Here is a 118,753-nt window from a genome sequence, read left to right as displayed (position 1 = left end):
TCAGTAATTTCTTCCCTTTAATTGCTTAGTAACATTCCACTGTTTTTCCATTCACCCGCTGATGCCGATTTGAGGGGTTTTGTTGTTTGTTTGTTTGTTTGTTTGTTTGTTTCCCAAATTTTGGCCGTTATCAGTAAAGGTGCTCTGAACATCTGTACACAGGAAGGACCTGTGTAGACATGTTTTCAGTCCTCTTAGGCGACTATGAAGGCGTGGCATTGCTGGATCACATGTTAAGTAAATGTTTAATTTTTACAAGAAATTACCATAGTGTATTTCCCAAATGTCTACGCCTTTTTGTTTTCCCACCAGCAGTGTGGTAGAGTTCTTGTTGTTGCCCATTCCCTCCAATAATTGATACAGCCAGATTTTTTCTTTTTCTGTCTTTTTCGGGCCATACCCATGGCATATGGAGGTTCCCAGGCTAGGGGTCCAATCAGAACTGTAGTTGCTGGCCTACACCACAGCCAGAGCAATGGGGGATCCAAGCCGCACCTGTGAACTACACCCCAGCTCACAGCAACACCAGATCCTGAAGCCACTGAGCGAGGCCAAGGATCAAACCTGTGTCCTCATGGATGCCAGTCAGGTTCGCCTCCACTGGGCCATGACAGGAAGTCCCCTTTTTCTTTTGTAAATGGCTGCACCAGTAGCACATGGAAGTTCCCTGGCCAGGGGTCAAATTGGAGCCACATCTGTGGCCCACACCGCAGCTTCTGGCAGTGCCGGATCCTTAACCCCCTGAGCAAGGCCAGGGATCGAACCTGCATCCTCCCTAGAGACAACGTCATGTCCCCAACCCCCGAGTCACAACGGGAACTCTGCTATAGCCAGTTGTTAAAATTTAAACTTAAATTTTGGCCACTCTAGTAGCCATGACGTTGTATTCTGTGGGGAGGACTCGGACAGCTGGTAACATCCATTCCTTCTAAAACTTTCAATAGAGTCACTTATTTGTTTGTATCGGTATGGCCTCGTCGTATGGTTTTAGTCCATGCATTGTCATCTAGTGCTTTAAAAAGAAAGATACACAGGCGTTGGACTTCCCTTCGATTTCTCTCACGTGGCCGCCATGTCGGGCAAACGGTTGGTTCTGCGGACGGGCCTAGAACAAAGGCGAAGCTCTTCAGTTCCCAGAGAGAGATGCCGAACTTGCCCTCTCCCTGATGTGACGCAGATGCCTATGAGCCTTTGTCCTCACTCATCTGCACTTACAACGTTCCTTTGAAAGCCCAACTAAAATAAAAAGTAGTTGAAAGTTGTGGTATAAGACCTTCTAACAATCACTTTTTCGAAAGGAATTCCCCCGCAACCATCCCCCCCGCCCGCAAAACCCAACCACTCCATACCAGTTTCAAGTTCATTGAGCCCTTAGAAATTAATTCCCACACAGAGTCACACTCTGACCTTTATTACCTAAAATGTTCTAATTCACAGTACACTTGAAAATCCCATGTCCCGGGCCAAACTTCTGGTTCTCTCATCTTCCTCACAAATTCATTCCCGTCATTTCTTTGTTTCGACCTCATTAAATGTCCCCAGGCCTCTCTGTTCATCAAGGCAAGTCTCCCTGCCTTCATTCCCCCCCAGCCCGCTCACGGCCTGGTTTACTCTCTTGGCCATCTGTCTGTCAGTTCCCTTGACCACATCTCACACTTAATGAGGAAGCATCTGCTTCCTCTGCTCTGTTCTTGGGCTGCCGAATTCTACTGAAGAAAATTTAGACCTTGCTCCAAATGCTCCAAAATTCATGGATTATGCAATCAGCTGGCATTGAGTACTGACTGGGAAGGATTTGGAATGAGTCCCCTAAGGAAACCAATGTTCTAGAAAATAAAAATCGTCGGTACTTGATCTTCATCTGTTGGCATAGTTCAAGATCAGTTCTAGGCCCTCCTTTCTTATTATTCTTTATACTGTCTCTTGAGGCTCTTCTTCTTGCCGCTAGCTACCTTTTTTTGTTTTGTCTTTTGTCTTTTTAGGGTTACACCTGAGGCATGGGGAAGTTCCCAGGCTAGGGATCTAATCTGAGCTGTAGCCACCAGCCTGTGCCACAGACACAGCCACACCAGATCCTAACTTCCTGACCAAGGCCATGTCCTCATGGATACTAGTCGGTTTTTCCACGAAGCCACAACAGGAACTCCTCATTTAACTTCTTAAGGATAAAAATGCAAAGTGCCTAACATGGGCTACAAAGCCTCTCATGTCCGGTAGCAGCCTGCAGCCTACCTCTTCAGCATCATCACGCTCTACCCTTCTTTTGAATTTTTCTGTTTATGTTTTGATGTTACCTCCAAGTTATCTGTACTATGTGTGGTGGACCACGTCCACTTTGTTGACATGGAAGAAAGCAAACACAAAAAAGGGAAAGGCAACAAGCGATATGCTTAAGTCACTGTTTTATTGATCATGTACTTCATAAAACCAAACAAGCTTGACAAGTAAGAGTCCCAGGTATCACCTAGATTCAAATAACTGTGGGTGTCTAGGTGAGTAGATTGGAGTAGTAGATAACGATTTTTGAGAGAGCAGATATGTTATTTCAAATCGAGGTGAAGACAGCGTGTTGAAACATCCTTTTTATCATATCTGGAACATTTTGTCCAAAGGGGAGTTATTGTTGGGAAATAAAGGAGGTTTGCATGGGTTTGTAGAAAGAGAGAGACAGACAGACACGCTGTTTCAACCTTTACATTCTTAGTGATGCTATGAGATGGGAAGCACAGGATCAAGGAGCACCTGTTATTTTCAGCGATCGCTTGGCCAGAACAACCCTGTGACTATCACCCTAGAGGAGCCGAGGCTAATCACATCTAAGGGGAGGAGACTCTGCCACAGAAGAGGATGCTGTTGGTCTTATTGTGCCTGATGAAGAACAGGAAAGGGTGATCACAATGGAAATGGTTATTTAATGGTGCTGATGTCATGCCAGTAACAACACCTGTAGCTGCTGCGGCCTCCGTGCCCTCCTCAGTCACCTCCACAAAAGACTTGTGGACCACGCTGGATATCGCCAGCTGCGTCTCCGGTCATGCCCGAGAAGTCGGCATCTGCTCTGAAGGCGCTCACCATCCCCAGGGCTTCCAGCTTGGCCATGAGCTTATAGTCTCTTCCACTTTGAACGAGGGAGGTGCAAATCCACTTGGCTTTCCTTCATATTCTGCGAGCTCGTCCACTCTAGCAACTTCTCAGCAGTGAGTCCCTCTTCAAGCTGTAACAATGGAAAAAAGGAACAACCGGAAAAACTCTCAGCGGACGTGGAAGCAGCTTAACATTGGATCGAATCATGTGCGGAACCTTTACTTTAACAATAAATGTAAGTACAGGAGATTCAGTGATATTTTATATATAACATATATGCCCTTATCATGTATTTTACACAGTGCTATTGCATGTAATAAACTGAATCGTTGGTGTTTTATACATATATCAGCAGAACCATTAAATAAACTTATTTTGTAAAAACATGACTCTCTCTGTCTCTGTCTCTGTCTCTGACTCTCTCTCTCTCTCTCTCTCTCTATATATATATATATATATATATATATATATCTTTGTGTCTCAAGCTGCCAGATCATGACATATTTCCTTTGCAGACCTCAGTTCTTTTGAGTTCTGTTTCCACGAACAGCCGGTACCAGGTTGTACCACTCGGACGTTAAACAGTGGTAGGGGCATTGGAGGAACGAGGTCTTACCTTCTGCAGACCGTCTACTTCATCTGGCAGCAGCAACAGCATGCTTAGCTCTTGGCCTGTGTACGGTATTTCCAGGATCTTGACGTGCAAGTGCTCCAGTGAGGCAAATTTGAAAGCTCTGGTTTCTCTCATCATCTGCACAGATTTGCTTGTATCCTGAAATAGATCGATGTGGCACAAAAATGCCAAGGAAGAGTAAGTAACAACAACAACAACAACAACAACAACAACAATAGCATACTATCGTGATACCAAACACCTTCACCTTCTAACAGATGTTCTGGGAAATTTGTGAATCAGAGACAAGAGTCTCATCAAGACTCGCAGCCTAAAAAGCTAAAGTGGTTTGAAAAGAGAATAAAATACAGCCTCAACAAATGCGACTTTCCACGAGGGTTTCTACAGTAGTCAAATATTGTGTGTAGCTTTCAGCTTTCACAACTAGCTATGTTGACGTTACTGTACATAACTTATAGACAATACCTTGTTCAGCCAAAATTTTTCTTTCGAAGTATTTTCTTTCCTAAATTCCTGGAGTCACCGCCCTTTGAAATAGATCGCGTTGACCAGAACCAGAGTGGTGGAGCTGCTCAGAATGCCTTTGCGAAACAGATCCTTGATTTTTCCTGCCAAAGAAAGAAAATCAAAGGTCTGCCATGAAAGGCACAAGTGGTTTGTCTGGAAGATGCTCTGGACGTTACAGCTGAGCATGGAGTATTCACACAGGTCACTGCATTAGGGAACAAGGCCCAGGAGTTCACCAGGTGAAGCTTTCCTCGGGGCACCAGCCTGATGGAGTCGCCCTCAGGCTGACACGTCGTCTTCCGCCTGGGAGGGTCTGAGTCTCTGTCTGGGGGACATGAGCCACCTCACTCTGAACACGGACGAACTGGCTTCGGCTCGTCTTTCCACAACCCAATTTTCTTCCTTCCTCCTCCCCTCCCTCCCTCCCTCCCTGCCTCCCACTTTGTCTTCCTCCCTAGCCTCCTCAGTTAGCTTGTTCTCTCTCTCTGTTCCTCCACCCTCCGTTCATTCTCCTCTCCTTCCTTCCTCTCTTTCTTCCTAACTCCTCGCATTTGAACTCAACATGCGGAAGCAATTGCCGCAGTGTCATCTCACTCCATCTCCTGGCTCCCCATGCAGCGGCCAGCACCGGGTTCACACACCTCCGGACTTGAAAGGGGCTCTTCGGTGAGAGAGTCTCCTATACTGTACCTTTAGTTTGGCTTTCCACCCAGGAATTGATCATCTGTCGACTTTCTTCTGCAGCATTTACAAAATCAACAGACGCCACACTGGCTAGGTAGAATTTCTTGACGTTTTCCAGGTAGTCCTTCGATGTGGGAAGGATGAAAGGAGGAATTGAGGGCCATTGATCAGTAACTAGGTAAACACCCCCAAATTCAATTATGTTCAGCCATGACCAAGTAGATTACGTAAAACAATGGCTAACCTCACCCTTCGCTGGTGGGCTGTCAGGCTCTGGGACCCTCCATGGGTGGGGCTGTGGTCAGGGACCCTGATGCACCTCAGGTAAATGCTGCCCATGTGGGTCAGCCGGGCTCAACTGCCTCCCCGTCCCCCATGTGGCGGTCCGGGGACAGAGGACCCGGTACCCAGACCGGAGATGCGACGCGCCATGAAACTCACCTGAGAAAACGAAACCTCCTTGTCCCCATAGAGCCTGTTGGCAACGCTCAGCTCGTAGGCATTGGTGGGTTTGTTTAATTCCGTCAGGAGCCTTTGAAACTGACGGTGAACAGTTCCTGCCCTTCCAACCTTCAGACAGCAAACAAATGAGTTCATTGGATTCTCTGTCGGTGTAAGGACTAGACCTGAATCAATCTGTCAGATCCACGCCTAGCGTTTGGTATCCCCGTGGATGATGTCTGTTGTTATTCCTGGATGTGTGGTGTAGTTTACAGAAAATGTCTTTCCGCATCCTTATGTTCACTCTTCCCGGTAATTCTTTCTTCCTGCTCTGACACCTTTTCTCTCCTGAACTAGAGCTGCAGCACCATTCCACTCCTGGATGTCTCCTAATGTCTCAAACGATTGGAAGTGCGCTTCCCAGCTAAGCTCCAGCTCCTTGGGGGCGAGGATCACATTGGGTCCTTCCCAGTACATTTTCCTGTGTTATGACATGATGCCCTGTCATACGCTTGGTGGGATTACCTGCTAAGACACCTCGACTGGGCTCTGTGACTGTTCACTGTGGTGGTCACCCTCCCTGTGCAGGTTCACTGCTAAGGCTTTCCATCAGCATTTCGAAGCCTTTCATTCCATTTCCATGAAAATGTAAGAGCTCACAGGATTAAGAAACTGCTCCGTGGAGCCAAGTTTTCACCTCAGGACTGTCTGAAGCTAGACGCTGCCCCTCGCTAGCTAAGAGTTTTGGGTTATTTCGGCGATAACCCATACCTTTCGAACAAAATCATGGCCCAAATTATACTTGGGTGTCTTATTACTACTCGATGCAATGTATGATTTAATTAAAATCCTGCAATTTGGGCAGCACTTTTGTGATTATGATCATTATGGTTGTTCTATAGTAACAATACATGACCTTGATCGGGGCCTCTAGTACTCCAGGCACGGTTTCCCTGTTTTGCACGTACTTGCATGTTCTCTGAAGCAGACCTTTTATTGCCCCAAGTTCACTGGGATGAGGTCACGGTGGCTCAAAGGAATTGTATTTTGCCACATTCCCCATTCTTAACCAGCAGAGCAGGAATTTGAAGCTACCTCTTCCAGCTCTGGAGCTTATGCTGTCAAGCAGATGCTAATCTCCTCTCAGGAGAACAAATACACGAGATGAATAAATATGTAATGTGAAATGAGGAACAACACTATCCAATCTATTTTGCCTAAGAGTTCCTTAGAAATAGACTTTTCCCAGTTTATCTGAAATTCTCCGTTTAAACGCTGACCCTCTTGGACATGTGGCCTCCTTCTAGACCCAAGTGATCTGTGACTCACAAGGTCTGCTGTAGCTCCTTCTGCATTCTCCGCGAGTTCCTTGAGGTGGAGGGCCTGGAGGAGACAGGAAGAGGGACAAAGACATTTTAGGCCGAAGTTTTACCTACACGAAAGAAAGAATGAGAAAGCAAGGAAGAAAGGAAGGAAGGATTGAAGGAAGGAAGGAAGGACGGAGCCAGGCAGACAAGCAAGACCAAAGCCCAAACCAAACCAAAATACAAACAATCAAGAAATAAAGGCATAAGAATAAAATAAATCACAGTTTGAGCATTTGCTCCTTGAACAACAGAGCAAAGCTGGTTGATCACCAGCCATTTCAAAGAATCCTCACTTATGTTTCATCCATTACTGAGGAAACACGTAAAGATGTCACCCACGGACTTTAGCCAATGCCTGTTTCTACCTGGACGCTTCCATTTGATGAGCCTCACCACTGGTTGTCAGGCAACTGCAGGCGTTCGCCCCAGCTCCTCCAAGGAAGCTGGGCACGGGGAAGCAGATGGGGGTGGGGGGACCACTGGGGGAGAGTGTATGCCCCCCCCCCCCCGGGCTCTGAGCCACCCAGTCATGGGGATGCTTGCAGCCTTCTGGGGGACCCCTGGGCACAGCCAGATCTGTGATCCCTGCACACGAGCCAACAGAGAAAGCAATGCCAAGTGTTCAAAGGAAAGGAAGCTGCCACCCACCTTTCGAATTTCTGATGCAGTGTGTCCTCGGGACCCTAAGTAAGTCATGGCTAAGGCTGACATAATGCTAAGAGGGGAATAGAAGATGTTTCCGCCCTCTGATCGTCTGATCTGTTGGAACAGGTCGACTGCAAACTGGATGATCGATTCACTGAGAGAGCTCATGGTGGGTGGCTCGATGTGGTCTGGAACTCCTGGAAAAGCATCAGATTCCTTTTACAATGAAATTCACTGAAGGGAAGCTTAGCCTGTAATGAAATTGTCCTAAAATAAATGCCTTCCATGTGGGTTGTGGCCTTCTGGCAACTAATGTTTTTCTTCTGTTTACTTTTCCAGCCTTTAGAAATTGTGCGTGGAAATATCTCATTGCTAGAAGACTATTGAAATTGGCATTTAAAGTAAAGGTTTGTGAAAAACGAATCGAACATCTTTATCGTTTCTTCCTTCCCGGTTGTACCCATCCTGGGTAGAAAATGCTTTGTTGCAGACACCAGGACAAAGATTGATGTAACAATATCCAGCCACGTCTCATCAGGCACCTCTCCGCCTTTTTCTCGAAGGCTCTGTGGGTGCAGACCACGCTCCACCCCCATCGCCCATGCTCCCAAGGGAGCATTGGGAGGGTTTTTGGAAGTAAATAAAGTACCTAAAGGTTAGAGCAGATGAAACTATTATTTTACTACTGTCCTGGCAGGAGAAGTAACATACAGCCATGCATAATCATGTCGATGCATGGTAGAGAACACATTATGGGCGTGACTTTCAGAAATGGTGCCTGTAGTTGTCAGAGCTGCAGGAAGCCCTTACCTGTACTCCTGGAGGAAGCCGAGGCGGGCAGGGAGCCTGTAAGCCTGTGCGTAGTGAACAGTCAGATTCGGAATATATACCTCCCTCTTGCCACCTCCCATTCCTCAGAGCAGGTGGAATTTCAAGTGAATCAACTTTTGATTTCTTCACCAGGTTACCGTCACCTTCGTGAGCATGAGGTCTCCATGAGGAAAGACAACCTCGTATTTCCTTTTCTCTGGCAGAAGCAACCGCGACCTGCAATCACTGGCTCATTGGACAATGCAGGTAGGTGTCTTCCTAATAACAATGAGAATAAAGTTAGAGTCCAGCTTCCTCACATACCCTGAGTTCCCACGCTCGGGAGACTGAAAACAACCCTTGAACCAAATCTGCCTCTTTTACGTGCGGAATTGTCTTCCAGGCCACTTACAACACAGACTATTAGAAAGCTTCTATTTTCTACGTGATGTTCTGAAAGGTCTTGGTCAACACGTCTCTTGCCTCAGTCATTGTTCTGTCGGATCAGGAAGGTAGTTTGAAGTCTCAGCCTGAGTGATATTGGCGAAGTGTCTCAGCAACGAGTGGAGAACAGGTACGATTTGCCTTCCCCTAAAGGCTGGACCTTGGCAGTGTCCCCCGCCGCCACCTCCACACCCCTTGCCGCCACTCTCAGGTGTTCTGTGATTTCTAGTTAGTGGGAAGCCCATTTCCCTTGCAGTGTTAACATGTGCTCAGTGAGAGGAATTACTGATACAAACAGGGGCCATTTAGGTTGCAATAGTCATCTTCTTTTCTTTTCTTTCCTTTTTTTTTTTTTTTTTCTTTTCTGGGGCTGCACCCATGGCACATGGAGGTTCCCAGGCTAGGGGTCGAATGGTAACTGTAGCCCCCGGCCCATGCCAGAGCCACAGCAACTCAGGATCCAAGCCGTGTCTGCGACCTACACCACAGCTCATGGCAATGCATATCCTTAACCCACTGAGTGAGGCCAAGGATCAAACCCTCAACCTCATGGTTCCTAGTTGGATTTGTTAACCACTGTGTCACGACAGGAACTCCTCTCATTCATCCTTGTATTTAAAATTACAATACTGGCTCAGTGGGTTAAGGATCCTACGTTGCTCTGAGCTGTGGTATAGGTCGCAGATGTATCTCGAATCCCATATTACTGTGGCACTGGCGTAGGCCGGCAGCTACAGCTACCATTCGACCCCTAGCCTGGGCACCTCCATATGCTGCGGTTTTGGCCCTAGAAAAGACCGAAAAAAAAAAAAACAAAGAGAAAATTCATCGGAGCCCCAGAATCATGACATTTCTCAGTTTGCTTGCCAATTAGCAACCCAGCTTCAGATTCATGGTCTGGACAACCGTGTCAAATGCCTGTGAGAGAAGGCAGGAAAAGGAGTCTTTGAGTGTCGTGGTTAAGGATCTCATCACTGGAGCCTCATTCTTTTCATGTACTTGGGGTTCCAGTAGCAGAATAATACTAAAAGTTGTTGAATTTTACTGAGAAGAGATCTGTATTTACACATATTCCTCTTTAATACCCTCTTTAGGCTGGTGCCTTTGTTTTCCCCACTTGCTGGATGACAGAAAGGAGGCACAGGATGGCTGAACAAATGCCTGGGTTTCTATGGGTAGTGAATTGCACAGGTGAGATATCCAGGCAGGTAGCTGGTTCATAAAGGTAACTGTGTATTCACTGCCCACACTATGTGAGACAGACTCTGGGCTTTAAATGACATATCTTCTTGTGTCTAAATGAAAACCTGTTTCTTCCTCACTCTCAAAAGAATTAATGTCCTGATACAAAATCTGAGGGGGCGGGAATGTGTCTCTAAAACTCTTCTCTGTGGGCCCCCCAGTCAGTAGGAGGGAATGTGGGGTTTCAGACACCCTTTCAGGCTCCATCCAGAGACAACCAGGACCAGTGAGTGGGGAATGGAACTGTGTGGTTTTCTCTCAGTGTATGTCTCAGAGAAAGAATCAAATCCTACCCGACCCTCCATTTTCCCAAACTGCTCTATCCAGCTGGGATATATAGAAATGAATAACTTTGAGAGGGAAAAGAGGTGGCCAAAAAACCCCAAAATTTCCCCCCCCCCAGAGTACCCTGCACCCTGAGACGTGGCTTTCATAGGGAGAGGGCTGTATTTCCAGGGCATCTGGCCCATTATCTCCCCTGCCATCAGGAGCAGGATGTTTATACTCTGGATTGACTTTCCAGTTGAAACATAATTCACACCCAGTAGCCATCTGTGTCCACAGATTCAAGCCACCAGATGGAAATCATTTGGAAAAAATTCCACAAAGTTCCAAAAAATGATACTCAAATTTGCCACACCAGTATCTATTTGACATTGCAGTTACAACTATTTACAAAGCCATTACATTGTATTAGGTGTTATAAGAAATCTAGAAATAATTTAAAGTATAGAGGAGAATGTATGTAGGGTATCTGCCATTTGGTATAAGATACTTGAGCATTTCTGCATTTGGGAATCCTGGAGGTGTGCTTGAGTCAATCCCCTGTTATTCCAGGAGATGTCTGTGGTTTAAGATTCATCTTTTAACCATGTGTAAATCACTGGCTTCTAGTACATGGACAAGGTTGTGCAATCATCACCACGATCTATTTCAGAGCAGTTTCATTACTCCCCAAAGACTCTCCCAACATAGTCTTCCTTCTCTCCAGTCTCTGGAAACCACTAGTCTGCTTCTCTCCATGGATGTGTTTATTCTGGATATTTCATATAAAAGGGAGTGTGGCCTTTCATATCAGGCTCCTTTCACTCAGCATAAGATTCTAAAAGTTCCTCCATGTTGCAGTGTGTATTTGTGCTCCATTTCTTTATATGACTACATCATGTTCCATTGGGTAATACCCCTCTTTTTCAAAAATCCATTCATATGTGGATGTACACATGGGTTGCGTCCAGTCCTTGGCTGTTGTGAATAATGCTGACATGAACTCTAATGGAGAAATTTCATTGTGTCCATTATGCTTTAATTTCTTAGACATATACTTAAGAGTGAAATCTCTGGGTCTTATGGCACATCTCCATTTGGAAGTACTGCCAGATTGCCTCCCACAGTCTCTGTATCATTTTATATTTATATTCCCACCAGAATAAGACAGAAGTTGTCTGTGTGGAATTCTGGTTCTCTATACATCTCCAGCACTTGTTACTGTCTATGGTCTTTTTTAACACCTGCTAGGAGCAGAGTTTCTATCTGAGCCCACTGTGTATTCACAGGAAGATTCACCTATAACAAGGTTCCAGGAGCACAGGGGTGGAGAAACGAGGTGAAGAGAGTAGAGGATCTTTGTTCTAAAAGTGAAAGATGTTTCTGCCTGATCCCCTGACTCCAGGCCCTGCTGCTCTTAAGTCTCCTTTATCAATATGTGTCTAGTGATCCCTGAATGATGCTATAGATGAAAGTTCCCTAGTTGATACTGGATGGAGCTGAGGGAGGATGAAGGCTATTGGAATTCTGATGAAGGAGTAAGTCCAAAAATAGAAGAAAATATAAGAGAAAATACCCAGGATGAAAAAAAATCACAAACATGAGCAATAGGAGCTTCTAGTCAAGTAGCCTCACCAGGCACTGTCACAGAGAGAGAAGAGGTTCCTGGGTCAGGATGGGTTTCTTTGGGCTCAAAGATAAAGGGATCCGTCCCCCATAGGAGAGCAGCAAGCACTCAGCCTGGGCCCAGGGAAGGAAATAGGGGAGCAGAGTAGGACAAACGGACTTCAGGGGAACTTTCAACTAGGACTAAATTCTTCTGAGAATTAACCAGATTTTTCATGCAGTTTGTCTTAGAGGAAAAGGCACTAATTGATAAAGACCAGAAGTTTGGTTACATTTATGGAGATATTGGGCTGGTTCAAAAAGAAACCATATCATACTTTCTTCTCTTGTCTTTGAATTGTGGCATGTAATAGACAAGATTATGACACCCTGATGTCATACATTGTCATGGAAGACTCATCATTCTCAGGAGATTTTGCAAGTCAGTAATTTCCAACTTATATCTTTGGGAATTTTCTAAATCTACACCAACACATTGGCCCCAGGTATCCAGGAACCCAATAAAACTCAAGAGGAAATCACACCTTCAGGAACCATCCTGCAATTTCTAATACTTTTATAGGTTGATTAAGAAATAATGCCTCTGTTTTCCTAAACCTCACTTCCTTGTGAAGGGCATGAAGATGGGTCAGCATTATTAAATTGCACATCGTAGGGAGCATTTCATTTCTTCCTTCTTACCACATATGTGGTTATGCCTATCATAGGGGAACTGGTTAGTGGAGACCCTTTAAGCAACTAATAATAGGATATCTGCCAATATCTGTATTCCCTATAGATACAGATATTGTTATAGCTACATGTAGACATGGAATAACATCAGAAGGGATTTAAAAAGCTTTGCTTTAATTTTCTCAGAGAAGAACCAACTACAGTGAGATATAGAAAGCATTAGGGTATTGGTCTCATATGTAGGTTTATCAAAGATGACTGAGAAAATTTCATATAACTCCCCCCCATTCCCACACTTCCAATTCTACCCAAGATAGTCATCCTACTTCACGCTTCCAGTGAAACCCACTGCTGTTCCTTGTTGGTTTCGTATAACTCCCTGTTTCATCTTGCCACTCCTATTCTGCTGCCCAGAAAAACCAAGGCAGGCACTCCCTTTTCCCAGCACTGTCTTTCTTCTTCCTCGCTTTATCTGAAATATAGATTTTCCCCATGACTTCATGTCGCTTGTTGTTTTCTAAGAGGCAGCTTCTTACTACCTCATCTTCATGCCATGGAACCTGGAAACATGCTCTTTTCTCTCTCTTTTTTTCATTCCTACTGCCTTTTCTAGCCATTGTTATTTAGCTGTCCCAACACTCTAAGTTTCTGGCCCTCCAGGTATTTCATCATATGCCTGCCTTCCATCTTATATGTTATTCCTTAATATTTATTAATAATCCATTACCTCTCCACCCTTTACTGTTTTCCACTTTGTCCTAACTGCTTTCAGGGCTGGGGGACATTTTACTGGCAACAGCTGAATCCATTCTTGTTTCATTTTACATCATACTATATGATTTCACTTATATCTGGAATCTAATATACAGCAGAAATGAACATATCTACAGAAAAGAAACAAATTCATGGACTTGGAGAACAGACTTGTGGTTGCCAAGGGAGGCAGCAGGATGGACTGGGAGTTTGGCATTAGTAGATGTAAACTATTGCATTTGGCGTGGATAAGCAATGAGGTCCTGCTGAATAGCACATGGAACTATTTCTGGTCACTTGTGATGGAACATGATGGAGGATAATGTGAGAAAAGATAATGTGTGTGTGTGTGTGTGTGTGTGTGTATGACTGGGTCACTTTTCTGTACAGTAGAAATTGACCGAACATTGTAAATCAACCATAATAGAAAAAGTAAAAATCTTAAAAAAAGAGACCTATGAAATATTTAGAGAAATGGGGTAATGGGAAATAACAATCTTTCATATCTTAATTTTATAAATACTGTCATTGGGAAGAAGGATGACAAATTTATATAAAAAAAGACTTTAACATGTAAAAAGTCTTTGGAGAAGGTGGAATGAAAATACAATTTATATGTAAGAAGGAATGATATTCAAAAGTTAAGCAACTTATGTGTTTTGAAAATGTTTGATAGTGAGTATCATAGGGCTAGATTTCACCAGATGCATTTAAAAGTGTGGTATAACAGTTTCATTTTAAAATAGCAACATTCATAGTAGGACATAAATTATATCTTTTGTAACTATTTCCATTATGGACAAAATTTTAAATGTCAACTAAAAACTGAGAGGGCTGAAATATAAGTTCTGAGCTGTTCTTGAGCAAAGAGTTTGGACATCACTCTTGTAGCGTTCAGATCTAGGGCCTTGGAGTTGCTGTATGTTACCAAGTGCTGCCTCCTTCTGGCCACACTTTTAGTGACACCATGTGGTAGTGACTGCAGCAAGGAGTCCAAGACTTCCTGGGGACACAACAGACTCCTGGTGTTTCCTCTTTAAAGTAAGTGTAAGGGGGAGTTCCCATCGTGGCACAGTGGAAATGAATCCGATTAGGAACCATGAGGAGGTTTTGGGTTCGATTCCTGGCCTTGCTCAGTGGGTTAAGGGTCAGGCGTTGCTGAAGCTGTGGTGTAGGCCAGCAGCTGCATCTCTGACCCTTAGCCTGGGAACCTCCATATGCTGCGGGTGTGGCCCAAAAAGCAAAAAAACAAAACAAAACAAAACCCAATAAAGTAATTATGATCCCCTCTCGCCTCCCCTTCTCCCCCCATCCCAACTTTGTAAACCTCCTAGGGGTCTTAAAGTTATTAAGAGAGGGAGGATATAGGGAAAAAGAATAATGTTTTAATAGGATGGTGGATGGATTATTATCTCATCTGATCATGAAAAGGAATGTGGTCTTTTTCTGTATTGACTAAAAAATCATCATTTCTCCCAACAAAGAAAAGCACTGGACTAAATGGCATTCCCTGATGAATTCCGAAAACTTAACACAAATCCTTGTCAAACTCTTCCAACAAACTGAAGACAAGAGAGTACTTCCTAACTTGTTCTATAGAGGCAGCCTTGCCTTGATATCAAAGCTACAGAGAGAAAACCACATACCAATAGCTCCTAAAATAGTAGTACAAAAGTCCTGATAAAATAATAGCAAACTGGGAGTTCTCTTGCGGCCCAGAGGGTTACAGAACTGGAGTTGTCACTGCAGCATATGCTGATGTATTTCAGCAAGAAAGGCAGTAGAATATCCCCCAGAATTTCTTACGGGATTTATTTGCTTGGGCACAGGCAGCCAGTTAAAAGAAAGGAAGATCCAGATGTCAACAAAGTAAAGAGTTCTAATGGTCAAGATGGAAACTGATTACTAACCAGTTCTAGTCCTAGTCAGATCCTAACCAAATAAGCCACATTTAAGCTTCTCTTTTTTGTCTTCTGTAAGATGAGCAGTTTGGCCTCAGTGAACTTAGGGGTGTCTTTCAGCTCTCATTTGTATAAGCTGAAATCCATTCATTTTACAGTTACAGTCAAACGAGGGAGATGAGCCAAGTTTCCTCCACAAACTTCTCCCAACACTGAGCCAACTGGGTTTGGGGAAGACAGGAGACAGAGACCAGTACTAGAGCATCTGCTTGCACTACAAACACAACTTCCTTATAATTAGTTACTGGTTCATTCGGTACCTCACAACAAATTAATCAAGTATGTTCTGTTTGGTTACTTGGTGCTATTTTTATCTGAGGTTCTCTAAAAGATGAAAAGTAAAATGAGAGGCAGATTCTGCCCTCATGTTGCTCAACCACTCATTTGGCAATATCTGCCGATAAATACGCATTCAGTGATGTGAGTAAGTAACTTGAGAAGCCCAGACATAGAACGTGGTTAGACTCAAGTGCGAGACAGTGACATGGATTCTCTGTGAAGCTGCCTAGGGAACCTGGGACCATTATTTAAACACAGTACATCTCAAAGCCTGAGTACCCTTTGCACTATTTGATTCCCATAAAGGAGCTCCAGGGATTCTGTAGTCTTTGTTCTTTAATGAGTTGAACAAACATGAGGTACAATTGCTGTCACCTTGTCACTATTCATTGTGCTGTGTAATTGGAGGAAACAATCCTAGTTTGCCTCTTCCCTATGGAGCACCAGAGCCGACTTCTCCATCTGTACTGGGACAGTGACAGAATCTCAGGTTTCAACACTTCATAGACTCTCTTGCCTGGTTAAGAGCATTAATAATAGCTGGTACTATAACCTCAGAGAAGCAAGTAATGAGATAACCACTGGCTCCAACATCTTGGAACTAAAAAGTACCTTAAAAGCAAAATCAGCAGTAAACAAAATAAATGACAAGTTATACTTATGGGGTGAAAAATATACAAGCTAAACACTTAGTGAGAAGAATAGCAGCACAAGTAGGTCTGCTGAGCTCTGGCCACTGCGGGGGGCCAGTTTCAGGCCTCAGAGATGGGATGAGATCAGGACAGGGAAGGGACTCTAAAAAATCCTTTGCTCCAACTGCCTGATTTGCAACCCCAGAAAACAAGGCCCAGAGGATTTTCTCAAGATTGCTCAGGACACTGGGACTCATCGCTGACCTCAACCAGGGGGACATGACAGACATGGGCTCTTCCTTCCCAAGCTTTCCTAGAGCTCATATTCCAACTTTCCTTTTTTCCTCTGGTTCTCCTATCCTCCTCCTCTCTCTGTTTAAATCCCTTCACACTGACTTCTGGCTCCTTCTGTTGGACTTCAAGTCCCCTTCAAGGAGATAGAACTCAAAGCCTCTGGCCAAGACAAGAATGACCAGACTCTTAGCATCACCCCACCTGTCTCACTATAATGCCCCTTCCCCCACCTTGAGCCACCTGGCCTACTCCTTCCTACCCCTACTAAGAAAAGTATGTGTCCCTCTCCTCACCATGCCCCTATAGGGCCTTTATGCCCCCAACCAACCAGCAAGTGTATCATAAGACCCCTCTTGCCCCAACTAATTAGCAGGTCAGCAGGTGTAGCCAGAGACCTCTCCTCTCCCTGGGCTATAAAAACAGACATGACTACACACTTGCTTGTTGTTGGCTTTCCCTGATTATCAAGAAGCCAGCCCGCTGTGTTAACAGTGTCTCTTGCCTCAATAAACTTGTCTTTTCTTCACCTTGCTTTGAATCTAGAAAATTATTCTTTCCAACCCATGTACATAGACCATGATACTTTCCATTCTTTTTTTTTTTTTTTTTTTTCCACATCTGCAGGCAAGGGATCAAACCTGCACCACAGCAGTGACAATGCTGGATCCTTAACCACTAGGCCACCAGTGAACTCCCTTTCACCTTTCTTTTATTGTCTGGTATGTTTTGAAGACTTTTAGTATTCTCATACTAATTAAATCAAGTTTTCTGTTTTGAATCCTTTTTTAATTATTATTTTACAGGTGGATATGTTAAATATTTTGTACTTCTCTTTCTAAAAAAGGGGACATTAATCAAACTGCTTAGTGTCCCTGCATGTCCTCTGTGATTTGACTACCAACCTCCACTCCTCATACCCCCTGGAAAGTACCTCTTTCCTTTCCTGCTCCAGATACTCCTCTTGGATCTTGCCCTGGAGAAGTTGCTTTTCTTTTTAACCCTCCAAATAAGTCTCTGTTGTATACACAGACCTCAGACACTTATAGCACACACTGTCCACTCTTTCCTGGTCTCAGCATTACTCAGTACATAGGTTGAAAATCTAAAACATGTGCAGTAGGGGTTCCCATTGTGACTCAGTGGGTTAGGGTCCTGACATAGTGTCTGTGAGGATGAGAGTTTGATCACTGGCCTTGCTCAATGGGTTAGGGATCCGGTGTTGCCGTGAGCTGCAGGTGTGGCTCAGATCCTGAGTTGCTATGGCTGTGGTGTAGGCTGGCACCTGTAGCTCTGATTTGACTGCCTGGCCCAGGAACTTCCATATGTGGCAGGTGGGGGACTAAAAACAAACAAACAAACAAACAAACAAACAAAAAACAGAACATGAACAGAATGTGTACAGTAAGCCCCAACTCTCCAGCTGTGTATTTTCTGGGTAAGCCTTTCTTTGAGAAGCTGAACTTTGCCTCCTGAACCCCCTAACACGAACACTGGACTGCAGTTTCTAAGGAACATGGAGATGAGGAGGGAGGTGCCAGGCTAGGATGGAGGGGATTTTTTGAGAGGTTGAGAAACCCAGGAGGCAAATCAGCCTTGGTAAGCAAACCACCAAGTGTGTTCTAAAATCCAGGGCCTGGGCTACCAGAGAAGGGTTTTGTGGGGTTCTACAGAGTAGCAAATACATGAGGTTTTATCACTGTGGATGTTCCATTTCATTTCAGACCCAACCTCCCGCAGCTCTAGCTATGATACATCCAGAAAGGCAGCTGAATGAAAGATTATGTTTCCAGACAGAAGCTGTAGGTCTGCAGATGGCAAGAGAGTTATTTCCCAGGATAAAGGATAATTAGCAGCAGGGATTAGGCTGGTGGGGGAGAAAGCCCTCATCTTTATAGGTGATGAGGAGGCTGCATTGAATATTTGCATTACAGATGCAAATTCAGAATGTCTTATAATGAGGAGTTCCCGTCGTGGCTCAGTGGTTAACAAATCTGACTAGGATCCATGAGGATCCTAGTTCAATCCTTGGCCTCCCTCAGTGGGTTAAGGATCCACTGTTGCTGTGAGCTGTGGTGTAGGTTGCAGTCGTGGCTCGGATCCAGCATTGTTGTCGCTTTGGCATTGAGCAGCTGTAGCTCTGATTCAACCCCTAGCCTGGGAATCTCCATATGCCAAGCGTTTGGCACTAAAAAGACAAAAGACAAAAGACAAAAAAAAAAAAAAAAAGAGGAATGTCTTATAATGAATAAGTAATAAGGGCTTTTCTAAAACTTTTCTAAAAAAATGAATAAATAATTTATCTATCTATCTATCTATCTGTCTACTTAGTTAACACGAACATCAGGAACCACCTGGAACATGGGCAGAAGGACAGTAACAAAACCTAGATGTCTCAATATGATCAGCATAGTTCAGTTCAGCCCATTCCATCAATTCCCATATGATCATTATAGGAGAGATTTTTTTTTTTGGTATTCCCTGCTGTGTACAGCACGATAGAACAGTGCTGGCATCTGTGGGCACCATAAATATTTGTTAAATATCCAAATAAGGTTTTTAACAAATTCCTAGTGAGGAAGAATTAGAAATGAAGGCTGGGGGAGTTCCCATAGCAGCTCATCAGAAACAATCTGACTAGTAATAATGAAGTTGAGGGTTCGATCCCTGGCCTTGCTCAGTGGGTTGAGAATCCAGCATAGCTGTGAGCTGTGGTGTAGGTCACAGATGCGGCTTGGATCCTGCATAGCTGTGGCTATGGACGTGGTGTAGGCTGGCAGCTGTATCCAATTTGACCCCTTGCCTGAGAACTTCCATATGCTGAAGGTTAGGCTCTAAAAAAGAAGAAGAAATGAAGGCTGGGAGTTCTTGCTGAGGTGCAGTGGGTTAGAAATCCAACTGCAGCAGCTTGGGTTGCCTAAGAGACACAGTTTGATCCCTGGTCCAGTGCTATGGGTTAAAATATCCAGTATCTAATGTTGCCTCAGGTATGGATTCAATCCTTGGTCCAGGACCTTCCACATGCCTTGGATGTGGCCATAGGGGGGAAAAAAAAAAAAGAAATGAAGGCTGGGAATCACCATCCATCACTCCTCATACAGTTGTATGTAATCATGTTTGCCAACTAAACATGTTCATGCCACAGAATGAGATCATTTATTCCTCGGCTCTATTCATAAAGTTCTAAGTTAAAGTTCTAAGAGTCATCTCCCCTAAGGACTGCCGCCAAGGCTCTGGCAGAACAGACAGAGCATGAAGGCCGTGTGCCTTAACAGGGTCTTGTGTTTTATGAATCGATTCTCCTTTCCACCAGTATAGAGCCAAACATTATGGGGAAGAGAAGCAACGGAAAATATCTGCTTCTCTGCCATAGCTTTCCATTTATTTGATCTTTCTACTTCTCTACTGCTGAGCAGAAAATGATGCCAAGACCAAGTGCCTTAACATGACCCTTTTCTTAGCTCCCGGTTGTGTGAGTCAGGAAGGCATGAAGAGCTCAGTGGAGATGGCTCGCTCCACTCTGTGTGGTATCTGCTGCGGCTGAAAAGTCTGACTCTTTCCCCCACATCCAGTACCTCTGCTGGGATCTCTGAGATGGGCTGGGATTGGCTGAGACTTAACTGGGGTAGAGAGCTGGACCTCGCGTTGTGCTGTTGGCTGCATTTTCCAGCTCTTCTCTGTTGTTTCAGAGCCTCTTTCTAGCCACTTGATCCCTTCATGTGGTCCCCACACTCTCTCCAGCAAGATAGTGGGGCTTTTTATATGGCAGCTAAAGGCTCCTCAGAGCCCAGACGTCAAGGCTACCAGATCTTCGTAAGGCTTATGCCCAGAACAGGCACAGCATTGTTAGTTTTTTGTTGTTGTTGTTGTTGTTGTTGTTGTTTTTAGTAAATAGACTTATTTTATGGAGTAGTTTTGGTTTTATAGAAAAAATAAACAGAAAGAACAGAGGGTTCCCATATACCTTTGTCACCCTCTTTCTGTACGGTCTCCCCTATTGTTACCACCTTGCATTCGTGTGGCATGTTTGTGACATTCAATGATCATATTAATATATTAACTAAACACCATAATTCACCTTAGGATTCATTCCAATTGCTCGTTGCTAGTATATGGGAAAGAAAGAATTAACTTCAGAGTTCCCATTGTGGCATAGTGGGTTAAGAACCCCATATAGTCTCCATGAAGATGCGGGTTCAATCTCTGGCCTCGTTCAGGGGGTTAAGGATCCAGCATTGCCGTGAACTATGGTGTAGGTCACAGACAAGGCTCGTATCCTGAATTGCTGTGGCTGTAGAGTAAGCCCATAGCTGCAGCTCCCATTCAACTCTTAGCCTGGGAACTTCTGTATGCTGCAGGTGTGGCCATAAAAAGAGAAAAGAAAATAATTAATTTCAATTTATATACAAAACATCATTTTTGACACATTCTAACATTTAAAGCAAGTCACAGGGGAAGAGGCTACAGAAGGTTTGAATATTGGGAGGTTCATTGGGGGCCACCAATGTGAAAGATCCCCACACTGTAGAAGTAATTTATACACATGAACACTAGGAGAGCACAAGAGCCTCCTTTCATTCATGTCCTGGCTTGTGCAGTACTGGTGAAGCCCTACAAGAAATACTTGAAGTTGTACTGGTGAAGCCCTACAAGAAATACTTGAAGTTAATTTCAACTGTGGGCAGAGGGAAGCCTGTGGATGAGGTCCAAACAAACTGGTGTCTGTGCCCCAAATCCTCTCCAGAAACTACAATTTGCAATGTATTTTCCAGATGCTTCCTGCTGTGCCAGGGCCGCTAAGATTGGGCGACTTTCTCCAGGTTTGTAAATTCTGCTGGAAAGAGTATTATTTAAAATATTAACCCTAGGCATTCCCATCGTGGCTCAGTGGTTAACAAATACGACTAGGAACCATGAGGTTATGGGTTTAATCCCTGGCCTTGCTCAGTGGGTTAAGGATCTGGCCTTGCCATGAGCTGTGGTGTGGGTCACAGACGTGGCTTGGATCCTGTGTTGCTGTGGCTCTGGCATAGGCCGGTGGCTACAGCTCCGACTCGACCCCTAGCCTGGGAACCTCCATATGCCACAGGAGCGGCCCAAGAAATGGCAAAAAGACAAAAAATAAATAAATAAAATAAAATAAAATAAAATAAAATATTAACCCTAAGCCTATCACCCCTTAGAGATGTTTTTTAACTAAGTATTTTGAAGAGGAAGAATAAAGTATAAAAGATCAACCTACTCTATTATAAGGCATTATATAGGTAGAGTAATCAAGCCTGTGTGATATTTTTGACAAAGCAGATTTTTGACAAACATTAAAAGCAGTGGAGAAAGGATAGCTTTTCAACAAATGATGTTGGAGAAATTGGATAGCCATAGACACACCTCTCCAAAGAAAAAGAATCTTGACTTAAACCTCATACAAAAGAAAAGTAACAGAAAATGGATCATAGTCTTAAATGTAGATATAAAACTACAGAGCTTTTAGGAAAAAAGAAGTATTTGGGATCTAGGGCTAGGTAAAGAATTCTTAGACTTGACATCAAAATTGTGATCCATAAAAGGCCAGGAATTGAACCTGCACCACTGCAGTAACCAGAGCCACTGCAGGGACAATGCTGGATCCTTAACCTGCTGAGCCATGAGGGAACTCCTTGAGAGCATTTTTTGATGAGACTTAAGAGATTTTTTTAAAAGACCCATTTTCTTTTAGTTTGTGTTTCAAGTAGTGAATTCCTCTTGACTTAATCTAAGTGTAGACTAAAGTAGTGATACCTATCCAAAGCTTCAAGTATCCACCTTCTAGTACCTGGAGTTGCTTATTATGGTTGAAGGTTCTTTCTGGGCATCCTGGAAGATAAACAGTAGCATTGTTGATTATTTTTCTTGGGTCTGTGCTTAACACTCTTTCCATTTTGTAGCAACTGAGTCTTTGTCAAGAGCTCTTCTGACTAAGTGGAAAGTGCTCTAGGTGTTGTTTCAAAACTCTTAATTTTCACGTGACTTGGCTTCGTTTGAAAGAGTTGCTTTATGGATGGGAAACTTTTAGTGTTTCATCAAGACTCATCATTTTAAAATGCCCTGATAGAAAAACGAACTTTTGCAAAAAATAGAGGTTAATTGTGGGGACTACATTCTAAGGATTTGGGGAGCCTGGGAGGTGGGAACTTTTGAATCACAGCAAAATGTACTTGCTGGAATATCGTTCTCACCTTATGTTACTGATCATGTGTGGTTCCAGCCCACCCGGCAGTCAGTGAAAAAGCCTTGCGTGTGTTCTTGGCAGTTTCTTCTCCCAGTTTCCAAACTGGCCTTTCCAAATCTTCATCTTTTGCCTCACCCCAACTGGAAGGGCCTCCCTTTCCCCTCCATTTAATAAAAAGCGGAACAAATTTAGTGTAACAAATGGTTATTGAGTGCTTACAAAATGTAAAAGACATTGTCCCTGTCCCTGAGGAATTAACAATGTAGACAATTTTTTTTGGGGGGGGGGCTGCACTTGGGGCATATGAAAGTTCCCAGGCTAGAGGTCTACTCAGAGCTGCAGCTGCCAGCCTGCACCAGAGCCACAGCAACGCGGGATCTGAGGCATGTCTGTGACCCACACCACAGCTCACAACAATGCCGGATCCATAACCCACTGAGCGAGGTCAGGGATCCAGCCCGCATCTCCATGGATCCTAGTAGGGTTCATTAACCACTAAGCCATGAAGTGAACTCCCTATACAAAACTTTTAACTCTTATATGTGCAAATTTATTTAAATACATATCCAACCTCTCTACTCCACCCTTGTGTCAGGTAAGGGCCAGCTCTCAATTTGAGTAAGGTTGGTTCTTCCACTGGTGTTGTGACTTGCTGCCTCACATCTCTTGAAGTAACTTTTCCCATCAATTGTTCTCTTTCTTTTCTCTCATAGCCGTTTGCTCATTTTCTATCCTTCAGTATATACATTTAATACTCAGCATCACATTGAGCTGCCTTGCAGACCTTTTAAAATTCTTTGTCTAGTTCAAATAAAAGTCAGTAAATGTTTCTATTTATTACAGCCTCTCAAGAAAATGCCAAAGAGGTGGGGTTGCCAGATAAATTACAGAATGCCCAGTTACATTTGAATTTCAGATAAACCATGACAAACCTTTTAGTGTGAATATGTACTGTGCATAGTATAGATACATCCCATGCAATATTGGGGATATACTTATTCGAGAATAATAATTCATTGTTAACCTGAAAGTCAGGCTTAACTGGGGTATCCTGTATTTTTAATTGCTAAATTTGACAACCCTATAAAAGAAAATGACATTCATAATGCAAATGAAAACTCCCCCAAGTTGAACATTATCTTTTTCTGTCTCCCACATATGAGCAGATGCTCTCAAAGCCCACCTCCCCTTCACTCCCATTCTAGGCTCCCAAGAACAACCAACTCAGTCTAAACAGCCTCCTCTTTATCTAATTACATTCTGGCTTTGGCTTCATCCTGCCAGAGACTCTCAGTTCCGCAGTAAATCTTTTGCTTCTCTGTTCTGTCCCCACACCCCCCTTCACGCATTATTCCTACTGAAGCCGCAGAAGTGGTCCTGGCTCAACTGACTATTCTCATTGATCTCCTCCCTCTGGGAAGTCAGGGAGAGAGTGAGGCTGGGAATACATACCATTCATTGTTTTTTTTCCTCTGTCTGAATAAACTGAATTTGCAGACATCTCTTCACCTTTGCACATTGTCTTATGTCACAGCTTTGCTTAAAGGGAGTGTTTTTAATATGTTCTACAATGCATTGCATCCTGGATTCTTCACTTAGAACACCATTCAAGCAACTTCTGCTAAGATCATTTTTGCCCTCCTGGCTGCCTCCAGGTTCTTTCTTGAAATTCTTCTCCTTTACCTTCCGAGGAAGGCCATCAGGTACAGGTGGTGCTAGTGGTGCCCAAGATAAGCAAGAGCTGGGGGCAGAAATCCAGACTTTGCTTGGCTCTCCAGCCCCTGCTCCCTGTCCCAGGCTGAAGAGGTCCAATAAATAACACTTCTTACCTCACTCAGTCCTGAAAAATATTGAGGAATAGCAAAATTCAGGCAGATGGAGGACAAAATATTTATGGCAGATAAAGATAGGTTGAAAGACAGGACTTAGGAATGAGCCAACAATGGGTTTTCTGATTCTGGTCCCCAGAATGAAACAAGTGTACAGCCTAGTCACAAGGATTCCTGGGTTGTCAGTGTGGGGTGTTGCCCCAGGAAAACTTAGGACAGGAGGACTAGACCAATGTTCCCTTTGTACAGCTAGCATGCATATAAGGAAACTGGAGGGCAGCTCCTCTCCCCAGTCCACCAACAGGGGGTGTCATAGATTAGATGTGCTGGATTCCTCTTGTGGGCATCTTCAGATTCTGTCAGCCCACTTCCGAATCCAGCTCTCGTGAGGCTACCAGTTCTGCACAGGCTTTACATAACTTTGTGCATTGCAACCTGACAGCACCTCCCCTCACATCTTGCTTCTAGTTCCAGGAGGGTTCCACTGCTTTGGTGTGGGATGTGCATGCTTGACGTAGTGTTAGGGGACCATGGACTGAAACTACCCACCTTGGCTAAGCATGGTAATAGCTTCTTGCATGAATCGGTTCAAAAAATGAAGTCCTGATGAGGAACACGGTTCTGCCCTGAAGACTAACCAGGGGATTTGGGAGGGACTGACAGGAGGGAGGAGACAACCAAGCTCCCAATGATCTCAGAGGGACAGCAGTTGAGTGATGGCTTGAAGCCAGCAAGATCTTAATTCTCTGCTCAGGAATTGAAACTGGACAGCCCAGATGAAAACCAGGAATCCTAGCCACTAGACTAACTAGATTCCAAAAGCAGAATTTCCCTGATTCTTGCCCTCTGTTGAAAGCAAGAATGTTTCAAGGAGTCAAAGACTGCAGGGAGCCGAGAAAATACAAGAAGCCGAGAAAGGAAGCTTGCCTGAACGGTGCAATTCCGAGGGCAAAGACTGTAAAAGCAGGTACAAAGTTTATTGTTAGAAACCCAGTACAACATGTGGGCAAGCACACAGAGAAGTAGTCTATTTATCTAAGGCAGAAGCAAAGTGCTAAGATGAACCCAAAGGAGGAGTGGAGGTGTGGGCGTCCCCCTGAATGAGAAGCACATCAGAGAGGTGATTTAAATCACTTATATGGGAAAGTTCTTCTGGGTCTTTTTTTTAATCTATGGCAAATTATCTTCTTTTATTTCTCACACCTGACCTGGGCCCTCCCTGATATGCAGTGCTTTTGGCCTAGATGATTTCAGAGCAAAGGGTTATGGGGAGGTTATCAGGACTTATTATGGCCTGGCACCCCCTCCCTTTTTAACCCAGAGGGCTCTTTCTGCACATGTGGAGTTGGGGTCTCCCTGATCCCTAGGATGGGTAGTAGACGATCTCTTGGTCTTTTGCTCAAGCAGGGTTTAGTCCCTTTCTGCCCCTGCCATTAGCATTATTTAACATGTCCACAGAAGACAAATTTTAGTAATTTGCCTTGTGCCTGTTGTAATTTCTATCTTGAAGTATAGATAGGTGGCTTGTTGTATGTGTCTATCCTGGAGCCCACCTATCTCCTGCCTCACCAGGACCCTTGGAGCTGGAATCCATCTTGGCCGAGAGGTGCATGTGCCACCAAGAGGGACCCTATCCCAGACTAAGTATGGGCCAAGCAAGACGATTTGGCCAGAGACAACCAGGAAACTAACCCCATTCCCCTAACACTGGAGACCTTGAGTCACTTGGCCAGAGTAGTTCTCCTGGGGTCCCTTACCCTGCTGCTTTCCACCTGGGCACCCCTTCCCAATAAAGTTTTTGCTTTGTCAGCACATGTGCCTCCTCAGACAATTCATTTATGGGTATTAGACAAGACCCCATTTTGGGGCCCTGGAAAGGCCCCCTTCTTGCAACACAAGTGCAGCCTGAGTTGACTCCCATGGGACCTCCTTGACCAATGGGGATGAAAGCTAATAGATAAATGCTTCCCTTATTTCCCCACTAGGTGGATAGTTCTGAGACACAAGTTAGAGGTTTCTCCAGTGTTCCATGGGATCAGGGATCATTGGCCAACTTTTAACAACCATTGTATTAGCTTTCCCCTCCCTGATCTACTCCTCTTTCTCTTCTGCTTCTATCCCCTGAGATAATTTCCCAAATAAACCACAGCCACTCAAGACTTGGTCTAAGGCTGTGTTTTCAGGGACAATAGAGGAGAAGGAGTGAATGAGAGTAAAGAAAAGCAAAGAGGGTTATGCTAATGGGTGTCCTTCCATCTGGAACGAAAGCCCCAGTGGAATAAAAGAAAAGCCCCTCTGACAGGGAAAATGTAAGTGGTACAATCTAGACCTAGGATGAAGATGAAAAAGACCTTCTTTGATCAGTGCAATTCTTAGATAGCAGGAAAGCTTATGATAGGGATGGAGTAGGATAGTTACATGGGTATGGTCCCAGCAGGGGACCATAGACAGAGAAGGAAACCTAGGGAACTTTGGGAGATCACAGTAAGTTAATAATCACTCAAGAAAGCTATCAGAACAAAGCAGGCTTGTTTAACTATAAAATCACAAATAAAACCATGAGATATGCCTCAGGTCATTAAGAGAAAGATAAAATGAGGTCTGCATTCAAGCTCAGCTAGATTATCTTAGGATAAAATAATCCTTAGGACCAAGGACAGGAATTTAAGGGAAAGATGACATTCCAAAGTAGGAGACCTTCATTGTGCAGAAACCTGAGATGATTCAACTTATTTTAGCACATGTTACCACCCTTCTGAATAAGCACCATGACAGCCCTAGTTTTCGTCATAGGGTCAAATATTCTCTTACTGGATACAAATGTTATAAGCCTGACATCTACTGGAAGAACAAGGAAGAAGGCACTCTTTTTCCCCTTCCCACTTTCCTTTGTTTATAAAAATAGAGCCCACCTAATGCTCTGAGTTTTGCCAGAACTCAACCTCTGCTGTTGCTGAATAGAAATGCCAAGACAGAGTTTTGGTTGAAGGAGGAAAAGATAGCTTTTTTGCTTTACCAGACAAAGGGGGCCACAGCAGACTAATGCCTTCAAGACTGTGCCCACCTTGGAAGAGATTAGGAGGTGGTTTTATAGTTTGGGGAATGGAAAATAAGGATAAGGATAAGGATCAGGGTAGAGGCAAGCTTATATTGTCTTTCAAAACTGGTGTTTAGTGGCCACAGGACTGGTTCTGGAGATCCTCATTCCAGAATGAAGAATGTTTCATCAAGTATTTTTGGGGGCTTTAGTTCTATAGAAAGGCTCAAAGAAAGGCTCAAAGATATTGTTATGTATATTCCTTGAGGAGGAACCAGTACCCTGCTCCAAGTCTGCACTGTTGTCTCTTGACAGCTCCTCCCTGGTATCTGCATCCCCCTTCCTTCCCTGGTTAGCAATTGCCCCTTGGAACTCAGGGAAGGTCCTAGAGGCTGAAGCTTATTCCCTAAAAATGAGAAATGGAGGACACAGAAACGCTTGTGTGCCCAGGAGTCTCGCAGGGCACTGCTCAATTACAGGGGCAGTACTTCTTTGCCTGCCCACTTGTATCCCTTACAAGTGTCCTATCTTAATAAATCTATTTCTTGCATATGACTGTCTCTCGCTGAATTCCTTCTGTGCAGAGACGAAAAGAAACTGAACCCCAGTACGTCCAGACACCAGGTGCATGCTTCTAATTAAAAAAATTGTGGGTGTAAGTCCCAATCTAGGTTCTGGCTGGGTTCAAGTCATAAGTGTTGTTGGTTTCACTTAGAAAAACATTTTCTTACTGGATCTCAAAAGAGATGAGAACAAGATGAAGAGGTGGAGAATTAGCCCTAACCAGGGAAGTGACGGAAACTCCTAACTGGAAATTGGCTCACATCAGAAAGCAGAGAGAGACTGGACAGATTTGTGAAACTGAACATGGCCCTGTGGGGCTGGGTACAAAAGCCTTTCTTCTTCTTCTTCTTCTTCTTCTCCTTCTTCTTCTCCTTCTTCCTCTTCTTCTTTGCTTTTTAGGGCCACACCCAAGGCATATGGAGATTCCCAGGCTAGGGGTCAAATCGGAGCTACAGCTGCTGGCCTACATCACAGCAACACGGGATCTGAGCTGCGTCTGTGACCTACACCACAGCTCATGGCAATGCCGGATCCTTAACCCACTGAGTTAGGCCAGCGATTGAACCCACAACCTCATGGCTCCTATTCGGATTCGTTTCTGCTGCGTTACAACGGGAACTCCACAAAAGCCTTTCTATGTCCCCCATCTCTTGTTTGAAGAAAACAGGCTTCATTCAGCCTCCATGACCTTTCCTGAGTCCCAAAGGGCAAGTTCAAACAGTCTTTAATCTGGGAAGGGAGGGGATGCAGGAAAAAGGGAGGGACAGTCAAGAAACAATAGTGTAGGGAGTTCCCATTGTAGCACAGCAGAAACTTCTGACTAGGTGGCTCAGATCCCATGTTTGTGTGGCTGTGGTGCAGGCAGGCAGCTGCAGCTCAGATTCAACCCCTAGCCTGGGAACTTCCATATGCCATGGATGTGGCACTAAAAACACACACACACACACAAAAAAAAAAAAAAAAAAAAAAAAAAAAAGAAAAGAAAAAAATTAGAAACAATAGTGCAGCCTTGGAGCAGGGTCCTGGTTCCCCTTTAAGGGATACACATAACAGTAACTTTTAGCTCTTTGCAGAACTAAAACCTCTAACAAATGGAAGATGTTAATTACTTGATAAAGCATTCTTCAGGAGTTCCCCTCATGGCACAGCAGAAATGAATCTGACTAGGAACCATGAGGTTGTGGGTTTGATCCCTGGCCTTTCTCAGTGGGCTAAGGATCTGGTGTGCCATGACCTGTAGTGTAGGTCACAAATGCCGCTCAGATCTGGCGTTGCTGTGGCTGTGGACAGGCAGCAACAGCTCCGATTAAACCCCTAGCCTGGGAACCTCCATGTGCCGTGGGTGTGGCCCTAAACGGACATAAGACAAAAAAAAAAAAAAAAAAAAAAAAAAAAAAGCATTCCTCATCCCAGAAAGGTGGTCATGGCACTATAACCTCAAGGACCACCAGAACCTGTCTGGGACCGCCTGATACCAGCTTTGAAGAAGAGTGCAAGCTTGCATCTATGGGAATCCTTATCTGCGGTTCTATTTTTCTCTCCTGAACTATGATACCCCTTCCTGTTCTCGCTCAAAGGAGGGCATTGTCTTTAAGGCATTTGCCAGCCGTGGCCTCCTGTTCCTGGAAAAGCAATAAAAGCTACCCCTTTTGGAGTTCCCATTGTGGCACAGCAGGAACAAATCCAACTAGTGTCCATGGGGATGCAGGATCCAGCCCTGGACTTGCTCAGTGGGTAAGTATCCAATGTTGCCATGAGCTGTGGTGTAGGTCACAGACACAGCTTGGATCTGGCATTGCTGTGGCTGTGACATAAGCCGGCAGCTTGTAGCTCCGATTCGCCCCCTAACCTGGGAACTTCTATATGCCAGGGGTGCCGCCCTAAAAAGCAAAAAAAAAAAAAAAAAAAAAGCTACCCCTTTTTTCCAGTCAGCACTGATGGACAGAAGCCAAGTTTAAGCAACATTTGGGACGGTTTTTAGTCAAAGTTGACTGTGTATAACTATTTTTATGAGAACTTCATGGGTACAGTGGATAGTAGGGTCTTTATTTTATTTTGTTTTATTTTATTTATTTTATTTTTTGCCTGCTCCCATGGCATGCAGAAGTTCCTGAGCCAGGGATGGAACCTGCATCACAGCAGTGACCTGAACACAGCAGTGACAATGCCAGATCCTTAACCTGCTGAGCCACCAGGCAACTCTAGTAAGGCCATAATTTTAACCCTAACGTTTCTAGTTCCCGTGACTTGTGGAATGATTTAATTTTGACTGAGAACTTGTCACATGCTGAGGATAAAGAGAAAAAAAATCACTGGTTATAAAGGACTTTCTCATAAGTGCAGGGCCATCCGGGCTTTACCATTTAAGTTTGGGCAGTGGAGTCAAGCTGGGTGGCTGGGTTGTGTATCACACAGACAAGAGGAGCCTCTGGGAAGCTGGGCTTGACTCACAGTGCTGATTCTGGCTACTGTGCTCCCCAAACATTTTTTGTCTCCCAGCTTTCATCCCTACCCCTCATCTCTAGTCTTTAGTACACAGGGCTGAATCATACCTGGAAACTCACTGGAGGCGGGGTGGCTTGCTGCTCCCAGCAAGCTCTTAAACTGAAACCACAGAATAAATCCTGCTTGGGCTCAACCTTGTGTTCTTTTTATGGGACAGGAGTTACCAGCCAGCAGTTTGTTGAAGCTCCACATAAAAACGTAAGCTCCATGCAGGAGAGCTCAGGAGATCTTGGGATGAATGTGCCTTGAGCCAGGAAGCATCACCCCTGTTGAGTAGCAATGGGCCATGCCCATGACACAGGCCATGCCTCCAATGCTAGACAGGGCACTCCCAGCTTGAATGCATTCAAGTTATTCTTTTCAGAAAGACAGCTTATTTTCTTGAATAGAGTTTAGGCTTGTCAGCGCTTCCCCATTAGCAAAGCAGGAGGAGGTTGAGAGCTGGCTCCTTTTCCAGAAAGCACAGCCATCCTGAGAGTCCCTTCAGTGCTACTCGGGTGGCGTTTAGAAGGACTTCCTTCTCAGAGCTGTACTTTCTGCCAAGCAAGCGTAGAGCTGAATCACTAAGGACACAAATGGAAAGGGAGGGGCAAAAAAGTAAAGGCTTTATATTTCCTCTTCAGGGACACAGCTCCAATCTCTTCTGCCACTTCACCACTGCAAAGCAGCAAAGGTAAAGAGAAGTAACTCTGTACTCTATAATGTCTTGTCAGAGGGAAACAGATAAATGCAGTAAAATATGGCATTTGCACAGGGGGACAAGGATCCAAAATGAGGGGGAAGCTTCTTTACTTGAGGGTGGCTTTTGTTAAGGCACACGTTCACGTGTCTGAATGTCAGTGACAGTGTGTATTGTGAAATCCTAGAGGCAGACTGACCTGATTTCAAATCTCTGATTTGTTTAGTGAAACAGAACTCTTGATATATTCTACTTACTCTTTAATAACTCTTATTCAAAACAGAGCTAGTTACCTATGGCTGTGGCCTATGTGTGGTGACATACTTCTTAGTTCCTTAGAGGTTCTTAACTCCCTGGACTGGCCTTATTGATAACTTTATGTGTTGGGAAGAATATCTTTATTTCCCTGGTCTCAGCTTCTTCTTTTTCTTCTTCCTTTTCTCCTTTTTCTTCTTCTCTTCCTTATTCTTCTTCTTGAGGTTAAACATCATATATGTTTCCTTCTTCAGTGTCAGTTTCTTCTTATGACTTTAAAATGTGTCTCTTAAGGAAGAGGCATATTTCTGCAAAGGGGTATAAAGTCTCATGGCTTGTATTTGTGGGATGGGGTAACCATTCTGAAGTTGCTCTTACTTTTAGGACCATGAGCATGCTGTGAAATTTACAAAGTTTGAGGGATAGCACATGAGAGAGAAAGATGAGCCCTGTTTTAGGGAAGGGGAGGGAGGCACTAGTCAAGTTAAATCTTGCAAAACGGTTAAAAACTACCCAGTTTCTATGTCAGGCTGTAAGAACATAGTGTCTTAGCCACCCTTGAAGATGTATTCCCCCCCGAAAGACAGACCCAGCCCCTCTGTCTTCTTGCAATCTTTTAATGTCAATATTCCCTTCAAAGACATGTTCTCTCCTCCCCTTTGCTGAATAAAAATCCCCCTTCTCAAACTCTAAGGGGCTGCAACCTCGGGCATCCTTCTTTTTCTCTTTTATCCCATGACAGCTTCCAGATGACATATCTCTTTTGCTTGGGAAAGATCTTACCCTAAAAGCAGACAGAAAGATCCACAAAGGGAAATTTTCTGCAATTCTTTCTCTTTGAGGCTCACTTTGAAGTCCTTCTACACCTAAGGTCTCTCCCAACTTTCCCTCACTGCCTGGGCAGAGCCTCCCCTGGGGTCCCTGCACCTTTGGCCGGACCCTATGAACCTTGGGGCTTTGGTGTTGCATGGGTTCCTCTTTCCTGAAACTGACTGTGTAATGTTAATTAGATGAGATTTTGCAAAATATTTAGAATGTCACTCTTGCTAATGCGTATTTATTTATGGATGATTGTGCAAGACATTGATAATTTCCCAGGTAAATTTTCCTTTCTCTCAAGGAGTGCTAAACCTAGTGAGGAAGACCAGCATGTTCCAGGAACAAGAGTCTGTAAATCCATCCCCATGGACCCACGTACTCACACAGTCACCCAGGTGTAGAGGAAATTCCCAACTAAACTTACTGCATAAATCAGTTGAATGTAAGATTAATAATGACACCTTGTTATGGAGGAACTCTTCTAACAGCTAGAAAGGTGGAATTTTGGGAAAAAAATGGAGAAAGTAGAGTTCATAAGTGCTAGGTAATCGAGAGTTAAAACTCTGTCTTGCAAATAAACATGCCAACTCTCAAAGTTCATGAATTAATTCTAATTACGTGTTCCTAAAAATTTTTAGTAAAACCTGAGCCTAGAGGCTCAGGCTCTATTAAACTATGCTGGGTGGTCTGATAATAGGAATACAAACATCTACTCCTTAATGATTATTTTAGTATGAGTTTCGATTACAGGGATGTGTGATCATGCTTTTAACAACATAAATGTCATGGGGTCATTATTTTGAAAGCCCACGAGTGACACACTGGTTTTCAGTCTCTCTCTGACTGATTAGTGCTGAGCAATGCATTCCCCTCCCTGCCCCAGTTCTCAGGCTTTAGCCTTTGGATCTGTTTGGCTTTCAGAACATGAAACTTTTTTGAACTCCCTTTTAGTGAGAAGCCCGACACGAATGCCTAAATTAGTAACTAGCGGGGTCATATGTCCCAGAGAGCACACTTCCAGGGAGCTCAGCTCACATGTGTACTGGCTGAAAAGAAGGTAAGTTAATAACTAAAATAAACACACACAGGCAGAGATATAAACTGGTCATCTGTTGGAACATCCTAGAGAACAAGAGTTTAGACTAAAATTCTAAAAGAGGTCAAAACTATAGACCAGAAGATGAAAGGAAGAAGAAAAGGTCCAGTTTCCTGGGGGACTAAATAAGGGAAAAGATGTGTCTGTGCTAGAAAAAAATGCATGTGAGATCAGTGGGCAAACTGCTCCTGGTGGACAATGGCGTATAAAGAAAGCCCTAAAGAGAGTTGGGATGCTTCTAGCTGCAAGAAGCAGAAGACTCAACTAAAATAGCTTGAACCATAAGAAGTTATCCTCTTATAAGTCAGGAGGTCCCAAGGTAGGCAGATCCAGGGTAAGTTAATGCATCCATTCAATGGTGTGTCATCAAAGTCTCAGGATTTATCCATCATTCTCTCTTACACCCTGGCTTGGTTACAAAATAGCTGCTGCAATCATGGTCACATGAAGGCAAAACAACCCTGAAACAAAGAAGATGGCTGGCTTCTTCCTGAGAGTCCCTTTTTATCAGAAGGAATTTTCCTGAAGACCTGAAGCAACATCTCCTGCCTTACTGGCAAGGATTGCCACATCTTCTGATTTTCAAAGTTTTATTTATTTTCCCTCCAACCTTATTGAGAGATGTTGACAAATATAATTGCATATATTTAAGGTGTATAACGTGATGATTTGATATACATTGTGAAATGATGACCAAGATAAGATAATTAACCCATCCATCATTTCACAGATTTAACCCTGAGCATGTGTATGATGAAGATGCTTAAGATCTAATCTCAGCAACTTTCAATCATATAATAATAATGATAATAATAATAATAACCATCATCACCACATGGTACATTAGATCTTATACATCTTATAACCGAAAATTTTTACCAACTAGTTATTGACATTGGATACAGAATACCTCAGTTGGCATAAACCAATCAAGGCGTATTCCTGGGGAGTGTGCAGACTTCTCTAAAGTACACACACATGACTAGATGAAATCTGTACCTGGAAATCTGTCTTCTCTTAGCATGGAAAAGGGGATTGGAAGGGAAGGGCTGAATGGTAGGCAATATTTTATTTTATTATTATTTTTTTGGTTGACACCTGTAGCATATGGAAGTTCCCAGGCCAGGGGCTGAATCAGAGCTGTAGCCACAACAACACAGGATTCAAACCACCTCTGCGACCTACAACACCAGATCCTTAACCTACTGAGCCAGGGATCAAACCCACATCCTCAAGGATACTAGTTGGGTTCTTAACCCAATGAGCCACAATGGGAACTCCCTAATTTCATTGTTTAAGAAGCAGTGATATCACCTCCTCCAGGAAGGATATCTCCTCCTCCAGCAAGGGTATCACCTCCTCCAGGGAGTCTTCATATAACTCATGAGTTGGCTCTGTCGCTCCCCTGTGCTTCCCCAGTAGTCTGTGTACTGAATATTCTGTGTATCACAGTACTGATTACACTAAATTTGCTTCCCTCATTTCTTCCTTCTACACTATGGCCACAGCTAAGTGCTGGAATAAAGCATTAAAAAAACCAAACTCTTTGTTTTAATGGAGGCTATACTCCAGAGGAAGGGGGATCAGACAATAAATGCATGTATGGTATATATAAGCATATAATTTATCTAAATAAATGCAAATATTATTTGTTTATATGTATATAAGCACATTTATATATAATATATGAATGTATACATATTCAGTATATATGGCAAATAAATACATAGTTATATATTTATAAAAATAATTGTATATATGTGTGTATATATATATATATCAACTAGGGTAATGGGATGGAGAATAACTGGAGGTGTGGGCTGATGTTTTAGATAAATGGTCAGTGAAAGCCTTATTGACGAGATGCTATGTGAGCAGAGAAGTGACTGAGCTGCTGGGGTGAGCCATTTGTGTCCTGTGGGAAGAGCATCCCAGAAGAGGGATAGAAAGTGCAACAGCCCTGAGCTGGAGTCTGCTTGGCATGTTGAAGGCATGCAAAAAGGTGATGTGGCTAGAACAGAGTGAGCTGGGAGATTAGCAGATGAGGTCTGAGGCCAGACCATGAAGGCTTCTTGGTCATGGACGGATGTTTGGCTTCTGCTCAGAGAGAAAGGGAAGCCATTGGAGTTTTGAGCAGAGGCCATGAAGAGTCCTTAGGCAATTAGTACATAAAGAAACTGATATTTTTTTTATGAATCAATGAATGAATGATTTATTTTTGTCCTTTTTTTAGGGCTGTACCCATGGTATATGGAGGTTCCCAGGCTAGGGATCAAATTGGAGCTGCAGCTGCAGGCTTACACTACAACGACAGCAATGCAGGATCCGAGCCATGTCTGTGACCTACATACACCACAGTTCACAGCAACTGATCCTTAATGAACTGAGGGAGGCCAGGGATTGAACCTGTGTCCTCATGGATACTAGTCAGATTTGTTTCCACTGAGCCATGATGGGAACTCCAAGAACTGATCTTTTAAAAACATCTCTCTTTAGTCTCTAGGAAATGTAATGAAAAAGGTCTGTAGTGGGAAAATAAGTTAGGAGGCTATTTCAATAATCCAGGAGAGACATGATGATAGCTTTGACCAGGGTGCTATTTGGAGAGAGTAAGAAATGGGCAGAGAGTGAATATTTCTGAAGATAGGGAAAAGGGGATTTTTGATAGGCTGAATAGAAGATGAATGAAATAGTGTTTAAGGATGACTCCAAGGTTTTTGGCTCAAGCAAATGAAAGACTGGAACAGCCACTAGGGGAGATGAAGAAGGCTGTTGGGGGAGCAGGCTGGAGAGAGGGTTAGGAAGTCCAGAGTGTAGGAAGATGTGTATTAGACCCTCAAGCAGATATGTTGACTAGGCAGTGGATACATGAATCTGGAATTCAGGGGTAATATAAATTCGGGAGCTAACAGCATATCAGCAACACTTAAAGCTTGAGGTTGCTTTAAGAGATCACCTGTAGGAGCAAAAATAGAGAGGGCCAAGATTGAAATCCTGATGCGTTAGGTTGTACAGAGGTTGGGGATGTGAGGAAGATCCTGCCAAATAGACTGAGAAGGGATGGCCAAATAAGCTAGGGGTGAAACAAGAGAGGATGATGGCCCAAAATTAAAGGAAGAAAGTGTCCGCTGGCAATGGAGGGTCCTGAAAAGTGAAACATCCAGGAGGGCAAGAATGATGCTCCATCATTGCGTATCAACAGCTCCCTGTGCTTAGCAGTATTTGGTCAGTGTTTGTGGGACTGAGTAAATAAACCCTTCCTGTCTATGCCATGGCCCTCAGAGAATACACATTCCCAGTGTCATCTTTTTTCTCGAATTTCCCTCCTTTATTCCTCCCTTTTCACTATCATCTTGCTGGGCTGAGGGCTTTGGCCCCCTTCTGACAGCATGACCTATTCGCTAATAGCCCCTTACTTTTGTAGAGGATACAGGAAAGGAGGTTTCACCAAGGAGGTAAAAATGTGCGGAGGACTTTACCCAAGTTTGCTTTATTACCTCTTACCTTGCTTGTGCAAGAATGACCTGATGGAGGCTGTTAAGGTGGACAGCCTAGTGGGAAAGTATCTTTTGGCTGAGCTTGTGTAGCTCAAGGATTTTTCTGTACAAATTCCAGGATGAGGAATGTCTTCATGCATGGAAATCAAAAGCAAAAAGATCTAATTCCTTCTGCTCTTTTGCTCTGGAATAATTACAGATCACTTGTAATTGTATACAAATAACGGTGAGATAGCTTTGCACTACTGGTTTAAAGGGACAGTGAATCTTCTACTCATTAGAATCTAAGGCTACTGCAAATGCTGCCACTTCCCCTTTTGGCATTTATTACCTTCTCAGAAATTGGGATAACAGGCTGTCATTTTTCATGAAGCTGTGTACTCAGATTCTTAAATTCATGAAATGTAATAACTGAACACTAGATATTATCTGTACATGCAAGTGATAGTCTGAGGGTTTTTTTCCTCTTCTGTTCTCAGGTTTGCACGAAATGGATTCCCTCAGCAACGCAAATGTTGAATTTTGCCTTGATGTGTTCAAAGAGCTGAGCAGTAACCACGGGGGAGATAACGTCTTCTTTTCTCCACTGAGTCTGCTTTACGCTCTAAGTATGATCCTCCTTGGAGCCAGAGGAAACAGTGCAGAGCAGATGGAAAAGGTATGGAGGCTGATTTCCCTGTAGCCTGGAGGTCTTCCATGATCCCCAGTTTCAGCCAAACCACTTACATCTTTACACCAAGAAAGATCTGCCATCTTGTGAAAGAAGAAACACATTTGGGCAAATCATATTTCGTATGAAATCATGGCTTAAATAATGCAACATGTTATAATGCAAATTACACAACTCATGCTGTGCATAGGTCCATCCTTACAGTTACTGGTTTCACACACAAATGTCTGCAGTTTACTTTTAGAGTTCATCCTTCCAGGGATTTAAACATAACAGAGAATACACCTATGGTATAATTCTCACCTTCTACAATTTTAACTTACAATAAAACTTTTTTTTTTTTGTCTTTTTCTAGGGCCACACCTGTGGCATGTGGAGGTTCCCAGGCCAGGGATGCAATTGGAGCTACAGCTGCCAGGCTACACCACAGCCACAGCAATGCTAGATCCAAGCTTGTAACCTACACCACAGCTCATGGCGATGCTGGATCCTTAACCCACTGAGCGAGGCCAGGGATTGAATCTGCATCCTCTCGGTTGCTAGTGGTAGTTGGGTTCATTAATTGCTGAGCCATGATGGGAATTCCAACTTAAAATAAAACTTAAGGAGCATTTCCCATTGTGGCTCAGTAAGTAAGAACCTGAAGTAGTCTCTGAGAGGATGTGGGTTCGATCCCTGGTCTCATTCAATGTGTTAAGGATTTGGAGTTGCCACAGGCTGTGGCATAGATTGAAGACGTGGCTTGGATCTGGTATTGCTGTGGCTGTGGTGTAGGCTGGGAGCTGTAGCTCTGATTCAACCCTTAGCCTGGGAAATTCCATATGCGGCAGGTGCTGCCATAAATAAGAAAAAAAAAAAAAACACAAAAAAACTTAGTGACACTTTACAAAAAAACTTAGTGACACTTTAAAAGCTATCAAGATTTTAAAAGTATCCATGAATACATTTGAAGTCCATAGCAATCTGGTGGGGCCAAGGTAGGGATTGTTACCTCCATTTTACAGATGGGGAAATTGAGACTAAGCGTACACAAAAGGGTGATTTTTCAGGTTGCCTAGGCTGATACGCAGTAGTTTCCCCATTATATACATATTTTTAATCGCTGTGGAAAGTCTAGAAGAATGTTACATGACAACTTCGAGAATAATACATCTTATTATTGTTTGTCCTTTATTTCTTTATTCCATATTTTGATGCACTTTCATGATCTTCTTGCATTTAAAATAGGTATTGTATTGGGAAACCACGTCATGTTTTATGGGATCCCAGGCAGGCAGTTGTCATAGTGATGGCCTGAGAACAGTGGGAGAGGGACAGAAAAGCCTCGTGGATCAAGAGCCCAGGGCCTGGGGCCTGACAGACCCTAGTCTGGGGGCAAGTCACTTAATCTCATTTACTCAATTTCCCTAACAGAAAATGAGGATAATGGCATCTAGTTATAAAGTTGTTGAGAGGATTAAGTAATATGTGTAAAGGCTTTGTTCAGGAATTTGACTATAACATCATTAAACATTAGCCATTACTTTTGTTCTTTATCTGAAATGGAAAAACAGATCCTTGTAACTGCTAACCTCAAAAGGCTGGATGTGGCTTTTGATGCCAATCCATCCCATTTTCTTTTCCTAGGTGCTTCACTTTAATCACATTGCAGAGTCATTAGGACCAGAGTTCAAGGACTCAGCTAAGGTATGATCATATCACTGCCAAGCTGTCAGATGCCAAGAAATAATCCAGTCCAGAGGTTGAGTGGTGGAACCCCTTCTGCACCCGTAAAAGAGCTAGCGATACCTCCCTTGATTTATTCTATTAACCTTCCTGAGGATGGCCATGCCCAGTAGAGTACCATAGAATGATGCTAATGACAATAATAAAGTTGCCCCAGATTTTACCATATGATCCCTTGTCCCCTTACTCAAACTTCTCTGTTCTTTTACGGACTGTGCCCCATGTTGAGTCTGCTGGCCTCCTCTATGCAGTGTCAGGTTTTTCTGTCCTGCGAGGGGCTGAGAAAAGATAATGATGTAGCAGGACAACAGGACCTGATGTCACCCAACCCACATGCTCTGGGACTATGGTCCCTGTTCTTTCCAAGAAATGGATTCCTTTGACATCAAAATTAAGTAGAACTGAAATTCTCGTTGTGGCTCAGCAGGTTAAGCACCTGACTAGTATCCGTGAAGATATGGGTTCGATTCCCAGCCTCACTCAGTGGGTTAAGGATCCAATGTCGTTGAACGCTGTGGCATAGGTCTCAGATGTGGCTTGGGGCTTTCATTGCTGTGGCTGTGGTGTAGGCCGGCAGCTGTGGTTCTGTTTTGACTCCTAGGCTGGGAACTTCCATATGCCACAGGTGTGGCCCTAAAAAGACAACAACAACAAAAAAAAATTAAATAGAACTGCCACATGAAAATAATTCTGTGTTTCATGGAGAAAATACATAAATGTATACAGAGTCACAGAATGCTTGCTTCACAGAACACAACTTATTCTTAGATGAAAGCCCAGAGTTCAGGAATATTCCCTTTAGGGAATATAGGCATAACCCCTATAATGTCCATAAATTGAGATGCACCGAAGCTGCATGTTTAACTGATTTCCTCTTGTGAAGGACAGATGGGTGAGTAAGATAAGTTCAGTGAGCCTCTGATTAAATGGTCCCACAGAAAATGGAGACATTGAAAGGAGAGTGATAGAAAAGAGAAATGATTGTTTCAGTACGAAGGCAGCAATAAAACTTGATCATTGCCCTGAAAATCCTCCCTAGGATCTCTTTATTTATAAAAACTTCTACTTTTGGATTAAGCCCCTGGGGCTAAATACATGCATGTTTTGTAGTAGTTTTTAATTCTGCACAGTCTGTAACCAAAGTCCCAGAGTGCCAAGATTATCTTGAGAGAGGCAATCTCAAGAAGGAAAATGCTTGAAACTGGCCAACTCCTTGTTTGTTAGCAGTCACTGCCCTTTTATTCAGAGGCAAACACTTTACTGTATAATTGTTTTCACATTATTTATACTCTCCAATGGCAAGAAATCAAGCAATTTAATACTCTATTCTTTCTTTCTTTTTTTTTTTTTTTAAACTGGTGCTTCAGTGCAGTCAAATTGGAAGGATTCATTCACAGTTTGGAGTCCTGTTCTCTCAAATCAACCAGCCAGACTCTAACTATACCCTCAGCATTGCCAACAGACTCTACGGGACAAAGGCAATGGCATTTCACAAGGTAAGTCCCTTCTGGACGGTGGTCAACAGCTTTCTTGGCATCCTCTGAATCTCACAGGCTAGAATAAGATGAAGAATAAGTGTCACATGACATTCATCTTTAAAAGATTAAATTTGAGCTGATTTTGGTATCCATGGGGGTTCTGGAACCAGTCCCCCGTGGATACCAAGGGACAGGTGTGTACAGATTCCACTTCCTTTCAGATGTACATACATGAGCTGCTTTGTTTACCTGATGTGAACTTAGAATATGCCAAGGGGCAGGGTTTGGCCTTTCTTACACTATTTTTGTGTTGTTGTGCAATTGCCCTTTCTTTTACAGCAATACTTAAACTGTTCTGAGAAACTGTATCAAGCCAGCCTGCAAACTGTTGATTTTGAATGGTCTGCGGAAGAAACGAGGAAAACTATTAACGCTTGGGTTGAAAGTAAAACTAATGGTATGGATAAGTCACACATGTTTCTCCAAATTTTATTTGAGCTCTGTTGATAAACTTGCTGAGTTAACACTAAAGGAGGAAGCTGGGTGAGGTCTATTTAGGTTAGTGCTCTAGCCTTGATTTAATGCCTGGCACATACCAGTCTCTTAAAAATTTTTAGCAGAAATGAATGCATTGATTAGTGTTGCCTGTCATGGGCGTGCATTAGGAATCCACATGCTATGTATTTATATAGATTGTTGATTGTTACTGTTATTTTGTTATCCATTTGTGCATTTATTTATCCACTCATTCATTCAAATACACACACACACACACACACACACGTAGAGAGAGAGGGAAGGAGATCATTTAATGTTAGACATTGATATTGCATGCTAGGTGTTGTGCTGTGTTTGGCTCAAAAGTTCAATAAAAATTAAAACTCTCATCGAGCTTAGAGTCTGATATTCAAGATATCCTTGTTTCATATTGTATGACAGGTCATAATTCCAAAAAATTTATAAATTGGAGACTCCCTGTGGCACAGTGGGTTAAGAATCCAACTGCAGTGGCTCGGGATGCTGTGGAGGCATGGGTTTGATCCCAGACCTGGCACAGTGGGTTAAGGGATCCAGTGATGCCATAGCTGTGGTGTAGGTCAGTTATACATATACACACACCCATTCTTTTTTAGATTCTTATCTGTATGAATGATCATAGAATATTCAGCAGAATTCTCTGTGCTACAGAGCTAGTCCCCATTGACCACTCCAAATTTCTTGTGACTCTTCAACTTTCTATTACCAACAAGTTCAAATCCAAATATGTTACTTATTCTTGTTTTTTATTACAAGGAAAAGTCACTAACCTCTTTGGAAAGGGCACAATTGACTCTTCTTGTGTCATGGTCCTGGTGAATGCCATTTATTTCAAAGGACAATGGCAAAATAAATTTCAGGAAAAAGAGACGGTTAAAACCCCCTTTCAGCTAAGTAAGGTAAGTATTTTATTTTCAGATGACAATAAATTTTGGAGAATGCCATAAACATTTAGGGACAATTTAGAAAGTTTGAGTGAAAATACTGGTCTAGGTTTTCATTGTGCTTGTATGAATTTTATTTTCATTGTTCCTTATGAAGTGACAGTAGCCTTTTTTACAGGGCACTTAACTGGGGCCATTGGACTCTGAGGGGCTCTGGAAGAAAAAAAGGCTATTATTTTCTTACTGTTTTCGTACTGTTCTCCTGTGTATGCACGCTTCCCAAATATGCTTTATCTAGCAACTGTTTTCTCTAGCAGCACAACAAAGTAATCTGTATTATTTTTCTCCCAGAAAGTCTCTAACTGGATGAAAAAAGGAGATGCTCCTATAATCTCATTTTTCCACATAAATCATTTTATCTGGAAAATTTGGCTTTGTTTTTAGAAAATATGTTGTCATCTTTACTACTATATATGTTATATTAACTAGTCAGGCACTAATAAAAACTTATTTTCAAACAAAAAAATCATATAACCTTTGCAATGAAAAGTTTTAAAGGGTGTATTTTGTAGCTTCTTTAGAATGTTACCATAGACATTCGTGTTATGCCAGAAAATCCATGTACATATATGGAATGTTACCATAGACATTCGTGTTATGCCAGAAAATCTATGTACATATATGTGCACACATGCACACACATATGTAACTGTACCATCTAGCTGCAATCTTGTTTTCTTAAACAGGGTAAAAGTGTAATTGTAGAAATGATGTGTCAAACTGGAAAGTTTAAATTGGCCACCATCAAGGAGCCACAGATGCAAGTTCTTGAGCTGCCCTATGTTAACCACGAACTAAGCATGATTATTCTGCTTCCAGTGGGCACGAATGATCTAGACCAGGTAAGGTTACAAGAACGCTAATGTGTGGTGAAAGCACAGATGCACGTGAACATGTGCACACACACATACACACGCACACACACACACACACACCACGAACATGTACCACATGATGGTGGCGCTGTCAGTCACTAATTCCATCACGCTCTAGGTTTAGCAGTATTGCCCAGGAGCTGTGAGAGGAAGTGGGGAGCACCCCATTCTTGCCTTCAGGATAATATATTTGGAGAAAACAATCTATTCTTACATTTAAAAAAAGGACACATGGAGGTAAAAGTGCCTGTTGTACCAATATACACACATATTGGTCTTTGAGTCTTTTGGAAATGGCTTTCTACAGTGATGCAATTATAACCCTGGTTGGTCTCTCAGTCCACAGAGAGAAGCTGTCTTCAGCTCCAGAGCAGTATTTCTTTTCTTTCTTTCTTTTTGTTTTCTTTTTAGGGCCGTACCTGCAGCATACAGAGGTTCCCAGCCGTATAGAGCTATAGCAGCCAGCCTACGCCACAGCCACAGCAACACCAGATCACCACACAGCTTACAGCTTACAGCAATGCCAGATCCTTAACCCACTGAGCAAGGTCAGGAATCAAACCTGCAACCTCATGGTTCCTAGTCAAATTCATTTCTGCTGCGCCACGATGGGAACTCCCCAGAGCGGTATTTATGAGCCAAATGTAACATACTTTTGCAGACGAACCACCATTTTTATTGTCCTGGTTTTGTGGGGGAATGAGCATCTCAGCCATGAAATGAAGGCATAGTGGTAGAAGAAGTTTGGGTCTAACCCCTCCCTGTGGCTGCAGCCAAAGCTGCCTAGCACAGAGCAGATGAGCCACTGATGGGGGTGACCCCACCTCCTCTGCAGCCTTGCTGGCACATCCAATGCTCTGCTACAATAACTGTTTCTTGGGACACCAGTAGAGCCCTGGGACCTTGCCGAGGCTGACATACACATGGATAGGATGGCCACAGTCGGGGAGTGTCTTTGTGAGGGGAAAGCAAAGTGGCACAGGTGGGTGAGGGGTAGGGAAGGCTTCTTGAAATACCTGGGCTGGGATGTCTGCATCCGGACCTTCTAGGAAGAGAAGCACAGCCCGGACCATGAGGACCAGTGTGGAGGTGTGGTGAGTGAAGGGGTGCTTGGGTCTCTGGAGACCTGTGGGCTGCATATTTGAATCTATATAGCGTTTTTGGAAATAGTTTAGAAGTGGTCTTTGGTAACTTATGATTCATGCATTTATTCATGATGGACCCTGCAGAAAGTCCTATGGAAGTAGAGAGGGTGCAAATTTGAAAGAGGAGATCAGGAAGCTTTTCTAGAAGAGTAATGTCAATGCAAGCCTCACTGGATGAGTAGAAGATGAAGTGGAACAAGGGTCATTCCCTGTTGTTCTAACCAGAGCAGAGAGCATGTGCAAATGCCTTAGAAATATGGGGCAGCGAGATGGCTTTGACATAAAGTGGTGGTAAGTGGGATTAGGTCAGAAAAGGACAAAAGGAAAAAGATGCTTAGGAAGTAAAACCACCTTTACTCAATGTCTGATTTTATACAGTGAGGACGGGGAGAAAGTGACAAAAAAGTTTCCAACTCCTGTAGTAGATTGATGGGGTTTGACACACTGGGTTGGAGCTATGGGGAGGGCTGGCCAGACAGTTTCAATGCCCAAAGGGACAGGTTTGAAGGGCTTCAGAAACTTAGGAAACTGGATGTAGGATGAGAGGTCAGAGTTGTGAGGCTGCTTGAGGAAATCTGAGCACAGAGGCTGAAGCTGAATCACTGGGCGGAGGCACAAAGGTCATCTAGGGTTCAGCTAATGACACAATGAAGGCGAGGACACAAGGGGCTTGGAGCAGTGGGACAGGGAGTCCTGGCATCACAGAAGCCGAATGGGAAAGCAGTTCATAGAGGAGAGGCGACTAAATGTTTCAGGTATGACAGCCAGGAAGAGACAGTTGAATTCATCTAGGAAGTGGGGACACAGTGACTTAAGAGACAAGAGAGGGAGTTTAAGAGATGCCCACATGCAGAGACAATTAAGGCCGAAGAGTGTAGGGTACACATTTGAGAAGTTTAATCGTGAAATACCAAGGAGAGGTAAACAATCGAAGAAAAAAGATGTGGCTGAATGTGAGAGTCTTTTTAAAATATTGTATATTAAATTATATATATAATTTGAGCACCATTTAAAGGTAGAAGAGAAACTGACGTTGAATCCTTCACACTGAGAATTATAAAACAAAGAGCATTTAATACAGAGGGTGGGTGTCTGTTTCTTAGGTAGAAAGGCAGCTGAACTCCAAGACATTTCAGGAGTGGACCAGCCCGTCGAACATGGTGGAAAGGGACGTGGAAGTGCATCTCCCTCGATTCAAACTGGAAATCAAGTATGAGCTAAATTCCCTGTTAAAATCCTTGGGGATGACAGACATCTTCAACTGGGTCAAAGCTGATCTTTCTGGAATGTCATCGGCCAAGGGCCTCTATGTATCAAAGGTCATACACAAGTCCTATGTGGATGTCAATGAGGAAGGCACGGAGGCAGCTGCAGCCACGGGGGACATCCTGGTGGTAAAAAGACTTCCCATCCGAGCTCAGTTTGTGGCAAACCACCCCTTCCTGTTCTTCATAAGGCACATTCACACCAACACCCTTCTTTTCTGTGGCAAGCTCACCTCACCCTGAGCAAATGGGGTTGAGCAAGACTTGGGGTCACAGAGGAGGTCAAACCTGTGACTAAAAGCAGTTCATAACTCTCCCACCTGTGTACCTCAGTTTGCTCCTCTGCAAAATGGGTCTTGGATCCCTCCCACCTTACTCCATGACTTGGTGAACCCTAAGCATGTGGTAACCAAGGAAGAAGGCATATCTACAAAAAGCCTCTCTGACTCTATTATCTTTGGGGCCTTATTTAGGTGCTGTCTGGGGGACATGATCAAGTCAAGGGGAAAAATCTGAAACAATTCGATTGTCTTGACTTGTTTATATCAGTGAGCTCTTGAATAAGTGACCACTTTACCTTCTGAAAACCAATTTAAGGGTTTCAACTTTGAATGGATTTTAAAAGCTGTTATTTTCCTTGAATGTGTAAATATAACTCTGTGAATTCTATATAGACTATAATAAATACATGAAATGCCTTCAGTTTATTGAGGATTTTTAATACTCTGCAGTAACTAAATGCTTATGAAAGGAGACTATGAGTAAGGAGAAGCCTAATGAAAAGAGCGTTTAGTAGAATCTTTGGCCAAACATTTTCAGGCTCTAAACTGAATCACAGTTTTTTCTTTCCCTCCCTCTTTTCTTCCCTCCCTCCTTCCATCTCCCTCTCTTTCTCAATAATGCAGTGAGTAAAATTCAAAATAGCAAAACCAGAAATTGATCAGAAAATTTTTATTTTTTAATTTTTTTATTTTGTTTTTCTATGGAAGCTCCTGGGCTAGGGGTCGAATTAGAGCCCCACTTGTGACTTACTCCACAGCTTACAGCAATGCCAGATCCTTAACCCACTGAGCAAGGCCAGGGATTAAACCTGCATCCTCATGGATACTAGTCTGGTTCTTAACCCATTGAGCCAAAAGGGAACTCCAGGAAATTTTTATTAAAAAACAAACAAAAATTTTTAAAGAAAGCCTCCTTACTTCTACTCAAGATAACATGAAATGATAATCAGATAATAGTGCCATAATATATTTACTGCCTTTTCCGTGCCCTTTTGGTGAACGCTTTCTTCCTGAATTCTCTCTGAGATCTGAACACAGAAGGGTTCCTCAAATCTCCTTTCTCCTTCCCCAGCTTAGAAGAGACAATCCTCCCCCACTAGTGGCAGCGGATGTTGGCTTTTCCTTCCCTCCCGGGACACTGAAGGATGGGGCTTATTTTACTCTTTAATAATAAAATATAAAGTGGAAGGCAAGCAATGATTTCAGGGGAATATAAGGCTGAAGATTATCCCCTTAAAAGAACATATGAAATTGCCTCCCGGTCTGGCAGCACGTGCTCTTCTAATGCTTGTTTACCAAGTGCATTTGTCATGTGGCATGAAGCCAAGAAGCCACCTTGGCTTACTTCACAGGGTAATCCAACAGGTTTTATTGTGGGATGAGAGACATGGAGCAGCAGTGATGCATGTAAAATAATAAGACTTGTTTCTTGGTATCTTCCTTTGACTTTAAACCTCCTGGAAAGATAATGAATGGGGTCTGTCTGCTGAATGCAGGGTCCTTCTACATGGCACCTGGCATGTGCTGTGCAAAAGTCAGAGGCATCCCAGAGACCAGACACCTTTCAAGTGACTGTGGTCAAGCTCAGGACACACACATGCCTTGGCCTCCATCCATCGAAGAGACTCAGAGTAAGTGTCCAGTCACAGCCTCCATTCCACCACCTCAATTCTCTTGAAGGATGGGAACTGAGCTGATGTAAGGCCTTCAATTTTTTTTTTTTTTGAGGCGGGGGTGGGGGGCGCACACCCATGGAACATGGAAATTCCCAGGCTAGGGATTGAATCAGAGCTACAGCTGCTAGCCTACTCCACCGCCACAGCAACATCAGATCTGAGCCATGTCTGCAACCTACACCATAGCTCATGGTAACACTGGATCCTTAACCCACTGAGTGAGGCCAGGAATCAAACCCTACTCATGGATAATAGTCAGGTTCATTACTGCTGAGCCACAGTGGAAACTCTAGAGGGTCCTTCAAAAGCACCCATGTGGATGCTGGGCAAAGATACTGGGCTTGAAGAGATGGTGACTAAACCAGCCTTTGAGAGCACAGGTGTTGGGAGACATGTTTCTATAATATTTTCTTAGCCTCTTAGCTTCTATTTTCTATGCTGAAAACTCCATCTTCTCCTGCTTTACTTTGTCCCTTATTGCTGCTTGAAGAACAGTGGCAGTGCTGGTAAATGACTTAAGCTTAAGAACAAAGACTTAAAGGTATAAGTTATTCATGTGGTCAGCTGAATGAGGACAAAATGTGTTGGTCTAGGCATGCTGGACATGTGCAGATTGGCATGCCCTTTGCACAGCATGGTATGTCCTGTTAAAATAAGAGGAAGAGGAACCTCATGGCCCCAAGTGGTTTATGAATGGTCGTTAGCAGAATATGCATTAGCAAAGAGAACCAAGGTGCAAACCTAGGCATGCTGGGTTGCCACAGATAGGCATGCTCTTTGTGGATGCACAGTGATGATTCTCTAGATGCTATGCATAGATAGCTGATGCCAAGCTTCCTCAAATGCTAATGATTGTTAAGTGCCTAAAGGTCAGAGTAAAAGCTTAACCATCTACCAGCTATGTGACTTTTAAAATAATAAAAGAAATTTTAAAATAATAATAATAAAAAAACTATATCCTACACCTATAGCCCCCTCCTCACTTGACATAATCCCAAAGAGCACAATGAAAGTAGTGTGGTTTCTTGAGGCGGAGCTCTTTGTCCCTGAGACCTTGAATCCCCCGGTTCCCACCTTTAATTAAGATAAATATCTCTGTGTCTTGTTTTATGTTAACTTTTTCCTTAAGTTTCACAGCACCCATTCTTCAGCCCTCACCTGCTGAGCTGGTCTTGGCAATAGGTGGGCAGGGAGCTGGGGTCCTGCTCCTGAGCCTTCATAACCTGGAGCCAGGAGATTTTAGGGCACCCAGTGCTGGGGAGGGACAATGTAGCTATTTATACTCTTTTAAAGAGCTAACGTCATATATTAATTATATCTCAGTTAAAAAAAAAAAAGGCAAAAGATCTGAAGAGACATTTCTCCAAAGAAGACACACAATGTGGCCATCAAGTACATGCAAAGATGCTCACCATATCTAATCATCAGGGAAATGCAAATCAAAACCATAATGTAATATCACCTCACACCTGTTGGCATGGCTATCGTCAAGAAGACAAGAGATAACAAATGCTGGTAAAGCTTTAAAGGAAAGGGAATCCTTTTACACTACTGGTAGGGATGTAAATAAATAGGTTCAGCCATTATTGACAAGAGTACAGAAGTTCCTCAAAAAGATTAAAAACAGAATTACCATAGGATCCGGCAATCCCACTTGTGGAAACATAGCCAAAGGAAATGAAATCAGTATCTTGAAGAGATATCTACACTCCTATGTTCACAGCAGCATTATTCACAATAGCCAAGGCAGGAAAACAACCTAAGTGTCCACCACTTTGAGCTGTGGAACTATTCTGTATGATATTACGCTGGAGGATACTTGCCCTTACACATTTGTCCAAACGCAAAGAGTGAGCCTGCTTGTAAACTATGGAATTTGTTAATAATTATTTAAGTAATTGCCGGTTTAATTAATTAATAAGTAATAATAACTGTAATAATATAGACTCATCAATTGTCATACAAATGTCAGCTCTTAATAGCCTGGGAAATCAGGGGAGGGATGAAAAGGGCATATGGGAAAACTGGACTCTGCTCAATTTTTCTGTAAACCTAAAAAAAACTGCATCCCCAAACTGCTGACTATTAATTAAAAACTGAAGGTTATTAGTTGAGAAAAAGAGGAAGTAGGGGAGAAAGTGGTAAGGAAAATAGCCTTTTTGGATTTTAAACACACACACACACACACACACACACACACACACACAAGACAAACGACAAAAAAAGGAGTTCCCGTCATGGCACGGTGGAAATGAATCCGACTAGGAACCATGAGATTGTGGGTTTGATCCCTGGCCTTGCGCAGTGGGTTAAGGATCCAGCATTGCCATGAGCTGTGGTATAGGTTGCAGATGCAGCTCAGAGCTGGTGTTGCTGTGGCTGTGGTGTAGGCAGGTGGCTACAGCGCCAATTGGACCCCTAGCCTGGGAACCTCCATATGCCTCGAGTGCGGCCCTTAACAAAAAAAGAGAGACAGAGGACAAAAACACAAAAAATTCTCCCCTTTTTTTCTCAGATCTTCTCTGATAATACTTTGTTTTCATTTCTGTTGTTTTTATTCCTTCTGATACTTAAAAGTTCTCTCAAGTTTATCAATGGTCTCTTTTTTAAGTTTTCTTAGGTTTTTATTTTTTTATTATAGTTTTGTCATTTTTTGCTGTACAGCAAAGTGACCCAGTATATAGACACATACACACACACATTCTTTTTCTCACATTATCCTCCATTATGTTCCATCACAAGTGACTGGATATAGTTCCCTGTACCATTCAGCAGGATCTCATTGCTTATCCACCGTAAATGCAACAGTTTGCATCTTCTAATGCCCAACTCCCAGTCCATCCCACTCTCTCCCCCTCTCCCTAGGCAATCACAAGTCTATTCTCAAGTCCACAAGTTTGTTTCTTTTCTGCAGAAAGTTTCATTTCTGCCATTTATTAGATTCCAAATATAAGTGATATCATATGGTATTTGTCTTTCTTTCTTTTCTTTTTTTTTTTTGTCTTTTTTTGACATTTCTTGGGCCGCTCCTGTGGCATATGGAGGTTCCCAGGCTAGGGGTCGAATCGGAGCTGTAGCCACCAGCCTACGCCAGAGCCACAGCAACGTGGGATCCGAGCCGCGTCTGCAACCTACACCACAGCTCACAGCAATGCCGGATCCTTAACCCACTGAGCAAGGGCAGGGACCGAACCTGCAACCTCTTGGTTCCTAGTCGGATTCGTTAACCACTGCGCTACGATGGGAACTCCGGTATTTGTCTTTCTCTGTCTGACTGACCTCACTTAGCATGAGAGTCTCTAGTTCCATCCATGTTGCTGCAAATGGCATTATTTTGTTTTTTTTTTTTATGGCTGAGTAGTATTCCATTGTGTATATGTACCACATCTTTTTAATCCATTCATCTGTTGTTGGACAGTTAGGTTGTTTCCATGTCTTGGCTATTGTGAGTAGTGCTGAAATGAACATACGGGTGCATATACCATTTTCAGTGACAGTTTTTTGTCTGGACATATGCCCAGGAGTGGGATTGCTGGGTCATATGGTAGTTCTATATTAAGTGTTCTGAGGTACCTCCACACTACTTTCCATAGTGGTTGTACCAATTTACAATCCCACCAACAGTGTAGGAGGACACATTTCCTCCACACCCTCTCCAGCATTTGTTATTTGCTGACTTGTTAATGATGGCCACTCTGACCAGTGTGGATACAGACAGCCAACAGGCACATGAAATAATGCTCAACATCACTAATTATTAGAGAAATGTAAATCAATGGTCTTTTCATCCCTCTTGTTGCAAGAGCACTGAGCCTCCAGAGCAGTGTATGAGACATGCCGACATCATGGTGACTCAGATAAAATTGCTGCTTTCCTTAACAGGGTTCACATCCACACCTTAGCACACAGGAAAGCAGGTACTCCCCATGAGAAGTAAAGAGCATTAAACCAGCTTCTGAGTCAGAGTGTCTCTGCAAGGTGTAGACGGTCAACTTTCACAGGGTATCTCTGCTCAGGGTGGCTCCTCCAGGTTAAACTGCTGCAAATTTAAAAGACAAAGTGAAAAAACAAAAACCAAAAAACCCACCATTTGTAGTAGCAGTACAGTGAGAGATTTTTGTATATACTGATGTCTAGTTTTTTCCTCTTCCAGATCTGTCACATTTTTTTTTTTTTTTTTGGTCTTTTTGCCTTTTCTAGGGCTGCGCCAGAGGCATATGGAAGTTCCCAGGCTAGGGGTCCAATTGGAGCGTTAGCCACCGGCCTACACCAGAGCCACAGCAATGCAGGATCCGAGCCATGTCTACAACCTATACCACAGCTCATGGCAACGCCAGACCCTTAACCTACTGAGCAAGCCCAGGGATCGAACCTGCAACCTCTTGGTTCCTAGTCGGATTCGTTAACCACTGAGCCACGATGGGAACTCCATGTTTTTTCTTAGAACATTTCAGGAACAGCATGGAATGACAGAAATAAAGACTTACTGGAGACCAGTCTTGGGGAAACCACTTGGGCCCTCAAGCAATTGAGGAATCTAGCTCCTCCCCCATGTGCTGTTCCTGGAGGTGTCTGGATGAATGGGTGACTTTGACCCTAGTGTGACTGGCTTATTTCTCCTGTCCTGCAATGATCTATAGTTGCCCACTTCACTTGCAGATGTGTTCTGGTTCCAATGATAAGTTATATGGTTTCCCTACCTTAATTCTATTGGATGTTCCTGAGGTCATCCTATCAATTGGTGATTAGTTCCCCAAGGCAGCCAAAAAAGGGCTTCTTCAAGGAGGCCCCAGTTCTCCCGACAATACTAACTCCCCTCCCATTACTTTATCAGCCTCTGAACTTTGCGTCTTCTTCTTCTTCTTCTTTTTTTTTTTTTTTTTTTTTTGGCCATGCTTGCAGCATGTGGAATTCCCCAGAACAGGGATCAAACCCCAGCCACAGCAGTGACAAAGCCATATTCTCAGGCTGCTGAGCCACCAGAAAACTCCTGACCTTTGCTCTACTGTCTCTGCAGTCGTTTGATTCTCTTTGTGAGATGCCGTCCATCTTCTTTCTTGGGAATTTTCTATAAGAAGCTTCTCCTTTCATATTTTTTCCATTGGGGCCACTTGTCTTTTCTCTGTGTCAATAGTGAAAGCAGAGCTCAATGAGACACCTAAGCCAGCCTCAACCAGATCCAAAAAGGCACAGCGAATGCTAGCTGACACCAAATTTGCTGCCCACAGTGAATGACTTTACAAAATACTCGTCATTTCATTACCTGTTGATAACATGATTCATTTCTTGAAGAACTATTTCTTGGGCATCTACTAGGTTCCAAGTACCATGTTAAGCCATAGATATAGTAAATAACAAAGAGACTCAGTCTTTGTCCTCATAAGCCTATACTTTAGCAGAGAACACAGACTTCAGCATAGTAACAACCATTGGGTGATGGGTGTTGTGAGAAGACAGTTCTGGGCAAGGACAAGCTATGAGGGTGGAGATGGGCGGGTCCTCTTAGTGGTGAGTCCTCGAGCCCACTTCAGGGAGTGAGGGCTCTCTTCTGAGGATACTGCCTTGATCTGATTTGCATTCTAGAAAGCTCACATGGGCTTCCAAGTAGCCATCTTTATGATTGGAAAGATACATCATGAGTCACATGAAATAAACCACAAAGGTGCGTTTTCCGTGTAAATAATCACCTTGGCAGGACTGGAATAATTTAGAGGTGGGGATAAAATGCCTGTTCATGGTTAATTTTGGCTGTATGTAGACAGCATCTCTGATAATTTAGGTGCGACAGCAAAAGGCACCATGAGGATGCTAATTGGGTGATGGAATTGTCCAGTAATGTGGACCTGAGTCGGAGTCATCAACAGCAGCAATGATATGACAGCACCAAGAATCCCCAGTCAGGTCCACAAATATCTTTGACCATCAATGTTGAAAAGACCCTTTATTAAGAAGTAATAAGGCCGCTGACTGACATTTACAGCAGTGGCATTGGGCAGGGTTTCCAGGTTCTATATACAATCCAAAGATTTATTTTTTTAAGTAGTGCTTTCTGTTAATTAAATCTTCATATGTCCTTGTCCAGCCTGTTTCCCAGATTACATGGGACTAACAGTCTCTTTCTGGATTTGATATCCCTGGCTAAAGTGGGTCTTTTAGGCTCTCCTGTACTTTCTTAGCTCCCCCAAATCCTTTCTGGGATTCCCCATTCTCTCCTTCCTCATGGTTGGCTCAGTGTGGAATCAACCAGCCTCTCTCTGGGGTCACAGAGAAGCCTGTGACTTCGGCATGAAGGTGCGCCCTCTGTTGGTGCCATGTAGGGTCAAGTCTCCCCGAGTTCCTAGAGTTGCTGCTCCTGAGGGATGCGCCCAAGGATTTGGCATGGGAATCACTTCAGTGCTTGCAGTGGAAGCTGGGAAGGCAAAACTCTCGCCTCCTGTCAGCTGTATACGAGCAGGGCTGACTTGGTCTACCGGTCTTGTTCAGAGATGATGCAGAGGCAAGATTTGAACTGTCCCATGAAGCCTTTTTTCCCTGGGACTCAGGATTGAGTGTGGGAAGAAGCTGACCCGAGCACACAGATAGGCTGCTTGAGCAGTTTGCCCTTTGTTTCCAAGCCTGAGCCACAGACAGAACTGATCACCAGTTCTTTCCAGGATGCTCCTTTGCTCCTCATACAAATAGGCTCCAGTGGACTCCCTTACTGCTTCTTCATGCATGCCTACAGCACCTGAATTCCTGCATGATCACAGGGGTGTGCCTGAGACCCCAGCCATGGTCCTAAGTTTCATCTATGGATGTCAGCCCCAACCTCTTATTTAAACTGCAACCTTATTATGTACTCACAATCCTTTTTTTCACTCTTTCTGCATTCCCTGTTAGCACTTATCACTATCATTATATATTTTAATTATTTATTGTGTTCACTGACAATATCTCCCCCATAGTATGTAAGCTTCATGATGACAGGCTTTATTTCCCTAAAATTTTTTCTGTTATCCCGGCACCAACAATGCCTGGAACAGAATAGATGCTCAAGAAATATCAGTTGAATGAATGAATGAATAAATTAATGAATTTGTTCCATAAATACTTTGATGCTTTGAGTGCCTATTAGGTTCTAGAGTTGAAAAGTGAAGAGCATTGTTCTGAGTGAGATGTGTTGAATGGGGCAAATGCAATGAACTTGACCCATGGCAGAGCTCAGCTGATAATTCTAATAGGATTGTTCTATCATTAAGTTAAGACAGTCCAGACTGCAGTGTGGAAAAATGTTGTATTTCTACATACACAGTGTCTTCTGAAAAAGGAGATGAAAGAGCCTGTACACTCTCACATATGTCAGATGGTTTAAGATACACCTTGTGTTGAGCTGGGTTCCCAGAACATCTAAGTTACTGCTTAGAAGAGTGAAGTGAATGGCCACTGAAGTCAGCCGACCCACTACAATGATGTGTACAGGTGGAAGGGAATTCCAGGCTGTCTACTTGAGTGCAAGGTGTTGGTTGTATGGAGTTGAGCTGTTTAGCAGTTGCTGGTCTGGGAGAATTAAGAGGCTTCTGGTACCTCCAAGACAAAACTTCATAGTATTAAATAACAAACCAGTGGCAACCATTTAGGCACCTAAATTTTATTCAACTTTGATACTAAAGTTACAATCTCTTGGTCAATTGTGTATGTTGAGCTCCTCCTAGACAATAACAGGAGATGCACATAATCTGTACTCCTAAGAGGCCATGATGGCCGTGGCAAGGACAGTCAGTATTTGGTGAGGTGTCATTGATGCCTGCCAGGCATCGTTTTAAGGTATTTCTTAAGACCAGTTGATCCCCACAATCTATGCGATGCCAGGTTACTTTGTCATTTGGATCAAGACTTAGAGAATGTTGGTAGCTTGCTGAGGTTGTTCATTGTAGAGCCAACGTCTGTGCCCAGGCCATTTGCCTGCAGAGCCCTTGTTCCATTCTTTGCACTATTGCTCTAATGCAACTCGGAATATTTGTGGATGTTGGAGGAAGGGATAGATTGGCAATTTAGACACTGCTTGTCCAACAATTCCTCTTATTATTATTATTTTTCTATCTTTTCCAGGGCTGCACCGGCAGCATATGGAGATTCCCAGGCTAGGGGTCTAATCGGAGCTACAGCTGCTGGCCTACACCACAGCCATAGCAAAGCCAGATCCGAGCCACAGCTCATGGCAACAACTGGATCCTTAACCCACTGAGTGAGGCCAGGGATCAAACCCACAACTTCATGGTTCCTTGTCAGATTCAATAACTACTGAGCCACAACGGGAACTCCTAACGAATCCTCTTAAAATGCTATAATCCCTAAACATTTTGAGGGAATCAACAGAGAGGCTAGTACAGATATATTGCGGCAGTTCCCTGTCTCATCACTAGATGGAAGGCTTGGCTGCAGAAGGGAGCGAGGTTGTGGTAGCTGTAGGGTGTTTAATTTGTAAATCTTGAATCCTACTGGTAAAACAGTTTATGGGATATTTCAATCAGGCATAATGAATAAATTATTAAATTTCTACTCATTAAATTTCTTTCCATTTGTATTTAATAGCTCCACTTTCCCTCTTTATTTGCTTAATATACACAATATTTGCTAAAGAGTATAAATCAGACTGTGGAATTTGGCTGCTTCATTCATGACTGGGTCTAGAACAATATCTAACTTACAGCAGGGACTCAAAAACTGAGATTTTCTTTTTTTTATGTTCCAAGCATTTATTTTTTTAAAAAAAACCTTTTATTCTGGGAGTTCCTGTCGTGGTCAGTGGTTAACAAACCTAGCTAGTAACCATGAGGTTATGGGTTTGATCCCCGGCCTTGCTCAGTGAGTTAAGGATCTGGCATAGTGGCTTTGGTGTAGGCTGGCAGCTACAGTTCCGATTAGATCCCTAGGCTGGGAACCTCCATATGCCACCAGTGTGGCCCTAAAAAGACTAAATAAATAAATAAATAAATAAATAAATAAAATAAAATAAAAATCCTTCTATTCTGAATGAATTTTAGTCTTACAGAAAATTTGTATGGAACAAAGAGTTCCCTTATATCTCTCACTGCATTTCCCATAATCTTAACATCTACATAACCATAGTATAGACATCAAGAGTGAAAGATTTATCATTGGAATGGCTTTATTATCTAAACTGAAATCCTTACTGGAATTTCACATTTTTGGGTTTTTTTCACAAGTGTCCTCTTTCTCTTTTGGGATTGAACCCAAGGTTTCACACTGCATTTAAATGTTATTTCTTCTTAGTCTCCTTCAGTCCATAAAAGTTCCCTGATCTTGTATTTTGTGATCGTTACATTTTGAAGAGGACTAATCCATTATTTTATAGAATGTCCATTAGTTTGGATTTGTCTGATGTATTCTCCTTTGTGTGTGTGTGTGTGTGTGTGTGTGTGTCTTTTGTCCTTTTTAGGGCCACTCCTGCGGCATATGGAGGTTCTCAGGCTAGGGGTCTAATTGGAGCTATAGCTACTGGCCTATGCCACGGCCACAGCAATGCCAGATCCAAGCTGCATCTGTGACCTACACCACAGCTCATGGCAACAAGGGATCCCTAACCCACTGAGTGAGGCCAGGGATCGAACCCACAACCTCATGGTTCCTAGTTGGATTTGTTTCCCCTGGGCCACGATGGGAACTCCTGTCTAATGTATTCTCCTAATTGGAGTGAGATTATGCATTTTGGGCAAGAAAACCTAGAAGGATGATATGTCCTCAGTTCGGCTTGTCAGGGTGTTCATTGCTTTGACACGTCTTATTGTTGATCACTTGGATAATATGATGATTGTTAGGATTCTTCATAGTCAAGTTAATTTTTCATCCTTTTGCAGTGACTAAGTATCTTTGAGGATATTTTTTGAGACTGTGCAAGTCCTGCATCTTCTTAAGCTTTTGCCCATAAACCTTAGCTTTTTTTTTTTTTTTTTTTTTTTTTTTTGCTCTGTATTTACTGTTATCCATTTGGACAAATTGCTATGCTGCTGGCCTCATTTTTCATTGTTTTATGACCCACAGTTCTTCCATTGTAGTGGGTATGAGAGAAAGTAGAATGTGAATATACTGTACATCTGCTACCTGTTGACTGGTTTTGGATAAAGATTTTTTACTGAAGTGCAATTTTATTCCCCAATTGGATCTCTCTGAACCTCAGTTTGAATATTTCTGAAGTGAGAAGCTATCTGCTAAAACACATTGGAAGCAAACGTCAACAAAAATTAATGGAATAGGATCTACCCTTTTAAATTCATTGAGAACATAGACATTGTATTTATGAACATTTACCCAGTGGTATAAACATTAGAAATTATAAGTAACCATAATGAAAAAACTCATTAATAAGTCTTCCTTTAGCTCTTAACTCTGAAATAAATAAAACTATGACAGTATCCTTCCAGAATTTTCCTACATGTATATGCACATATATTTAAATTTCTTTTTAAAAAGGATCATATTGCATATACCATGTTAAACCTGATTTTGTACTTAATATATTTTGGATATATTTCTGTGTTAATAAGCATTTTCTACACAATAATTCTCAAAAGTAGTATAGCATTTATTTAGAGGATGCAACAAGATTTGTACAAATAATTTCTAATTTTTGTATAGTTTTCAGTTGGTTTGTTTTTTAAGTTTTAAATATTACAAATGATAGTTTGAGACAATGTTTGAGGATAACTTTCTCCCTTGGTTCTTTATATCTATCTTTTGGGTGTTAGATGTACCCACCTTCACGAGGTAAGAGTGCACTAAGTGGGACAAAGTCTTTGCTGAGATTTCTCGGTTTATTTTCTAGACTAACCGTGGTGACCACAGCCTTGAAAGTCAAGCTTTTGCTTGCACATACCCAAATTTGAAAGAAACTAGGGTCTTTGAATTTCCAAAGTTTAGAACTAAATACATAGGGTGCAAAGAATGAGAGAAGCAGAATATATGGTTAATTTGGTGAAAATATATACACATGCATATAGAATGGAAATAGCTGGATTACAGCCGTTCTACTCTTCTATTTGTATATACTCGACTCTCTTGATTATGGTAACTTTATAGTTTGGCATCTGCTAATATAAAGCTTCGACTTTTTTTTTTTAACTCAAGATTGTCTTATTGGCCCCCTTTACTTTTATATAAATTTTAGAATCAGCCTGTTGATTTAGAAAATAAAAAATTCTGAGTTTTGATTGAAATAACAAAAAATCAATGGCAAAATTTTGAGGAGTTGATTATTTACACTGGTTTTCCATTCCCTAAACATGATAAATCCTGCCATGTAAGTTTATTTCCTTTCTTTCAAATATATTCTTTAATGTTCTACGAGGAGGTCCTGCACACATTTTGATTTTTGGATCCTTGTTTAATGTCCTCAATATTCAAAATTTGCTAATTCAGCAATGCAAATGTCAGGGGAGAAGATAAGATCCAGAGTCATAAACTTGTTGCCGGAGGGAGAACTCATTTCTGTATAGTCACTTCTCTGTTTTGATTTATTTGTTTTGCTTCTGTCTTCCAGTAGTGATTGTTTTTCAAAGCCTTGAAGCAGGTACACGATGCTCTGTGGCCAGGCATCTAACCCATTTTGGCTAGCATAATAACCCTGTTTTTTGTTTTTTTGCTTTCTAGGGCTGCACCTGCAGTATACAGTATTTCCCAGGCTAGGAGTTGAATTGGAGCTGCAGCTGGCAGCCTACACCACAGCCACAGCAAAAACGCAGGATCTGAACTACATCCGTGAACTATACCACAGCTCCTTAACCCACTGAGTGAAGCCAGGGATTGAACCTGTGTTCTCTTGGATACTGGTTGGGTTTGCTACCACTGAGCCACAATGGGAACTCCTAGAATAACCCTGTTTTATTCACCAATTAATCACAGGGCCACCTTGGGAATTCATTCTTCCAAAACATTGCCAATGATATATTTCTTGGTTTAATCTCTAGTACCACTGGTTTTCAGGACCATTTTTTATCAGGTAATGACTCACTCTAAGGACCTGACTTGTTATCTGGGGAAATTCCCCTTTTGGGGGCTGAATTTCTAGGCTGCACTGTCACTCTGCCTCTGAATTCCATCTGTCTGTTGTAACAAAGGAGAGTCCTTATAAGCCATTCTAGGGTGGTCTTGATGCCTCTCATCTTCCTTCCACTTTTATCTGCTGCTTTCCTTTTTTTTTTTTTTTTTTTTTTTTTGCCTTTTTGTCTTTTTAGGGCCGTGCTGGCCGCATAGGGAGATTCCCAGGCTAGGGGTCAAATCGGAGCTGTAGCCGCCAGCCTACACCACAGCCACAGCAATGCCAGATCTGAGCTGTATCTGTGACCTACACCACAGCTCATGGCAATGCTGGATCCTTAACCCACTAAGCAAAGCCTGGGATGGAACCTGAGTCTTCAGGGATGCTAGTCCAGTTTGTTAACTGCTGAGCTACAAGGGGAACTCCTATCCTCTACTTTTAGGTTAAGGTGGGGAGGGGAGGGTCTCCATCACTTATTCCCTTGAGATCACTATTCTCTGTGTTGGTGATTTGTATGTTTGGTTTTTGTTTTTTGTCTTTTTGCCAGTTTTTGGGCCGCTCCCACAACATATGGAGGTTCCCAGGCTAGGGGTCGAATCAGAGCTGTAGTCACTGGCCTATGCCAGAGCCACAACAATGAGGGATCTAAGCCAAGTCTGCACCCTACACACAACTCAGGGCAACGCCAGATCCTTAACCCACTGATCGAGGCCAGGGATCGAACCCACAACCTCATGGTTCCTAGTCTGATTCGTTAACCACTGAGCCGTGACGGGAACTCCTGTGTTGGTGATTTGTAAGTGAACTCTGACAGTGTTTCCTTGACATTTCTTATACTTAAATAACTCTCTTCCTTATCATCAGTGATGCAGTTTTTCTCATTACAAGTTTATTATTTCATTATTTTTATATTTATTTATTTATCTTTTTGGCCATGCCTGAACATGTGGAAGTTTCTGGGCCAGGGATCAAATCCACACTACAACAGCACCGGAGCCACTGACAACACCAGATTCTTAACCCGCTGAGCCATGTGGGAAGTCCTCTTACTACATTTTTAAAATGTCATTTCTATTAAGGTTATATTGGGGATAAGATGAGGGGGTGAAAATTAAATTTGTGTTTTCAAGCCTCATCTGTTCCCACAGTTTTGAAACTGTCTTACTGGTCATTATATTAGAATATAATGAGCCATATCTTCAAAAATTTTTCCACCTACTTTTGGTGTTGAAATCCTTGAAGGAGGGACAAACTCTTTCCTTCAAAATTAGAGGGATGACCAGGAACAACTCTCTCTGAGAAAGTCATCCTGAGAAACAAATTTGGATTAAGAAATAATGACAGATATCACTATTTACTTTGTGATGAGAATTCCTTTTGTTAGTGGTGAGGAGATCATAACAGAAGGGAGACTGGGGGAGGGGCACCAGGCACTGGAATGAGAGGGGTGCATGTTTCATTATTTCTTAAGTCTAGCCGTGGCACTGAGTCTGATTTTTCCTATATCCATAGATAGGTGCATAGTAGGGAGACCAAGGGGGTGTTGTTTCTACCAAGGACTAGTGACCTTCAAAAAGCTTATAATATTATGTCATGCTACCATACCTACCCTTTCTAACCTGGCATTCGATCCACAGGCCAGGGCATCCAGTTAGATCAACTGTGTAATTTCCAACCAAGATAAATGGAAATAAAGAATAGATACAGTTCAGGAGTTCCTGTTGTGGTGCAGCGGAAATGAATCTTACTGGTATCCATGAGGATGCAGGTTCCATCCCTGGCTTTGATCAGTGGGTGGGGGATCCAGTGTTGCTATGAGCTATGGTGCAGGTCACAGATGCGGCTTGGATCCGGCATTGCTGTGACTATGGCATAGGCTGGCAGCTGTAGTTCCAATTTGACCCCTAGCCTGGGAACTTCCACATGCTGTGGGTGAGGCCCTAAAAAAAAAAAAAAAAAAAAAAGAATAGATATAGTTCATAAATCAATGATATTGGTCAACTTTATGTAAACATGAGCAGGATATCATGTTATTTTATTACACAGAAAGCATCTCCCCATGTTCCACTGTCAGAAGGCCATGACTGTATTTAATAACAAAGAAAAAGTGATGATAATTTTGTGAAAGCCCTAGGATTTTTATTTTCCATACGGATGAGGATGCAATGCAAAAAATGGAAAGTTTTTTTTTTTCCCAAAAAAGATAAATTTTGGAAATGTCTATGTATTTTGAAGGAGGTTTATAATCATGGCCAACCCAAAACACTTCTTTGGGCACAATGAATAAGTTCATATTTATCAAGTGCTTACCAGGTTTCTTTATTGAATACAAAGGGGAAAAGATGGAAAAGATCTTATAGGAGTGACTATATAACATTCCATATAATAAGAGGAAAATTCAGTGAAATATATGATAAAAGTATATAGTCAAAGAAGAAAGACATCAATGTGGGCTCATGATAATATGGAAGATAATGGAAATGATGGAATTAAGGAACCATCATTGGATTGGAACTTGAATAATAATATATAGATAGATAGTCTATCATAGGTGTTCCCATACACCCTGGATTTCCAGATCTACCCCAGTCTATTATTATAATAATTACATTTATTAACTCTACATATGTTACCTATAATCCTTTCAACCAAAAATTTACTGGAATTATCCCCATTTTTTCCAAATGAGCAAATCAAGCTTAAAAGATTCTAAATAGCTTGCTGAATTTCACATGGGTCCAAGGAGAGGAGCTGGAATTTCCAACTACACCATGCCTCCTGTATTTTGCCACCAAAATGCACTTCCCTGAAGACACATCTTGATGTTTGTTTCATACTATGATCTCTGCTGTGTATGGGGATTGTCAGTATTTCTCCAGAGTTGCATGTTGCCCTTTGTTATTTGCAAAAACCTTATGTTGCAAGCTTACCATGAGACCTAGGACCTGAGTCACTTCATCTTTCAGGACACTGTTTGAACTCTTGATAATGGCTGCCCTAGAAGCGAATAAAGCCCAGGTCTTTGACCTCAGTCCTGGACAGAGGACAGGGTTGTCTAAAGCTGTTCCTGGTGCTCGGCCACTCTTGCTATGGCTCATCCTCATGTTTATCCCCTCCTGTGTTCTTTCCTGCTGGCTCTGATTTCCCACCCCTAAACTATAACCTGTCCCACATCCAGGTGTACACAGTTGAGAAGGGAACGTGAAAGGACAGTCTTTAGAATGTTTTGCTTCCGTGGCTTGTTGGGTTTACTTCCTTGTGATCAAGTAGCGGGGTGAAAAACAGACATCATGGCACTGCTGTTTTCTGCTGAGCAGAGAGATGCCACGTGCCTTCTTGAGCTGGACAGGGAAGGCCATTTGGAGTTCCTCCTGGTGTCCCTTCTGTGCTTTTCCTCCTAGCACAGTCTATGAGAGGGGAGGGAATTTTCATGCATTGCTGTCCTGCTGCTGCTGCTGCTACTGTTTGCTGCTGTTCTCAACCTCTCCCTTGGGGTTGAGCCAAAGGGAAGTCTGGGAAATTTCCTCTGAATCTTGGCAGGAGTGAGGTGGGAGGAGTAAGGACTTTTAGGAGGGAGGAGGCAGGAGGAACTGAGCCCAGCAGTGAGGGCTGAAGAACAGCAGTGAGGAGGTAAGTGGCATTCTTGTGCATGCTGGATTGTTCTAGGCTAAGTGTTAGCAGACTCTCTGAGATGGATGGGGAAGACCTGGAGCCTGAGGACTCTTCCTGTTGTAAGCATTCATCTTCCTTCAGAGTAATAGCTTTGCCTCTAGTATCTGGGTGTCTATAGTCAGGTACTTCCTTGCCTGGCAAAACCTTAGCCTCCTGCACATCCCTGAAGGCACCGTATGCTTTCCTAGCCAATCTCTGTTCTGTACGGGGTTGTTGTAGAGTAGTCTTGGAGATAAAAATGGCAGTGGATGGCAGCATCAATCACATTGGGAACCACAGGAAAATCAGCTTTCTTCTTGACCTTGTATGATAAATGCCTACAAACTGCTGAACAAATCCAGACACTTATAAAACATAACTTTCACACTGAATATATTTAATGCTTGCATCTGGGCTTTTGACCAGGCTTCACAACAATACAGAATAAATGTGTGTGAGTGAATATTTACAAGCTTGTATTTTCCACTATTTTTTCTTTCTTTTTAAAAGAAAATCATCCAAAACCCTGGTAACATGTTATATGTCAACTCCCAGGCAAAAGAAAAAAAAAAAAAAAAGCTAGAGACCACGATATAATGATGATAATTCTCAAAAAATCTGCCAGGTTTTAGATACTCCTTGTTGAGTATACTTTAGTTATTATCAATGATATTTGGCAACTTTAACATAATAATAAGAGGCTTGGGTTTGTTGTTGTTATTGTCTTTAGTAATATAATGCACTTTTAAGTATGAATCTTCTTCAATATATCCAAAGCTGGGTATGGTTCAGTTTTAGAATACCTCTGAACTGAAATTGTTTTCTTCTATAACCATTTATAGCCTGGACACCTCTGCCAGTATTTTTGCACCCAGTAAAAACTAACTAAGGAGTTTCCATTGTGGTGCAGTGGAAACAAATCCGACTAGTAACCGTGAGGTTTCGGGTTCCATCCCTGGCATCATTCAGTGGGTTAAGGATGTGGCGTTGCCATGAGCTGTGGTGTAGGCCAGCAGCTGTAGCTCTGATTTGACTCCTAGCCTGGGAACCTCTATATGCTGCGGGTGCGGCCCTAAAAAGCAAAAAAAAGAAAGAAAAAAAAAAGTAAAGAGAAAGTTGAGATTCAGCTAAAGGACTCAAAAGATTTTAGAGCTGGGAAGCAATTAGCAAAGTAATTTGTCAAATCTTAGTTGGATGGATGGATGGATGGATAGATAGATAGATGGATAGATAGATAGATAGATATATAGATGGATAGATAGAGACACAGATCTCTACAGGGTGGGTCAAAACACTAAATTTTACGCCAGGGAAATGTGTCAGTTTTATTCACGTTTCATGAGTAAAGGTCAGGTTTGGGTTTGCTATAAAGCCAACACAGATTTCCTCGTTTATTCTTTGAGAGCTAATCAGATTATGTTTTCCTGTCTGAATTTGGTTATGTGGCCACAGGTAAAGCTAACTGGAATGGCAGTAAAGAGCTAAAAGCAACTTTCCTGTAACAGCAGAAATTGACAGAACATTGTAAATCAACTATAATAAAACATTTTTAAAAAATGAGCTAAAAGCTCCACAAATGAATCTGTGTAGGTACAAACCCTGTCGTCTTTGAATTTTCTCTGAAGGAGTAGAGAGAGACTGGTTAGATAAAGCTAGTCATCAGAGAGAGGCTGGAGTGGGAAGGACAGCAGGGTTTGTACTTCTCTGTGTCTGAGCCCACTGACCCTCATGACCTTCTCCTCTCCCTGCTTAGACAGAGTTTGAGCATCTTCTCTGCTGGAAAACCTTCTGTAAGCACCCCACCCCACCCTGACTGCCTCCAAAGCACTTTCCCGGTATCTCCAATCATCACAGTCCTCAAACCACAGTCTAATTTCCAAATTTATTTTTAGACCTTGGATTATTTGGAAGGAGGCAGGGAAAAATGTCTTTATAATGTCTTAGTGCCCAGCAATATCTAAATGAAGGCATTGAACTGTGTTTGAGGCCATCATTAGAGACTTTCCATTTTTTCCTATTTCTTCTGAAATGATGAAAAACACTCCCTCATCCACTGCTACTTTTCTTCTTATTTCCCCCTCTTTTTCAATTTTTTCTTTCCTGTAATAAGAAGTTAAAGAAATTTTGGGGTTAGAGTAGGCATGAAGAGGGCCTCTTATTACTAGGGCAAAAAAAATTAGAGACAAAATAAGAATGATGCAGAGTTCTCACTGTGGTGCAATGGGTTAGGAATCCGACTGCAGTGGCTCAGGTCACTGCAGAGGTGTGGGTTCAATTCCTGGCTGGCTCAGTGAGTTAAAGATCTGGTGTTGCTGCAGTTCAGATTCAATCACTGGTCCAGGAACTTCCATATGCTGTGTACGTGGCAATAAAAACAAAAAAACAAACAAACAAAAAAGAATGACCCTAGCTTTTTCCTATTAGTCCCCAGGCATGTAATTACCCTGTTTTAATGGCAGATGTTGGAGTTTTCAGGTTTAGCTGAGAAAAGTTCACCTGCCATGGCATCATTTAAAAAGGTGAGCTAGTAAAAAAAAAGTTTCACACACATGATTTCCTATAAAAATGTTTTAAAAAGGTGTTAGTGAGGTAAGCTGTGTTTAATAGATTTGTGTTTCGAAGAGCTTTAAAAATTGTTTTTCAGATATTGACAAGAATTACATCTCTTCATGAATAAAAAGTATAAAGTTCTTTATATAAAGTCAGTATACAGGTTACCAATTCTTTGCTACTTATCACCAAAGGTGGAAACAATTAGTAACAATATTTATTGAGATATATATCAGAGACTTACACATGAACCTTTGAAGTTTAAAAGTGGAAGGACACTTTCTTCCAAAGCACATGGATGTTATGTAATGAGAACATGACTTAGAGGATACAAAGTAAAGACAAGAGCCATGTTTTCACACCTGTTGGTATCTGTTTCAGTCTTAAATTATGAACTCTACCGTGTACCAAGTCCAATAAAGAATATAGTACACTCAATGGGTGGGTATTTGGAATGTTTCAGCGAATTAGTTGGGAATGCATTTTCCTGAATATCATAGAGTGACTGGCCATTAATATCTATGGGACATAGAGCATGAATTTATGAGTGGTTTGTCCCCAGCCTTACCTGCAGTACCATCAGAGGCATCCAGTGATGACACTGCAATATAAGAGGCCCAACCCAGTCACTTGTTAAAGGTTTTTAAAAGCCATATGCAGCCATTCATTCCTGACATAGCAGGTCCAGATCTTCACTTCTTCTCAGCCAAAATCTGGTGGAGGATAAACAGAGGTCCCTGACTCCATTCTCAGTATTGTTTGAGAAGCTGGTGAAGAAGATTCTGTCAGATTAGAATGGATTAATTATCTACAGTACTTAGGCTTGGCACTGTGCCTCCCTCACAGACTCCTGTCCTATATTTTAGATTTATCCAGTTGTTTCCAGAGTCCTGGTGTGTGTGTGTGTGTGTGTGTGTGTGTGTGTGTGTGTGTGTGTGTGTAAAGTTCATAAGGACCCATTTCTTCGTAGTTGGCATTATAGTTAATTAAAAACCTTCCTTTTTTCAAATCCTCTACCTCTTCCCACACTTACCATCACTGTTTTGAACATTTCTGTTCCATGTGAAGAGTTAGTAACACAAAAGGCTTATCTTCCTTGTCTAGGAAATTTAGTTGCAAAATGAAAATTTAGATTCTGGATTTTCTGATTCTTCTAATGTTGAATGTTTGTGTATAAATTCTGTTCCATCTCTTACAACATGTGTACCCTTGGGAAAGAAACTGAATAGCTTGAAATTTCAATTTTCAGTTGCAACATAGGAATAATGATAATAAAATAAATAGTGATAATAAATTGATGCTTGTGAGAGTTGAGAGAGAGAGAAGCTAATTTATTATCTTTTTCTAGATTTAGTTGGTGCCACATTTTTGTGTGTGTGTGTGTGTTTTTAGGGCTGCACCTGAGGCATATGGAGGTTCCTAGGCCAGGGGTCGAATCAGAACTGCAGCCGCTGGCCTACACCACAGACATGGCAATGTCAGATCTGAACCACATCTGCAAACTACACTATAGCTCATGGCAATGCTGGATCCTTAACCCACTGAGTGAGGCCAGGGATCAAACCTGCCTCCTCATGGATGCTAGTCAGATTCCTTTCTGCTGAGCCACGACAGAAACTCCTGGTGCCACATTTTTAAATTATAAAGTTAGATATTGGTCTGTCAAAAATCAACTGTGTGACAAAGGCTTTAACCTCCTATTTGACTTTCAGAGTGCCATCTAATGCTTTAGGGCAGAGATTGGCAAATTTTACCTCTCAGTCCAAACCTGGCTTGTCACCTGGTTTTGTAAAAAAAGTTTTATTGGACACAGTCATGTCCATTTGTTTACTTATTTGATATGTTTGTTTGCTTTTATGCTACAACTTAAGAGTTGAGTTGTGACAGATGGCCATCTGGCCCACAACCCCCCAATTATTTACCATCTGGCCCCTTACAGAAAAGCGTTGTCAACACCTTCTCCCAAGAGTTCCTGATGAAACACATTCTCTAAATTTCTACAATGCATTGCTTTATTTTTCATGTAATTGTAAGTGCTGAGTGCTCCACAAATCAGAATGACTGGCATAGAGTGCCTCTTCATGTTCATGGTCTAGTTTGCCTTCCTGATAAGTTTTCATTTCTGAGGGAGCCTTTCTTGTTTCCTTATTCTTCCCTAAACTGCTGCCTCAACTACAAGTCGCTTGACTAGGAGGGTGTGTTGTCCTCATAGTCTAACAATCATTTCTTCATACCTGGTGTCACTGTCACTTGGCCACATTCTCATAGCACCCTTCACACAGACACACTTCTCCTGCTCCTTGAATTGCTCAAGAAACTGTCTCCCTTACCAGACTTTGGGCCCACCGAGGGCAGGGGCTGTTTCTTACCTACACAGTATAAATACAGCATTAGTGCTTGGAAGATGCTAAATGAAAATCTGATTCAATGAGTGAATGAATGAAAAAGATTGGAGGAGGAAAAAGCCACTATGAAGGGTTTTAATGGGAAAATTTATTAAGAGAAGTTCTAGGATAGTTAATACTCTTCATTGACTTTGTTGGCACAGTACCAACATGTCCTTGAAATTTCCCTCTGAAATAAGATTACAATGTTTTTCTCTCATTGCTTGCAATATACTCTTTGTATCCTGATCCTAATCTCACCCGCCCAAGACCGTCACTATTATTGAGTCTGCACACAGTATGCATCTGTGTGTGTATCAGGTATTAGGAGACAGGGCAGCCTTATAGACATGCTTATGGGCTGAAGGGAAATGGGGAGAGGTGGTTTGTACTAAGCATCCTCACTTCAGGCACATTCATGAAAAGATGCAGGTGCCAAGGATCCGATGTGGATGGCTTTTCCTGGCAGGGTTTTCCACTGTGTATTTTGGCCAGCTAAGCCAGGTCAGGTGGTAGTTGGTGTATGCATGCAAATGATTAGCCTAGTTTTCCAGGGGAAAAATATCAAGTAGGAAGTGTTTTCCCTTATAATGGCATTTTCATTTCAACTTACATGAGTTTGATTAGATTAATCTTCTATCTGTGGGATATAATTTATTTAATTAGTATTTAGTTAAAATTTAACTTTAACATAGTTGATGGATTTCAGCTAACTCGCTATGGGGTAAGCCACTTCTCAGAATACCTACAAACAAAAGGAAATCATTTAGTCCCCTTTTATCTCTGTAATGTCATGTATTGAAGAACTGTTTTTAGTGTCTACTCTGCTAGGATAGAGGTTATTGCACAATAAAGCACAGTCATTGGCTTCATGGATCCTAAATCGTAAAATGAGAAGATGTTCAACAAATACACAGCAGTATAGTTATGAGTTCTTATAAACACTAAACTGAATGCCTCTGAGTATAGGAGGGAGGGCCTGATTTAGATTAGGTGGAATGTTTTGTTTTTGTCTTTTTAGGGCCACACCCTTGGCATACAGAAGTTTCCAGGCCAGGGGTCTAACTGGAGCTATAGCTGCAGGTCTATACCACAGCCATGGCAATGTGGCATCCAAGCTGCATCTGCGACCTACACAGCTCCTTAATCCACTGAGTGAGGCCAGGGATTGAACCTGCATCCTCATGAATACTAGTCGGGTTTGTTACCCCCAAGCCACAACAGGAGCTCCTAGATTAGGTTTTGAGGAAGCCTCTTTGAAAAGGTACATTTATGTAGAGGTTCTGATTTTCATTCCTAGTGGTAGAAACCTGCTTTTGAGGAAAGAAAGCTGACTCTTTTAAATAATTGAAAGACCAGCATATGGGAGTTTAGGGACTGTATTACGTTCCTAAGGCTGCTATAAAAAACTACCACAAACTTTGTGGCTTAACACAACACAAATGTATTCTCTTACAGTTCTGAGGTTCAGAATTCTGAAACGAAAGAGTCAGCAAGCCAACACATGCTCCGACGTCTCTGCGGAGAATCCTGGCTTGCTTCTTCAAGCTTCTGGTGCTTTAGACTTCCTTACCTTGCAGACACACCATTCCATTCTATGCCTCTGTCTTCACTTGCCTTCTCCTTCATGTCTCTGTGTCTGAAGTGTCACCCCTCTTTGTCTTATGGGGTCATCGGTCATGGATTTGGAGTCTACCTGGGTAATTTTGGATGACTTCATCTCAAAAGATTTAATTAAATCTACAAAGACCTTATTTCCAAATAAGGTTATGTTCACAGGTACCAGATATATCTGGGGGTGTTATAATTCAACCCTCTACAGGAGTGAGGAGGAAAGTGGTGAAGAAGGGGTAACAGGTGGCATGGCCAGATCATGGAAGGCCTGGTAGGAAATGTCTAGAACATAGAAAGTCTTTAAAGGGCTCTCAGCAGCAAGGCAACATGATCCACCTTATGTCTGAAGATAATTATTCTGGATGATAGTAGAGGATAGGTTGGAGAAGAATAAGAGTGAAAGAGGAGAGAGCAGTAAGGAAATTCCTAAAAGAGTTCAGATGAAAAATGATGGTGATTCGGACTAAGGGAGTCCATGGAGTGATGATAAGTGGACAGACTTGAGGTATATTTTGGAGGAGGAAGTAGTAGCACTTGGTGATGGACTGCGTGACTATGGGACAGATGGGGACATTGAAGATCACTCTCAAACTTCATACTTGAACATCAGGGCCAATGGAAGGCCCACTTACTGAGATGGAGGAAGCTGGAGAGGAAGGCAGGTTTGGGAGAGAGATGATGAGGGCAGATTTTTAAGGTGAAGATGGAGATACCTGTGAGTGGTCAAGTGGGCTTTGGAATACAAAGTTCAAGGAGATATCAGGTCTGGAAATGCAAATTTGAGAGTCTTTGTGGTGTGTAGTCTTAGAATTGATGAGAAGAGATCTCTTGGAATAAAAGCAGGAGGGAGAAAAGAAATAAAGATTTAGAGCACAGAGTGATTAGGCGGATCCAGACAAGGAGACTAAGAGGGTGCGGTGCAGGCTTCATTTGACTTTCATCCAGCAGTATAGGACACTGAGTCAGAAGGCCTGAGGTTTGTTTTTTTTTTTTTTTAATATATATTTGACAATCACTTGTTCTGTCATTTTGAGTATTTGTTCCCTTTATAATCAAGTGCTATGAACACTATTGCTTTTAAAAATGGGTATGTAAAATAAGCTTTGCCTTTTCAACTACAAACATTCAGGAGGAGAAGAGTCATTAAATATGATGACATGTTTCACTACATTTACAGACACATTCTAAATTCATTTTTATTTCTCAATTATTATGTATTCGATCATAAAATGAGAGTTATAGACATATATAATGGAACATTAAAAATTAAATACTGAAGGAGTTCCCGTCATGGCTCAGTGGTTAATGAACCCAACTAGTATCCACAAGGATGCAGGTTTAATTCCCTGGCCTTACTCAGTGGGTTAAGGGTCTGGCATTGCCGTGAGCTGTGGTATAGGTCGCAGATGCGGCTCAGATTCTGCATTGCTGTGGCTGTGGCATAGGTTGGTGGCGCTACAGCCGATTCAACCTCGAGCCTGGGAACTTCCATTTGATGCAGGTGTGGCCCTAAAAAGTGCAAAAAATAAATGAATAAATAAATAAATAAATAAAATACTGAATTACCCTCATGCCCATAATATAAGCAGATAATTATGAATCAAGAGGTTAATGAGATTTATATGAGATTAGTTACTATTATTATTAATATATTATTATATATTAGTTATTATAGCTGATATAACCTATTTTAGATTATATCAGAAAACAAAACAAGGTGGTGACTCTAGCTACTGTGGTCTAGTGTTAAGTTAAACATATTCCATCTCTTTGGGATTTGGGAGAATTGTGGTTAGTTACACACTTGCTTTATAATTGTTTTGGAAAAGAATAGAAGGATGGATGAAAATTGTGCTCTAGAAAGAGATGGATTATCTTAACCAATACACAAACCTCTGCTTTTCATTGTTGAAATGTTTACATAATTTTTCCGAATTGCTACAGGGAGTTGTTGAAAAATTTTTATCTCTTCCATGCAAACTTGTGCTTCAAACTTTCTTGCTACGATTTTTTCTTAACAAGCGTTTTTTTCCCACTTTTTTCTACAAGTGGAAACCATGAAGACCTCTTCTAGAAAATAAACTGATCATTAGAAAACAGTGCTCTATAGGGTTTCTGTTGTTAATAATAACATTTACAAAGGTATATATTTAAAAAATTTCAAACTAAAATGATTTTCTATTTAAGCTGGTCTAACTTTTAAATAATTCAAAAATTCCTTAACAATCTACTTCAAATTTATGAGCAAGTCTAAAAATACATTTGTTTTATGTATTTATTTTTAGGCAAGAAATAGATTTATGAAGATAGGACACTTGTGAGAGATGCAAGCGGGGCAGGCACGGAAACTCTGCCCACTTGTTTTATTTTAAAAAATCCTGATGACGGCAGAGTCAGAAGCTAAATTTGGTAACATTAAGATTCGTTAGATGCTGGACCTAAAGGATGATTTCTAGTGCAAGATTTAAGTAGTCGTTCTGGGAATATAAAGCATTTATGAAGTGTACATTAAATAATAGGAAGTCAGAGAAGGAGGTTAGTGGCTTAAGACCCATAATCCAGGTGAATTGTAGCTTTTAGCAATATCTTTGGTTTGATTTTAGTGAGGCAGAAATTAGTGGCCATTGGGCCAAGAATACTGTAGCTATTTTCCTTTGTTAAAGATCATGCCCCTTGAACATGAACCCACTGTTATTTTTCTAAATTAAGGTCTAGTTTTTGGTGACAAGTCCTAACATCTTGCCATGCCATGCTTTGAGAATTCCATGACTTGGGTGCATATTCCAGGCCAAGGAACCCAGAAAAGAACAAGTTTGACCTGTGTGTCTAAATGGGTCACTGTAAAGAATTGCATTACAATACAATTACAATTGTGTGGTATTTCCCAAGTTATGAAAACAGAAACTCTGCATGTCATGTACATAATGAAATAAATTGAAGGCACATCTGAGAGTAAAACTTAGCCAACATCCAGGGTAAAAGAAAGGACTTCTTCCAAGACTCAGACTCTTATGAATGGTAACTGATCTGATATATTTGGATGAATTTATCTTAAGCACGGCCTTGGTTCCTAATATCTGGAGTGGAGGTGAGGGTGGGTGGAATTTGGTTAGCTAATCCAAGAAGATGCTACTACCTTTCTACTCTTCAGCTCATACTGCAATCTATCCGTGTCTGGAGGTTTAAAAGCCTTATTGTTTTCTACCTGATTCGTATTCAAATAAACACTGAGTAAGTGAATTCTTTGTTCTTGCTTGAAGGAAGTCAGGTCTCTGCTTACTTGAGTTCTGGCTGGCCTCATCCATTGCTACATCCCATGAATGCTATCTCCTGTTTCTCCCAGGCTGCCGATTAAAAGTGTTCTTCATATTAGGCTTCTAGGAGTCACTGTACCAGAGAACCAAGGCTATTCTGCTTAAGTCACAAGTGACTCAGCATATTTTTAAAATCATGGAAATTAATGAAACTCTGCCCTGTAATGGGATTTTTTTTCTTGAAAAATACATCTAAAAATTCCTGTGGAAAAATTAAATCAATGAACATAGTCAAGAATGTTTCAAAAACAAAGAGCAATTTTGAGGGGTTTACCCTATCAGACACTGAAATGTATTTCTTTCAAACAGTTTTAACTGACAAAAAAGTAAAGGGACAGGTGAATGGCACAGCGTATAACTCAGAGGCAGACTTACGTAGTTAAAATTTAGCTTGTGATGAATGGGAGTCACATATTTGAGGGAAAGAGAGTTTAAATATCGGCAGGATGATTGATTAGCCATTATTATTATTATTAAATATGTACATCTTCACTTCATATCAAAAAATTATAGAAGGAAACACATAAAACAAAACAAACCAGCCAGAGTAACTAGGTATTGAATCTCAGTCCCGAGGAGGAGTTTCTAAACATAAAAGAGTAAAAGAAATCATATATCTTAAGCATAAAAATTTAAAATAGGAGTGGAGAGGTGGGGAAAAATGACTAGGCAGAGCATGGAGGATTTTTAGCGGTGAAACTAGTCTGCATAATACTAGAATGTGACTACATGTCATGCATTTGTACAAACCCACTGACAATAGAGCAAAGGAGTAAGTTCTAATATAAACTATGGGCATTGATGATGTGTCAATGGACTTCCCTATCTTGTGACCAATATACCACTCTGGTGGGGATGTCAATTGTGTGGGAGGCTGTGTAGGAGTGGAGGCAGGAAGTATGTGGGAAATCTACTTATCTTTCCCTTAATTTTGATGTGAGCATAACATTTCTCTGAAAATAAAGCCTATGTAAAAACAAAACAAAACTAACAAACAAACAACAAAAAAACCCACACACAAAACAAAACCCAACTAAACACATTTTTGGTGAATTATCTGTTCATGTTTTTCTACATTTCTCTATAAAAATTTTAGGTCCTTTTCCCTCACTTTTAAGAGTTCTTTACATATCCTGATAGCTGTCTGAAAATATCTGTCAGATATTTCTAAGATCTGTATTATCTTGACATTGAAATCTATTGATTGTCTTCTGTCATGTGAATTAAGAATTTTCCTGGGTTTTGGTATAATGAGTAATTTTGTATGGTGTCCTAGACATTTTGAGTTTTATATAATGAAGCTCTGATTCCATTTAAATCTTCTTTTTTTAGTAGGTAGTTAACAGGTTTATGGTCAGAAAATACATACATCCTGCCCCACTTCTGCGGGCTGTGATTTTAATGTCGATTTTGTTGTCAAAGTCTTTGCTTTGTCTTTTTGCATGACCCAGTGGCTCATATGAAATGACACCATAATTCAGTTCTCAAAGCCTTTGTTTTATTGGTTCTGTTCGGTTTTATAGCTAAGTGGAATAGGGATGAAGCCAGGACTTTAGGTCCAAATCTGAAGGATCCTTTTCTCCATCTCCTGTCTCTTCACCAACTCCTCATACTCTCTGGCTGGGAGTGGGGACAGGGGAGCTGCTACCCTTTTTGTTGGCAACTGAGTTCTTCATTTCCCTTCTTTCAGGGAGGTGCTGGTTGACAGGAATCCACCTCCCAGACTCTGTGCTCTCAGTGCAGGTGGGAGCAGGTAGACTCTGTGCCCACAGCCACACCAGTGGATAGGGGTGGGATGCTGCTTCTGATTGAGTTTCTTGGTGAGGGGGTGGGGCTAGTCACCACAGTTTCACCCCACTGTCTGTAGTAATCAGGCCAGTGAGGAGGGGGTAGGGAATTTCCCAGGGGGAAATTGTGTTTTTTTTCTTCTTGCTCTAGACTTTCTCTTTGTGAATCTCATTCAAGGTTTTAATTATCACCTATACATATAAAAAAACCCCAAACTGGCATGTATGTCGTTGACGACTTCTTTCACATACAGACCTGACATCTGTCTGTAACATAGTGAGCGGAGTCGAAAGAGCTCTGTCCTGTAGGGCTACCTTCTTCCTCCACCTCTGGCTGGAGAGAACAGGCTCTCCTTGGAAACTTTTTTCCTGACCCTGTTAGAAGTTCTAGATTGTGGAACCTATGCTAGGATGTACAGGAAAAAAACATTCCATCAAGTTTCTTTTCTTTTCTTTTTTTTTTTTTTTTTTTTAAGGGCCGCATACTTGGCATATATGGAAGTTCCAGGCTAGGGATCGAATCGGAGCTATAGCTGCCAGCCTGCATCATAGCCACAGCAACGTGGGATTCAAGCCGTGTCTGTGACCTACACCACAGCTCACGGCAGGCAACACCAGATCTTTAACCCACCGAGTAAGGTCAGGGATTAAACCCTCATCCTCATGGATACTAGCCGGATTCATTTCCCCATGCCACAACAGGGACTCCCATTACAGCAAATTTAACACCAAGTTTTCCTCCAGTCCTGAGGTTCCTAGCCATTCTTTCTTCTTTTTTTTTCACCTTTCAGAGTCTTTTGGCAGTTCTTTTATAGCTTTCGTCCAGGGATTTTAGTTGTAATTAGCAGGGAAATAATAGGATAGAGTGTGTTTTTCCTATTTTGAAAACCATTGTCATTAAAATTTTTTTTATGATTTCATTTTTTAATGTTCTCTTTCATCTATGAGTTAACAGGAATATATATATATAACTATCCATGTGGGAGGATTTTTTTTGTTAGTAAACTCTCGTTTTGTTGTGATGTGACCAGAAGGTTTTGTTTGTAGTATTCACTTTTATTGAAATTACTGGTGGTTTCTTTGTGACCGAATATGTAACCATTTTCTATGAATAAGTCATGGGCACTTGAAATGTATTCTTTGTTATCAAGGTACAGAGTTCAATATATATCCATAGTATTTATCCAATGGCTATTTTTTTTTTTTTTTTGGTCTTTCTTTTTAGGGCCGCACCTGCGGCATATGGAGGTTCCCAGGCTAGGGGTCGAATGGGAGCTGTATTAGGCTGGCCTACAGCAACAGCAATGCCAGGTCCGAGCCATGTCTGCAACCTATACCACAGCTCACAGCAATGCTGGATTCTTAACCCACTGAGTGAGGCCAAGGATCAAACCTCTGTCCTCATGGATGCTAGTCAGGTTCGTCTCCACTGGGCCACAGCGGGTACTCCCCAGTGGCTATGTTTTTAAAGTCATTTGCTGTCTTACCTTATTTTCTTCCTATTTCACACACACACACACACACACACACACACACACACACATGCCCGCCCCCCACTGAATTTATTCACTATCACCAGAACAAAGAGGATGATAAAGTGGGAGAAAAGCTGAACTTCCAAAAGATGTGCATGCACTTTGCATGGTGGGCAGACTGGATGGGCATCAGTAGGTGTTCCATGAATGGGAATAGTGTGAACTTATGCAAGAAAGGAAGAGATGTGAGAAAACCAAGACATCACTGTGGTGATGAAACTGTGCATTTGAGATACAGGGAAGGATATCTACCTACTGCTATGAGTGAAGGTTTGGGGAGGGGAAGAGATATCTAAAAAGGATACAGGAGGCCCTACTTTTTCTGTGACTTCCTTTGTGAAATCCTCGGCGTGGTATCTTTAAGGAAACCCAAATAAGTGGAATGGGATATGTGTTTTTTTTTAATGTGACTTCTTACACAGACTGGATTTTGGTGGTCCCATTTTTTTATTCTCAGTTTTATTTTTATTTTATATTTACCCATAATTAAATTAACATAATTTAAAATAAAATGACCATAATAAAGGAAGTTTTTACTATTTCCTAATTTTGGCAAATTTGCCATTTAGTTTATATGTATTTAGTATGTTCTTATAGGTCTCATATGCACAGTACATATTCTTCCTTTTTAAAGATGTAATCTATATGCTATTGTCACTTCAACCCATAAAATAAAGGCAACAAAGCTGGTTGCCTGACCTTTCAAAGTCACTTCAGATATCTGGAGCCTTGTTACGCCTATAACTTAAATGTAGCAATTTCCTAGGGAATTGTGTTTTTCTTTTTCTTGCTATAGACTTTTTGGACTTTTTGTCTTGGGATCTCTTTTCATGGTTTTAATTATCACCTATATATAAACCCTTCAAATAAGCATGTATATCATCAACGACTCCTTTTATATGCAGACCTGAATTTCCAACTACTTTTTTTTCCAACAGAATGTCCTTTGGAGATCTCAAATTCAATATACCAAGGCTAAATTTATGATTTTCCCCTCTGTTATGCATACTCCTACTGCTGAAATGTCTTCTGAAATCTCTGTCCCTGATGGTGACCTCATCATCCATTCAGGCAGCAGGGCCTGAAATACCTCCACTTGATCAACATCACCTGATTAGGTGTTTGCTGTCTACTCCCAGGACACAGGATGTACATCAATTCCCAGGAGTCTTTAGTCATGCTGTTACTTCTCCCTGGAATGCATCTTATCTTCATTTTCCAAGAGCCAGACCAGATGCTCGCTCATTTATGAGGCCTTCTTAAGATTCCCTCTGCTAATTAATCATTTCTTTCTTAGAGCTCTCATTTGCTTGACCTTCTGTTATAACACTACCTTTACCCTAGGTTATTTCACTCATTCAATAAACATTTATTAAGTCTTAATATAATATCAGACACTATCATATACATAGAGGGAAGAAGAAGAATTCTTGGTTTTGGGCCTGAAGGAGTCTATGTCTTTTATTTATGTTTTTATTTAAAAATTTTTTTCTCACCTTTATTATTTTCTCTTAATTTTTAAAATTTTTTCTCAAAGTACAGTCAATTTACAGTGTTGTGTCAGTTTCTGCTGTACAGCATAGTGACCCAGTCACACATATACATACATCACTTTTCTTATACTATCTTCCATCATGTTCTATCCCAAGTGATTGGATATAGTTCCCTGTGCTGTACAGTAGTGTATGTCTTTTGATATCTAGAATATAGAGCTTTACAATAATGGACACTAGCATGTTAAATTAGATTTTTTTTTTTTTTTTGGCCGTGCCAGCAGCATGTGAAAGTTCTGTGGCCAGGGATCCAACCTGTGTCATAGCGGTGAACTAAGCCACAGCAGTGACAACATAGGATCCTTAATCCACTGAGCCACCAGGAAGCTCCTGATTAGTTTTTTTTAACCCTGAAAAAAATTTAAAAAAAATTGTCTATGTAGCTGGAGAACTACTATGAATCAAAACTTTCTGAGATTGACAATCAAAGCTATGTGGAAAAAATACCCACTTTTTTGTGGAGTTAGCACTAGAACGACTGTTTGAAAACAGTTTATGCTCTACCAGACACAGGGAATTTCTCCTATTGTTTGTAAAATTACTCCCTAGGCACATAGGACACACAAATTTTGGAGCAGAGAATACCTTTTGGTCTAAGTAGACCAGCTCTTTTATTTCTCATCTTTCTGTTGGGAAAGATGGACTTTTTTTTTTTTTTGGCTTTTTAGGGCTGCACCTGCAGCATATGAAGTTTCCAGGCTAGGGCTCAAATCAGAGCTGCAGCTGCTGTCCTATGCCATAGCCACAGCAATGTGGGATCTGAGATGTGACTGTGACCTATGCTGCCCCTCACAGCAATGCTGGATCCTTAACCCACTGAATGAGGCCAGAGATCAAACCCGCATTCTCATGGATACTAGTCGGGTTTGTTCTTTCTGAGCCATGATGGGAACTCCAGATGGACATTTTTTATTCACTTTATATTATGCTAGCAGTTCACTTGAGGATGATAACAGGAGAGTATTCAGATAAAACCATCATAGAAAATGTTAAAGACAGAAAATTCAGTGGTAATAGTAGAGAAAATGCAGATATATTTGAGTCATGTGGTGGTTTGGTAGTTCCCTCAAAGGGCCTATTTTATAATCATTCATTTAATTGAGACAAAGAATCTACCAGAAGGATGTTTATGCATGGGTGTCTATGAGTACAATGGGTGAATAACATAAGAAAGGTAGAATAATCTCTCTTTTTCCTCCTATCCCAAGGATAAGCTTCAGCCAGAGAAACTGGGTGACATGTTCTGGAAGATACAGGTGCAGCAAGCTTCTCTGCCAAATGCCTGGCGATGAAGTAAAATAAGAGTGGAGAAGGGTCCTTGTTCCTACTTCTTCATGGAAGCCAGTGAAAGTGCTAACCCCCTGCTTGGCATCCATGAGGGCACCCTGAAATGGTACTTTTGAGGGAGATACCAGTGTTCTCTCAATGAGCACAGGCAACAGTGACAAAAGTGAAGGGCCCTCAAGGGTTCTGGAGGACATCAATAGGGGGTGGGTACCAAAACAGAAGAGAAACATGGGAGGCTTAATGTGGTGATGGGCAATCTTTTGGGAACCATCAAACATCAGCAGGCTTCAGTTCTGGGTATGTAAGTGAGGACAAGAGACAGTCAAAGTCAGGTTATTACCAATTATGTGACCTCATCTGTATTCATGAATTGGTAAGGCCTATGAACATTTGGGTTATTACTGTAGGGCAAGAGGGAAGAATTGATGTGACATGCCCATTCCCATGGCTGAGTTTCCTTCTTGGCCTTATGTCACTTTGGGATTGGTTACTTCCAAATAAGCCATTGCAAACGCAGTTGTGGGAGGGTTGTCTGAGTTAAAGTGGAGAAGAAAACAATGGTGAGAAGAGTTTTAATTATGGTTGACTCTTATAATTCCAGGAGGATTATCCAGTTTGTGTGACACTCAGAGTCCTTGCCTTTTACCTACTGACCATTTTACTGCTTGAAAGTACTTTATCCCTTCAATAGTAGATAATAGAAAGGATGCAGAATTAAAAGTATTTCAGCTTGCTCTAGTCAATTATCACAGCAATCAGAGTACAGAGAAAGGGAAATCCATTTGTAAGCTTATATTTTCCATATTAACAACAGCCCTCAGAAAACTTACTACAACTGCTCAATCAGAATTAAGTTTCAGGGATTATTTGTGACTTTATTGTCCTTTATTACCATCTTACCCATAAACCGTCATGGAAATGGACAGTGACTACTCCGATTTCATATAAGCAACACAGGAAGGGAGCAAAACTCCATAAAACTGATAAGTAACTGTAAAGTGAAGGTGTCTGATTCCAATAGCTTTTTATAATGGAGGACCCAGTCATTTGGGTAATCTCTGGCTATCCTTTGGGAAATATTCAGCCAAAGGAACCAGGCTTGCAGTTCCTTCTGTGAGGCTAGGCATGCCCCTGTGCAGCATGTTCGGATGGCAAAGCTGTCAGCAATCAATTGGTCCTAACCTACCTTTCCCTATACCTGGCCAATTTGCAAGCAGAAAACTCACTTCAAGGAGCTCTGGCCTGTATTGCAGCAGGGAGGATCTGGGTGTTATCAATACGGCTTTTCACGGCCAGATCAGAAGGGTGGAGAAGAGGCTGGCAGGGTGCCATGAATAAACTAACCCCTCAAGTTTCAGCTCCTAACTAAAGCTGCTTCATTCAGGTAAGCATCTAGAGAAGCCAGGTGATTTGACTAATTCAACATATATCTCTGGAAAATTCCAACCAGAGAAAAGTGAGAAGAAAAGGAAAGTAGGAGAAGGGTGGAGAACAAACAGTACAAAGAGAAGCCCGACAAAATAGCTTAGTGTTCAGACGTACAACTGAGTTTAAGAAAGGATGAAAATATTGTATTAATTTCTATTTTAGGTCCTTACGCCAAGCACGTTTATACATGATAGGGTTGAAAGAAATGGTGCTGCCATGGGAGTTCCCGTTATAGCTCAGTGTTAAAGAACCTGGCTAGTATCCATGAGGATGCAGGTTCTATCCCTGGCCTCTTTCTGTGGGTTAAGGATCCGACATTGCTGTGAGCTGTGGTGTAGGCTGCAGATGCAGCTCAGATCCTGAGTTGCTGTGGCTGTGGTGTAGACTGACAGCTGCAGCTCTGATTCGATCCCTAGGCTGGGAACCTCCATATGCCGCGGGTGCAGCCCAAAAACCAAAAAAAAAAAAAAAAAAAAAAAAAAGCAAAAAAAGAAATCAGGTTGCCAGAGGTCATTGACAAATTGCAATAAAATTGTAGATTAAACTCAGAGTGACCACTGTTTTGCTTTACTCTATTGATGCTTTATCACAAATAGAAGGTATGTTTTGAGACAGGCTGATAAATACTGTAGATCCTGATTTTTTTTGGGGGGGGGGAGAGTGTGTGGTTTTGTTAAAACCACTGGCACTGTAAAGAACAGAGATGGGCAAATTACCTCTTCAAATATGATTCACATTATGAATGAACCCCATAATGACCACCTGAGTCAGATATTATTTTGAAACCTGATTGAAGGCTAAATACTTATAAGCTTCTTTAGGGACAGCACTTACTCTGAGTCACAGGGAAATCATCCTAGAATCTAGGTCTACACATCAACAAGCAGATGCTTGGGCAGGGTGTAGACTGCATCTATGGATAGACTTTAAAACATAATTCTAAGGTTTTTGGGGAAAAATATCTGTTTAGAAATGTTTGCTTGGTTTCATTAGATAGTGGTGAATCAGAGTTGCATCTCATCTCTTCCTTGTCACCTTCCTAAGTGTGTGGGGAAAATATTTAGGGTTGAACAGTCCAGGGTGGTGTGGAAACATTTTCTTTGTGAGTGAGAAAGGAGACCTGACTCTCATCACTGCTCTGTGTCCTAGAAGACTGGTATGAATTGCATTATTGATTTGCACACTCAGCGAGGCTGTTCCTGTATTTGCTATTGTAGGTGAGAGGTGAGCTCACCATTGAATCTTGAGAAAGATGTTGGAAGTGGCCAAGGGTTACATCCAGAGGGCTAAAATCTCTCCACATCACATCTTTGGGAGCACTGTCCTTCTGGGGAGGCAGCCTCTATTATTCTGGCAACCTTCCTAGGTTTCGGGGCTGCTGGAGGTAACACTGGGACCCCTGGTCTCTGCTCTGCATCATCTCTGCCAGGTCTTCCAGTCTTGTTAATATCCTATTCTTTATTTGGAGTCCTTCTATTTATCCTCATCACAGGATCCCAGCCCATCTTCCACCAAATCCTGCTCTCGGGAGTAGATTAGCTATCAGTTATACACAGTGAACCATGATCATATCTATGAGGCATTTTCTTTCATTATATTTTTGATTGACTTTTTTAAATTATTAAATATAACTTGGATGCATAAAAGTGCATTCAATATACACCTTTAGTTTAACAAATAGGACATTGTCAAAACCTCTGAAGCTTCCCCCGTCATCCTTTTACTACAAAACCCCTTCCCTTCCCACTAGAGGTAGGTTGAGACAGTCATTTATTTAAGATAGTCTGCCCACCTATGTAATCAGGCATCCTTAAAAAGACAGTTTTACCTGGCTTGCCCTTTTCTTAAAGGGAATCGTACTTTGTGTATTCTTTTCTTTCTAACTTACTTGCTTCCAGCTGTGGCGTGGGACCCCATGTCTCTTGTCATGCTGATTCCAGGCATCAGTGAGCAGAAGAGGGCATATTTTGGGTGTCAAGAATATGTTCTGGGTGTCTTATGATAGTTTGGTTTGAATGACCATGATCTGGTGTGCAGCACACTTCAGGGTGTATGAGGTGAGCAATGGTCTTGGGCAAAGCTCTGGGAACCCCTTAGTTGAAGGGAGGGGATGCCTCCCAGTGGACTCCCTGCCAGGACTGAGAGGACCCCTGGGAGGTAGAACTTTCAGTGCCAAACCCAGGAGCGTCCCAGGCAAACCAGGACCAGTTGGTCACCCTCCTCCAGGCTGTCCGCTGTCTATTCTTCCTACCGTGTTAATTCTGAAATTTCACTCATGACTGCTTATTATTCCTAAAGCCCTTCCCACTCCTGTGATGAAAATCCCTGTGAAGAAATCACTGTATTATCTGCCTCAGAGGAATGGAACTAACACACTAGAGAGATAGTAGCAGTGAACCCCCACATTTCAGAGAGTAGATGCTATAGAAAAACTACTGAAGGAATCTGACTTCTTATGTAGTATGGCAATAATACATAATAAAATATAACAAGGGCAAAGTGATGGGGGAGGGCAGGTAGGGGGAGGGATTAAAATTGGTGAGGACTTACCCTGCACTAAGCACCATGCTGGTGACTACAGATAGACATACATACATATACATACATATATACACACAAACATACATATGTATATAATACATAATAAATATATAATATGTTACATACATATATTTTAAAATAAAAATATGAACGTAAATATAATACAATTGATCTGAATTCTTATTTAATGGATGAGAAAATGAGGGTTCAGAGAAATTAAGTTACTTACTCAAGGCCACATAGCTAGTAGAGTTGCCAAGCTGGAATTTAACCCACATCCAGTATTTTATCTTTCATTTATTTCAGGTTTGTATATGTTCTAGATGGTAAGGAGTCAAAATGAGAGGGCACAGTTTATCATGCAAAACAGTAGTCTCCTCCTCTGCCTCCCACTCTGCTTCTCACTTAACAGGTAGGACAACTCTCCACTACTGCTGCTGCTGCTGCTGCTGCTTTTTTTTTTTTTTAAACCACTTTATTGAAGTATGATTGATTGTGGTGATGGTTTCACAGGTGTATGCTTATCTCCAATCTCAATTGCTTTTAGTATCACTTTTTGCATCTTTCCAGACATTCAAATAACAAACAAATGCTGCTCTTTTTTTGTTTTTTTGCTCTCAGAGACAATCTATAGACTTCCTTTTATGGAAGGATGCTGTGCTCCTTTTATGGAAGGCTCCCGGCTCCCCACCCCAGCCCCTACCACCTCTTCCTATTAGCCCTACAGTAATATATCATAAACCTTTTGCTCAATACTTAATCTTAAAATCACTACAACTAAGAGAATATTATCTATGGCCAAGCTATAAAGTGTAGTAGGATGTACTGTGTAGTCTTTATTTTCTCTGGAGTTAAGAATTATATTTTTCTCTTATTTTTTCTTGGCTCCATTTTGAGTGGTCCTATCGCTAATGCATTCCTCTTAGGATGGAGGGAGAGATCTTTCCGTCCCATTCAACATGTTCAGACACATCTATCCTTCTGGTAGGATGCTCACCTTCGAAAACTTCAAATGGTCAGGACATTCCATCTTAGTATGAAAACATAAAATTAAGATGAAAGCAGGGTGGGTAAATGCTTGTAGGAATGATGTGTAAGGCAAAGTCAGAAACACTCTGTAAAGTAAAAGAGTGTTTCCTTCCTCCTGAAAGAGCCTGATCATCTACCTCCCCGGAGTCCAGTAATCCCCAAGTCCTGAGCCAGAGCAACACTTTCTGTTCCACTCCCACTCTGTCCTCCAGCACTTTGCTGTCCTCACCTCTACAGGACCACAATGATGCTCTTCACCACAGCTACATTTCTACATGCTAGAGTATGAATCCTTGAAGGCGAGGAATCAAACAAATGTAACAAAAATCAGTGAATGAATTTGGAAAGTACACCTTTCCGTGTGTCAAAACACCAACGGTACACCACGAGAGAAAATGTTTATATACGGTATGAAAAGACTGTGTGATGTTGGTATCCTGTTAAGTAAAATTTCATGCTAAAACAGTTTTTACTACTTTGAATTGAATCTGTAGCTCATACTCTGCACATTCCCTTTCTCCTGCTCTATAAATGGCCAGAATGTAACTCCATTTTAATGACATTATTTAAAACTACCACGATCATCACAAAGGAAGTAGGGAGTGTCTGAGTCAGAGGCTTTATATTTCGGAGTAATGCAAAGAACTCTTGCAGACTCACCCAACCAGCAGCTAACTTCCTTTATGAAGAGAGTAAGGTAAATATTTCTGAGGTCCACAACTTAAAGTTTGGCCAGACTCTGAGAGAGAGAGAGCGGAGCCTGAGAGAGCGAGAAAGAGAGAGGGACAGGGAGAGAGGGACAGGGAGAGAGGGAGGGAGAAGAGAGCAAGGGATGCGTCTTTGTAGTCTTTGTACCTGAGAGTCTAAACTCATCAAACGATGATAACACTGTGGTCTGGTCCTACTCTCCGCTTCTCTATCTTAGGGCTTGTCTGTGGCTGGGAGAGGGGTATGCACTCCCATGCAGCAGATGGGAGACCCCAGGGACACTCGTAGTCTATCTTATAAAAGAGGAAAAGCATTTGGGGAGTTACGTACACATCTAGATTCCATATTTCCCGTGTTCTTATTTAAGGCATTACGGGTTGGAATATACACATTTTTGAGATTAGAATTGAATTCTGTTTTAATCGCATATTTCTGCTTATCTGATTAAGGATTTATTAAGATTTGAAACCACGTTTTTAAAAGAAATGGAAAGATTTGAAAATATTTCTGTAGAGGAGTAACTATTTATAGCATTACTTTTGACTCACATCATAAGAATAAAAATTAAGCATGTTCAATAGCAGTCATTAATTTTTCCCACTATGTGTACTTTAGTTTCGTAAAAGAAGGGTTTTATATGAAGTATGCTTCTTTTTCATCATACAAAATTATCCTAAGATAAATAATATTTGATGAAATAATTTATCAATTAGGTAGAATAAGCTTAGATCCATGAAATATTATCATTATAATTTCATGTTTTATTAAATACTTTTTGTCCCTGGTTTTTCTTATACTTTAGAAGATATTTTGCTTATGTTTTTGTTGAACTTTAAAAAAAGCTTTAGTGAGAACATATCTACTCTTTGGTTTTGACGCAAATAGTATGTTAACAAAAGAAAGGAAGAGGTAAAAATATTTCTCAGACTGAAATATACCATATTTAAGTAAATAGGCTTCAGGCTTCTGTGGACTTTTAGATCCTCAAGTCTGATGTCTAGGAATTAAATAACTCTGAGTATTTGAATCATGTTAACCTGAAAATTATACATTAATTACGTATCTGAGTACTAAATAAGAGTTTCTGTAAGGAATCTAAGAATGTGGCTCTTTTTTTAGTGAAACAAAAAAATCAATTTAAAGCCAGGTTCCTTTAAGATTTGAAAAGAATTTTCCATCATTGCTATATCTGGAGATTGGCACACTGCTAGTATTACGCTGATATCATCATCTGTAATTCAATTCCTCTTGAATTTACTTTAGTTATTTAACTAGGAAACAAATCATTAGGGACTCGATGGATTATTTGAATTTAATTTATTTTTGTTGGTGTTTATTTTTTTAATAAAAGTTGCTGGGAAAAGAAATTTTATGAGAAAAGAAAAATCACAGTTTTGGTACCATGTAAATATATATTTTCTGTCACCTGGTGGAATTTTAGGGTGTAATACAAGTAATTCAGCCTTAAATATTATTATTTATTCACCAATGGGCTTCAGACTTTATATCAGATGAGAAGGTAAGACTCTTCCTTTCATTTCTGGAAAATACAATGCACCTGCATAAAGGGAGATAATAAAAAGTATGACATGAAGTGGAACATACTTTCTGGCACTTATTTTCAAAGTGCATGAACATGTCTATACGAGAAGGTTTAAAGATGTATTATCTAGTACCCTTTATCATTTTAAAAGTCATTGCTTGAGAATTTTTAATGGTCTAGGAACTTCTTCGTCAATGTTTCTCTGTAATGATCATTTATCTATTATGGTTTTTCAGCCATCAAATTTACCTATGCCTTGAAATATGAACCTGATTGTTTGAATGAACAAATTCCTGTGTAGTTTCACTTCTCTTCAATACAGTGGTAGTTTTGTGAAAAGTCAGGCAGATGATTAAAAAAGTAGAAAATGAAATTTTACAATTATTGCTTCGAAAGTGATTTAAAGAATGATTTTTAAAAACACTAAAGGTTTCCTTCCTACCCAGGGGTAAACTAGTAACATTTGAATTAATAAAATAATAAGAATAACTGGGGCTTGACTGAAGAAAAATGTACCAAAAAGTGTGATTTTTGTTTTTTGGACTATGATACCACAAGTAGCTTCTAGACCCCCACCGGACCATGCAGGCAGGTTCCCAACAGGGTTATTTAAGTATCTTTCAAGTCTTAAAGCAGTCATGCCCACATTACATCTATATATTAATACACACACAATGCTTTGTTTTATTTATTTATTTATTTATTTATTTATTTATTTATTTATTTATTTATCTTTTGTCTTTATAGGGCCACACCTGCGGCATATGGAGGTTCCCAGACTAGGAGTCCAATCAGAGCTGTAGCCACCGGCCTACGCCATAGCCACAGCAACACCAGATGCGAGCCGTTTCTTCGACCTACACCACAGCTCACAGCAACGCCGGATCCCCAACCCACTGAGCAAGGCCAGGGATCGAACCCACAACCTCATGGTTCCTAGTCAGATTCATTTCTGCTGCGCCATGATGGGAACTCCACAATGCTTTATTAAATGTAATTTTTCTCTGTAAATGTTCGGAAAGGATTATTATGGTTTTGCTTTTGAAGTTTTACTTTTCTAAGAGTGATTACATTTACTAAGATTTTTGTCAATCAATATGAAGTCTTGAAAATTATTTGAAGAGAGAATCTAGCACACAATTTCTTCCTGAAATTAAGAAAATTATTTAAAGTGTTTGTTTATTCTTAAATTGCAGATGATTAAAAAGCAAGGACTATAGCTCCTTGAATAAACCACCTAATGTTGTAATATTTGTTTGATTGTAATAGCATTTTTGCTCTATTCACCTTAGAAATCTGGGGTGATTTGAGAAACGGTAGACCCCATGAATATGCCTGCTTAGGACTTCAAAACAGAATTGTCAAAAACTACTGAAATAAAAATGACACATCAGGAGAAGTGGGACTATGCCCTAGCTATGATTATGAGAGCGTAGGCAGAAAACTTGGAACATTGTGCTAAAGAATATCAATGTTCAAAAAAAAAAGCATGTATTGTAATATTGTTGCCAGAAGAGATAGTTTTAGAGTGTTGGTAACAAGGACGGTAGGCCAAAGGAATTTTTTCTTTTTGTTCTCAGTTATTTGATAGTTACATCCAAGACTGGGAAATGAAGCTTTGGATTTGAAAAAAAGGAAAAAAAAAGAAAAAAGAAAGAAATGAATAATAATAAAAAAAACCCTAATATTCACAGAAAATGTACTTGGAACTCATTTTATTTTCTCCCTCTCTAGGCTGTATTCAGTTTCACGATGGCCTCCCTCGCTGCAGCAAATGGAGAATTTTGCTTCAACTTGTTCAGAGAGATGGATAACAATCAAGGAAGTGGAAATGTGTTCTTTTCCTCTCTGAGCCTCTTCACTGCTCTGGCCCTCATTCGTCTGGGTGCGAGAGGTGACTGTGCTTCTCAGATTGATAAGGTCAGTCTCCCTTGTGCCACCAACCATGGCTTCTGTAATCAGTTATTGGGACAAATGTTTTCTCCCAATATTCTACTACAGTGGTCCCATGCCATTGAGATGGAAGGCCTCTTGGTGAACCTCTCTCCAGCTGTGAAGAATGTACACAGCATGCACCACTTCTTCTTAAGCTGGAATGTTTCTGGAACTTCAGCTTTGATTCTTTGCCTTAGTCAGGAGGTTCTCGAAGTGTGTTTCTCATGCCAGCATCACCTAGAGAACTTGCTAGAAATGAAGATGCTCGGGCCCCATCCCAATTGAATCAGAAGTTATGGGATGGAGGAGTTCTTGTTGTGGCTCAGTGGTTAACAAATCTGACTAGTATCCATGAGGATGTGGGTTTGATCCCTGGCCTCACTCAGTGGGTTCAGGATCCGGCGTTGTCGTGAGCTGTGGTGTAGGTCACAGTTGCGTCACTCTTGTACACAACCTAGAGCTGGGCTGTGCAGGAAAGTGAAATGGGTATGGTTTCCCTCCATTCTCTAGGGAATTTGCCATGGAAATTCAGTAGCCCGGCAGCAAGTAGATACCAGGCTGCATATCAAAACCCTGAAGTCATCCCTTGCTGCCCACTGCTTCGTCCCATTATTTCAGTCTGTAAGTGAGTGCTGGAGGGAGCATGTCCCTGTTGTAATCTTTCAAATTTAAGTACTTGTTGAAGATTATTTGTGCAGATGATTTAAGCTGGAATAATTTGTTTTGCTCTCTGGATAGCTCAGTGAGTATTTGCTGCTGGGGAATAATCACCAAATCTAAGCACACCATTTTCCAAGAGTTGGATAGTTTACAACCCAGTACACTGAACACCTCACTCTAATGAAATGATGGTAACAGCTGACTGCCGCGAAAGCTCTGGGATAAACTCTACAAATGATCCTATTTGGTGCTCACACTTACACTGGCCTAGGCATCATTTTCCTGATTTTATGGAGGAGTTTCCATGACATCTCTATGCTAGTAAACAGTAGAGCTGAGATTCAAACTCAGGATGATCTTGTGCTACAGCAGGGGCTCCCAACCCCAGTTCTACTGATATTTTGGGCCAGATAATTTTTTGTCTTGAGGGGCTAATCCATGCATCATAGGGGGTTTAGCAGCATCCCTGGCCTCACCCCACCAGATATCATTAATCATGCCTCTCTCCAGTTGTGCAAATAAAAAATGTCTTCAGACCCCAACAATATCCATCCAAAGGAAAAACCATTTGCCCTAAATCCGCCAACTGAAAGGCAGCTAAAAATACATTATTGTAAAATTTCAATTATTTTAAAATCAGTGTTGGATAAATACATGTAAAGCCTTTGGGGGGAAAAACAATTTGGCAACAAATAAAAATGTCTTTATTCATGAATAAAAATACATAATGTCTCACTACTCTGGAAGTTAGAAGATTTGATCCGAATTCTGATCTTGGGAAAATCAGTTCATCTTTGTGGACCTCTGTGTCCTTATCTGTAAACTATGGGGGTTGGTTTGATGGCATCCAATTTAAAAAAATTGCTTGAGAGTTGTTCCTGTTCAGTATGTTAGACAATGATGTGTGAGCTCCATGCCATGACTAAAGCTCATTTTTTATGCAACAGAAGACACAGCTATTCACTGTTGTGTGATTTCAGGTCAGGGACGTTCTCTGTACTATTCCCAGGTGCATCTCCTGAGGTCTTCTGGCCCACAGATGCCTGGTGGACCAGGGCTCAATAGCTCTTGGGAGGCAGGTCCCAGTGAATTCAAAGAACTCCTGTCCCACTGGAGTCTGCTCTTTTATAGTCACTGCCCTAATCAGTGACACTTATGAGTTACTTTTCATAACTCTTGCTGCTGCAACCTCCTATAAGAACATGTAAGAAAAAAATGGCAACTATAGACACAAAAATATTCCCGTAATTTATTTGCCAAACTTTAGTCCTCTTAAAAATACCTTCTTGGAAATGAATTTTCAACCTCATCACTCCTCCCATTCCCCCCCACCAACACATCCCACTTACTTTCTCATTGCAATACCTGACACTTGACACCATGTAAGTGTTTTAGATAAACCCAGCCTCAATTAATTTGGCTATAAATTATGGCATCCATCTATATGTCTCTTAAGCATTGCTATGGACCAGTAGTCATTCTTTTTGATGCTCAAATGGTCACAACTGGGCCAGTATAAATTCGTTTAAACTTACTTTTTAAAAACAATTCTTCCAGGCAACTCTAAAATATCTTTGCTTTCTGACCCATTCTAGACCTGTCTTGAATTTTCTTGGCCCAAAAAGAGTCAGTTACTCTCTATGAAGCCCTGGTTCCTTTACTGAATAATAGTATTAAAGTCCAGAATTGGCATGCGTGAGGTTCAAAGGAGTTAAAGTGACATGAAACCTGCTTACCCTTTGAGTGAAGGAGCCAGAAAGGTGTATTTATTTACAAGTTTATATGTTCAGGTTCATATTTTTTCATTTAGCTCTAATATTACTGTACTTTCCTATCATGTTTTAATATATAAGTTAAAAAATTATTTCCCTTCTTTAGAACTGCCTCTTTCTTCTCTCTCATATAACATTTCTCTCATTATAGAGTATGTCATAAATATTTTTTCCAATTTACGACTTTAGGAGTTCCTGTTGTGGCTCAGTGGGTTACAAACCTGACTAGTATCCATGAGGATGCGGGTTCAACTCCTGGCCTTGGTCAGTGGGTCAAGGATCTGGCATTGCCACAAGCTGTGGTGTAGGCTGCAGACGTGGCTTGGATCTAGGGTTGCTGTGGCTGTGGTGTAGGCTGGCAGTTGCAGCTCTGATTCAACCCCTAGCCTGGGAACCCCCATGTGTCACAGGTGTAGCCCTGAAAAGAAAAAAAAATTATGACTTTATATTACAATATTATTTAAAAGTTATACAAATTTGAATTTTCCAAAACATAATTTAGGTCTACCAAAAATATTTCAAAAAATAATAAACATAATGTGTCATTTTTTTCTACCATTTCTGAGAAGAAGTAATAGTTTTTTTAGTTTGGCATGAATACAAAGGTAGAAGCCCACTGGGATTAGTACTATTTTTTACCGTCAATCTAAATATTCTGAAAATTTTTTACATTGCATAGACCTGTAATTTTTCTAGTTTGCTGTCATTTTAATATGCCACCAATTATGAGAAAGAAAAAATAAATTATGATTTTCCTACATATTGATATCAGAGAACACAAAATATAGGACTGCTGGCATTTCTAATTGTGATAAATATGGATTTTGAAATTTTGTTTAGTATTTATCACATTTTAATATTTATTTATATCATTATTCATCTTTAGTCATGGTTTTTATTGTTGAATATATAATTTCTTAGAATTTTTCTAAAACATAAAAACATGTATGTGTCACCTCAATATCATACTGGTCCAGTTTACTAAAAGCCAATTAGGTATATCAGTAAAGACAATAAAATTAATATAAAAATGGAGTAAAATTAGAAATACTCAAAGATTGATGTTAAATATTTATACTAGTTAATGATTTCTTCAAAAAGTTAATAAGAATGACTTCTGGAGATTCATATAGTTTTTACAGTATTGTCTGAATTCCACAAGAGTTAACTAAAAAAAAAACCATTAGCATTTTTGAGTCCTGACCCTTTACCATGGTATTTTATGTTTCTGGTACATCCAAATATTCCCAAATACCAATGTATCCAACAGGGACATTGAAAATTTTTTAAAGAAAATTATAGGAAATTTAAAAAGTTAATCTGACAGAGAAATTTTATCCCCTCAAAAGAGGAAAGATTCCTTTCTTCTTGCCAGTCTTCATGTTAATTAATTGCTAGGTTGTTTTTATGAGATAGTGAGTAAAATGTTTACAACTCAGATGAGCAGACACCATTCAAAATGTTTTCCCACAAAGCCATTAATGGTTTACTCAAGATAACATTACATAAGCATCAATATGACTTTCAATATTTTCTCAGCCTTCTCTTTGTTATATCTTTCTCCCTGAACTTTTTCAAATATTGTAGAACTGGACCCTCCCACCCACAATCCCTCTTTTTAGGAAGGAAAGATACGAAGCGACTACCCAAGGTCAAGGTAGTGGACAAATCTGGCCAGTGCTTTTCTCTCTCCCCAACTCATATGGAGGTAATTGATGGTGAAGACTTTTATCTGCAAGTTTCACTTTTTCATTTTGGGGGTACCGAGAGGTGAACTTCATCTACTTTCTAACATAAATGTTCCAAGCACTAAGAATGAAAAAACTATAATAACATAGTCCAAATAATATAAACACATGCTTTTATTTCCTCCCCTTGTAATAACAAAATAAATTACTCCATGGGAAGAAAGGTCCTTGCTGAATTTTCCTCTTTTAGTGACAAGTTAGCAATTTCATTGTTTAGTGGAGGAATCATAGTCACAATGAAATTGACCACAAAAATGTGAGGCAGAATTACAGACCCTGGCACATTCTACCCCTCAACTCTATTAACTGAAAAGAGGTAACAAATATTCTTTAAGGCACTGAAAAATCTTCATGTTTGCCCAAGACCAAATAATGGGGGCTGATGTTCTTCCTGCCCCACAACAGCATAAAATAGGGGGAAAAATGACATCAAGCATGGTGCCTTGATGCCTGTAAAGACCCCACTTGTGAGTTTTAAATCTACAATAATATGTACATCAAATTTGCCTTGTAGACTTTGCATTCTCTCTCACTCCAACTCATATTATTCGTCTAGATTAAGAGGATGCTCAAATTGAGGTAGGTTGCAATTCTCTGTGGCCTCACAGACTAACAGTGACACTTCCAACCTTTATAAATTTTCGTATCTCTTGAGCCATTCTATTTTCCCCTAGTCAATATGATGGCTAGTTAATCGGGGGTCTGAAACCTTGAAGTTGAAATCCCTCCCAGAAGTGCTGATAACAACGTCAGTCAGCTGGTTTACTTAAATTCCCAAACAAAATTTCTTTACCCAGTGTCAGGAAGGACCTCCTCCCTCTTCCTTTCTGCCACTCCTCACTAAAGATGTGGTCCAAATATAGCGCAGATTGTCCTTTAAAGCAAAACTGCATCTGTTTATAGAAAATTCAACCAATGGGATTCTGGGCCTCACAAGTAGACAATAGAACAAATCCTCCATTCCCTGGCAGTTATTTAGACCTTTCAGATAATTGGTTGGGGGACTATAAGATAACTGAGTCCATGGCTGCTTCTGTATTTTGTCCACCCACACTCAGGTTGTCCCAGACAGTTGCATGATTATGACAGGCACAGTACCCTTTACCACTTCCTAGTAGAGAGCCATTTTGCATTTCAGATCCCAGAGACTGAAGGGCCTGGGGAAATTCAGATAAAGTACAATAGAAAATCAAGAATTGAGCATAGGAGCAATTATGAGAGTAATGGAGTTACAAGAGCCACACTGGAAAAGGAAAAACCTAAAACTGCTTACTTTAAGATCATTGCAGGATCATAGATTCTATCAAGTCCTAGTTTGGCTTCATATTTAGTGTTTCCTAGATCTTCAATAACTACATTTCCCTTTTATGTCTTGGTGCTTGCGAGGTAAGCCCTAATCTTGCCCCCTGCTTCATTATACAAAGTTTTCATTTTTTAGTTGCCTCTTTGATTTTTGTCCAGATTTGATCAGTGAATAATTATTAAACTGTCTCCCACCCCCCCTGCTCCGGCCTGCCCAGAATAAGCAAACCAAAAGAATTAAATGCATTTCCTATTGTAGCCATTGATTTATGAACGCTCCCAGTCTGTGACACTTTCCCCAATAAAGTTTCATTCTAACCAAGTCAGTGGGGCCACCGAATGTTTCATTCCTGTCATGGATGGCGACCAACACACACACCAACAACCAACATAACCACTAATAGGGAAGTCCTGAGTCGTTTCTTTTCGTCAAGTCCCTTCTTGTTCAGCACGACCTGCTAACTGCTTCCCTTGTCCCTTTTTTGCAGGTGCTTCAGTTTAATAGGGTCTCTGGACATGCAAACTCTTCCAGTTCTCAGGTAAAGACAATATGTTCTTTTAGGAAAAGAGACTGTGAGATTAAATTTAGAAAAATTCCTGTCTTGTTAATATGCTTAATTATGGTCTCTATCCCTTAAAGCAAAGGACCATGTCTTATTCAGATTTCCATATTATAGGTATTTCAAATACATTTTGGGATAATTTACTTGTAAATTATTAATTTAGCCAATATTTTACTTGTGTGTTAGCCAGATTTTGGCAAGATAATGTGGAACTAAATGTTTATTTTTTATCCTTTGATATTCACAGCCAATTTACATTGTTAAAATGAATTATTTAATACACATACTAGGCAAATTCATTATCTTCCGTTAAAGGTTTTAACTAAGGTTACTTATTTTAATAACAAATTAACTTCAATCATAGATGCTATTTTGAGAAAGGCTAAGAAATTGTAGATGTATGTGGTTCTTTACTGCTTTTATACTTTTCAATTCTTTTATGGTATAATATACATATTTTGTTTCATGTGTGAAAGAGTATGCATATCTTTGCAGTCCAAGAATACATTTTTTAAAATCCTTTTAATAACAGCCAGGACTCCATTATCAACTGAAAAGAATTCTTTCTGATATAAACACATCCCACAAGGATTATGAACTCAGCATTGCAAATGGACTTTTTGCAGAAAAAGTGTTCGATATCCGAAAGGTAAGTGAAGCCTCCCCTTTAAATGGTGATTTCTATTATGAACTCCATTTTGTTCAATCTGTCATCTGAATAAATGCTTGCCCCTTCCCACTGAGCCATACAGAGGTGTTTTTTTTTTTTTTCTTGTTGCTACTAATTATGTTCCCAGATGTCTTTTAAATCTTATCACCTTGTTTCTAAAGCACGACTTTACTTCCCCCTGAGTGATCCACATATTCAGGGCCACCAGATTGACAGGCTCCAAAGCAGAAGAGAGCTGGTCCTCTGGCAGGGATGTGGAGTTGGAACTAGGGTGGAAGGAGCAGACAGTCCACTTAGGGCTGTCCATAGGCAGCAGAGGAAAAGCCTATTAATTTTTCCTCTGAGCTTTCTGTTTACTGGGATAGTTTTGCATCCCTAGTGTTGAGTTCGCCTCCTTCTTTCTCAGCCATACCCTATCACCTTTCCTTCCAGCAGTTGCTTATTTATCTTTTCAGTAAGACCACTTATAAAAGAGTTCCTGCTAAGATAGCTAGCCAAAAAAGCCAGCCATTGGTAGAATTGCAGCTGAGGCTTAACACAGGTGGGGAATGGGCTCATTTGTGGTCAGCAGGCTAATTTTTAGTATTATTATATGGTGTTTGTATGGCCAATTCATTCATCGCAGAATCCTGTTCACCCAAAGACCAATATAGGATGCACTCTACATCTCGCTATGGTCAACCCATCCTTTAGAACCATCATTGCTGTGACAAGTGGAAGCTGGATAGTACTATTCAAGCAGACACAATGACTGTGATTCTTTGGATCCTGTGGGGAAGTCTGTTCTCCCTTTTAATTCTCCACTTCTCACACAACTATAAAACTCCACCTCAATGAAATCTCTGGGCTAATAATCTCTACCTGCATCTTTTCCAGCTCTCTGTGTTCCACCCAATCATTATTGTTTCCTCTGTCTGTCACCCACTCAAATTCTTTGTCCCTTTCCAGCACCCCTCCCAAATCCTTTGTCAGCCTGTCAATTACGAAGCATTAGTCCACTTTGTTTTTTAATCTTCCCAAAAGTATCCTACGCAAGTTTTACAGGAACCACCCTGACGTTCAGTCCCACATTTTATGTCTTTACTCCCACGCATGCAGCTATGTCCCTAGAGATGGCCAGCCTGAGACTGGAACTTGATTTCTCTGCCATGTTGCTATTTTTAGCAGATTTCTATGTTCCCTTTTCTGGCTCTCAGTGCAATGTACCCAGAAACAGTAAAGGTGAGATCTGATCAAAAACATTGAAAATAAGGTAAGCAATGAAGTCCTGCTGTATAGCACAGGGAACTATATCCAATCACTTGTGCTAGAACATGGTAGAAGCTAATGTGGGAAAAAGAATGCATACATATGTATCACTGGGTCACTTTGCTGTACAACAGAAACATTTACAGAACATTGTAAATCAACTATAATAGAAAAATTTTTAAAAAGAACATAAAAAATAGAGACAACCATTTTTTCCTCCCAAACATTTGTAAGTACAGTTAATTATTCTAAAAACCACTTTTGATTTAAAATGTAACTATTGGAGGAGTTCCCGTCATGGCTCAGTGGTTAACGAATCCGACTAGGAACCATGAGGTTGCAGGTTCGATCCCTGGCCTTGCTCAGTGGGTTGGGGATCTGGCGTTGCCGTGAGCTGTGGTGTAGGTTGCAGATGCGGCTTGGATCCCGAGTTGCTGTGGCTCTGGTGTAGGCCAGCGGCTACAGCTCCGATTGGACCCCTAGCCTGGGAACCTCCATATGCCGTGGGAGCGGCCCTAGAAAAGACAAAAAAATAAAATAAAATAAAAAATAAAAAAACATAAAATTTAACTATCATCAATATTCAATCATTCAGATCAGAACAACGAGTATAAGCTTCTTACATTTTGCCTTATAACATTTTTTTAACTCACATTTACATATGGATTCAAACAGAATGTAAATTCTATTAGAATTGATAAGGATAATAATGTCATATAAATTGTCTCTCGAAAAAGTATAGTATTGTAGAAGATTCAGCCACCATCTCTGATACCTTGTTCTCCTTCCTCCGCCAATCCATGCTAAGTATGCCTCTGGTCGGACCTCTGACAATGTTATTCCATACTCCCTGATTCTGCCACCATTTTTAATAAATTCAGTGTCCCTGTGGATGATTCAGCTTCACTTCTTACAGTTTTCTGACCCTCTCTCTACACCATTTTAGTAACTGATACCCAAGCCACACCTGAAACTCATCAACAACCTGAAATCTACAACTCTAGTTTTCATTTTGTGGCCACATCATCCTATGCTTATTCTTTTATTATTTTCTCACTACACTACCTGTTTTTCAACTGCACTGAATTATTTAATTTATTTTTCTTTTTTTTTGTCTTTTTAAATCTTTTTTTAGGGACGCACTCACGGCATATGGAGGTTCCCAGGCTAGGAGTCTAATTGGAGCTACAGCTGCCGGCCTATGCCAGAGCCACAGCAGTGCGGGATCCTTAACCACTGAGCGAGGGATCAAACCTGCAACCTCATGGTTCCTAGTCAGATTCCCTTCTGATGCGCCATGACGAGAACCTCAAGTTCTTTAATTTCTTGATCTCTCCATTTCCTCTCACATATCAGCCCTCTCCTAGCTTTATTCCCATTCCAAACTACCCTCTGTATCCATTCCTTAACCACTGCTTTATCAATACCCTCCTTCCCCCAACAAAGCCCTGAATCTGCATCAGTGCCATGATCTCCCTCAGCAACTGTGCCTAGGCTACTGATGATACTTGAGGAAAACCTAAAAGTGTGTGGTTATCAGTACAATATCATGGTCTCCCATCCCACCTATACCTTCTCAGTGGTGTCCAACAGCCAACTTCTGTGTCTTATTCCTCACAACAGTTTTTTTTTTTTAATTGGAGTAGAGATGATTTATAATGTTGTGTCAGTTTTAGGTGTATAGCATAGTGATTCAGTTTTATATATATATATTCTTTTCAGAGTCTTTTCTCTTGTAGGTTATTATAAAATAATGAGTATAGTTCCCTGTGCTATACAGTAAGTCCTTGTTGGTTATTTTCTGTAGTGTGTATATGTTAATCCCAAACTCCTGATTTATCTCCCCTCTCCCCAATTCCCTTTTGGTAACCATAAATTTGTTTTCTATGTTTATGGGTCTATTTCTGTTTTGTAAATAAGTTCATTTGTATCTTTTTTTTTTTTTTTTTTTGGATTCCACTTGTAAGTGACATCATACGAAATTTGTCTTTCTCTGTTTGGCTTACTTCCCTTAGTATGGTAATCTCTAGGTCTGTCCCTGTTGCTATAAATGGCCTTATTTCATTCTTTTTATGGCTGAGTAACATTTCATTGCATGTATACACACCATATCTTCTTTATCCACTCATCTATTGATGGACATTTAGGCTGCTTCCATGTCTTGGCTATTATAAGTAGTGCTACAGTGAACACTGGAATGCATGTCTTCCTTCAAATTATAGTTTTCTCCAGATATATACCCAGAAGTGGGACTGCAGAATCATATGGTGTTCCAGTCTTAGTTTTTTAAGGAACCTCCATACTGTTCTTCATAGTGACTGCACCAATTTATATTCTCACCAAGAGTGTAGGAGAGTTCCCTTTGCTCTACCATTGATGGTGGTCATTCTGACCAGAATGCAGTTATACCTCCTTGCAGTTTTGATTTGCATTTCTCTGATAATTAGTGACGTTGATGATTTTTTCATGTGCCTGTTGGCCATCTATATTTTTTTTTTTTTGAGAAATGTCTATTTAGGTCTTCTACCCATTTTTTTCTGATTAGAGTTGTTTGGATTTTTTTGATATTGAACTGTATGAGCTGTTTGTATATTTTATAAATTAATCCCTTTTTAGTAGCATCATTTGCAAATATTTTCTCCCCAGTTTGTATGTTGCCTTTTTGTTTTGTTTATGATTTTTTTTTTTTTTTGCTGTGCAAAAGCTTATAAATTTGATTAGGTCCCGTTTGTTTATTTTGTTTTTTATTTCCATTATTGTAGGAGGTGTATTGAGAAATATATTGCTGTGATTTATTTAAAGAGTGGTCTGCCCATGTTTTCCTCTAGGAGTTTTATAGTATCTTCATTACCTTACATCCTGGTAATGAAGGGTTTTTATTAGGAGGAGGAGGATGACATAAGCAAGGGAGATGAGTTAGGATGTTATTGAAGTATTTATAGTGAGCAAGCAGTGGCAAAGTCCAGGGGGTGGGCATTAGCTATAATCTCTATTGATCTCTCCCAATTCTTTCAGATAAACTTAAGTTAAACATTATGCTTGCTATGCAAATTCAACTTCAAAGGTCTCCAGTTCCCCTCCAGCTTTATTTTCTTATCTTTGAGTCAGGAAGGAATCCTGGAGTAGGGTAGTGGAAATCAAGAAACAAGTTCAAGAATATATTTCTTATATGCTTAGTTGGTGGTGATTTATAAATATAAGAACTATATATTACTTATATAACTGTATGTCATTTGTATTTATAGGACTATGTTGATCGTGCTGAGAAATTATATAATGCCAAAGTGAAAAGAGTTGACTTTACAAATGATATAAAAGAAACCAGATATAAAATTAATAAATGGATTGAAAATGAGACACATGGTGAGTGCAATGCCTTATTTTTCTGCAAGAATTGTCAGTTATATGTGAATACTGAGAACTCTCAACTTTAAAGTTGGGCATCTTTAGTTTATATAAGGAACTCCTCTTCCTAAGCAGAAGTAATGATTGTTGTTATTTAAAATTGCTATATTGGGAGTTCCTATTGTGGCTCAGTGGGTTAAGGACCTGGCATGGTATCTGTGAGGATGTGGGTTCTACCCCTGGCCTTGCTCCATGGGTTAAAGATCCAGCGTTGCTGCAATCTGCAGCATAGGTTGCAGATGTGATTTGGATCTGGCATTGCTGTGGCTGTGGTGTAGGCTGGTAGCCATAGCTCCAATTGGACCCCTAGCCTGGGAACTTCTATATGCTGCAAGTGTGGTCCTAAAAAAGAAAAAAAAATTGCTATTTGGAGATCCCAGGTGGTACAGTAGATTAAGGATCTGGTGCTTTCACTGCTGTGGCTCAGGTTTGACCCTGGGCCTGAAATTTCCACATGTCATGGCCATGGCCAAAACATTTTTTAAAAAATGTTATAGTATTTGTCCACACTGTGGGTTTGAGCAATCTTTTTTTTGAATTTTTTAAATTAAGGTATGTTGATTTATAATATTGTGCCATTTTCTACTATACAGCAAAGTGACTCAGTTATACATATACATACATGCTTTTTATATTCTCCATCATGGTCTATTCCAGGAGATTGGATATAGTCCTTGTGCTACAATAAGACCTCATTGTTTATCCATTCTAAATGTAATAGTTTGTATCTACCAACCACAAACTCTCAGTCCATTTCTCTCCCTTCCCCCTCCCCCTTGGCAACCACAAGTCCATTTTCTATGTCTATAAGTCTGTTTCTGTTTTGTAGATAGGTTCATTTTTGCCATATTTTAGATTCCACATATAAGTGATATCATATGATATTGGTCTTTCTCTTTCTGACTTACTTCACTTAGTACAACAATCTCTAGTTGCATCCATATTGCCATGAATGGCGTTATTTTGTTATTTTCTTATTGCTGAGTAGAATTACATTTATATATGTACTTCATCTTCTTAATCTATTCATCTGTCAATGGACATTTAGGTTGTTTCCATGTCTTGGATATTGTGAATAGTGTTGCAGTGAAATAGGGTTTCATGTATCCTTTTGAATTATAGTTTTGTCCAGATACATGCCCAGGAGTGGGATTGACAGATCATATGGTAATTCTATTACCATAGAATAGTTTTCAGAGGAACCTCCATACTGTTTTCCACAGTAATTGAACCTTAAGCAATCTTAATGATTTGAATGTTTTGTATTTTTTATAAATCTTACCTATTACATTATCTTATTAGGACACAATCCTGTGAGACAAATAGATTTTAGTATGGCCATTTCATAAATTAGTGATGAGCTGAGGTAATTTACCCAGTTAACCTCAATATCTTATGCCTGGTTAGTGAACAAAGGCTTAGAGTCATTTATAGAATATGATTTTCAATAACCACAACATAATATTTTATTCTAATGATTGATCCAGTATCTTAATGTTTCTTCTTGGAGTGAAGGATCTTGTTTAAATTACATCTTATTGTTTAAGAAATATATTTTCACATCATTTTTTTTCTGAAGAATAAGTAATTCATCTTTTATTTTTAAATATTCTTCATTTATCACATCATATGTATATCAAAGGTAGAACCTTCCAGAAAAAGTATATCTCTTTATTGATAAGTCTTTTTCCAACTAAAAATGGAATTCCAGCTAATGATCTGGTTTAGTACAAAACAAACATAGAAATCTATTCATTGTTTTGTTGTCAACTGATTCCAAAGCTTGTCATTTCTTTACCTAAGTGGTCTTAATTTATACTCTGAACAACATACGTGTATTTGCTGAGTCTGGCTCTGTCTCAAAAATATGAGACAATTGACTTGCACCCTTAAATGCAAACTTCAAAAGCATACAATTCATCCTAGAAACAAGAATACAACTGTTTTCTTTTTGTTCATTCATTCGTCTTCCATCAGTAGGGGGTTACTTTGACCATTGTCCTCACGTGTTTCAAATATTATTATTCATAAATCAAGAGGAACTATGCAATTATTGTTCTAATAACTTAGTGGGATTCTATTTAATGTTCAGCATTTCAAGGTTTTCAGATTACTAATATCTTTCTTCATTTGCAACAACTACTTATTTCTCTTTCTTTCTTTCTCATGCAAATCTATGTATAATTCTCATTGTGATGAGGATACCGACTCAGTACTCATTTGGGGAACACTTCAAAATGGATGCCAATATTCCAACAAACCTACCCAGGCCCTATTTCTCCCCTCCCGCACCTGCCACCATCCTCCACACACTGCTAGAGTCATCTTTTAGAAAGGCAACTCTGACCCATGATGACTATGCTCTTTCTTGTCTTTCAGTGGATTCTGAATAGTAATTTTCCATCACCTTCAAAATAATCTAAAATTTTTACCAGACTTTCCAAGCTCTTTATTATCTTCCTCCTGCCTCCAACTTTTCCAATCTTATTCTTCCTATTACATCAGAATGAGTTAGGGTTTCCCCCAATACATTCTGATCTTCCAAGCTTCTGTGTCTTTGAACCAATTGTCCTGTCTTTATGGAAATTCTCCTTGACCCCCACCTTGCCCTCAGCTCAGGCAGAGTGGCCCAGCCAGAGATGACTGCCCCTAATCTGTGCCCTCACAGCACACTGAGCACAGGGCTGTGACACCAGAGTGCTACCACTACATTTGGGTGTTGCCTCCTTTGTGCTGGACTGCGAACCCAATGATGGCAGAGACTACATCTTTCATTATTATGATTCAAGTATCCAGAACAGTCCAAAGCATTTAGTAAAAGTCCCATTAACCTGGAATGAAGGAATTAGCCCTATCAATAGAATGGAGTTAAAAAGTACTTGGAGTTCCGTGGCCTTACCAGTGGGGTATATTAAGGCAGTTTGGTGATTGTGAGTAGGGCGGGGCTCTGAGAATTGTCTTCTGTGTCAGAATCCTGTTGATGGATTCCTTGTGTGACTTTGTGCAAATAAATTAATCTATGACCTAGACCTCCACAGAAAAGGGAAACAATAATAGTGCCTACCTCACAGGGATTTTATGAGGATTAAATCAAATATTGTACTTAAGGCATTTAGAAAGTGTTTGACAAAGTAATTGCTCAGAGATTGTTACTAAGGGCATTATCCTTATAGTCATTATGTGATAAGAAAAACATATTCATCTTGTCTTTAGCTTTTTAAAAATTCATAAAAAATTAACCTTTTTTCCTCAAATTATTTTTCAAAAGGCAAAATCAAGAAAATCTTTCCTGAAGATACCATAAGCTCCTCTGCTGTCATGGTGCTGGTGAATGCTGTGTACTTCAAAGGCAAATGGAAATCTGCCTTCACCAAAAGTGAGACCCTACATTGCCAGTTCAGATCTCCCAAGGTATGGAAATCTGTTTAATTTAGGAAGGTTTTTGCAAGTCATACACCTTTATAGAAATTGTAGGATTACATAAATGAACACCAGGTTCACCATTTCTCTACTTATATTTTTCTACTGCATTACCAAGACTGTGTGGTCAATTGCTTACAAAACAAACTTTCCGTTTTCCCTCTAATGCAGGTTATGGAGCACAGCTGAAGGTGTCCTGTAAATTGATATTTCTTAAAACATACTCAGAGTTGGAGTTCCCATTGTGGTGCAGCAGAGACAAACCTGGCTAGTATCCATGAGGATACAGGTTCAATCCCTGGCCTCGCTCAGTGGGTCAAGGATCTGGTGTTGCCGTGAGCTGTGGTGTAGGTTGCAGATGCGGCTCGGATCCCACATTGCTGTGGCTGTGGCATAGGCCAGCAGCTGCAGCTCCGATTTGACTCCTAGCCCAGAACTTCCATATGCCGTGGGTGTGGCTCTAAAAAGCAAAAAAAAAAAAAAAAAAAAAAAAAAAATTCAGAATCAACAAAAGTAATAAAGTATGAATTTAAGACATTTTTGTAGGGGATCTATAAGAAAAATATATAACAAAAGCATACCTTTTACCTTTTTTTGTGATTCTAATTGTGAGATGTGCATGTACAGTTAGAGTCATTTAATATTATATTTAAAACAATAATATTCCTGAATAAATCCCTTATAATATAGCTATAACATAAGGAATCTATATCACTTGACAGTTTTGTTTCCATCAAAAATTGATGAAATTGCCTCTTAGCTAAGAAGTCTAGTTTTAGTCTTTCTCCAGGATAACCCAGCACTGGGATTTTTTCCCCTGCCTTAGCATAGAAATAAGACTTAGTGTCTATGATATCCCAGCCCCCATTTGTTCCCAGATTAACTTGGCTGATCTGTCTCACTAAGCAGATACATTTTGCCCTTTCCCACATCATGTGTATTCTTTCTGAGTTTTTGATTCTCAGTTAAAAAGGACAACCTTTTCAGAGAAAGAAGGACATAAATCCAAGCATAAATAATTATCTGTCTTCCTCCTGTAAAACTTTCTTTCTTAAAGGGAGATAATACAGAAATGTGGAAAAGCTTGCAGAATCACAGTATCATTTAGGGAAAAAAAAAGATTGTTTATAATATCTCTATAGAGTTTCTAAATCTACAAATGATATCCTTACAGTAAGAGCTACTGTATTTCCCTCAAGTTAATACAAGGAATAGTGCCAAATATTTTGCAGAAATTTAAAAATTTTATGAGGCCCCATTCTTAAATTGTAATTTTTATAGTACTAGCCTGAATTTTACTTCTGATGAGAAGAAAAATTTATGGAGTTCCCATCATGGCACAGTGGTTAACGAATCCGACTAGGAACCATGGGGTTGCATGTTCGATCCCTGGCCTTGCTCAGTGGGTTAAGGATCTGGCGTTGCCGTGGGCTGTGGTGTAGGTTGTACATGCGGCTCGGATCTGGCATTGCTGTGGCTGTGATGTAGGCTGGTGGCTACAGCTCTGATTAGACCCCTAGCCTGGGAACCTCCATGTGCCGCGGGAAGCAGCCCTAGAAAAGGCAAAAACACCAGAAGAAAAAAGGTAGAAAAATTTATAGCAATCATTTCAAATTATAATACGATTTAATAATTACTCTTTACTTATTATATGGGCATTTTCAGATAAAACCTTAAGTGCAAAGCAATATTCCAAGTGCCAGATATATTAACTTACATAATCTTTACAGCAATCCTATGCAGTAGAGACTATTTTTTCCCATTATAGAGATGAGGAAGTGGGGGGAAAAGGAGGTGAAATAACTTGCCTGTGGTCACGTAACTGGGAAGTTTAAACTCAAAGTCTGTGCTTTTACCACTGAGATGTGAACCAATGTGACCACTATTGGCAGCAAGTTCAGAAAATTTCATAAGACCAACTGAACAAAAACTGCAACATTATTCTTATTGAATTTGGTCAAATAAGTAAAATAGGGTCGGCTTTTAACATTTTCTTGTGACTTGACTTTCAGTGTCCTAGGAAAGCAGTGGCCATGATGCATCAAGAACGGAGGTTCAATTTGTCTGTCATTAAGGATCCATCCATGCAGGTGCTTGAGCTCAAATATCATGGTGGCATAAGCATGTACGTAATGCTGCCTGAGAATGACCTGTCCCAGGTAAGTTACTACTGTCACCTTCACTATTGCAGAAGGATACTGTTGATTGTGCTTTTAATCCAGCAACTTTAAGATTTCAGGTTGCTGGCATTGGTGACTTACCCATTTATTCATTAATTTGACAAATATTTGAGTATATACTCTATGCCAGATACCATTATAGATGTTGAGACTGAACTATCTCAGTTTCGCCTGATTTTACTTGAATAGCTATAAAATTGGAAAGCCTATGTTTGAGAAATCTAAGCAATAGAGGGAAAGGGCGTGAGTTTAGGTCTTTGCATTTGGCTGTGAAAATGGTCTTTCGTGTAATATTGAAATTTTGGTAGACTAAACATCTTCAAACAGGAATGCTATGATGGAATTTTGAAGTCCTGAGCCTTTGAGAATTAAAATGTATAGTCTCACTCTATGTGTTGTGTTTCTAGGAAGAGCAGGGGTTAGAGACTGCTCTGTGATGGATGGAGCAGGCTCAGCAGACTGGCACAGTGCAGGGGACAGACAGTGCTGGCCCTGAGAAGCTGGATGTCATCTCTGTATCTCAATCTTGATCTTTCAGCCCTATTTCTCTCTCTACCTTTTCCTCCCCCCTCCCTCCCCCTCCTCTTCCTCCTCCTTTCTGTGAATTTGGCTTCCTGAGTCTGTGAAACTGCAGTCTCAGAAGTCTTGATCGCTGTACTTCCAATCAAAAGGAATAATAGACACCATTTATTGAACACCTACTATTGCCAGGCCATATGCTCTTCCAACCCAGAGGCATTATTTCTACCCATCTTTCAGTATGCGTATCCATGCTGGGAGATATTGATCACACAAGCCCTTGAGGATAGAGCTCTGGGCTTCTTGCCTTGGGCCACCAGGGGTTCCATTGATTCAATTCTGCAGGTTGTGCAAATATTGTTATTTTCTGTGTCTTTCATTAGGGGGAAATGGTCAGGAAATGCTGATTTCAATGGCTGCTGGTTCATTTCTCCTGTTGATAATCTCTGATTTTCTACTTTTTTCATTTGCCCATTATTCCACTTTTGCTATATACTTTCATATACAAGCAGAGAACAGAAATGCCCTGAAATACGAATAAGTCACACCTTGCCATAGCAGAGTAAATTAAACATGTGGTTCAGGAGTTCCCGTTGTGGCGCAGTGGTTAACGAATCCGACTAGGAACCATGAGGTTGCGGGTTTGATCCCTGGCCTTGCTCAGTGGGTTAAGGATCTGGCGTTGCCGTGAGCTGTGGTGTAGGTTGCAGACGCAGCTCGCGGATCCCGCGTTGCTGTGGCTCTTGCGTAGGCCAGTGGCTACAGCTCCGATTCGACCCCTAGCCTGGGAACCTCCATATGCCGTGGGAGCGGCCCGAAGAAATAGCAAAAAAACAAACAAACAAACAAACAAAAAACATGTGGTTCATTAAAGAGTACCCGAACCATTCATTTTAATCATTTACCATTTCCAGACACCTCCAAGACCCATTCACATACTTATACGCAAAGATCAGGAGAGGATGGTTCTGGAAAACCATATCCCTTTGTAGTTGTTGTTTCATCTGTTTTTTAACCATATGATTCTAAATTGCCTTTTAAATATTCCTACAGATTGAAAACAAACTGACCTTTGGGAATCTAATGGACTGGACCAATCCAAGAAGAATGAGACCTCAGTATGTCGAAGTGTTTTTTCCCAAGTTCAAGATAGAAAAGAATTATGAAATCAATCACCATTTAAAAGCCCTGGGGTTGAGCGATATCTTTGATGAATCCAGAGCTGATCTTTCTGGTATAGCTGCAGGAGGCCGTCTATACATTTCAAAACTGATGCACAAATCTTACATTGAGGTTACAGAAGAGGGCACGGAAGCAGCTGCCATGTCAGGAAGTGAGGTGGTAGAAAAGCAACTCCCTGATTTTAGGGTGTTCAAAGCTGATCACCCATTCCTATTTGTCATTAAGAAGGATGATATCATCTTGTTTAGTGGAAAAGTCTCTTGTCCTTGAAAATCCAATTGGTTTCCATTATAATAGTCCCTGAAACATCAAGGAACCACCACAAGTTAATAGATTTAAATCGAACTGGAAGCATGTGGTGTTTCCTTTGGGTTAACTTCCTTCTAACATTGGTTGGTAGATGATTTTGGTGACTTGACCCTTCTTAGACAGCTGGTCAATTGTCCTGATCTTGCTCTTATCAGTTCTACGACCATGTACCTCACCCATTTCTAATTTCATTGTCTTTCTACACACACTTATTTCTACCAGTCTTCACTACAGCCATGTGCACAAAGATTTGGGTATAACATCCAGGAATTGTGGAATGCTTTAATGATAATAGTAGAATAGTAATGGAGAAGCAGTCCTAGGGATATTTTTTGAAACAGTAGTTATCACAGATATTCTATTTCACTGTAAATGATCTAGGAATAAGTCCAGCTGCAGGAAAAACGTGTGAAGGATAACTTTTCCTTGCTAAGCTAAGAAGACATTAGAATTTACTTTAATACATCTGATTTGAAATTAGTGTCTAATATAGATGCTAAAAGATAAGGATTTGGGATTGGGGACCAACCGAAATATTACATTAATAATTTTGAATTGACATCTTTTGGCCTTTCCTTGACAGAAACTTGACATGTACATAGTTTTTCAAATATTAAATATCTTTTAATTGTTGCCAGTTGTTATTTACAGTATATTATTTCATATGCTGTGTAGTTTGTAATTTTTTTCTCTATCAGAATAAAGAAATACAATATAATTTTACAGTGTGATCATTCTTCTTGGAACAATCGTGAGACTATTGGCACTATTATTTTCTTTTTTTTTTATTTTTTTATTTTCCCACTGTACAGCAAGGGGGTCAGGTTATCCTTAGATGTATACATTGCAATTACAGTTTTTTCCCCCACCCTTTCTTCTGTTGCAACATGAGTATGTAGACATAGTTCTCAATGCTACTCAGTAGGATCTCCTTGTAAATCTATTCTAAGTTGTGTCTGATAAGACCAAGCTCCCGATCCCTCCCACTCCCTCCCCCTCCCATCAGGCAACCACAAGTCTCTTCTCCAAGTCCATGATTTTCTTTTCTGAGGAGATGTTCATTTGTGCTGGATATTAGATTCCAGTTATAAGTGATATCATATGGTATTTGTCTTTGTCTTTCTGGCTCATTTCACTCAGGATGAGATTCTCTAGCTCCATCCATGTTGCTGCAAATGGCATTATTTCATCCTTTTTTATGGCTGAGTAGTATTCCATTGTGTATATATACCACCTCTTCCGAATCCAATCCTCTGTCAATGGACATTTGGGTTGTCTCCATGTCCTGGCTATTGTGAATAGTGCTGCAATGAACATGCGGGTGCATGTGTCTCTTTTAAGTAGAGATTTGTCTGGATAGATGCCCAAGAGTGGGATTGTGGGGTCATATGGAAGTTCTATGTATAGATTTCTAAGATATCTCCAAACTGTTCTCCATAGTGGCTGTACCAGTTTACATTCCCACCAACAGTGCAGGAGGGTTCCCTTTTCTCCACAGCCCCTCCAGCACTTGTTATTCGTGGATTTATGAATGATGGCCATTCTGACTGGTGTGAGGTGGTATCTCATGGTAGTTTTGATTTGCATTTCTCTTATAATCAGCGATGTTGAGCATTTTTTCATGTGTTTGTTGGCCATCTGTATATCTTCTTTGGAGAAATGTCTATTCAGGTCTTTTGCCCATTTTTCCATTGATTGATTGGCGTTTTTGCTGTTGAGTTGTATAAGTTGTTTATATATTCTAGAGATTAAGCCCTTATCAGTTGCATCATTTGAAACTGTTTTCTCCCATTCTGTAAGTTGTCTTTTTGTTTTCTTTTGGGTTTCCTTTGCTGTGCAAAAGCTTTTCAGTTTGATGAGGTCCCATGGGTTTCTTTTTGCTCTAATTTCTATTGCTTTGGGAGACTGACCTGAGAAAATATTCCTGATGTTGATGTCAGAGAGTGTTTTGCCTATGTTTTCTTCTAGGAGTTTGATGGTGTCCTGTCGTATATTTAAGTCTTTCAGCCATTTTGAGTTTATTTTTGTGCATGGTGTGAGGGTGTGTTCTAGTTTCATTGCTTTGCATGCAGCTGTCCAGGTTTCCCAGCAATGCTTGCTGAATAGACTTTCCTTTTCCCATTTTATGTTCTTGCCTCCCTTGTCAAAGATTAATTGACCATAGGTGTCAGGGTTTATTTCCGGGTTCTCTATTCTGTTCCATTGGTCTGTCTGTCTGTTTTGGTACCAGTACCACACTGTTTTGATGACTGTGGCTTTGTAGTATTTCTTGAAGTCTGGGAGAGTTATGCCTCCTGCTTGGTTTTTGTTTCTCAGGATTGCTTTGGCGATTCTGGGTCTTTTGTGGTTCCATATAAATGTTTGGATTGTTTGTTCTAGTTCTGTGAAAAATATCATGGGTAATTTGATAGGGATGGCATTGAATCTGTAGATTGCTTTGGGTAGTATGGCCATTTTTACAATATTGATTTTTCCAATCCAGGAACATGGAATATCTTTCCATTTCCTTACATCTTCTTTCATTTCTTTGATTAAAGTTTTATAGTTCTCGGCATATAGGTCCTTTACCTCTTTGGTCAGGTGTATTCCGAGGTATTTGATTTTGTGAGGTACAATTTTAAAAGGTATCGTATTTTTGTATTCCTTTTCTAATGTTTCATTGCTGGTATACAGAAATGCAACTGACTTCTGAATGTTAATCTTATATCCTGCTACTTTGCTGAATTTATTAATCAGTTCAAGTAGTTTTGGGGTTGAGTCCTTAGGGTTTTCTAGGTATAGAAGGAATACCTATATTTCTATCATGTCATCTGCATACAGTGACAGTTTGATCTCTTCTCTTCCTATATGGATGCCTTTGATTTCTTTTGTTTGTCTAATTGCTGTGGCTAAGACTTCCAAAACTATGTTGAAGAGCAGTGGTGAGAGTGGGCATCCCTGTCTTGTTCCAGATTTGAGTGAGAAGGCTTTCAGTTTTTCCCCATTGAGGATTATATTTGCTGTGGGTTTATCATAAATGGCTTTGATTATATTCAGGAATGTTCCCTCTATACCCACTTTGGCGAGGGTCTTGATCATGAATGGATGTTGAACTTTGTCAAATGCTTTTTCTGCGTCTATTGAGATGATCATATGATTTTTGACTTTTTTTTTGTTAATGTGGTGTATGATGCTGATTGATTTGCGTATGTTGAACCATCCTTGTGAACCTGGGATGAACCCAACCTGGTCATGGTGTATAATTTTTTTGGTATGTTGTTGAATTCGGTTGGCTAAGATTTTGTTGAGAATTTTTGCATCTATATTCATCAATGATACTGGGCGATAGTTTTCTTTTTTGGTGGTGTCTCTGTCTGGTTTTGGAATGAGGGTGATGGTGGCATCATAGAATGTCTTTGGGAGTATTCCTTCTTCTTCAACCTTTTGAAAGAGTTTAAGGAGGATGGGCACCAATTCCTCTTTATACGTTTGATAGAATTCACCTGTGAAGCCATCTGGTCCTGGACTTTTATTTGTAGGGAGTGATTTTATGACCTCTTCAATTTCATTTCTTGTGATGGGTCTGTTCAGTTGGTCTGTTTCTGCTTGATTCAGTTTTGGCAGGCTGTAAGATTCTAGAAAATTGTCCATTTCTTCCAGATTGTCAAACTTGTTGCCATATAGTTGTTCATAGATTCTCTTATGGTTTTTTGTATTTCTGCTGTATCCGTTGTGATTTCTCCTTTTTCATTTATAATTTTGGGGATTTGGGTTCTTTCTCTCCTCTTTTTAGTGAGTCTGGCCAGGGATTTATCAATTTTGTTCACCTTTTCAAAGAACCAGCTCTTGGTTTTATTAATTTTCTCTATTGTTTTTTGAGTCTCTATTTTATTGATTTCTTCTTTGATCTTTATAATTTCCTTCCTTCTGCTGACTTTAGGACTTTTTTGTTCTTCTTTTTCTAATTCGTTTAGGTGGAGGGTTAAGTTGTCAATTTGGGACCTTTCTTCTTTTTTGAGAAAGGCCTGTATTGCTATAAATTTCCCTCTGAGCACTGCTTTCGCAGCATCCCATAGATTTGGAGAGGTTGTGTCTTCATTATCATTTGTTTCAAGGTAGTTTTTAATTTCCTTCTTGATTTCCTCATTGACCCATTGGTTTTTTAGTAGCATGTTGTTTAGTCTCCATGGAGTAGGTTTTTTCTCTTCGCTTTTCCCATGCTTGATTTCTAATTTCATGGCATTGTTGTCAGAGAAGATACTTGAGATAATTTCTACGCTCCTAAATTTATTGAGATTCACTTTGTGTCCCAATATGTGGTCGATTCTTGAGAATGTTCCATGAGCATTTGAGAAGAATGTGTATTCTGATTTTTTTGGGTGTAGTGTCCTGAAGATATCAGTGAAGTCTAACTTTTCTATTGTTTCCTTTAGGATCTCTGTTGCTTTATTGGTTTTCTGTCTAGAGGATCTGTCCATTGATGTGAGGGGGGTATTTAGGTCTCCTACTATGATTGTGTTCTCATCAATATCTCCCTTTATGTCTGTTAATATTTGTTGTATATATCTGGGTGCTCCTATATTTGGGGCATACATGTTGACGATAGTAACATCCTCTCCTTGAATGGATCCCTTAATCATTAAATAGTGTCCTTCTTTGTCTTTCTTTATGTCTTTTGTTTTAAAGTCTATTTTGTCTGATAGGAGCGTTGCGACTCCTGCTTTTCTGTCATGTCTATTGGCGTGAAATATTTTTCCCCACCCTTTCACTTTCAATCTATATGTATCTTTTGTCCTCAGGTGAGTTTCTTGTAGGCAGCATATTGAAGGTTTTTGCCTTTTTATCCACTCAGCCACTCTGTGTCTTTTGATTGGGGCATTCAGTCCACTGACGTTTAAGGTGATAATTGATAGATGATTATTTATTGCCATTTGAACCTCGTGTTCCAGTTGATTCTATGGTTCTCCATTCTTCCTTTCTTTCTTTTTTTTTTTTTTTTTTTTGGTTGGATGGTCTCCTGGTATTATCTGCTTGAGTGTATTTTTTTTTCATTTTTTGCAAATGCAATATTTGGTTTTGGCTTGTGGTTGCCCTGTTTTGTAAGTATGCTAACCCCTTCCCATAATTGTGTGTTTTAGCCTGATGGTCCTGTAAGTTCAAACACTTCATTACTATATTAAAATTAAGAAGAGAGACATAATACAAACAAAAAGGGTTATTTACTTCCTAACATCCCTTGCCCACATTTTATGGTTTTGATGACTCTTTTTTATTTTTTTCTTTTTAATTTTATTTTGTTTGAAGCATGTTCATGATTAAATCTGTATGCTGGCTTATTTGAGTGACTGCTCTCCGATTGCGGTTTCCTCAGTCCTAGTTCTTCCTCTTCTTCTTCTTCTTCTTTTTTTGTTTTTTTTTGTTTTCTTTTTTCTTCCCTTTCCTTCCTTTCTTTTTGGTTTAGAGAAGCCCCTTCAATATTTCCTTTAACCTGGGTTTTGTGTTGCTGTATTCTTTAAGTTTTTGTTTGTTGGGAAAAATTTTTATTTCCCCTTCTATTTTAAATGATATTCTTGCTGGATAGAGTATTCTAGGTTGCATATTTTTTCCTTTTAGCACTTTAAATATCTCTTGCCATTCCCCCCTGGCCGGTAGTGTTTCTGTAGAGAATCAGCTGATATTCTTATGGGGGTTCCCTTGTAGGTAACATTCTGTTTTTCTCTTGCTGCCTTTAGGATCCTCTCTTTATCACTAACTTTTGCCATTTTTATTATGATGTGTCTTGGTGTGGGTCTGTTTGGGTTCAGTTTGTTTGGGGCCCTCTGTGCTTCTTGTATCTTGAATCCAGTATCCTTTAGACTTGGGACGTTTCCATCGATAATTTCTTCAAATATATTTTCCATTCCCTTATCTTTTTCTACTCCTTCTGGAATTCCTATTATGCGTAGATTGGCCCGCTTTATATTATCCCATAGGTCTCTTATATTGCTTTCCAGTTTTTTGATTTGGTTTTCTGTCTGTTGACCAGATTGAGTGATTTCCATTATTCTATCTTCCATATCACTGATTCGTTCTTCTGCATTATTCATTCTGGTTTTTACTGCCCCTAGTTCAGTTTGCATCTCTGCAAATGAATGCTCTAGTTTTTCTTGGCTCCTTCTTATATTTTCTAGTTCCTTTCTGAGGGTATCTGCATTACTGTTCATATCTTCTCTTAATTCCTTCAGTATTTTCACTATTTCTCTTTTGAACTCCAGGTCTGTCTGACTGCAGAGATCTGTTTCATTGTTGACTGTTTTAGGTGAGTTCTCCTGTTGGTTTGCCTGGGGGTGGTTTCTCAGCTTCTTCATCTTGCTTGTTGTTTTCCTTATCCTGAGGGAGTTGTACTCTCCGTTATCGGGCAGTGTTTGCCTTGTCACTGCCTTGGAATATTTCCTGAGGGCTGGCGTTGTTGGTCAATCTTTTTTGAGGCAGTGTGGCTTTTCTGGAGTGTTGATGGGGCTAACAGTGTTTCTTTGAAGCAAAGGAGGGCTTCCTGAGGGCAGACAGGACTGGGAGGTCCACACCACGATGGCAGCAGATTTCACTTGGTCATGCAAAGCTTGCTCTGGTGTTTTTAGGCTGTGGGGTTCTTGCAGGGGGTTGGCGGTGTTAGGCAGCTGCTCCTCAGGAGTGCATCACCCCCTGGGGGCTGGAGCAGCTATTTGGGTCACTGAGAACCTAAGAGGCTCTTCCCTAGGGCAGCCCAACTCAGAAGGACAGCCTGAGAATGTAGGCGGATCTTTTCACAGTCTGGCTGAGCTTGTTGCAGCTTTTCTGGGCTGCAGGGGGTCCTGCCTGGAGCTGGCAGTCCTATGAAGCTGGTCCACTAGAGCATCCCCTGGGGGCTTGGGCGGGTAGCAGGGCCGTTGGAAACCTAAGAGCCTCCTCCCCGGGGCAACCCGACTCAGAAAAACCGTCCGAGAATTAGGCCGATCTATTCACAGCCTGGCTAAGCTTGTTCTAGCTTTTCTGGGCTGCAGGCCTTTTCTCGGGGGCTGGTGGTGTTTGGTGCTGCTCTGCGGAAGTGTAGCCCCTCCAAAGGGCAAGCAGGCCTGTGCAGGGACAGCCCCTGTGGTGGTAGGCTTCAGGCAATTGTTGAGGCCAGCCCTCCTGGATGGCAGGCAGCCCCAGGTCCGGTAAGAGCGTAGGGCGTGGTGGGGGTGGGGGGAGGGTATGCACTGGGAAGCACAGCTTTCAGCTAGCTAGTGGGCCTGTAAGCTTGCTGTGGCATGGGGGGTATTCTATGGGGACCCACCCCTTCTTCTCTCCCCTCCCCAGCACGGGCGCAGACCAGGCTCTTCTCCCAGGTTCCCTCTGATGTGTCTTTCCACTTCCCCGCTCCTAGAGTATTGCTCCCTTCCTCTGCGACAGCTTTGTTTTCTAGTCTCCCAGGCAGTCTCTGCCCCATCAAATGGTTTCTAGACCTCCCAAGCAGTTTCTGCTCTGCCCCGCCCCCCTAGCCTGGGGACTAACCTCTGGAGCCAAGGTCTCAGTGCCCAGCCCCCACCCAGGCGTCGCCCGGCCCTTTCTCAGGGATTAACCTTTGGAGGCCAGATCTTGGTGTTCAGCCCCCACCCAGGCATCCCCCGGCCCCCTCTTGGGGACTAACCTTCAGAGGCGAGGATTCGGTGCCCAGCCCCCACCCAGGCATCTCAATTTTTGGTGACTGTGCCCATAGTTCAGATGGTCCGTTGGGTTCTTGATCGGCTTTTCCGTACTCCAACTTACTGCTACACTCTTCTCTGCATCTGGAGATTCCTCCGGTTCGTTTGATCTTTCCCCCGGTAGGTGACTTTCCAGGGTGCAGGATCCCTTTCTCCTCCGCAGTTCCCTTTCGGGAGCGCCCGTCCCGCTCAGATTCACCTTCTCTCACTCTCCTCTTTTCTCCCGTTCTGCCCAATAATGTCACGAACTTCTTGCCGTTATTGGAGTTTAGGTTCCTCTGCCAGCGATTGGTTGCTGTTCTGTGTGAGTCATTTATTCTGTAGATGTGCTTTTTTTGTTGTGTTTGTGGGAGAGGGCGAGCGTGTCTCCCTACTCCTCCGCCATCTTGTCCTCTCTCCAGGAACTTCCTTATTTTCTAGGCCAATAGAAAGCAATGAAAAGAAAGAGTGCTTTTTAATATGAATTTGATTTGGTTAATGTTGCTATTTTATTACACATGAAAGTTACTTTTATAGATACTTATATAAGCAGATGAGGTAATTTAAATACTAGGGTTCTGGGAATTTCCGTTGTGGCCTGTTATGAACCTGACTAGTATCCAAGAGGATGTGGGTTCCATTCCTGGCCTAGCTCAGTGGGTTAAGGATTTGGCATTGTTGCAAGCTGCAGTGTAGGCCACAGAGTCAGCTTGGATCTGGTGTTTCTGTGGCTATTATGTAGGCCAGTAGCTGCAGCTCCCATTCGACCACTTGCCTGGGAACTTCCATATGCTGCAGGTGAGGCCATAAAAAGCAAATGAATAAATAAATAAACACTAGGGTTTAAATTCATAAGGTGAAATAATTTGCATATATTACTATTTATGATAAGCCATAAGTAATTTTACAAGACAGATTAAAAATAGATTGAAAATCAGTAGACCATGCCAAACTTAGAATTTTATAAACTCTAACAGCCTATTGAATTGCATTTTCTTCACAAAAGGCTTACTTGAATAGAAAGCAGGTGAATGGAGAGTAGCCTACAGCACAGCACTGGGGTGCTTAGTACTAGTCCTGGGAGATTCTTTTTTTTTTTTTTTTTTTTTTTTAGTTTCTTGATTTTCAACCAATTGTGGAGTCCATGAATAGAACATGAATGAGTAAACATGTCATGATTTGAAAGATGTAGGAAGGTCTCTGACCCAAATAATTTAACTGCTAAACTTCACACCTGAATCAACTATTATGCCCTTTGGAAACCTTTACAGAGAGTGAATTTAACTGGTATGCAGTGGTATGCTTTTCACAAGAAACTCATTTTTGTGATTAATCTCATTTCCATCTTGCCATTCAAAAATAACATGTCTGTAGACTCTGTGCTTGGGCTATAAAGATACAGGAGTGGGATATGGTGGTCACATGCTTCAGAGGCATGATGGGGACTCTTCTCTGCTGATAGGGTTTTCTGGGCAGCATGGTAGGCTCAAAGCCACTGAATTTTGAGGTAGGCATCAGAGAGAGTGATGTCTGTAAGAAAATACTGTAGAAAACTCAATACAAGCCTTCCTTACAATTCTAGTTCATTGGTCCCACCAGTATATCCACCTAGTACTAAAGGGCTCCTGCTCATACTGAGAAGGGCTGTGTTGTCTGGTCATGGCTTCGGCTTGGTTTGGTGGAAACATCTTCTGAAACAGGCAGTTGTTGAAGAGTTGATACTTTCCGTTCAGCATTGTGAATACACACTAGGCTCAATGATAGCCAACATAACAGCTATTCTACTTCTTTATTAATAACATTGAGCTTTGTGCTTCTTGGGGCAGGATCCATGTTTAATTTGTTTTTGTAGCCCTGCATCCCTAGAACAATACTTAGCATTTGGTAGACACTCAGGAAGTCTTTAGAATGAATATAGTTATTAGTTCCAAGGGAGTAATTTGGGATGGAAATGAGACCTCAGGGACTCACTGATATAAATTCAAGTCATGGATCTTGAAATGGGTTTCTTTTTATACAAGGATGAGTTTTTATCTTTGGGTGTCATGTTTTTTCAATCTGGTTATTTAGCCATAAATGTTTCCAAAGGTTTTCTCCTCTAAAATTCTCTCTATATGATCTCATCTGATCACATGGCCTTGGTGATAGCTGATGACATGTATCTATATGTTTAACTCCCCTCCCCCAAATCCACAACCTCCTCCTGGATAAGTCCACCTCAAAGTCCTGGAGTAAAGCTAAACATGCTTTAGACAATGTACATTACCATCCTCTGTGAGTCAGCTTCCCCTTCTTGGGTGCCCACTTTTGGTTAAGTTCAAATTTTATCTTGTTTTAACTTTAAGCTTAAAACATCAAGATTATCTTTGTATCTTTCCTGCTTTTCACACTGGAACTTTTCATTGGTGTTACCACCAAAATGCCTCTTAAATATCTCCCCCTTTATTCTCATCATCACTGCCTTGGTTCAGGCTATTTATTTCTCTGGATTGGTCTTGTTTCAAGTCTACCTGCCTCTTGTGACTCTTATTTCCCATCTCACTCTTAAACCCTAAGTCATTAAGTTATTCTATGTTTTCATCTGCAAATGTCACTTATCTTCCCAAAATACAGATCAGATCAAGTCACCTTCTTATAAAACACCAGAGGCTCTTTACCACATAAGGACAGGGTCAAAATGCCAACACAGCATTCAAAACCTTCCACAGTTTTACTCCATCCTCCTTCTACTTGGTTTTTTCACTCCCCACCAAGGATGCTAAGCTCAAGACACCTCGTACTGACTGAAAAACCAAATCCATCTCGGTTTAATAACACTCATTTTATTGTTCAAGAACCTGACCACATTCATGTTTTCTATGTGGATCACTCAGGTGACTCACGAAACAGACACTCATTCCCACCTCCATCAGTGGCTCCTTGAGAACTTTCTGTGTTTTGCTAAACATATGCCAAACCTATGTAAGGCAAGATTTCTAAGGTGGGGAAAAGAGTATTGTTGGAACTTCCTTCTGTTTCTAAAGGATCAGGAGGAAGCTTTTTCTCACTTATCCTTTAGTTAAGAGGAGGAGCAATATCATCAGCATCATCACAATCACCTTCATCATCATCACTGCTTATCATTTATAAAACATTCTCACACCCTCACCTCAAGTCTCCTTACAATCCTGTAAGGTTGAAATTATTATTTATTATTGGTATTATCATTTCATAAGGAAAATAGGTTCAGAGACACTAAACAACTACCCCAGACAATGTGTGCTCTTTCTGTCTTGAACTTCATGAATCTCACTTGTGCCTTGGCTATGCTGAGTCCTCTTGCCTCGTGCTCCAACACCTTACATGGCTCACCCCTTCTCTGCCATGCCTACCAATTGATGTCAAGTGTCTCTGACGACCTCAGGCTTTCCTGGAAGACCACACCTCTTATAAATTTGGGCAAATTCATAATTATCTGACTACATGTTCTTATGTTTGGGTCATTTACACTTTTGGGTGATTTCATTTGGCCATGTATTATTTCTCCTAATAATAAACATTCTGACAGTTAATATCACCACCATCACCACCATCATCATCATTGTCATCATATAAATTCTTCTAATAATAAACTCTCCTAACTATAATCTCTCTGAGAGAAAGGATAGCTACCTTCTGCTCCCTTTGTAATTTCTCTTCAGCACAAACTTCACTGACAGGTTCTACTCATCAATGGGGATAGTATTTTTAATCATCTGTGTAGCCCTTGACACTAATATTTAGTTTCTATCCCAATAGACTAACCTAGAATTTGTGAAGAC

General features: G+C 40.9%; 2 protein-coding genes and 1 pseudogene across 2 annotated transcripts; 2 read left to right on the top strand and 1 right to left on the bottom strand.

The window, feature by feature from the left end:
• LOC110261631 lies at positions 2,386 to 8,286 on the bottom strand (annotated as a pseudogene).
• On the top strand, positions 31,047 to 46,166 carry SERPINB11 (serpin family B member 11). The gene is made up of 8 exons (XM_021099530.1): positions 31,047 to 31,152; positions 37,305 to 37,483; positions 39,122 to 39,181; positions 40,588 to 40,716; positions 41,038 to 41,155; positions 41,992 to 42,134; positions 42,866 to 43,021; positions 45,303 to 46,166. The coding sequence occupies exons 2-8, from the start codon at positions 37,316 to 37,318 to the stop codon at positions 45,705 to 45,707; spliced, it is 1,179 nt and encodes a 392-aa protein (XP_020955189.1). The 5' UTR covers positions 31,047 to 31,152; positions 37,305 to 37,315; the 3' UTR covers positions 45,708 to 46,166.
• On the top strand, positions 62,638 to 108,008 carry SERPINB7 (serpin family B member 7). Its single transcript, XM_001925047.5, has 8 exons — positions 62,638 to 63,085; positions 88,114 to 88,299; positions 94,285 to 94,335; positions 94,892 to 95,008; positions 99,523 to 99,640; positions 102,951 to 103,093; positions 105,115 to 105,261; positions 106,855 to 108,008. Exons 2-8 carry the CDS (start codon positions 88,132 to 88,134, stop codon positions 107,251 to 107,253), a joined length of 1,143 nt encoding a protein of 380 aa, XP_001925082.1. The 5' UTR covers positions 62,638 to 63,085; positions 88,114 to 88,131; the 3' UTR covers positions 107,254 to 108,008.

This window comes from Sus scrofa, chromosome 1 (genome assembly GCF_000003025.6).
Source record: "Sus scrofa isolate TJ Tabasco breed Duroc chromosome 1, Sscrofa11.1, whole genome shotgun sequence".
Classification (NCBI taxonomy): domain Eukaryota; kingdom Metazoa; phylum Chordata; class Mammalia; order Artiodactyla; family Suidae; genus Sus; species Sus scrofa.
This window is presented reverse-complemented; position numbering and strand designations above follow the sequence as displayed.

Bases quoted from the DNA above. Each gene is read 5' to 3' on its own strand.
- SERPINB11 (XM_021099530.1), top strand. From the start codon at position 37,316: ATGGATTCCCTCAGCAACGCAAATGTTGAATTTTGCCTTGATGTGTTC. The intron at 39,182-40,587 runs GTATGATCATAT...CTGGTGCTTCAG, and splicing joins AGTTCAAGGACTCAGCTAAG to TGCAGTCAAATTGGAAGGAT. The intron at 41,156-41,991 runs GTATGGATAAGT...TTTTATTACAAG, and splicing joins GGTTGAAAGTAAAACTAATG to GAAAAGTCACTAACCTCTTT.
- SERPINB7 (XM_001925047.5), top strand. From the start codon at position 88,132: ATGGCCTCCCTCGCTGCAGCAAATGGAGAATTTTGCTTCAACTTGTTC. The intron at 94,336-94,891 runs GTAAAGACAATA...TTTTAATAACAG, and splicing joins CAAACTCTTCCAGTTCTCAG to CCAGGACTCCATTATCAACT. The intron at 105,262-106,854 runs GTAAGTTACTAC...ATATTCCTACAG, and splicing joins CTGAGAATGACCTGTCCCAG to ATTGAAAACAAACTGACCTT.